Below are 144,179 nucleotides of genomic sequence, written 5' to 3' on the forward strand. Positions count from 1 at the left end.
ATAGGTATGAGCCACCGTACCCAGCCAAAAGTGGAATTTCTTTTTTTTTTTTGAGAGGGAGTTCACTCTGTCACCCAGGCTAGAGTGTAGTATGATCTCAGTTCACTGCAACTTCTACCTCCCGGTCTAAGTGATTCTCCTGCCTCAGCCTCACAAGTAGCTGGGATTACAGGTGCCTGCCACTGCACCCAGCTAATTTCTGTATTTTTAGTAGAGACATGGTTTCATCATCTTGGCCAGGCTGGGATTGAACTCATGACCTCGTGATCCACCTGCCTCAGGCTCCCAAAGTGCTGGGATTACAGGCAGGAGCCACCACATCTGAAGAATTGAATTTTTTAATAAATAAAACTGAAAAATAAAGTTTGATCTATTTAGGGGTACAGGTGCAGGTTTTCCATATGTGTGTATTGTGGAGTGCTAAGGTCTGGGCTTTGAGTGTAGCCATGACCCAAATAATGAACACTGTACTCAATAGGAGAATTGTCACCCCTCACCCTCCTCCCATCCTCCCATGTTTTAGAGTTTCCAATATCTATTGTTCACCATATGTACCTAGTGTTTAACTCCCACAGGTAAGAACATTCAGTATTTGACTTTGTTTCTGAGTTATTTCACTGAGGATAATGTCTCCAGTTCTATTGACACTGCTGCAAAAGACATGATTTCATTCTTTTTGTGGCTGAGTCATGTTCCACGGTATATATGTACCACATTTTCTTTATCCAATCATCTGTTGATGGACACTTAGGTTGATTCCATTTTTTTGCTACTCTGAATAGTAGTATCATTACAGGCACTGGTTTTTCTTCGTTTTTCTTCTGAGATGGAGTTTTACCCTTATTGTCCAGGCTGGAGTGCAGTGGCACGACTTCAGCTGACTGCAAGCTTCGCCTCCCAGGTTCAAGTGTTTCTCCTGTCTCAGCCTCCTGAGCTACATCAGTAGCTACCGCACTCGGCTAATTTTTGTCTTTTTAGTAGAGATGGAGTTTCATCAGATTGGTCAGGCTGGCTCAAATTGCTGAGCTCAGGTGATCCACCAGCCTTGACTTCCCAAAGTACTTGGATTACAGGCGAGTACAGGTACTTTTTGATATATTGGTTTCTTTCCCTTTGGGTAGATACCCATTAATGAGATCGCTGGTTGAATGGCAGTTATATTTTTAGTTCTTTGAGAAATCTCCATACTGTTTTCTGTAATGGCTGTACTAATTTACATTCCCACTAACAGTGTGTAAGCATTCCCTTTTCTCTGCATCTTCGCCAACATCTGTCATTTTATGACTTTTAATTTTTTATTTATTTTATTTATTTTTTGTTAAGACAGAGTCATGCTTTGTCACCCAGACTAGAGTGCAGTGACACAGTCTCAGCTCAGTGTAACCTCCACCTCCCAGGTTCAAGTGATTCTCCTGCCTCAGTCTCCCAATAGCTGGGATTACAGGTGTCTACCACCACACCTGGCTAATTTTTCTATTGTTTAATTGGAGGCGGGGTTTCACCATGTTGGCCAGGATGGTCTCAGTCTCTTGACCTTATGATCAGCCTGCCTCAGCCTCCTAAATGCTGGGATTACAGGCATGAGCCACCATGCCTGGCCTATTTTGTATTTTTATAGATATGGCAGGTCTCATTATGTTGCCCAGGCTGGTCTCAAACTCCTGACTTCAAGTGATCTGCCCACCTCAGCCTTTCAAAGTGCAGGGTTATAGGCATGAACCACCACACCTGCCTGCTTTCTGGCTTTTTACTAATAGCATGTGCTAGGTGCAGTGGCTTATGCCTGTAATCCCAGCACCTTGGAAAGCCAAGTCAGGCAGAACCTGAGGTCAGGAGTTTGAGATCAGCCTGGCCAACATGGTGAAACCCCATCTGTACTAAAAGTACAAAAATTAGCTGGGCATGGTGGCAGGCACCTGTATGTAATCCCAGCTACTTGGGAGGCTGAGGCAGGAGAATCACTTGAACCTGGACGGTAGAAGTTACAGTGAGTTGAGACTGCACCACTGCACTCCAGCCTGGGTGACAGAGCAAGACTCCCTCATGATAATTATAATAATAATAATAATAGCATGTGCTCTTTTTCAGACATGACCTTGGCACTGCTCCCATGATGAGGTCGGGTCTATGCTCCTTACCCTTGAATTCAAGAATGTCTGTGACTGGCAGAAGTGATTCAAGGTAGGTCATAAAAGGTGACACCATTTCTCTGTGGTCTTCCTGGGATGCTTGCTCTTTGACCCCAGTCACTATGCTGTGAGGAAGCCCAGATCACAGGGAGAGGCCACATTTTGATCTTCCAATCGACAGTCCCAGCACAGGTTTCAGATGATAGCCAACATCAGTAGCTAGACGTGAGAGTGAAGAAGGCTCTGTAATGACTCCAGCCCCAGCCACTGCAACGGCATGAGAGTCCCTGAGTAGAAATCACCTACCTGGACCCAGTCAGCACCCAGAACCATGAAAAAAAAGATTGTTATTTTTTTCTTTTTTAGACGGAGTTTTGCTCTTGTTGCCTAGGCTGGAGTGCAATGGCATGATCTCGGCTCACTGCAACCTCTGCCTCTCAGGTTCAAATAATTCTCTTGCCTCAGCCTCCCAAGTAGCTGGGATTACTGGCATGTGCCAGCCACCACACCTAGCTAATTTTGTGATTTTAATAGAGATAGGGTTTCTCCATGTTGGTCAGACTGCTCTCAAATTCTCAACCTCAGGTTATACACCCACATTTGCCTTCCAAAGTGCTGGGATTACAGGCATGAGCCACCACGCCCAGCAAGATTGTTATTTAAGCACCTAAAGCTTTGGGGTTATACATTATGCAGTAATAGTAATTTAAATCTTTCCTTCTAGCTTTTTGAATCTCTCACTCACCAAACCTAGTCTTTCCAGGAAGACCTCCTCTGCGTTAATGTTTTCCCCATGGACCCAGCTAGAGGGAGGTTGCGTTTTCTTCCTACTCATCACGGCTATTCAGAGACCATTTCTTCTTCTTCTTTCTTCTTCTCCTTCTCCTTCTTGTATTTCTTCTTCCCCTTCTTCCTCCTCCTCCATTTTCTTCTCCTCCTTCTACTTCTTCTTCCTCCTTTTCCTCCTCATTCCTGTTCCTCCTCCTCCTCTTCTTTTTCAACAGGGTCTCACCTCCCCAGACTCAAGTGATTATCCCTCTCCTCCTCCTCCTCCTCCTTCTTCTTCTTCCCCCTTCCCTCTTCCCTCTTTCTTCTTTCTTCCTTCTTCTTCCTTCTTCTTCTTCCTTTTCTTCGTTCTTCTGCTTCTGCTGCAGCTGCTTCTCCTCCTCCTCCTCCTCTTCACCTCTTCTTTCTCTGCTTTTTTCTCCTCCTTCCCTCTCCTCCTTCCCTCTCATTCTTCTCTTCCTTCTCCTCCTCCTCCTCTTCCTCCTTCTTCTCCTCCTTGTTCTCCTCTTCCTCCTTCTCCTTTTTTCTCCCCCCCTCTTTCTTCTCCTCCTCCTCCTCCTCCAGATAATCTCACCTTGTCACCGAGACTGGAGTGCAGTGGCATGATCTCTGATCACCACAACCTCCGCCTCTCAAGAGAGAAGAGAGAGAGAAACGTCACCACATGGGTTCAAATGAGCAAGCTGAGTATTCTCAGCTCCCGGTGGAAACAGAGGCGCTAATCTCAGGTGAGTCCATCTGCAGTGGCACGGGGCTTGGTTTTGAACATATGCTCCTTGCGCTCCTGGCACAAGAGAAGCAGATGTTTAGGGCAGCCATGTGACTGAGCAGCCAAGACCAAGACTCCTGTGTACACAGAAACTCATGTTCTCAGTGGAACGGAAAGATCTGCTGACCACTCACTCGGAATGAGAGGTGTGGTGAGTCACCAATGGGGCCTTTGTGTGGCCCAGACCAAACAGCTGGTTCCAGGCATGGCAGAGGCCAGTGAGGCAAGGCCCTTCTTGGTAGGTAGCGCCCACCTGAGTGCTACCTGGCTAAGGCCAAGGAGGAGGAGCCATCCAGCAGAATCCATTCATGTAGCTTGCACACTCCAATGTGATGGCTGCTAGTCTCTTGTGGAGATTTAAATTTAAAATCTTGCTTCTCAGCCCACCAGGTACATTTCAGGTGCTCAGCAGTGCATCTGTGCCTTGTGGCTGCCTTCTGGACAGCACGGACACAGACCATCTCCAACCATCCCAGAAAGTTCCACTGCAGGCACTGAGCCACACCTGGCCACAGCGATGGGGCTGCCAGAGGGCAAAGCCCAGCCTCACTTCGGTCAACTTATCAAGGACAGGTGCCCAGGGGCAGGTGCCCAGTGGCAGAAAGGTCTTCAGGGACCTCCCTGCCCACAGGCACTCTCTCAATGCCATCTCCCGCCTCTGAGCCCATCCGTGGTCTTCAGCCCGCCTTGGCCCCTCTCCTCCACTCCACCCTAAACCAGAAGCCATCTTTCCTTCCTCTAAGCTCCTGGAGTCTCCAGGAGGTGTTCATGGGCTGACTCTGTTGAAATGCACAGCATTGCTCAGAATAAAGCTCACCAGCCCCTATCGGCCTGGAGGCCCCGCCTGCCCAGCCCCCCACCCCTCTGACCTCACTGCTGGCTCTCTCCATCCTAGCCCAGGTTCCTGTTTTTGGCCTTTGCAGCTGCTGTTCCCTCTGCTCAGAATGCTTTTCCCCAGTGCCCCCAGTTATCCCCCCACCCCACTGCTTCTGCCAGGTCTCTTAAATTTCACATCAGAACGTCTCTCCAGAACATTCTAGCCAAAAGAGCTCAGGCATACACACACAGACACACACACACACACACACACACACTTTCACACACTTTCACACACACAAGCACACATAAACATACAAACACATACACATATTCACACACACGTTCACACATTCTGATGCTCACACTCACACATTCTCACACTCACATACCCCACAGGCACATCCCATACCCCCACACACACACTTTACCCCCCCTACGCACACTCCCACACCCAGATAAAACCCAGAGGCTCACTTTACTCTGGGCGTGGGGCTCTTCCACCGCTGTTGCTGGAAGGCACCCCTGGCAGCTGCTCCCAGGATCAGGGGCCTGAGCTCCTCTCTTCCTTCACCTGGCTGTGATGAGTTTCTGAGAGTCAGAGTCCTTGAATGGGGCTCCCAGCCCTATGTTCTGGCTTCACCGTCTATAGGAAACCTGTGTGGCAGGAGGACAGGTCACTGGTCTCAGGATCAGATGAGCTGGGCTCCAGTCCCGATGCTCTCTCTGACTGGCTGTGTGACCTGGAGCAAGTCACTTAATGTCTCTGAACCTCACTCTCCTACTCACTGAAATGTGGGAGTCAATGTGTTGAGCAGGGTTTGGTGAAAATGTTTCTCTCCTGGATCCCGAGTGGTGGTGTAACTGACTACACATTCTCTGGAAGGGGATTTGGTAACATGAATCTAGAGTAGGGGTCTCAAACTCAGGTGCCCCTAAGAGCCAGGTAGGTGATGTAATAGAGAGAGAGCCCGTTAACACAAGGGCAAGGGCAACTCTGATTTTTGTGGGCTTTTCTTTGAGGCAGAGTCCTGTTCTGTCGTCCAGAGTCAACACACACCACACACACACATACACCCCACAGACACACACCTCACAGACACTCACTCCCCACACACTCACACACCCCACAGACACAACCCATACACATTCACACAGCCCACAGACACAACCCACACACCCCACACATACACACCACAGACACACACCTCACAGACACTCACTCCCCACACACTCACACACCCCACAGACACAACCCATACACATTCACACAGCCCAGACACAACCCACACACCCCACACATACACACCACAGACACACACCTCACAGACACTCACTCCCCACACACTCACACACCCCACAGACACAACCCACACACATTCACACAGCCCACAGACACAACCCACACACCCCACACATACACACCACAGACACACACCTCACAGACACTCACTCCCCACACACTCACACACCCCACAGACACAACCCATACACATTCACACAGCCCAGACACAACCCACACACCCCACACATACACACCACAGACACACACCTCACAGACACTCACTCCCCACACACTCACACACCCCACAGACACAACCCACACACATTCACACAGCCCACAGACACAACCCACACACCCCACACATACACACCACAGACACACACCTCACACTCACTCCCCACACACTCACACACCCCACAGACACAACCCATACACATTCACACAGCCCACAGACACAACCCACACACCCCACACATACACACCACAGACACACACCTCACAGACACTCACTCCCCACACACTCACACACCCCACAGACACAACCCATACACATTCACACACCCCAGACACAACCCACACACCCCACACATACACACCACAGACACACACCTCACAGACACTCACTCCCCACACATTCACACAGCCCACAGACACAACCCACACACCCCACACATACACCCCACAGACACACACCTCACAGACACTCACTCTCCACACACTCACACACCCCACAGACACAACCCATACACATTCACACAGCCCACAGACACAACCCACACACCCCACACATACACCCCACACAGACACACCCCACACGCCCCCCACACACATACCCCACAGATACTTACACATTCCACACACCCCATACACACACACCCCACACACACTCATACACCCCAGACACACCCCACAGACACCCCCACACACACACACACACCCACACACACACACACACTCACAAACCCCCTGCAATCTCAGCTCACTGTGGCCTCGATGTCCTGGGCACAAGTGAACCTCCAGCCTTAGCCTCCTGAGTAGCTACAGATGTGCACCTCAATACCTGGCTAAATTTTTAACTTTTTTAGAGATAAGGTCTTGCTTGTTGGCACAGGCTGGCCTCAAACCCCTGGCCTCAAGCAGTCCTCCTACCTCGGCCTCCCAAAGTGCTGGAATTACAGAACTGAGCCACTGCAACTGGCCTGATTTTAAAGAAAAAAATAGGCTGTGTGTGGTGGTTCATGCTTGTAATCCCAGCACTTTGGGAGGCCGAGGTGAGTGGATCAACCTGAGGTCGGAGTTAGAGACCAGCCTGACCAACATGGTGAAACTCTATTGTAAAAATACATGGGGCATGGTGGTGTGCACCTGTAGTCCCAGCTACTCAGGAGACTGAGACAGGAGAATTGCTTGAACCCAGGAGGCGGAGACTTCAGTGAGCTGAGATCACACCACTGCACTACAGCCTGGACAACAGTGGAAGACTCTGTCTCAGAAAAAAAAAAAAAAGGTTAGATTACCCAATTTGGGCCTCAGATTCTTCTTTGGCCAAACAGTCCTAATAATCTATGCTGAGGTTAAATAAGTTAACAGGTAATAATTTGCATAGCATACTTGATAACATCTTATAGATTCTAAATAAAAATATGTATTTTGCCTTTTTTAAAAATTATTTTTGTTTTACTTTAAGTACATCATAAAGTCTGTTAGATACCAAATATTAAGAAGTCTGGGCTGGGCGTGGTGGCTCATGCCTGTAATCCCAGCACTTTGGGAGGCCGAGGTGGGCAGATCATGAGGTAAAGAGATCGAGATCATCCTGGCCAACATGGTGAAACCCCATTTCTACTGAAAATACAAAAATTAGCTGGGCATGGTGGCACACACCTGTAGTCCCAGCTACTTGGGAGGCTGAGGCAAGAGAATCACTTGAACCCAGGAGGCAGAGGTTACAGTGAGCCGAGAATGCGCCACTGCACTCTATCCTGGCAACAGAATGAGACTCCATCTCAAAAAAAGAGAAACATTTTATAACCTCTCTCTGAAGACTGCTACCTGGAGGCTTCATCTGCATGATAAAACTTTGGTCTTCACAACCTCTTATCACAACTCAGATATTCCTTTCTGCTGATTCCAGGTCTTTGGGTAAACTCAACCAACAATCAACCAGAAAATTGTTAAATCTACATATGAGCTGGAAGCTCCCGACAACCCTGCAAGTTGTCCTGCTTTTCTGGACCGAACCAATTTATTTCTTAAATATGTTTGAAGACTCAAGTCTCCTTGAAATGTATAAAACCAAGCTGCACCATGATCACTTTGGGTACATGTTCTCACCATCTCCTAAGGGCTGTGACCCAGATCATGGTCACTCATATTTGGCTCAGAATAAATCTCTTCAAATATTTTACAGAGTTTGATTCTTTTTCATTGACAAGACCAGACTATAGAGGATAACTTCTGGGCGCTGCCATGGCATTTGTAAATTGTCATGGCCCTGGTGGGAGTCTTTTAGCATGCCAGTGCATTGTAATTAGTGTATAATGAGCAACGAGGACAACCAGAGGTCACTTTACCATCCTCTTGGTTTTGGTGGGTTTTGGCCAGCTTTACTGCATCCTATTTTATCAGCAAGGTCTTTGTGACCTGTATCTTGTGCTGATCTCCTATCTTATCCTATGATTAAGAATGTGTAACCTCCTGCAGCCCAGGAAGTGTCAGACTTATTTTACCTAGACCTTATTCAAGATGGAATCACTCTGGTCCAAATGTGTGTGACACATTCAGACAGTCACAGGGGAGGTGGGGGGGGTTCAAATTTTATCTTGGTTCATGGTGTAGGCTCTAGTGCTATTGTATTATGACTTGGTATGTATGCTTTTCATTTGTAAAATTGCTGTTCTTTTGACAATTTGACTGTTTCTTTGACTATAAGTTTGAAAATAAAAAGAAAAAAATTTCAATGACTGTGCTGTAGTTGGAGACTTTATTTACCAAGATGTTTACCCTTTCCTTTCCCCTCTCATTACGAGATGTGTGACTCCTCCTCCTCATCCCCTAATGCTTTGTAGTCTCCCCTATATCATAATAAAGACACATTTTCTTCTGAAACTGGCCAGTTCTTTTATTGACACAAGCAGTCAAACAGAGGGTGACAGGAGGGAAAACAGCAGCCAGGGCAGACTGGCCTGGATGGGGCTCCCTGGTCGGCAGCAATGCCATGTAGGCTGCTGTGATGGTGACAGGTAGGGCCGGCAAGTCTATGTCCAGGTAGGGGCTTCCTGCAGTGAAGGCCAATCTCAGCCCCCTCCACAGTGTCCTGCCCACAGGCAGCCAGCTGGTCCTCCTGGGAAATGGTGCCAGCCCAGGAATCCATACCAAGTCTCTCAGCAGATGGGGCAATCAGCAGTGGTGAGGTGGATATGCAGCAGACGGGGTCTCAAAGCCTCCAGGTGGCATGTTGGCATATCAAGCCAGGGCACTCAGGGTGCTTTTGGGCTGGGCTCCAGGGATCAGACTGCCTGCACTGCAGTGAAAAGGCTGGGAAGAGGCTGCAGTGTTCACAGCTGTTAACCCCCTTGAGCCAGCCCTCCACATCCCCGTTACTGCACAGTCTCCTGGCTTGCTCTGGTTCTCTGATGTGAATCCTTACAGCATCAGGGCTTGCAGTGCCCTGGTCCCCTGTGTGTTTACCGTGGGGGCCCGTGGTGCCTCTGGTGCCCTTCTCCTCCTAGGACTCGGGTTGAAGCCAGGCCCCTCTGGACCTGGGATTCACACACAGGTGAGGTCAGAGGTCTCAGGGCATGCTCCTGGCTGTCCTTCAGCCTTCCCTCTAGAGGCCTTGATGGGACCAAGTCCCCAACTGAATGGTCCAGAACCAAGGTCCAGCAGTCATGTGGGGCTGCGAGGCAGCTGCGCAGGTGCCACCTGGGGTCCTTCCATGCCCTGTTCTTCTACCGAGGGGCATTGCTGATAGGCTCCACCTTCTTGCTGGGGTGTCTCTTGAGCTGTCTCCTCTGTCATAAGCCCAGGCAGGGCCTGGTGTCAGGGTCCCAGTGGGCTTGCTGGGCCAGGCCTGTCCTGTGGTTCCAGGGCTGTCCAGGTAAGAGGTTGAAGCGACAGGGGCCCAGTAGCCCTGTTCAAAATTGTAGTAGGGAAACCATGGACCGCCAGCACCCAGGTCTGTGTGGAGGCGTGGCATAGAGTTCCAGCACAGGTATTTTCGTGTAATACAAGTTCTGACCTCACCAGGAAACAAGCTTGCTGCATCTTGATCCTCTGGGCCACCCAGAGAGCAGCCTGGCCCTGGGTTCTGGGGAAGCCCCTTTGTGCTAAGGGGCCTTGGCCTCAACCTTGGGGCAGCCCCATCAGGTGAGGCTGGGGGAGGTCAAGGCTTTTGTCACATGGAGGCTGATGGCATGAGTCCCTGGAGCTGAGTTGGTGGGGTGAGGAGGGCCAGACTATCCCCCTCACAGAGGGGCCCAATGCCAGGGGACACCCTCGAGGATCCTCACTCGAGTTCTGCTGAAAAAAAAAAAGACATGGTTAGTATTTTCACCAAGCCCATCTAGTCTCTTCAGGGCTACCCCCCACAGGCCTGGGTCTCTGGAGTCCTCGGGGTCCCTGTGTGGCCCCGTAGTCTGACACTGAGGACGCCCCTGCAGGCCACTGATCCCAGTGCGAGAGCTGTGTGTAGTCTGGCAAAGGGGAGCTTTCGAGGAACCTCAGGTCGCTCCTGGAATGGCCCCCACGGTTCTGGGTGGCTCAGGGCTTCCTGCCTCACGCCCCCACCTCAGGGCTGTTCGGCAGCCCCAGTTTAGAACACAGGTGGAAGGGACCTGCACTGTCACCCAGCCTTCTTGCCACCTCACATGGGGGCCAGTCTCCACCGAGCATGAGAAGGCCCCAGGCACGGGTTCCCCTCTGCCCTCCAGGCCCTTCACGCCATGCTGGGGCTGGACCGATCCAATGCCCGGCTGAACTCTTGGTTTTGGCTCTGGGTCAGGGCTTCCCCCCAATGCCCTCTGCCTAAATCCTCTGGGTCAGGGACACTGATTCTCTTGTCCCGCTGTCTTGTTGTCTTGACACCTTTGGAGGAGCACTCAAGAATGGGGGGGGGTCCCTGCTGCTTGGAGGTAGGGGTGGGGGCTTCCACAGCTGGGTCTGACTTCCCCAGTGTCCCTCAGGGCCCTTCGAAAGGGAGAGGGGAGCAACATGGAAAGTGTGGGAGGGGTGTTGTTGGGAGGTCCTGCCCACAGCCCCTGCCTGTCCGCACAGCATGTCCAGCACACATATTCTCAGCACCTGCCCTGAGGATCAGTAGACCCGTTTGAGGTAGAAGGCCAGGTAGCAGGACTGGTGGGGCCAGGGCACTCCCCACCATTGACTGCCCAGAGGGTGACTCGAGAGGGGATCTGGTGCTGGAGCCCACCTGGGGGTGGCAGGTCCCAGTGTGTCCTTGTGAGTTCCTTCATGGAGGCTTGAAGGTTCCTGAGGATGGCATTGTCCTCCAGGGCCGAGCTCTGAGAGAGCCTCTCCTGAAACTCCGGGATGATGTTCCAGGAAAGCTTCATGAGGTGCTCTAGGGACAGGGGTGGCATCAGACCAGGAGGGTTCCCTGGGAGGGGTTGGTGCCCACACCCTGTTTCCAACAGGCCCACCTCCCACTGGGTGGTGCAGGTCCTTTTTGGCCACCCCGGGGTCTAGTTGTGCACAACAGGCCACAACTGGGGAAGGCTGGGCAGGGAAGTGCTCATCACACTCCCGACTTTCATGTGGGTTATGTGGGGGTAGATTGTCATCATGCCTTGCCTAGCCCACCAGGCCAGACCACCCTGTTCAAATGCAGCAGAGAGTCATGGGGACAGTGTGGGAATGCCTCCGTCAGGCCAGCCAGGGTCTGTCCTGTGTGTTTCCTCCCCTGGGAACCCTCAGGCCTACAAGATTTACTCCTGTGTATTTTGAATGATGCATGTGCCATGGCCATCAGTACCTGCTTGCCCTCCAAGATGAGCACATCCACAGTTGCAGGGTGAGCCTGAAGAGTTTCTGTAGGGATAGCAGGTATGGGAGGACTTGGGCTTTCCAGGGCCCATTGGGGTTTCAGTCCCCTGGAGTGCTGAAGGCCCCTCTCCATGGGATGAGACCCCCCATGAGGCTGGGTCAGACAAGGTCCTGCAGCTCCTTATGGGGGACTCAGCACTGATTTCTGGAAGGAGGGGCTTCCTAAGGACTTGGGGCTTCCCTGGGCCCTCCCAAGCTGAGTCCTGACCCAGTCCACCCACAAGGCTGGGCCTGAGCCCTGGTCTCTGCTGTGAGATGCCCCCTCTCAGGCAGGGACCTGCCTTGTGTGCCCTGCAGGGATCTGCCTGTGCCTTCTGTGGGCTGGGGGTGAGCCGGGTCCTCCTGGGGAAGCCGGACCCCTGGGCTGAGGGAGCCAGACACTGCGGGGCAGGAGGGTCCCTGGGCTGGGGTTTCCCCATGCCTCCTTACCCCATCAATGAAACACTGGAGGAGCCTCGTCAGCATGGAACCCTCAATGCACAGCCCTTCCTTGCCCTGAAGAAAGGAGCAGAGGTGCTCAGAGCCACCTGGGTTTCCCTAAAATCCTCCCACTTCCAGGCCCCTCTGCAGACCCTTCCCCAAGGGACAGAACCCAGGGCGGTGGCCAGAGCTCCTACACCTGCCCCATGTGCGGACGCCCAGTGGACACACTTCCTTCAGCCCTGCTCAGCTGTAGCTTGGCCCTGGTCCCAGCGCCTCTGCCTCCACCAGGGCAGAAAAAGGAAACCCAACTCTGAACCCATGGAAAATGCCCATCCCAGGTCAGGCTATGGCTGGGACTTGTTCTCTTGCCAGCCCCATGAGGAGCTCAAGCCTCCCCTGGCCCATGGGACCATTCACTCACCAGGTGTCTCATAATTTTCGGGAAAGACTTGTGCAACACCTGCTCCTGGTGCGATAAGAGCCTCTGCAGTGGGGCTGTATTTGGGCTGTAGAATACTGAAAAGCCACCGACCCATCACCCTGTCAGAGCCCATTCCTAAGAAATGGAGACATCAGCTGGAATTGATGGGTAGTGGCAGAGGACCCTGGATCCCTCCTAGCTGATGACCCCATCATGAGGCCTCAACCCTGGGGAGGAGGGCCCTGGAGGGGCTGCCCTGTGGCATTCTGGGCCAAGGTGTCAGGAGGGCAGGCCTGCCTTTGACACCATGAATCAGGACAAGGCAGACAGGTACCAGTGGGAGAGCGCAGTGGGAGCTGAGGGCTATGTGACCATCTCCTGGATGTGAGGTCAGCCTGGGGAACATGGGAAAGGCAGACATTGCCATTTTGGGATCATTGGTGCATCCATAGGAAGGAAAGGTGGCTGGGAGAACAGCCAGCTGGGAGGAAGGAAGACACTCAGGGAGGTGAGGTATCTGCATCAAGATGGGGCTGCCTTCTTGACAGCGCAGCCAGGAAAAGGTATTGATGCCCTCTGATGTTAAGGATGAAAGGCATCTGACTTGTGATTCAAGGGTCCTTGTCCAGACCCAGGCTGCTGCGGGACCTTCAGCAAGGACACCCTGGAGGCTCCAAACAAGCTGGGATGCAAGGAACGTGCCTTGCCTGGAAGTCAGGATCACTGGCCAGGGTGGCCAACGCCTGGCATGGCTGGAGCAGCTGTCCACTCACCCTGCAGGCGGTGCCTCTCACTGGGCCAGTGGCTAGAAAGCATCTTCCTCTGGCAGGCACAGGAGGAGGATTGCAGTGATGCACCTGAGGTCCCTGTGGTAGCACATCTCCTGTAAGAGCCAGAGTCACTGTGGAAGGGTGTCACATGGGAGGGCTGAGGTCACCTAGGAGGACACCAGAGATGTCCTCCTTATGTCACCTCTCTGTCACCAGTGATGGCAGATGTCCTCAGGGACACCTGCCACAGGCCCCCAGGGATTTGGGGTGGGCATGAGGACTGACAAGGAGCCTGGAGGGACTCCTGCAGTGAGTGTTTGAGCTCACATGGCCTGAAAGGGCACAGGCAGTGATTGTTCTTGCCTGTCCCCTGGGCCAGGCTGGGGAGGCCACTATGCCAGGCCTGGGGCAGCACCTATGAACTGCACCCACCATGAGGGCAGGTGGCGGGGCTCTGACCACCACACAAAGGTCCTGCTACAACACCCAGGGGCTGCCTGCCGGGCACAGGAGGGCGGCTGGGTCCAGACCCTGTGTAGGCAGCCCATGGAGTCAGCTCTCCCTGCCTGGAATGGTCTGGAAAGTGGGGGCCAAGCAGGAGCAGCCACCTGGGTGACCCCTCCCTGTCTTCTGTGCTCCTATGGGGTTGGGACAAAGAGTAAATTGGATCTCTGACTGGTTTCTTGTGAAGAAGAGGCTTCCACAGGATGCAAACTCATTTCATGACTAAAGCCTGGCCCATCAGGTACCTCGGCAACTTGTCAAACCTGTCTCCTGCAAGGACCATCCTGTGTGGGATCAGGAGGGGAAAGTCATTTCTTTGTCTGAGACGTGGTGGTCAGGTGCAAATGACACCAAGAGTCTGGGCCTCATCCCCTTTCCATCACAGCTGACCCCTTCAGCCGCCCATTGCTTGGATGTCCACGCCAGCAGTGAGTTTGAGTCCCACCTGCTATGTCCTGGTGGGTCACAAACACTGAATTTTCAAGAAGTGCTGATACCCCCAAGAGATACCCATGCCTGTGAATATGGGAATATGGCCCAGGAATATCGATGCCCGGGAATACTCACAGGGTTATATGCAGAGTAGGCCATGAGAATATCACATAATTCCTGCTGACTGGAAAAGAGGGAAAAGAGAGTTTTGTTTGCTTTGTATGGATACTGTCGGTTTCACTTTTGTCCACAAACCATGACAATGAATGTAATTCCAGGTTCAGATAACCCCCAAATAAGCAGCAAGCTTTTCAGGATATCTGAGTTTTCACATTCCTCGCAATGCAAATATCACAGGTGTGATCAGTGATCATTTTCACTCTGGTTGATTTTTTTTCCCCCCCTTTCTCGGTTTGCACACATGGAAGTCCAGTCTTTGGGATGTGCAGGTCCACAGCTCTGATCTAATGTTCAGGGCCTCCCATTCACCACTCAGCCCCACCTGGAGCAGCTCCTTCATCCTCCAAGTCCCCAGCGTGTCCCCTTTGCAGCTGACCTCTCCCAGCTCTGTCAGCTCCTGGCCATCCTGACTTGTTCTCTGTCTCTGTGGTTTGCCCTTTTCCAGAAGGATCTAACAACTGGGATTCTGCAGTGGTAGCCTGCTGGGTCTGGCTTCATTCCCTCAGCAAAATGCATCTACAATCCACCCATGTTCCTGTGGGCATCAGGGGTTCGTTCCTTTTCTTCACTGAGTCGTCTGTCTGAAGAGCAGAACCCCCTTCCTCCCCAGTTCCTGTGTTGAAGATCATCTCGGTAGCCTCCAGGTGTGAGTGACAATCAATCAAGCAGTGAACGTGGCATTCGGGTTTTACTTGGATGTCAGTTTGAAATCAGTGTGGTCAATATCTGTGACACTCTGGGGACATGTGGTACGAGGCCACTGAGCTTTGTGAGCTGTGGCCTAACTGACTTCCAAAGTGGCTCTGCCTTGGTGCGTTCCCACCAGCCATGGATGAGCATTTCCGGGCCCTGCATCCTCCCTGGTACTGTGCGCTGTTAGTGTTGCCCAGGAAGGCTCCCGAGCCCTGCCATTCTGTCACCTTCCCATGGGTCCCTACCCTGGGTACCTGTGGGTCATGGAGAGCACTTTTCGCCATTCTGTATGATTTTTTTTTTCTGCCTTCCATCTCTTTGGGAGCCACCTGGAGCCAGAAGAGCCCTTGGTGTCACCCCCTCCTGGGCGACTCTGGCCTCTGCCCTGGGGAAGCCCTCATTCCTCTCTCTGGATTGCTCCATCTTCCCTGGCACCCCTGCAGCCCCAATTGGCCTTACTTGAACAGCCCCTATAGTCCTTCTATGAACATCTCATGGTTCTGGAGGGTGTGCTTGACATCTAGCTTGATGCGGCGGATGATCCTGGAGGAACTCTTGCCCTTCTCCTTCATGACCTGTAGGGAAGGACCAAGAGGAGGAAGCAGCTTCAGAACAGACAAAAGACTCCCTGCCCCAAACAGCAGCCATCCCACAGTCGGCGCTTCTGGAAGGAAAGGAGGAAGGATTCCTTCTGCAGAAAGCTCCTTTTTGCCTTGTTTCTGAAGCCAGGGAGGGTCAGCAGAGCCCAGTGCACCTGTGGTGCGTGAGTGTCCATCCTGGATGTGCGTCTGACCAGAACCCCCACCCCCAACCCGGGCTCCACGTTCCCTCCAGCTGGAGTCCTGGGCTCCTGACACACCCTGGCCTATTTGTCCTTCCCTGGCTGAGCGTAGGAGGTCCTTACCTTGTATTTCCCTTGGTTCTCAGGCTTCACTTTGTCAATGTTTAGCAGGAGTGACCACGCCCAGCCCCACACCACCGGGGTAATGCCTTTGTACACTCTGTGAGTAAGCTACAGAGAGAAGAACACTCCAGCGAGACAGGACATGGGGCGGCCCCAGTGAGGAAAGCTGGCGAACAGGCCTGCTGTCCTGTAGTGAGGATGGGGTGCCACCCACCCACTGAGAGGCAGATGGTGCCAGGTCACAGCCATGGGCGCCTGTCTTTTGGCTCTGCAGAGAGCAGTCACGGGGGCCACTCCCTCCCCATGGTACCTTCTCGCTTGTTCTGTATTTTGGCCAGTCTCTGAGCATCTTCAGCCACTTCTTAGTTTTAGTTTCTGACATCTTTGCTGTGAAATGGGCCATGATGGAGTTAGCGGAGCTGTCAGGCTTCTGGTAGTGGCCTGTGGATGCTGGGTCCTGGGCTTCAGGGCCCTGAAGGGATCCAACGGGAAGGAGCCAGGAAAGGGCAGACCCCAGGGGCTGAGACCCTCTGAACTAACCAGAGCTGGCAGTCTGGACTGGTGATGCCAGGACATACCATCTTCAGGACACAAACGCCTTGAGTTTTGGTCAGTCCCAGGCTTCGGCTCGGGACTTGGTGCAAACAGGCAGTGACCTCTGGACCAGCAGTTCTTAGTTTGGGTTTTGGTGAAACCCTCAGAGGACAGAGTCCAGCAGGAATGGCTGCCCCTCCCAGGATAGCTGTGGCCCACCACCACCCAGGCCCGTGGACCACCCCCACTGCCTCACCTGCCCAATTCCCTGTCCCTGGACCAGCCTCCCATGCAGCAGGCACAGGCTCTTACCTTCACCTCCAGAACACTGACGGGGGGCAGCTCTGTATCACTGTAAGGCAACCCAGGCAGAGCTGAGAGCCTGCTCAGGCCAGGAGCCATCCCCCTCCCAGAGAGGGCCCCAGGGAAGGACCAGCCCATCCCTATCCACCCTAAGTCTCAGCCTCGGAGAAGGCACAGGGAAGGAAAGCAAGTCCCTGCAGAGCAGATGCCTGCGAGGCACCAGTATCCTAGAGAAGAGGGAGCTTGATGCTAGCCTGGCAGGGGCCACTTGGTGCCTGTGGGGTGCCTCCAGCTGCACAATGGGGCTGCCCCTCCTGGGCCAGAGGCAACACCCTCTGTAGGAGCTGAGCAAGTCCAGTCCTGAGACAGGATGGCTGCCGCCCAGGGTGGGTTGCTGAGCCTTGACAGACAGCAGTACCTCAGGAGTGACCACATCACCCACCAGAGGCCAGGGAGCCTGGCCTGAGAGCTGCCTTGAGGAGCCCGTCCCACCCGACACACCACACAGGCCTTGCAGGGTCTGACCTCCCAGCATGCACCTGCCTCTGCCTGCACCCTGGCCGCTGACCCTGCCTGTTCCCTGTCTTCCCTCATCCTGCCTGGCCCAGAGACTGTGACTCTCTCTTTGGCCACCTGGCCCTTCTGTGACCCTCTTCCTGTCAGAGCCTAAAAATGAGAACCCCAGGTCTGTCCATATCCCTGCCTTGGCCGCTCTCTCGATGGGCTCCCCAGCACTGCTGAGGAGAAGCCTGGGGTGACAAGGGTGACTAAGGGCCCAGTAGGTAGTGGAGATGGCCCCACTACCCCACCTCCAGCCTTAACTGGCTCTCAGGGAAGTTGGCCTTCAGCCCTCAGCCTCCTCCCAGCCATTGCAAAAAACCAGGGCATAGGGTGCCTGGCTGTCCTCCTGCTACTGTCCTGCCTGCTCCGACTCTTCCCCGCCATCCACCTTCTGTGGTGCTGACCGAGCCAGTGGGAAACTGAGTCTCTGGAGGGCCATGCAGAACCTTGGGGACTGACCAAGTCCCCCACTGAGGGGTCCCAGTGGGCTGCGGTTCCCTGCCCATCCTATCTGCCATGGGACTCTTTGGTGGGTGTAGGTATGCAAGATAATTTTGGGGGGTGCAGGGTGAATAATTTCAATGTACATTATCACGTATTACTGTGAAAATGCTTCTAAGAATAGTTAAGCAATTTAAGGTTTTGCATGCTATTCAAAATACAGCTTTTAATGGTAATAAAAAGTGGATGCAAATGAAAAGTCTCTTGCTGTGGTCCAGGGAATCTCGACCATTCTTTCAGAGAGACTTGTAACTTTGAGCTAGAGCTGCCCTCCCTTTCCATCCACTGCACACCCCCATAACACACACATGTACATACATACATGCACAGACACATGCATGTACACACACACAGAAGCATGCACACACCTGCACATACACACACACACGCTGTGCTTCATGCCTTCACTAAGGAGGCACGGAAGGGAATGTGTGTCTGTGAGGAAATGAAGACAGCTGAAGCCTCTGGTTCCCTGGTGTTTGCACTGGTGCCCTCCCCGCAGACCATTCTTTGGTCTCTTTCTCCCTCTTAGAGAAAGAGAGAAGCAGAGCCCCAAGTCACAAGTTTCCTCCAGAGCCTGGTGAGATGGGGGCACCACAGGTCCTCCCAAACTGAGGGGGCAGTGTTCGTTGGAGCCTTGAGCCCAGGAAGGTGATAGGCGGGACGTCTCCGTTCATTAGACACAACCAAAACCCAGTGAGGAAGGGCAGCCGTCACAGGTTTTATTCTCCAGGAGGAGGGGCTCTTGGGGGCTGTGAGCAGCAGGCACCAGGACTTTATCACGTGTGGTCAGGTGATGGCGACCTAACAGCTGCACTGGAAACTGGGACCCAGAGCGCCCGGACCTTCTGCTTTGTCTGTCTCTCTCTCTCTCTCTCTCTCTCTCTCTCTCTCTCTCTCTCCCTCCCTCCTCTGTCTCTCTCTCTTTGTCTCTTTTTTCTCTCTCTCCATCTCTCCCTCCTCTTCCTCCTTGCCCCTGTTCAGGCACCTGGGACCCCCTCCTGGATTCATCCACACACAATGCTAAGGCCACCATCTATCAGCCTGAGGCACCCCACACCCACCCTTCCCGGGTGCCACTCTCCCAGATATCTGCCTGCCAGGACGTCTGAACCTGATCTTATCAAGCTACATCAGATAACAGGGATGAGCCCTGGGTCTCCCCGCCTAGAAGCAGGAACAGTGACAGGACTGAGGGATAGCCTGAGGCTTGTCACCCGAGCAGCGAGAAGGGCGAGGACACCAGTTCCATGCACTCACCCTGGGAAGACTTGGCCAGACTTTGACAGGGCCTTGTGTGAGGCTGGCAGGAGCAGGGATCCCCTTCTTGAGGAAGCAGGCCACCGCCACTAGGAAGCAGCAGACAACGGCACACAGGCAGAGCCCCAGCGTGCCATAGACCAGGGCCAGCTGATCAGCACTCAGCTTCAGCCCTGGAGAGCTGCAAGACAGCAGGAGACCCCTCTGCAGTGCCTTCTCCTCTTCCCCTCATTAGGCCCAAGTAATCCACATGCCCCTGAACCACCCTGCTGCTGGCCTGTCTGGCTACTGGAGAGGGTGGGCTTCTTTCCTCACCCTGGGGCTGACTGGGATGCTCTCTACATCCTGGAGGAAGTTGATCCACTTCTCCATTCTGGGAGCAATTTCCCAAGATCTCAAAGCCGGAGAACTTGAACTGGTCCAGGATTAATCTGTTACAAATCTGATCAATCTCTCACTGGCCCTGGGTTTCGAACTTATATTGCAAGCAGAAGGCTCACATTGCTATTGCCAGAGAATGGACTCATTCCCTGATGGGGGTCACCCATGCTTGCAGCAGATGCTTAAGATCTGATCACTGGAGATACAGGCCCTCGGAAGACAGAGAGACTTCCTGAATGGAGCTTACCATCTTGGGGAGCCAACCACCTGACCATCCATGGGGAAACAGACTGTCACAGCAGGACAAGAGCCTGCGGGAGGGGTGCACAAACCCAGGCAGCCACCGCGCCCAGCCTATTCTAAAACTTTTTAAGCTTATGAGATACACACACTTCCTCATCCTGGGGAAGGTGCTCTAGTCTGGGGGAAGGCTTCTCAGAGAAAGGGACCTGTTTTATTTTTACTTTTTCATCTTAAAAAAGTGCATAATAAATTTAAGTGTTCAGCTTGATGAACTTTTGCCCATGGATGCACTTAGTCTCAGCCCCCAGTTCAAGCTGGATGAAGACCAAGTTCATGCTCCTTTGTCCCCTCCTATCCAATACTTCCCCCGAGAAATAACCACTCTTCTCTGCCCTATTGCTGTAAATTAATTCTGCTTCTTTTTGCCTTCCATAGAAGCATGTGGAAGGTGCTCTTTTGAATCTGGCTTCTTCACTCAACAATGACACCTGTGAGATCCTCTCATCTTGTTGCATGTGGTCCTATGTTGTTCTTTTTCATTGCTGTATAATATTTCATTTCGTGACTGTCATTTGTTGATGTTTTCTGCTTATGGATGTTTGGATTGTGCTAGACAGTGATAGTTTTTGACTGAGTAGACGTTATCTTGCTATGCAGAGGCAAAGAGGATAGGAACATTTGAGAAGGCAGGAATTACATGCACAAAGGCCTTTGGCAGGAGGGAGCCTGCCTGGGGCCCTGAAGACTAGTGTGGCTGAGAGGAGCTCTTTCCTGGTACCCCACTTCTAGGCCGCTGTGTTCTGAGTGCCTGCTGCCCTTGCCTGGTATCTGGCCCTCCACACCCATTTCCACCTCCTCCTCCTGTGCCTTCCTGACCTGCAGGGGCTGGGAAGCTGAAGGGGAGTGATGTGGCCACAGAAGAAACACGTGGAGGCACTGGTAGCTGGTGGAGGTGAGAAATGGAATGCCCCAGGCCCTTTATAGGAAGTGGGGACCTGCCAACACCTTGATTTCAGATTTCTGACCTCTAGAACTGTGAGAAAATTTATTTCTAATGTTTTTAAACCACCAACTTTTTGGTCATTTGTCATAGATTCACAGGAAACTCATATGTGTCTCATGCATTAGTAAGCAGCATGGTATTCTGGATCTACTGAAACCATCATGCAATGAGTTCAGACAAGAATTATTAAAGACAATCAGTGAAATTAAACATCTTTCCAGCCTGCTGGTCAAGGTGAGAAGAGATAACTTTTTACTGGCATTTTCCTGTCCTTATTCATATTTGTCCCCTTAACCTCTAACTTCACAGAGCACAAAGAAGCATTTGCTCAGTCTATTTCACTCATGAAGCCAGCATTCCAACTTGAAGGCCTGTTAGATTGCAGACAGGTTGGTACTGGGATACAAAGGGAAACACCCAAATTTCTGATGGTGGGCAGTTCAAAATGTAGTTGGGATGCAGATAATCAAAGCAGAGACTACAATACAGTGATAAAGACTATCGGCCAGGCACAGTGGCTCACACCTGTAATCCCAGGGAGGCTGGGATGTAACTTTGGGAGGCCGAGGTGGGTGGATCACTTGAGGTCATGAGTTCAAGACCAGCCTGGCCAACATGACAAAATTCTATCTCTACTAAAAATACAAAAATTATCTGGGAGTGCTTGCAGGCACCTGTAATCTCAGCTATTTGGGAGGCTGAAGCAGGAGAATTGCTTGAATCTGAGAGGCGGAGGTTGTGGTGAGCTGAGAAGATTGTACCACTGCACCACTTCTACCTGGGCAACACAACAAGACAGCATCGAAAGAAAGAAAGAAAGGTGGGGGGAGAGAGAGAGAGAGAAAGAGGAAGAAAGAAAGAAAATATCATAGTTATGCCCAGAATCCCATCTAGTGTAAAGCAGAACACCTCGTATAATATGGGGGTGGGTAGTACAGCAGGACTTCCTGGGAGAAGTGGCAACTGAGATGAGTTCTGAAGATTGAGTGGGAGTTTGCCAGGTATATTGGCATGCTTTTAGCAGCTAGTGACAGACAATTAAAATCACTCCCAATTTTCCCTCCAAAACATAGCCACTATTTTGGTGTTTTCTTCCAGATATATGTGTGTACATGTGTATCTCATAAGTTTAAAAAGTTTTAGAATAGGCCAGGCACAGCAGTTCATGCCTGTAATCTCAGCAATTTGGAGGCCGAGGCGGGTGGATCACTTGAGGTCAGGATTTCAAGACCAGCCTGGCCAACATGGTGAAACCCCTTGTCTACTAAAAATACAAAATTTAGCCGGGCATGGTGGCAGGTGCCTGTAATCCCAGCTACTCGGGAGGCTGAGGTGGAAGAATTGCTGAGACCCTGGAGGTGGAGGTTGCAGTGAGCCAAGATCACACCACTGCCCTCCAGCCCAGGCAACAACAGCAAGACTCAATAAAAAAAAAAAAAAAAAATTAGAATAAGCTTGTACATGTTATTAACTTTCATTTTGTATTTAACTTTTTGAAAATGATTAAACTTTTCTCAGCATATTCTTACCATTAAATATTATTTAAAACATTATTTTAAGGTCATATATTTTATCATATAAATAATTCATATTTACTAGTCCCCTGTTGTTGAACATATATGTATTATTAAACATTTATGTTCTTCCAGTCTTTCAATATTGCAAATCTTTTTTCATCTCTCTCATTATTTATTTAGGAAAAATTCCTAGATGTTGACTTACTGAGTCAGAGCATAAACATTTTAAAGACTTGTAACATATTCAGCCAGATTGCCCTTCATAAATATTACACCAATTTTTCCAGCAGTCATGAGAGCATGTACTTCGCTGAGCTCTTGCCAACACTTGATATTATATTGTTATTGCATGCCAATCTGTTAATCATTTCTTTTTCTTTCTTTTTACCATTTTTGCTTGGCAATATCTTCCCTAGCCCCAAATCAAATAAACAATAACTTTTCTCATTTTTTTTTTTTGAGACAGACTTTCACTATTGTTACCCAGACTGGAGTGCAACGGCAGGATCTTGGCTCACCTCAACCTCCACCTCCTGAGTTCAAGCAATTCTCCTGCCTCAGCCTCCCGAGTAGCTGGGACTACAGGCGCCCACCACCATGCCCAGCTAATTTTTGTATTTTTAGTAGAGACGGGGTTTCACCTTGTTGACCAGGATGGTCTCGATCTCTTGACCTCATGATCCACCTGCCTTGGCCTCCCAAAGTGCTGGGATTATAGGCATGAGCCACCGTGCCCGGCCAACTTTTCTCATTTAAAAAAATATTTATTTAGGCCAGGTGCGGTGGCTCACACCTGTAATCCCAGCACTTTGGGAGTCTGAGGCAGGCAGATCACGAGGTCTGGAATTCAAAACCAGACTGGCCAACATGGTGAAACCCCCGTCTCTACTAAAAATACAAAAATTAGCTGGGCATGGCGGTGGGTGCCTGTAGTCCCAGCTACTCAGGAGGCTGAGGCAGGAGAATCAATTGAACCTGGGAGAAGGAGGTTGCAGTGAGCCAAGATCCCACTACTGCACTCCAGCCTGGCAGAGAGGGAGACTGCCTAAAAAAAAAAAAAAAAAAAAAGAAAACTACTTAATTAGTCTACAATTTTGGTTTTCAATACAAGAACTGTGATGATTGTATGATATTCTGCCCACCTCCCAGAGCAGTGGTGGAGAGGTGCAGAGATGGCCTCTTGTTTCCTGTTTCCTCTGAGTTCTGGGTCTGTGATTTAGGGATCTGCTGGTGAGAGAGGAAATATCTTCCTACCTTATTTCATGGAATGTCATTGTTTCAAGAAGCAAATTATACCATGAGCTCCCAGGAAGATTTTTCTCCACTGCCTCTTCTGTCTTAAGTTCAGTCCATTGCAACCTGATTCTGCATTCTGCCATCTGATGGGCTTAGTGATGGGTCAGGGAAGAAATTTCTATCTTTGTCTCCATTCTAAATTTGCAGGTATTTTATTTAAAGTATGAAAGCAATTTTATTAGAAGTTGCTAGCCAGGCTTTGCATTAGGTTTTAATATCTTGTAGAATAAGATTAGTCTCTCTTTTTTTTGTTGTTTTAAGATTGTTCATTACTTTTGCATAATGTTTACTCTCCCATGTGGCCCTTTTTGAAGCTCTTCCCCAGTCCCACATCTGTTTCTTTGGTATTTTGATTGGCATTTGTATTATATGTATTAATGAGAAGTAATTTGCCATCTTAAAAATGTCTTTTTTTTTCCTGATCATAAAATTATATGTTCATTACAGAAGATTAAGAAAATACAGAAAAGTGTAAAAAAGAAAAGTATTACCTTTAATCTCATTGCTTGGAAGAAAAAAAATCACAAACATTTTGCTACATGTCCTTTCAGACTTTTTCTTAGTTTATACATATTTGAACATGCATAAAACTTGCATAGAAATGATTACGATATGGGTGTTGAACAATGAGAACACGTGGACTTAGGGAGAGGAGCATCACACACTGGGGGCAGTTTGGGGGTAGGGGAGAGACAGCAGGGGATGGGAGGCAGGGGAGGGATAACATGGGGAGAAATGCCAGATATAGTATGCACCTAAAGTAAAAAATAAAAAAATTAAAATTAAAATAAAAAAAGAAATGATTATGATATTTCATCTTCCTATCCTGAAGAATAGAGTATGTCTGTCCACATTCCAGTTGGATTTATTTATTTATTTGTTTGTTTTAGGAGCAGAAAATTTAATAGAAAAAGAAGAGAGAGAGAAAAGGCTTCCTCATGCTGAGAAAGTGGATTGCTTCAGATTCATTTATTTATTCCACTGCTAATCTGTTTTTATTAATTATTTTATTCTACTTTTTGTACATTTCTTTGATTTCTCCCTAGTTTCTTGAGTAAAATTCTTTGTTCATTTTACTTGGTTCTTTCTTGATTGATAATGAAAGCATTTAAAGACATGAATTTGACCTTTCTTGTAGCTTTAGCTAAATAGAGACAATAAAATCTAGAAACTTCTGAAATAAATTAAACCAAATTTAGAGAAAAAAGGAAAGTGTTCACTTTCTGTAGAATACAGGCACAACATAAAGGTTTAAAATTAAGTGTTATAATATTAGAAGATCAAGTTGTTATTATTGATATATTCCATATCTTATTGCATGCTAGATAGAATTATCGAATACTAACAGCCGGACAAAAAAGTCCTCACTAGTAATTTAATTGAGAGCTATATTAAGGTTTATTTACTTTCTTCCCTACCAAAGACAATATTTTTTGAGGATGGAAACTAGGTCTTGTGGAGTTTTTAACTCTTTAATTGAGAGTTTGAAGTAAAGATGGGAGCATGATATCACATAGGGTTTCTTTTATATCTAGCAAGACCCTAGGTCTGTGATTTTGTGCTGTCTTATATACACAGAGACTGATTGGTAATTGCAGTGAACTTGTAACATACCTGACCTTTTATATTACCACAGAAAAAGCAAAACCCAGACCTCCTAATCAAACTGATAGCTTATTGTAGCTCTACCTCAGAATATCAACTAATCCACCAGCAACCACAATGATTTGGTTTGGCTCTGTGTTCCCACCCAAATCTCATCTCGAATTGTAATCCCCATGTGTCAAAGGAGGGACCTGATGGGAGGAGACTGCACCATGGGGGTGGTTTCCCCCATGCTATTCTTGTGATAGTGAGTTCTCACAAGATCTGTTGATTTTATATGTGGCAGTTGCCCCTTCTCTCCCTTCTCTCTTGATCCCTTGTGAAGAAGTTACTGCTTCCTGTGTGCCTTCCACCATGATTCTAAGATCCGAGGCCTCTCCAGCCATGCAGAACTGTAAGTCAAACCTCTTTTGTTTATCAATTACCCCAGTCTCAAGCATTCTTTATAGGAGTGCAAAAATGGACTAATATAGGAAATTAGTACCAAAAGTTTGGAGCACTGCTATAAAGATACTTGAAAATGTGGAAGCAACTTTGGAACTGGGTAATGGGCAGAGGTTGGAACAGTTTGGAGGACTCAGAAAAAGACAGGAAGACAGGAAGAAAAAGACAGGAACATTTGGAGCTTCCTATAGACTTGAATGGTTTTGACCAGAATGCCCACAGTGATGTGGACAATGAAGTCCAGGCTGAGGTGGTCTCAGATGGAGATGAGGAACTTACTGGAGCAAAGGTCACTCTTGATATGCTTTAGTGAGAGACTAGTGGCATTTCATCTTGCCCTAGAGATCTGTGAAACTTTGAACTTGAGAGAGATGACTTAGAGTATCTGGCAGAATAAATTTCTAAGCAGTAAAGTGTTTAAGAAGTGACAGCATAAAAGTTTGGAAAATTTGCAGCCTGACCATGTAGTAGAAAAGGAAAACCCTTTTCTGGGGAGAAATTCAAGCCAGCTGCAGAAATTTGCATAAGTAACAAGGAGTCAAATGTTAGTTGCCAAGACAATGGGGAAATGTCTCCAGGGCATGACAGAGATCTTCACAGGAATCCCTGCCATCACAGGCCCAGAGGCCTAGGAGGGAAAATGGTTTTCCTGGCCAGGCCCAGGGCCCTGCTGCTCTGTGCAGCCTTGGGACATGGTACCCTGCTTTCCAGCTGTTGCAGCTCCAGTCATGGTTAAAGAGGCCAAGGTACAACTTGGGCTATTGCTTCAGCAGGTGTAACCCCCAAGCCTTGCGAGCTTCCATGCGGTATTGGGCTTTCAGGTGCACAAAAGACAAGAGGAACCTCATAGGCAGAAGGGACTTGCTTTGTCTCAGATGAGACTTTGGACTTGGACTTTTGGGTTAATGCTGGAATGAGTTAAGACTTTGGGGGACTGTTGGGAAGGCATAATTGGTTTTGAAATGTGAAAAGGGCATGAAATTTGGGAGGGGCCAGGGGCAGAATAATATGGTTTAGCTCTGTGTTTCTACTCAAATCTCATCTTGAATTGTAATCCCCATGTGTTGAGAGAGGGACCTGGTAGGAGGTGATTGAATCATGGGGGTGGTTTCCCCCATCCTGTTCTCATGATAGTGAGTTTTCATGAGATCTGATGGTTTTCTAAGCAGCAGTTTCTCCTGCCTGCTCTCCCCTCTCTCCTGCTGCCTTGTGAAGAAATTGCCTGCCTCCCCTTTGCCTTCCATCATGATTGTAAGTTTCCTGAGGCCTTCCCACCCATGCAAAACTGTGAGACAATTAAACCTCTTTTGTTTGTAAATTACCCAGTCTCAGGTGTTCTTTATAGCAGTGTGAAAATGGACATGAATTTGAATGATAATACTTAAGGGACTCATGTCCAAAGGATAACAGGAGCAGTTTTAATACAAAACTATAATGAAGGATCTAAAGTGCTGTACTGGGTTCTCTTGACTTACCCAGTGAGCACTGTTATGACTTTGGGCAGGCCCCTTTACATTGTGCAACATGGAATAGAAGTGTGATGGTGGATGGAAACTTGTCTTGAATCTAATTTCATGGGAAGCACTTAATATTTCATCATGACATTATGTTGTAGGCACTTGGTACATGCCTTTTATTACCTCATGCAAGTATTTTGCTAAACGGGATTTGTTTTGTTTGTGGGTTTTGGTTTGTTTATTTGTTTGCTTGTTTTTTAGGGATACAGGGTCTGGTTCTGTCACCTAGGCTGGAATGCGTTGGTGCAATCCTTGCCCATTGCAGCCTTGAACTCCTGGCTTCAAGCAATCCTCCCACCTCAGCCTCCTGAGTAGCTTGGAATACAGTTACATGCCACCACACCTGGTAAATTTTTAAATTTCTTTTCTTTTTAGAGATGGGGGTCTCATTAGATTGCCAAGATTGTCTCAGGTGGGATTACAGGTGTGACCCACTTTAATCAGGCAAAAGATAACTTTTGAACACCAACTGAGGATGTTACTTATAATGAATCTTATCCTCATTCTCATTTACTTATTTGGATGCAGTTTCTTGAAATTTGTCTCACTACCATCTAGGATCCTTTTTCTTTCTCCAACTGGGAGATTTTGTCTGGTTTGGAAACTGCAAGCCCTGTTCAGGAAAAGGGAAATGGGACTTCGCTATACTGGTGACAAGAAGCCATTCCAGAGTTCTATGTGAACATAATATTTTGGAAGGCAAGATCAATATAGGAAGTTCCATATGATTACAAAAGTAGTTGGGAGGGATCAAAGATGTGCTCCCAAGGATAACAAAATACGCTGCATCACAGAACCAATATGAGTTGGCAAAAAATATAGTTTTTTAATAAAAAAAAAGGCAGAATTGAAGTATCTGAAAAGAAACTGTAAGAGAGACAGTCCTAGGTCTGGGGGATTGTCCTTAGGTGGAGTTTTCAAAATGAGCCAATTAAAATATAAATTTTTCCCTTTACAAAGAGCAGAGTTTTTACTTGGAAATGGGGATAGAACTACTCCATAAGGGTTCATAAGGTATTCATAAATCCCTGAATCCTAAGATCCTTTTGGTCCAACAGAAAGATAGCAAGTCACAACAAAACTCTTCTTACCCAGAGAGACCAGGTTCCTGTAGTTTCCCCAAATCACACCCTTGTGCAGATTCCTTCCTGAGGGTTCCACTAAGTTCTGCTCTTCCCAGACAAAGTCTACCATCTTGTTCTTGAATGTCACTGATTCCGAAGTATTCCACAACACGTTGTGATGATACAAATCTATTTATTACCTGCTTAATGGGAGGAAAAATACATGTATTATTGAAAGGAATATTCATGTAAACACAAAATCCTTATGTGGAAGGGAGCTTGCAGGTCATGCAGTCAAATTCCCAAGACAATATTTAAAAATTCTAAGCAAGGATTCATCTAATGTCTGCCTGCACTTCTCCAAGAATTCAAATTCATTGTTTTGCAAGGCAGCCTACTCTATCTTCCAAAGAAGTTCGTTGTTAGCATAAAGTTTTACAGTCTGAATCGAAATCTACCTTCGAGTAAGTTTTAACCATTGGTTTATTATTTGAAGCCAAAAAGCATTAGTTTCTGCCTTCACAGAAGAGGTCTTTAACAGTTTTCAAATTATTAAATATATAATGCACACAAAAATGTCCATAATAAATATCACTACAAGTTGAACAACAGTGTACTCCTACCAATAAGAAATAAAACATTCCCAATACCTCTGAAGTCACCTGTGTGTCTGTCTTTCCTGGATTTTATCCCTATAGGAGTAATAATCTACCCTAAATATTGGATTAAACATTTCTTTGTGTTTTTTTTAATAGTTTAACCAAATGTGTATGTATCTCTAAACAATATGCTGCCTTAGTTTTGCCTCAATTTGGATATTATATAAGTCAATTGTATTAAATATATTCTTATTCTGGGCACAGTGGCTCATGCCTGTAATTGTTACCCCCTTCTAACTGCACTGTTATGACTTGTTAGTCCACTCTGTGCTGTCACATAATTGCCAGCACTTTGACTCCTGTAGCATCCTTGGTCTCCATGTGCTTGCCAACACATCCTACATGGTGTACCATAATACATGGTTTTTATTCAAAACTATTTCAGCCCTATACACTTCTTCTTCTGATATTTCTCTATGCCAGTAACAAATTCTGAATGATTTTTTCCCCTACATTTTATTTGCTCTTGAATTTCCAAACATTGCTGAAGGACATCATCTAACAGAATTTTTAAGATCTCTAAACTATACCTTTCCTTCTTTAGCAGAGCCATGTATTTATTTATTTGAAATAGAGTTTTGCTCTTTTGCCCAGGCTGGAGTGCAGTGGCACCATCTCAGCACACTGCAACCTCTGCCTTCTGGTTTGAAGCGATTCTCCTGCCTCAGCCTCCCGAGTGGCTGGGATTACAGGCACCTGCCACTATGCCGGGCTAAGTTTTGTATTTTTAATAGAGATGGGATTTCACCGTGTTGGCCAGGCTGGTCTTGAGCTCTTGACCTCGTGATCCTCCCACCTTGGCCTCTCAAAGCCCGGCCTAGCAGAGCCATTTAAAAAAAAATCTTTTGTTTTGAATTCTCTCTGTTCCTTATAATGGGAAACACTGTATTTGCACTCTGGGTTTGTTTTTATGTCGTGGTGGTGGTTTTTTGTTTGTTTGTTTGTTTTTGAGACAGAGTTTTGAGCTTGTTGCCCAGGCTGGAGTGCAATGGCGCTATCTCAGCTCACTGCAACCTCTGCCTTCCAGGTTCATGCGATTCTCCTGCTTCAGCCTCCCGCGTGGCTGGGATTACAGGCATGTGCCGTCATGCCTGGCTAATTTTTATATTTTTAGTAGAGATGGGCTTCCCCATGTTGGTCAGACTGGTCTCAAACTCCTGATCTCAGGTGATCCACCTGCCTTGGCCTCCCAAAATGCAGGTATTAGAAGCGTGAGCCATCCCGCTCATCTGAGTTTTTTTTTTTTAATGAAAACAACAACAACAAAAAACCTAGCTCCTAAAGAAGGTATCAGGTGATTTCCTTTAGAAATATAAAAGGCAGAAAAATCTTTAAAAAAAATGAAGTAAATATACAATTTCCTCATGTGGTATTCAATAAAATTGAACATTTGTTCATCTATGATACATTAATCTACTCTCTTAATTATTTTATTTCTAAAAGAGCCACATGATTTTTTTGAAACTTATTTCAAAATAAGTTTGAAATAAGTGGCTTATTTTAATTCTGTTGTTTCTTGATAATGTTTTTCGTTCCATCCATCATGTCTTTAAACGTTTAAAATATAGGTATTTTAAATTGTTGATCAAATGAGCTCTGCATCTGAAGTTTTGGGGGATACGTTTTTGCTGTTTATTGTTTGTGCTGATTTGCATTAACAGTGGCTTATTTTATTATTGTTTCATGATTTTTAAGTTTTGGACTTCTGTTTGGCTCATCTTCATCTGCAGGAAATGTAAGGGAACTAGGATCTCCAAAAGACGTTTGCTCAGTTTCTAATTTCAGGGTGTATTGAATAAATATTTTGAACAATCTTTTTCGCTGAAAATTTCTTTTCATTCCAGTCCTCCTGAGAATACCCTGTTGTTTTGATTATGCTTCAGTGCCACTCTCCTTAGAGGATGTACCTCATTCCGTGTGCATTTCGATATGCTGAAGTGTGTTGGACTGTAGGGTCCTAAATTATTCATTAATTCTTCCTTTGTTTATTCATGATGCAAGCAGTCTTCTAAGTAGGCACTGTGAACTCCACAAGACCTAGTTTCCATCCTTAAAAAATATTGTCTTTGGTAGGGAAGAAAGTAAGTAAACTTTAATATAGCTCTTGGAGGAGCAGTCCTTGAGTAAGTGGTCAAATAAATTTGTTGCAAATAAATACTTTCAATCACTATGTTTTAAGGATTATCATTTGTATGCACTGAAGAGAACTTCTACAGCTATTTGTCTTCAAAAAAGTTTGTTTCTTTGTATTTTGAAGAATTTTGGCCTTAAAATTTCCAGTTTATTTTCAGGCATTCATATCCATTCTACTTGATTGGCATTATAGTCATCAATTGTTGTCTCTTTCAACTCTGAGGGAATTGTCATAAAGTGAATTGTTTAGAAATAAGTGTTTCCAAGCACTTATTCACACATTTGTCTGGATCACATCTATCTGTTCTCTCAAGGGCTTTCTTTAGTCGCACCTAAATGTTCCAAGGCAAGGGTGTGTCATTACTTGTATCTCTAATGTTATCGCTTTTGTCACATAGTCAAGGCTTCTCAATAGAAGTGTACCAATTATTATTATTATTATTTTGAGACGGAGTCTAGCTCTGTCGCCAGGCTGGAGTGCAGTGGCGCAATCTCAGCTCACTGCAACCTCCAACTCCCTGGTTCAAGCGATTCTCTAGCCTCAGACTTGCGAGTAGCTGGGATTACAGGCACTCGCCACCACGCCCAGCTAATTTTTGTATTTTTAGTATAGACGGGGTTTTATCATGTTGGCCAGGATGGTCTCCATCTTCTGACCTCGTAATCCGCCCGCCTCGGCCTCCCAAAGTGCTGGGATTACAGAAGTGAGCCACCTCATTCGTTCGTGTATCCAATTTGAATTTTTCGCACCCCCCAAAGAGCCAATTCCTTCACCAGCAGATAAAAGGGGCGGGGGCTCAGGCGTTGAGGATTCTGGGCATTGTAGTTCGGACTCTCCGGCTGCGCAGGCGCATTGCCCTGCCTGGAGGCCAGCCCCGCTGAGCCGCCGCCATTGCTGGAAGCGTTCCCGCCCTGCTCTGCGAGTGCCCTCAGTTGTCCTCAGTTCGGCCGCCAGGTACTCGATGTCCCAGGCGCCTGGCCTCTATAGCCCGCCGCCCCTCCCTTGGCGCTTGGCTCTCGACGGCGTCCGGGGCGTGGCCGTTCCCTCGAGAGCCCTGTCCCTGAGCGGACCCACCCACCTCTGAGAGGTGATTGGGGATGGGCCTCCTTCCCGAGTGCGGGCTCCATCTCTGGCCGGTCTCCCTCATAGGTCCGGCCCAGTGCCCTCTGCGGCCTCCTAGCCCGGGTCCGAACCCGGGAACCTCCTTCCTCGCGGACCTGTAGGCGCTGGGGTTAAAAAGAGCCAGGCGCGGGGTGTGAGCTGGGATTCCAGTAAGGCCGGGGGGTGAGGGGGCCCCTGACCCGACTTTTCCTGTCTGCCCAGCCCCGCGCCTTGCTGGCGGTGGAGGGGATCCTCGGAGTGGATAGAGGAGAGCAGTTAGGGAAAGAGGGCGAGGTTGGCAGGAGCATGTCCCTTCTGGCTTCTGAACTGGCAGGGATGGAACTAGGTTTCACATCAGGGGACCTGCGCTACTCTCTCGGTCACCGACGCAGCTTCTGAAATATAGCATTTCAAATACTGTAATCACCTTTTAATCACTTGTCACTCCCTGACATAAGGATGGTATTATTGCATTGGTTGGGAAATGCTTTACTAGTACATCGTGCTGAGATTCTTAACAAAAACATAGACCTTTCATTATTTCTAAATACACTGGCCAAGGAAGCAAAACAAGTAAAGTTTCTCCTTAAGTCTCTGGATACTTTTGCAATAGTCCGAAAGACAGAGCTTGTAAATATCTAGGGAAATTATAACTGGGGAAATATGGGCCTAGATATCTTCTGCATAATGACAAAGGGGACAGTAGAAACATAGTGTGGTTACTGTCAAGTACTAATACCTGATTCATAGTACTCAAGTGACTTGCCTGTAGTCGCAGTTCTGCAGTAGCCAAACCAAGGTTAAAACCTGGAGATGTGGCCAGCCACTCTGGGATTTTATTCCGATTCCAGACTCCTATGTATATATAGATACTTATTTTTGTCTACTTGGAAAGTACAGAAAAGCAGAAAGAATGGTAAACATCACAGTCCCAGGTCTCAGAGGTGTCAGTAGAGTTTTGGCTTACTCACTTGCAGTCTTTTTTCCTCTGCATTATATTCACACAATAGAGATCAAGCTGAATATATTAAATGTTAAATATTGTTTATTCTAATTATAAAATAAAACAAGGTGTTTATTGCAGTTTGGTTGTTAAATTTATGTTACTAGCATAATCTACATGAAGTATTGCCAAGGAGTTTATTAATATTTACGAATATTTTTTAAATGATGACTCAGGTCATTCTTGACAAATGTTAAAGATGAAGAAAATCATTACTCTAGACCCTTGGAACTGAAAACGCCTCATGTTGTTCTTTGTAGGTCTGCTTTAGTGTTTGGGGGCTTGAGGAGGGACAATATTATTATTCTTGGCTCATTTTTTTTTTCTTTGAAACCTTGTAAAACTGGGCTTCTTAACTTGCGGTTCAGTGTATGGGCTTGGGAGGAAGAGTAACTTTTCAAGTTCCCTGAAATAACATGCAACATCATATATGCATGTGCTTTATTCTGTGGACAAGGTCAGATTCTCAGATGGGTTCATACCCCTCAAAAAGTTAAGATTTACTGGTATGCATAGATAGATTGTGTAGTGGTGAAATTAGGGCTTTCAGGGTATCCATCCCCAGAATGATGTACATTATACCCATTAAGTAATTCCTCATTCTCCACTCCCCTCCCGCTCCTTCACCTTTCAGGACAATATTTCTTAAATATTACAATATTTCATAAATGTTTTAAAACTAAAACATTATGTAATTTAACATATAATTAATATGTTAACATGTTACATTAAATATTTCTTAAGGTGTACTTGTTCAAGCAATATATATCTGTGCCTCACATCTATAGATCCTGATTTCTATCTTGGATGGAGCCAAAGAATTTCCTTTTTAATAAGCATATCCATTGAGTTTTTGGCATTCTCAGCTTTGAGACCCCTCTAATTGTACATGGGGTGTTTTCATTAGAAAACAGGAGAGGAGTCATAATTTTCATTACATTTGCAAAAGGCTCTATGAAAAAAAATCTAGAGAACTACTATATAAGCAAAACCACTTACTGGTTACCTTGAAGCTTCAAAACAGATATCTTCTCATACTATTCATTCTTTACCTCTTTTATTTCCACACTGCACTGCTTTCCTCCAGGCTGGTCTCGAACTCCTGACATCAGTGATCTGCCTGCCTCGGCCTCCCAAGTGCTGGGATTATAGCTGTGAGCCACTGTGCCCAGCCAAGATATTCACATATTTTCTTGATTTAACTAAACCCTGGTCTCCTCTTTGAGTTAGTAAATTAATCTGACAATAAATTTCAGTATACCCATATCGATTTAATTTTTGTATCCCTAATATTCTTTACATTCATGATAACCTTACTTTATATATTAATATTCTTGTTTTTCAAAGAATAATGGTTAAGTACTTCAAGTATCTTTTCAGATGAGCTTCTGATTGTTAGACATTGTAAGGTTAGATTAAGTTCTACTATGTTTATTGAGCAAAGCTACTGAATCTTATGAGAAGCAAGGTACACATTCAGGGAAGGAGCAGATTCCACATGCTTAAGCATAGCAAAGACCCTAATTGGAGAACCATATAATTGCTTATAACACTTTTTGCACAAGGGAGAGTTTCTCAAAAACTCAATACTTATTTTGTCACTGCCCTTTTATTCATGAGGCTAATATCACCATCCTAGAAAAATTTATATTAACTGCTAATATCACCATCCTAGAAAAATTTATATTAACTGCTAATATCACCATCCTAGAAAAATTTATATTAACAACCTGTACCATTTGATATCCTACATCAGGCACTCCTGGTTCTTGAACCAAGCTCAGCCTCAGCAAGGCCATAGATATCATTAGCCAAAGGTAAAAAAGCTGTGACCAAGCATCCCTGGAAAAGATCTCTGCCACCCTATTCTCCCATAGTGTAAAACTTTTACTAAGTATATGCTTTTTTTATAGCTTAATGCTTTGTGCACCTAATTTCATGTCTCTTCTGTTATTATACCTGCTTCCTTTTTATTGAAGTTTGCCTGATATAGAAAGGATAAAGACCTATTTGAATATCAGATTGGGAGGGGGTAAGTCAAGATTTCCAATATCATTTAAATTTTGAAGTCATGGTGTTCTCTTTACATGAAACAGATCTCCTAAAATGTTGGGAAATTGACTTCATAGGAAAGGCAAGAAAAGAAGATTCTTAGAATGTTTGTTAGATGAGTGGCAAAGAAAGATTGAAGTATTTTCTTGTACTTTACATAGCGTGTTGATTCAGTGGAAAAGGTGTGTGGGTTTTGGAATTACATTGATTTGGAGTTATGTATCTGCATGGCCTTGGGTAGTTTAATTTTTCTAGGCCTCAGTTTCCTCATCTATGGAATGGGAATATTATTCCTATTAGGTTAATGTGAAAATAAAATGAGAAAGTATTTTTGAAGTTCCTTGTACAATGGTTAGTCTGTTAGTTGTGACTATAGTTAACAGTGCCGAAATCTCAAACTCTGCAGGAGCAAGGGTCTTTGTCCCTCACTGATCTTCAGGGTTACTCTTGTGCTTCCTTAGGGAGGTCATGCTCACTTGTATGTCAGGATTCCAACTTGGTGTGTCTGAAATCCCCAAGGCAGGATTGTTTTTCATGGCTTATTTCTCTTCCTTAGATATGTCTTTGCAAAACACCACTCTTTCCAGAGAGGGAAACACAGAGGCAGAGATTATGGCTGCTGTGTTTTTTTCAATTGGACCTCTGGTAAGTTGGGATTCCCTGTTTCTGACCTACTGTCTTGGTTTGAGAGTATTTTTACTTTTCCTGAAGGCTTGTGACTTCTCTATTTCATTGACACCCCTTCTGGGAACTCAACTAAATAGACCCATGAAAATTGGGTTCACAGTAAAGATTGTAAACTATAGAGGGATGCAGTATTCTTACTTAACCAAATATCAGGATACACGATCTTTCAAAAAATATCTGAACTGTTGTTAGTTATGACAGGCATCTTTAATTTTGATATTAAATTTGTATTGTTCCCAGGAAATATCAGTTATTTATGGGACAGCAGAATGGAATATTTTTTAATTGGGAAATTTTATTTAGAATATTTTGGGGAAAATATATGTACATAAACACATACCCCAGCCCTAATTCATAGGAGCAATTCCCCTTGTGCCATTCTCAGTGATCTCTTTTCTACCCATTAAGAAGTGATCAGGCTTAATAGATGACAGTGAGAGAAAGAATATGTTTAAGACAGTGCTTGGCTGTAGAGAATTTACAGCTTCATTGAGGTAAAACATAAAAAATTAATAATTACATTATTTAGATGAATAGTAGTTGCTTATCAGTATGATAAAGATGATGAGTGCTATGTAAAGAAAGAAACAGGATGTTAGTGTGGGCTAAACTGGTCACAGAAAGCCCATGAGGATAGTTAGATTTAAACTGGTACTGACTTAAAAGTGGGATTTTAATTGTCATAAAGTGTTTGTGAAAATACTTCAGGTGAGAAAGGGCTTTAAGGGCAAGGCTTCAGAGGCAGAGAACAGTGGGTGAGCTTGTGATTCAAGTTGGAAGTTGTGACAGATAGGGCTGGAAATTAGATATTTAAGATGAATCTTTTAATGTTTCCCTGAAGACATTGAAATGTGTATGCATGTTTGAGTGTACTTGGGATTAGTATTAATGTGATAAAAACTGTGTTTTAGCAGTGACTTTTAAAAATATATTCAGAAGAAAAGCAATACCAACAAATGTAATTTGTGATAGTAATGATTTGTAGTAACTCCTGATTGTGGTCTTTTATTCTTTGTAGCCAGAACATGCAACATGTAAATAATTCTTAAAACATACCCTTGAAAAGATAAATAAAACCAAGATGTTGCACTTGATTACTAGGTATAACGTTATTTGTCTAGTCATATATCACCCTATCAATCCGTCTCTATCAGAGTTGGAGGATATATATCATCATTAATTTTCTAGAAACTGAATATATGCGCTCTTTTTAGACAACAACTTGTTGAGGGAGAGTTAGTATAACATATTTCCTAATGATCTTTAAGTTTGTAGCTTTATTATCCATGATTTTTTAAAATGGCACAAAATCTAAAATGAATAACTAGAAAGTGAAGTAAAATTTCATTTCATTTATTAAGTTAGGCCCTCATGGGCTGAGCATGGTGGCTTATGCCTATAATCCTAGTAGCCCTTTGGGAGGTGGAGGTGGGCGGATTGCCTGAGCCCAGGAGTTTGAGACCAGCCTGGGCAACATGGAGAAACTCTGTCTCTACAAAAAAACAAACAAACAAAAACAAACATACAATTAGCTGGGTGTGGTGGTGTGTGCCTGTAGTCCCAGCTACCCAGGAGGCTGAGATAGAATTGCTTGAACCTGAGAAGCAGAGGTTGCAGTGAGCCATGATCGCCCCACTGCCCTCCAACCCGGCCAGTGACAGAGCAAGAGACTCTATCTAAAAAAAAAAAAAATCAGGCCCTCATGGAGATAGTTTCTAAGTTTTGGAAGAAAACAGTGTTCTAAGAGGTTGCTGAAATATTTCCTGAGTGACTACTGAGCTATGTCCCCTCACCAAACACCGTAATGATTTTCAGTTGTGGAAAACAGATAGTGTTAGTAGGTTTTGAATATTAATCCTGAGCAAATTAGTTACTTTCTGAGAAATAGATTTCATCCCAGTGTGAAAAAGCAGAATTATGTAGTGTCTGAAGCCCCCTTATTATAAGTTTATTTTTGTTTTGATAGGTTCTTAGTTAAAAGTAGTTATATTCCAATCTTACATGTATTTGTCATTGTCTCAAACAAAGTGAAAGATTATGATTGCATGTTACATTGGGACTTTCATTTCAGCCCTAAGTAAAACAGTAGAAGAGATCATCCCATATATACTGCATCCACAGTAGATTGGTGCTGCCTGTTGAGGCTGTGCTATAGGTCATAGGCAGTCTGTCACTGAGTGATCTTATCCTGTATCCCATCAGAGCCCTGAAGTTACCCAGCCAGATGAAGATCTTCACCTTCAGGCAGAAGAAACAGAATTGGTAAAGGTAATATTTACCATTGTAGGTATGAGGAATACAGAGAAAATTGCCTATTTTACTGTCTCTAATTCTCAGTGTTGCCAGTTAATTGCAAGTTCATAATGATTATTTGGTTGGTATGGTAGCCCCAGGGCTGGTGGCCTCAATTTAACAGATTTCATTTCTCTCAGAGGTGGCAGCTCTAATCTAGCCAGATAGTCACATCATAATTAGTAATGATAAAATATCCTTTCATCACATAGTCTGATGCTTGCGCTGCATTGTAAGACCCAAATACTGTGCTATTAAAAAAATACCAAGGGTACCTCAACATTGTGGAAATAGTCTTAAGATGAGTTTAAATTGGTTTAGATATTTTATTTCATTATATTCTTAAGCTTTCTTATTTGTGAGTACTGGATCCACTTGATTTTTCCAGAAAAAATAAAAATCAGAAACTTTTTGTCACAAGAAAAAGTATCCAAAACTTAGAAACAAGGCATAAGATAAACATAGGCCATTTTAGAGTCATATTAGACCATTGTCTTAACAAGCCTGTCTAAGTGTTGTCTGACACAGCAGGGAAGGGTTATGTTGTTTGACTTACCATTTACTATTAATATTCAGATCCTAAAAGTTAGATATTAACTTGTAGAAGATTGAAACATTGCAATTATTTTTGCTAAGATAAAAAATTATCCCCAGAGTTAGGTTATTACTGTCCTGTAGGACATTAACCAGGTTTGTATCTAATTTTGCAGTCTTATTCCAGCATTCCTTTTTCTACTATCTATACACTGGTTTCTTGCATCTCCTTTAAACCTGTCTTGTCAAGCTGCTGATCCCTCATTAATGACTTAAGTAAATCTTTGACAAGTATTCACTATGCTTTTAAGAGAATTATGTTTTTCAGTTTTTTTTAATTATCCTTTGAAAGATGGTTTTATTCCAGAGATGTTTTGTGTAAAATGTGGTTTTTACTTTTGCTTCTATGAGAAAATACATTCTGAGATTCAGTCTTATATGTACTATTTTGGAAATGATTTTTTTTTTTTTTTTTTGAGACCAAGTCTTGCTGTCTCACCCAGGCTGGAGTGCAGTGGTGTGATCTTGGCTCACTGAAACCTCTGCCTCCCGGGTTCAAGCGATTCTCCTCCTCAGCCTCCCGTGTAGCTGGGACTACAGGCACCCACCACCATGCCCAGCTAATTTTTTTTTTGAGACAGAGTCTCATTCTGTTGCCAGGCGCCAGGCTGGAGTGCAGTGGCACGATCTCGGCTCACTGCAACATCCACCTTCTGGGTTTCAAGCAATTCTCTTGCCTCAGCCTCCCAAGTAGCTGGGACTACAGGCACATGCCACCATGCCCAGCTAATTTTTGTATTTTTAGTAGAGACGGGATTTCATGAGTTGGCCAGGATGGTCTCGATCTCTTGACCTTGTGATCTGCTTGCCTTGGCCTCCCAAAGTACTGGGATTGCAGGTGTAAGCCACCACACTGAGCCAATTTTGTATGTTTAGTAGAGATGACGTTTCACCATATTGGCCAGGCTGGTCTCAAACTCTTGACCTCATGATCCACCTGCCTCAACCTCCCAAAGCACTGGGATTACAGGTATAAGCCACATGCCTGGCCCGAAATGATTTTTTAAAATTGTTTTTTGACATATGATAGCTCAGACTCAAAAACTTAAGGCAGAAATTATTTATAATTTTAGACTTTGAACTATGAACCTTAGGAAAATAGCATACTTTTTGACATGGTATACAGTTCATACAGTGTATTTTTGTTCTGACAGAAGGAGTCCCTGGTAGGAGATTAATTCTGTCTGGCTCTTCCCTAAATTTTCCATCCTTTTTATTGAACATAGCTTAGTTTAATTTTACTTTGAATAGAACCAATGCATTGATAATTACTATCAATAAGTTATTAATTTAATTAGTTTTTGAATTTGCTTGATTTGCTTATAACTGTTGAAATTTTCTTTCTTTCTTTTTTTATTTTGAGACAGAGTGTCACTCTGTCGCTCAGGCTGGAGTGTGGTGGCACAATCTCAGCTCTGCCTCCCACATTCAAGCAATTCTCCTGCCTCAGCCTCTCGAGTAGCTGGGATTACAGGTGCCTGCCACAATGCCTGGCTAATTTTTGTATTTTCTGTAAAGACGGGGTTTCACCATTTAGGCCAAGCTGGTCTCAAACTCCTGACCTCAGGTGATCCACCTGCTTCAGCCTCCCAAAGTGCTGAGATTACAGGTGTGAGCCACTGAGCCCTGCTGACATTTTCAATTAGTGTTTTTTTTGTAGCATGGTTTCTTAAAAGAAGGCATTTCAGTGCTAAATGTCTTTATTTTACAGGTATATGTTTTTTAGTGGAAACATCTAACAAAGAAACTATAGAAGATTGATGAAGAACTCTTATTACGTGATTATCATAATCAGACCACAAAGAACACATCAAGACAAAGAGTCTTGTTACTTTTTTATTTAGATGAAGTCTCACTCTGTTGCCCAGGCTGGAGTATAGTGTAGCAATTTCGGCTCACTGCAACCTCTGCCTCCCAGGTACAAGCGATTCTTCTGCCTCAGCCTCCTGAGTAGCTGGGATTACAGGCATAGGCCACCATGCCCAGCAGAGTCTTGATACTTTCTGACATATGTAAGATTAAGACACTTAAATGCTAGTGAAGTCACAAACTAAAACGAGTGAGGTCATGGACAGTATTAGAATACCAGTATATATGTTGTAACTTTAGGTAAACAATAATTTCTTAACAAAAAATAACTAGATAAGAATAGCTTCAAGATGAAGAGGAGATAATAAGAAGCCTTTAAAAGCAAATGAGATTTTTATCATTTTATAATGATATAAAAGTTAATAGAAATAGTCCTACTCAATCAAAGACCACCAGGCCAAAGTTTTTAGTATTGTTGGTTCCTTGCAAAGAGGGACACGAGGGACACCTTATACCAGACAAAGGAATAGATAGGGTTATGATACAATTTTTTGTTTTGTTTTGTTTTTTAGACAGAATCTTGCTGTATCTCCACCACCCAGGCTGGAGTACAGTGGCATTATCTTGGCTCACTGCAACCTCCATATCCCAGGTTCAAAAGATATTCGTGCCTCAGTCTCCTAGTAGCTGGGACTATAGGCATCCACCACCATGTCCAGCTAATTTTTGTATTTTTAGTAGAGACGGGGTTTCACCATGTTGGCCAGGATGGTCTTCAACTCCTGACCTCAAGTAATCTGCCCACCTCAGCCTCCCAAAGTGCTGGGATTACCGGCATGACCCATGGCACCCACTGGATTATTATATAATCTTGACGAAGGGGGAATTCTGTTGAAACTTCAGTGAGATCAGTGATGTGATAGGCTTAAAGCAAAGTAGGCTCTGTGTAAAGTGTCAATACCACATCCAGATTGCATAATGGACCTGGGGACCTATTTCCTTAGAAAATACAAAGTTAAATGTAAAATGACATATTCAGAAGCCTCCCATGAAAGTCTGCTTCTGGGTTGCAAATCAAAACTGCTTCTTAGCATCAAAGTCACTTTCATTCTTTCTGATGCATCAGACTACAAAACGTATGACAGCCTATGACTTTAAAAGACAAGGTGTCTTGGTAGGCTGAGGCAGGTGGATCACGAGGTCAAGAGATCGAGACCATCCTGGTCAACATGGTGAAACCCTGTCTCTACTAAAAATAGAAAAAATTAGCTGGGCATGGTGGTGTGTGCCTGTAATCCCAGCTACTCAGGAAGCTGAGGCAGGAGAATTGCCTGAACCCAGGAGGCGGAGGTTGTGGTGAGCCGAGATCGCGCCATTGCACTTCAGCCTGGGTAACAAGAGTGAAACTCCGTCTCAAAAAAAAAAAAAAAAAAAAGACAAGGTGTCACGATGAGTAAAAAAGCAGTGGTTGCTCAAAACAGGTAATTATGACATTTTACAGCTGCAGAATGACCTTGGAAGAAATACTGTTTGCTGTTAACTTTTCAGTTGGTTTTATCTGTGTCTCCTGTTCTAATTTGAGGTGTGGAAGGGCGTTTTGCTTTCTCAGTATGAGCTAATTTTTACTTTCTCGAGCTCTATCAAAAGGAACTTTTACATCAGTCTGGCTTAATGTTATTTCCTCAGTGTCTTTGAAGTAAAGAATATGAGGCTTATGGTTTCTGATTTTCATTGTATGCATCAGTGTATTATCTTAGAATCAACAATTTCTGGATATTATATATTAGGTTTCTGTTTTGTTTGTCTAAATTATGAATAGAGTTGGTCTGGGATGGTAAAATTGAAATAAATGGGTATTCTTTTAGCTGCCTAGGAACTTTTTGCAATAAAAATAAACTTTACTTATAGTATAGTTTCTTCAGCTTGACAAAGTTCAGTTTCTGAAAAAAGAATACTTAAGTGAATTTACTTTCATCAAATCAAAATGGCTCAACATTCATAAAAGCTGTTTTAGTCTTTTTGTTTCCATATAAAGGAACAGCCAAGGCTGGGTAATATATAAAGAAAAGGGTTTTATTTGTCTCAGAGTTCTGCAGGCTGTGCAAGAAACATACTGCCAGTATCTGCATCTTGTCAGGGCCTTAGGCTGCCTCCATTCACAGTGGAAGGGGAAAGAGCCAGTGTGTGCAGAGATCACATAGCAAGAGAGGGAGAGGGGACATGCCAGGCTCTTTTTAATAGCCAGTTCTCAGGAGAACTATTGATAATAGAGGGAGACGAGGATGGCACCATGAGGATGGCACTAAGCCTTTCGTGAGGGATCTAGCCCCTTGACACAAACACCTCCTGTTAGGACCCATCTCCAACATGGGGATCAGTTTTGAACATGAGGTTTTGGGGAAAAGTATCCAAACTACAGAAGCAGTTTTATGTTTCAAAGTTTAATTCACACTTCCACATTCTACAATCAGTATTTCATTCGTTCTTCATACAACACAAACCTCTAATTTTTATGATTATTTGCCTGATTTTCCCCTGGGAGGGAAGAAAAAAGATGATCTTTCTGGCAGTATTTTAAATGACAGTTTTACTAAGGTATAATTAATATATCATAAAATTAATAAAGCATACATTTCGGTGGTTTTTAAATATATTCACAGAGTTTATAACCATCACTGTATGGAATTCCAGAACAGTCATCAAAAAGAAACTCCATAGGAGTACTCTCCACTCCCTCTCCCTACAGCCTCTGACAACCACTAATCTTTTCATCTCTATAGATTTGCCTATTCTGGACATTTCATATAAATAGAATGATATAATATGTGGTCCTTCATGACTGACTTCTTTCATTTTAGAATAATATTTTCAAGGTTTATATGTGTTGTAGCATGTGTCAGTACTTATTCCTTTTTATGGCTAAATAATATTCCAGTTGTATGGATATAGAACATATTGCTTATCCGTTTGTTGGTTGATGAGTACTTGAGTTGTTTCCAACTTGGGACAATTAATAATGATGCTAATACATTTGTGTATACATTTTTGTGTGAGCATATGTTTTTATTTCTCTTGCTGTATACCTAGGATTGGAATGTTGCTGGATCATATGATAATTCTATGTTAAACCATGTGGGGGTCTGTCAGATTGTTTTCCAAAGCAGCTGCACCACATTACATTCCCACCACCAATGTATGAGCATTGCAGTTGCTCTACTTCTTCAACAACACTTGATATTGTCTGAGTTTTTTTATTATACACATCTTATTGGGTGTGAAGTGGTATCTTACTGTATCTTAGGATTTTATTTTCCTAATCACTAAGGTCCTTGAACGTCTTCTCTTGAGCATACTTATTGGCTATTTGTGTTATCTCCTTTGGAGACGTGTCTGTTCAAATCTTTTGTCCATTTTTTAATTGGGTTATTTATCTTTTTATGTTTGACTTGTTAGGGTTCTTTATATATTCTAAATACAAATCCCTTTTCAGATAAATAGTTTGTAAATATTTTCTCACATTCTTTGGTTGCCTTTTTGAGTTTTTAATGATGTCCCTTGAAGCACAGAAGTTTTTAATTTTGATGAAGTCCAAATGATCTGTTCCTGTCTTTTGTCTATTATGCTTTTGGAGTCATATCTAATAATTCATTACCAAATCGAAGGTCATGAAGATGTTCATCTGTCTTTCCTTCTAACAGTTTTATAGTTTTAGTTCTTACATTTAGGTCTATAGCCCATTTTGAGTTAAGTTTTGTTTATGGTCTGAGGTAGAGATTCAGCTTCATTCTTTGACATGTGAATATTCAGTTGTCTCAGCACTGTTTGTTGAAAAGACTATTTTCTACTCATTGTCTTATTACCCTTATTGAAAATGAACTGACCATTAATATAGGGATTTATTCCTAGACTGTCAGTTCTATTCCATTGATGTAAATGTCTATCCTGATTCAGTACCATACTGTCCTGAGCACTGTAGCTTTGGGGTAAGTTTTGAAATTAGGAGGTGTGAGTGCCTCAACTTTCTTCTTTTTCAATATTGTTTTGAAAAACTAATTTATTTCCAAATGAATTTTAGGATCACCTTTTTCATTTCAGAAAAAAGAAAAGCCAGATGGAATTTGCTTAAGTCTTATGTTGAATCTGTTGATCAATTCGGAGAGTAATGCTATATTAACAAGATTAAGTCTTTCATATGTGAACATGGGTTGTCCTCCCATTTATTTATGTATTCTTTAGTTTCTTTCAGTTTTGTAGTTTTATAGTTTTCAGTTTGCATGTTTTACACATCTTTTGTTAACTTTATTCCTGTGTTTTCTTATTTTTGCTATTATAAATGAATTTTTTCTTAATTTCTTTTTGAAATATTTATTGGTAGTATATACAAATAATTGGCTTACACACACACATATAGATCTTGTATCCTGAACCTGGATGAATAATTAGCTTATTAGTTCTAATAGAACTAAATTGTGTATATGTATATGTATGGATTTCTTAGGGTTTTTTATATACAAGATAACGTTATCTGTATACATAATTTGCAAATAGAAATTTGCTGTCTCCTTTCCAATCTGGATACCTTGTATTTCTTTTTCTTGTCTAACTTCCCTTGCAAAAACATAAAATATAATGTTAAATAGAAGTGAGAAAGAACATCTGGGTGTGGTGGCTTATGCCTGTAATCCCAGCGCTTTGGAAAGCTATGGTGGGTGGATCACTTGAGGCCAGGAGTTTGAGACCAGCCTGGCCAACGTGGTGAAAACCTGTTTCTACTAAAAAATACAAAATTAGTCAGGCGTGGTGGTACATACCTGTAATCTCAGCTGCTTGGGAGGCCGAGATGGGAGGATCCCTTGAACCCGGGAGGTGGAGGTTGCAGTGAGTGAAATTGCACCACTGCACTCCAGCCTGGGTGATGAGCAAGATCCTATCTCCAAAAACACAGAAGAAAAAAAAAGGAGAAAGAAAAAGAAAAGTGAGAAGGGATATCGTTGTCTTGTTTATGATCTCAGGGGGAGTGCATTCAGCTGTTTACCATTAAGTATGATTTTAGATGTACATTTTCTTTCTTTTTTTTTTTTGAGACAGAGTTTCGCTGTTGTTACCCAGACTGGAGTGCAATAGCACGATCTCGGCTCACCGCAACCTCCGCCTTCTGGGTTCAAGCAATTCTCCTGCCTCAGCCTCCCGAGTAGCTGGGACTACAGGCGCACACCACCATGCCCAGCTAATTTTTGTATTTTTGAAGTAGAGACGGGGTTTCACCTTGTTGACCAGGATGGTCTGGATATCTTGACCTCGTGATCCACCCGCCTCGGCCTCCCAAAGTGCTGGGATTATAGGCGTGAGCCACCACGCCCGGCCTAGATGTACATTTTCATAGAGATTCTTTATCGGGTTGATGATATTTGCTTCTATTTCTAGTTTAATGAATTTTGTCAAATATATTTTTGAATCTTTTAAGATGATTGTGCATTTGTTGTTCTTTAATCTGTTGGTTGATTTTTTTTTATGTTACATAAACCTTGTGTTCCTAAGATAATTCCCGTTTGGCTGTAGTATATGCCGCATTTTATTTGTTGCTGAATCCATTTTGCTAGTATTTTGTTGAGAATTTTGTGTCCATATTTGTAAGGATACTGGTCTGTATCTTCTGATATCTTTGTCTAGTCTGGGTAGTATTGGTCTCATAAAGTGGGTTTGGAATTGTTCCCTTCCATTTTCTCGAAGAGTTAGTGAAGGATTGCTGTTAATTATTCTTGAAGTGTTTGGTATAATTCACATGAAGCCATTTGAACCCAGGCTTTTCTTTGTGTGATTTACTTGTTAGAGATCTATCTAGATTTTCTATGTTAAACTGAGTCAGTTTTAGTAGTTAATGCCTGTCTAAGAATTTGTCTTAGTTTCATCTAAGTTGACATACCATTGTTCATAGTGTTCCTTTATAATCCACTTATTTCTTTAAGGTCAGTAGGAATGTCTTCTTTTTCATTCTGATTTTAGTAATTTGTGTCTTCTCTCTTTTTTTCTTAGTCACTCCAGCTAAGAGTTTGCCATTTTTTTAGTCTTTCCAAATAACCAACTTTTGCCTTTTTTATTTCCTCTTCTGTTTTTCTGTTCTCTATTTTATCTCATTCTAATATTTATTATTTCCTTCCTTCTGTTTTCTAAAAAATTTAGTTCACTCTGTCCAACTATTACTGTTGAATTATCTCTTTGACCCTTCAGTTTTATAAATTTTTGCTTCCTGCATTGAGACTCTTTCGTTAGGTGAATATATGTTTAAATTTGTTGTGTCTTACTGATACGTTTATTTCAGTTATTATACTTTTCAACTCCAAAATTTCTATTTAGTGAAATATCATTCTCACAATTTCTTTTAAATCTTTATACATGGTTTTCTTTAGGTCTTTGAACATATTTATAATGGCTGCCTTAATGTCTTTATTTCATAAGTACACTGTCTTGACTTCCTTGGGGATAGTGTCCATTGATTGCTTTATTTTTTACTGTGTGTGGGTCCTTGCTTTCCTGTTTGTGTGTCTTATAATTTTTTGTTGAAAACCAGTTATTTTAAATAATATAATGTGTCTACCCTGGAAATCAGATTCTCCCTTCTCTGGGGTTTGTTGTTGAAGTTGTTGCTGGTGCTGCTGCTTTGTTTGTTCAGAAACTTTCCTGCACCAATCTGTAAAGTCTGTATTCTTTATCATGTATAGCCACTGAAATATCTGCTTGGTTAACATGGGGATTAGTTAATAATTAGACAGATTTCTTTTTTTTTGTTTTTTTATTTTTTATTGTACTTTAGGTTCTGGGGTACTTGAGCAGATCATACAGGATTGTTGCATAGGTACATATATGGCAATGTGGTTTGCTGCCTCCATCCTCCCGTCACCTGTATATTTCTTCCCATGTTATCCCTCTCCAACCCCCCTAGCCGCTGCTGCCCCTCAGAGGTCTGCCCCAACCCCCCTACCCCGCTAGTCCCCCCCAATAGATCCCAGTGTGTGATGCTCCCCTCCCTGTGTCCCTGTGTTCTTATTGTTCAACACCTGCCTGTGAGTGAGAACATGTGGTGTTTGATTTTCTGTTCTTGTGTCAGTTTGCTGAGAATGATGGTTTCCAGATTCATCCATGTCCCTACAAAGGACATGAACTCATCATTTTTTATGGCTATATAGTATTCCATGGTGCATATGTGCCACATTTTCCTTGTTCAATCTATCATCAATGGGCATTTGGGTTGGTTCCAGGTCTTTGCTATTGTAAACAGTGCTGCAATGAACATGCATGCATGTGTCTTTATAATAGAATGATTTATAATCCTTTGGGTATATACCCAGTAATGGGATTGCTGGATCAAATGGAATTTCTATTTCTAGGTCCTTGAGGAAGTGCCATACTGTCTTCCCTGTCTTCCACAATGGCTGGACTAATTTACACTCCCACCAACAGTGTAAAAGTGTTCCTATTTCTCCACATCCTCTCCAGCATCTGTTATCTCCAGATATTTTAATCATTGCCATTCTAACTGGCATGAGGTGGTATCTCAATGTGGTTTTGATTTACATTTCTCTAATAACCAGTGATGATGAGCAGGTTTTCATATGTTTGCTGGCCTCATATATGTGTTCTTTTGAAAAGTATCTGTTCATATCCTTTGCCCACTTTTGGTTGGGTTTGTTGGTTTTTTTTTTTTTTCTTGTAAATCCATTTTAGTTCTTTGTAGATTCTGGATATTAGCCCTTTGTCAGATGGGTAGATTGCAAAAATTTTTTCCCATTCCATTGGTTGCCGGTTCACTCTAATGACGGTTTCTTTTGCTGTACAGAAGCTCTGGAGTTTAATTAGGTCCCATTTGTCTATTTTGGCTTTTGCTGCCAGTGCTTTTGATGTTTTAGTCATGATGTCCTTACCTATGCCTATGTCCTGAATGGTTTTGCCTAGGTTTTCTTCTAGGGTTTTTATGGTGTTAGGTCTTATGTTTAAGTCTTTAATCCATCTGGAGTTAATTTTAGTGTAAGGTGTCAGGAAGTGGTCCAGTTTGATACTGCCCAAAGTAATTTATACATTCAGCGCTATCCCTATCAACCTACCTATGACCCTCTTCACAGAACCACCTTAAACTTCATGTGGAACCAAGTTTAAGGAGAAAACCACCTTAAACTTCATATGGAACCAAAAGAGAGCCTGCATAGCCAAGACACTCCTAAGCAAAAAGAACAAAGCTGGAGGCATTATGCTACCTGACTTAAAACTATACTACAAGGCTATAGTAATCAAAACAGCATGGTACTGATACCAAAACAGAGATAGAGACCAATGGAACAGATCAGAGGCCTTAGAGGCAATGCCACACATCTACAACCATCTGATCTTTGACAGACCTCACAAAAACAAGCAATTGGGAAAGGATTTGCTGTTAATAAATGGTGTTGGGATAACTGGCTAGCCATGTGCAGAAAATAGATTTCTTTATGCCTTAAACCATTAAGTCTTCAGCAACTGCCAAAAGGTTCTTTGTATGTGTGGGCATATGTTTTTCTCTTCGGCAGGCAGGTTGCAACTCTGCCTTAGTCACTCCTTGCTTATACAGAGCCTCAGTGTAAGCCACAGATGACGGCCTTCTCAGGCTTTTCCTGGGGCTGAGTTCTTGGTGGAAAAAGAAAACAAAACCCAGTACATTGGTTACAGTTTGAATTACACACATGTCAAGTGATTACCAATAAAGTTTATGAACTCATCATCTCTCACATTCGCCATATTATTGTTAGCAGAATTATCTAAAACATGCTTCAGAAACTTAGAGGTTTGAAAGTACAGAGGAATATGTATACATGAGATATGTATGACAAGCATACATATCTAAGTGGTAGAAAAACACCCCAGAGGAAATCTTTCTTCTGATCTAGAACAGACCTTAGCCAGATGTGATCTAAGTTGATTTCTTTGCCTGAGTAGTCAGCTAATCAGGGCTCTTAGTTTACTAGATCATGGATCAGAATGATTATAAGATTACAAGTAGGAATTCTCAATACAAACTGCTTGGATTTGAATCTAGACTCTTCTGCTTCTTTGACCTTGGTCAAGGCACCTAACATCTCTGTGCCTCACTTTCCTTATTTGTAAATAGCACCTTCCTGATTGTGATGATTCATCCAGTACATTATAAGCCCTTAGAGCAGTCTCTAACACATAATAAACATTATTCTCACAGAAGTGGATAGAGTAGTTTGAATCCCTTAACCCTATTGCCCCTCTTAAACAGTTATCAGCCCATGAACAATCACATTTCATCTGTAATCCTTCCCTCACTAATTATCTCAATACAAATACACACATTATATTATTTAATCTATATTTTATTATATATCTAATTGTTTTAAAAATTCTTAGTACTATACAATATTATTATTAATACAGCTTAAAAATTAACACTGAGCCTTTGTTTCATCAAATACTCATTTGGTATATGTTTTCCCAGTTGATTCATATGGTATAATTGGTTAATATATCTCTTAGGTCACTTTTAATATAGAAGTTTCCCCCTCTTTCTTTTACCACTTTGTAACTGTTTATTAAAGAAATCAGGTTATTGGTACTTCAGAGCTATGTTGTCCAATACAGAAGCCACTAGCCACATGTGACAACTGACCACCTGAAATGTGACTGGTCTGAATTTAGATGGGCTGTATATTTAAAATACACACCAGACTTCAAAGACAGCATGATAAGATAATATAAATTATCCCACTAATAATTTTTATATTGATGAGTGTTGAAATGATAACATTTTATCTATTTGGACTAAATAAACATTAAAACTAATTTTACTTGTTTCTTTTTGTTTTTAATGTGGCCTCTAGCAAATATAAAATCACTTATATGGCTTGCGTTATATTTTTATTGGGCATCATTAATTTAGAATTTCACATACTATGTATTTTACTGATTACATCCCCATGGAATTATTTAACATGCTCCTCTGCCCCTGTTCGTATTGCCTTTAAATTGTTCATTAGATCCTTGATCAGATTCAGAGTTTGATTTTTTGTTTGTTTGTTTGTTTGTTTTTATTTTTTAAGTAGGGTCTCACTTTGTCAACCTCCTGGGCTCAAGGGATCCTCACACATCAGCCTCTCAAGTAGCTGGGACCACAGGCATGCACCACCACACCCAGCTAACTTTATTTTATTTTTTGTAGAGAGGGGGTCGCTCTATGTTGCCTAGGCTAGTATTGAACTCCTGAGCTCAAATGACCCCCCTGTCTTGGCCTCCCAAAGTACTGGGATGAAAGGCATAAGCCACTGCACCTGGCTAAGATTTTGATTCTTTAAAATATTTTCAGCAATGTCATTTCATATTGCTGGTATATACCACCAGAAGATATATACTATCCAACTGAGGCCTTTCTCTTATTTTAGCAGCTAGTGATGATTTTTTTTTTTTTTTCTTTTTCTAAGACAGAGTCTTGGTCTGTTGCCCAGGCTGGAGTGCAGTGGTGTGATCTCGGCTCACTACAACTTCCACCTCCCTGGTCCCAGTTCAAGCAATTCTCCTACCTCAGCCTCCCAAGCAGATGGGATTACAGGCATGAGCCACCATGCTCAGCTAATTTTTGTATTTTTTAGTAGAGATGGGGTTTCACCATCTTGGCCAGTATGGTCATGAACTCCAGACTCATGATCCACCCACCTCGGCCTCCCACAGTGCTGGGTTACAGGCATGAGCCACTGTGCCCAGCCTGCATTTCTTTCTTTCTTTTTTTAATTTATAAAGAACAGAAATTTATTTTTGTATTGTTCAAGAGGGTAAGAAGCCCAGATCATCAGGGTGCCGACAGGTTCAGTGTCTGGTAAAGACCTGGTCTCTACTTTCAAGATGGTGCCATGAGTGCTGCTTTCTCTGGAGGGAATGTTTTGTCTTTACATGGTGGAAGGCAGAAGGACTACAGAGCCTAGTTAGTTCCCTCCCGCCCTTTTATTAAGTTGCTTATCCCATTCATGAGGGTTCTACCCTCATGATTTAATCACCTCCTAAAGGCCTCACCACTTAATACTGTTGCATATGGGATTTACGGTTGGTTGGTTTGTTTTCTGAGATGCAGTCTCACTTTGTCACCCAGGCTGGAGTGCAGTGGTATGGTTTTGACTCACTGCAACCTCCGCCTCCCAGTTTCAAGTGTTTCTGTTGCTTCAGCCTCCCCTGTAGCTGGGGCTACCAGCCTGCATTTCTGTCTTCTCTCCCATGTCAAATGTATTAGTTCTCAATGACATCAGTATGCTAATTTGTTTTATCCAGCACTACACACACAACAGTTACACAATAGCATGTCTATCACTGTAATTAATATGATTATTTACTGAAACATTTGGGTTTTATTTTTGTTTTGCAGTTATTTTTCTCAGGGTATATCTTGTGAAGCATATACCGAAAAATCACTCAAAATAGTTCCTCTCTCATGAATGGGTATGCTGCCACCTGGTTTCATGTTACTCTTAATTATTTAGGGATTGGTTTTTTAAAGTTTTTATTTCATTTATAATATAAAGTATTTACATGGTTCAAAAGTCAAATCTACAAAACAAATATTCAAAGGAGTCTAGCCTTCATTCCAGTTCTCTCTACTCTACTTCCTCTTTTTCCCAGTAGGTAACCATTAAAAATGTTTATGGCCTATTCTTCCATGTTTTAATACATATTCATATCCTGATCAAAGAACTTCCCCAAAGTTCCTTGATTTATTTTTATTTTACAAAAAGAAAGTTTATAGTATTCTATATTCACAATACAAATGATAAAATATATCTTTTAGTAAGCCATAGTCTATCGATTAGAACTGAAAGAAAATTGATATTTTAAATAAGCCAGCGTTTTAAGGAAGAAAGATGATTTGGGTGCAAACTGCTGGCTGTTACCAGATATTTTAAATACTTCCTGGGGAAGGAGGAAACCATGCTATTTGCCTCCAGATACTATAGTAGAGACAATATTTATCATTTATAGGAAGCCAGACTTGGTCTGAAAAGAAATCCTGCCATCAGATGAAACCCTGAAGATGATATAGGCAGCATCTTATGGTTTCAAGTTCTTGTCACTGGAGAGATTTATACATCCTATAAAGGATGAACTGGTTGACCTACATAATCATTTGGTGATTCTGGTTTCTGGGGCTCTTCCCCATTTTTTTTTTCATGTGTAATTCTGCCTAACAAGTCTAATTATATAGTCTCTGATTGATCACAATGTAATTGTTTTAGGAATCAGTGACATTTAAGGATGTGGCTATAGACTTCACATTGGAGGAGTGGAGGTTGATGGACCCTATACAGAGGAACCTGCATAAGGATGTAATGCTTGAGAATTACAGGAATCTGGTCTTTGTGGGTAAGGATAACTTCTCTTCTATATTGATTGATCTGCCTATTTAACCAGGTTTGCCAAAGATAAAGGACCTCTAAAGTATTTAACTGAAGTACTAGATCTTAGGGGCACATTGTTGGGTTATGCTGTTCCTCACTCTTAAGTACATGATCTGCCCTTTGTAGACTAAGACACATGCATTTCACTGGAATCTTGGAGATTGTTGACAACCCCACAGATTCGGGACCAAAGTTTTTTCTAGTTACTTCCTTAAATGGAAGTTATCACTACCTCTAGAAGTAAGAAACAAATGTATTCAATTTCTTTCTAAACTCAGATTATTCCCATGATCTATTATCCCACCAAACCAGAATCATGGTGTTCAGCCCCTTTGAGATGTCTTTGTAATTGTCTAAAACATCACTGTACAATATGGCAGGTACTAGTCACTTGTGGCTTTTGAGCCCTTGAAATTTGGCTAGTTCATCTGAAGAACTGAATTTTAGATTTTACTTAATTTAAATTCAAATTTAAATAGCCATATGTGACAGTTGGTAACTGTATTGGACCGTGTGGCTCTAAAACTTCCTGTAATGGTCATTCTGCACGGAAGATTAAGAACTGAGACTGAATTTGGCAGTAGTTCTTGCTCATGGCTCCAATCAAATTCTATTTATTTCTCTCTGGACAGGGCTTGCAGTTTCTAAACCAGACATGATATCTCATTTGGAGAATGGGAAAGGACCATGGGTGACGGTGAGAGAAATTTCAAGAATGCCCTATCCTGGTGAGTTATACAGAACCAAGAAGATGGGATTTATTTCAAGTAACAGACCATGGCGGGTTGTTCAGTGGAACATCTGAAATAATTTTGGAGATATATTTGTTCATAGCTGTTTCAGAGGAAAAGACCCCCATCTCTCTTCCTGTCCCTCTCACCCGCATCTTATCTCACCCTCTCTCTCTGTTCTCCACTTTTGGGAATCATCTCATCCTACTCTGCTTTACTGGGGACATGCTTTTCATAATGATTCTTTTATTTCTTCTTCATTCAAACATACATAAAATATCCTTTTCAGGTCTGTCTTCTCCAGTTAACTTTATGTTTCTTTTTTATTTTTTTGAGATGGAGTTTCTCATTTGTTTCACCATTATCTGACATTTCTTCCTTCATTTACCTGAAAATGCTTTTATAAGGGTCCCCACTGATTTCTCTTAAGGCAAACTTATTTACTCATTATTTAGTTTTCTGCACCTGCAAGGTTGCAGAGACTTTGGAGGAACCCACCATCTCTCCTCCAGGTTCTTAACTAATTTAGAATACAAATAAGGAATCAGTTGATAATCAAAATATAGTATTGGTGTATTTAATCAGTATTGTACATCTATATGCTGTGAACTGGGTTAGGTACTAGGGCTACAGCAGTGAATAAAATGGACCAGGTCCCTGCCTTCATGAAGATTAAATTTTGAGAAATAGATAACTGGCAAACAAATAAAAACAAGCTAAATGGTGGTTGTAATACCTCCCAGCTTCGAGATAAATCAGAGGATAAGTAAGAGTAACTGGGGTGGGATGAAGACACCTGCTTCAAACAGGGTGGTCAGGGGAGCTTCTGAAGAGGTGAAATTTAAGCTGAGACCTGAAGGGTCAGAAGAAGCAGCCAGTGAGGGGAAGAGGAAAAGAGAAGCATTCCAGGTTTAGGGAACAACAATGCAAAGGATCTGATACAGCAAAGAATGCCATGTGTTTTAGAAATCGAAAGGAAGCTGCTGTGACTAAAGTAAGGGGAAACTGATATAGAATAAGATTAGAGATGTAGGAGCTGGCCTGTGCAGGGCTTTGTAGATGATCTAAGTGAATTCCAGAGCATGGAGAGATTTTACTGCAGAATTTTTAGAAAATAACCCTGTTTATAGAGAGTGAACTTGAGGCATAAAGCAGGTGGTAAAAGATTGTTAAAATAATCTATGCAGGAGATGATAGTAACTTTGATTAGGGTGATGGTAGTGGAGATGGAAAGAAATAATAGATTTTGGTTCATTTAAGCATTCATTTGATTATGATGCAATAAACAAGTCACACATGCATTATTTTATATATCATAAAAAATTACATATTTTTTATATATCAGATATTATTTATATTTAAAAGAGTGAGTGAAAAGTCGATGTTAGAGATAGTTTTAGATAACTTTTTAGAGAGGGATTTTTCTTCCCCTATGAAAAGGGAAAGATAAAGGGAGCAGTGGCTAAAGGAAATAATGGATTCAAGAAAAAGCACTTGTTTTATTGTTGAGATGGGAGCTTCCGTGACATGTGTGAGTACTGATAGGATTGCCTTAATGGAGAGAGAGTCATTGGTGTTGCAAGACAAAGATGAAGGACTAAAGTGTTTGATGGGGTTAAAGGAGATAAAATCTAGAACGGAAAGGGAAGATTTACCTTTAATAGGTAGAGAGGTCACCTCCTGTTTGTAATACTGAGAAAGGTGGAGAAGACAGGTACACCTGCAGGTCAATTGAGGGCAGGAAGATTGAAGCCACTGTTATGATAGCTGCCATATTATCTACAATGTGAGGCAAGATCATCAGCTTATGGTGAGGGAAGAAAAAGTTGTAAGAGAGGGAAAGTTATTTTTTATGCTACTGGAATTCACCAGGGAAGCCATCTTGGCCTGAAGCTTTTACTGAAAAAGGTGTTTAATTATAGCTTCTGTACCTTTTTTTTTTTTTTTGAGAAGGAGTCTCACTCTGTCACCAGGCTGGAGTGTAGTGCAGTGGCACGATCTCCACTTACTGTAACTTCCACCTCCCAGGTTCAAGTGATTCTCTTGCCTCAGCCTCCTGAGTAGCTAGGACTATACTATAGGCACTGCTACCACCACGTCTGGCTTTTTTTTTTTTTTCTTTTTGTATTTTAGTAGAGACAGGTTTTCACCATGTTGGCCAGGATGGTCTCGATCTCCTGACTTCGTTATCCACCTGCCTCGGCCTCCCAAAGTGCTGAGATTACAGGCACGAGCTACTGCACTCAGCCTTCTATACCTTTACTTCTTACAACTATTCATATTTCCTATTTCTTTTTGTTTCAGTTTAGCAAATTATGTTTATCTAGGGATTGTTCCATTTAATCTAAATTTTTAATTTATTGGCATGCTATTCTCTGTTTATCATTTACGTGTTTATACAGATGTGAAGTGATGTGCCACTTCTTATTCCTGATACTGGTTTATTTGTGTCATTCTTATTTTGTCTCACTCAGTCTTGCTTGAGTTTATCAGTCTTACTTGGCTTTTTTTTCCCTTTGAGACAGGGTCTCATTCTGTCTCCCAGGCTGGAATGCAGTGGTGTGATCATAGCTCACTGCAGCCTGGAACTCCTGGGCTCAAGTGATCATCCTCCTGCCTTATCCGCCTACATAGCTGGGATTAGAGGCATGCACCACCATACCTGATTTTTTTATTTTTTGTAGAGGTAGAGGTCTCACTATGTTGACCAGGCTGATCTCAAACTCCTGGGCTCCAGCTATCCTCCCACCTCAGCCTCCCAAATTGCTGGAATTTCAGGTGTGAGCCACCATGCCTGACATTACATGACTTTTTTAAAAGAACTATTTTTAGTAGTTTTTCTTTTATGTTTGAGTTTTATTACTTTCTGATCTTTATTATTTTATTACATTATTAGAGCTTTATTTGTGGATCTTTTCTAACCACTTGAATTAGATATTTATATCATTGATTTTCAGCTCTTCTTTTCTAATTGTTTAGGGCTATCAGAACTATGTCACATTTTTTATATAGCATCTTCATAATTTTTGAGTGGAAAATATTTTATAATTTCTATTGTGATATCTTTTATCCTTGGGTTATTTTAAAATGTTTTTGTTAATTTTATGCCATTTGGGAATTTTCTAGCAATCTTGTTGACTTTAGTTCTTCTGTGGTCAGACAACATGCTCTGAATTATGTCAGTCTTAGCAGAATTTTGTACACATTTTGTGCTCTAGAAAAAATGTATAGCCTAGGTATTGAGTATTAAGTACAATTTCTAGATGTGTCAGGAGATTAAGTTTGTTAGTTATGTTAATATTTATATACTTACAGCTTATTCTATTATTTGAGAAAGTTTTTTTTTTAAGTCTACCAGTGAGACTAGACATCTGTTTCCTATTTAGTTTATTTAATTTTTTTTCTTTCTGTACTTGAAGCTATGTTATTATGTAATACAAAGTTATCGCTATGGTAAATTGGCTTTTGTCGTTATGAAGTATCTTATTTCTTAATGGTTTTTGCCTTAAAGTCTGTTTTGCCTGATATCAGTATTATTACAGCATCTTTCTTTTGGTTGTTGTTTGTATAGTACATCTTTTTTTCATCTGCTCACTTTCACCATCTGTGTATTCTTGTACTTTTTGCCTGTATTTTATAAGTAGTATATTGTTAATTTTTTAACCAATCTGACAATTCATGTCTTTCGAAGTTCAGTCTCTTTGTACCTAGTACATTTACATAATGTTTAACTCTGCCATTTAACTGTGAAAGTGTTTTGCCCATTCTGTATTCTTTTTCTTTCCATTCATGCTTTCCTTTCGATTTACCACCTTTTGGCCAAGCCTGGTGGCTTGTAATCCCAGCACTTTGGGAGGCCAAGGTGGGCAGATCACCTGAGTCAGAAGTTCGAGACCAGCCTGGCCAACATGGAGAAACCCTGTCTCTACTGAAATACAAAATTAACTGGGCATGGTTGCACACGCCTGTGATCCCAGCTACTCGGAAGGCTGAGGGAGGAGAATCACTTGAACCCAGGAGGCGGAGGTTGCGGTGAGCTGAGATTGTGCCATTGCACTCCAGCCTGGGCAACAAGAGCAAAACTCCCTCTAAAAAAAGAAAAAAAGATTTATCTCCTTTTGTTGTTTGATTTCCCCTCTCTAGTCACTTGGTAATTATAATATTTTAAATTATTTGTTCAGTAGTTAACCCTGAGATGAAACCCTGCATCCGTGATTCAATAGTTATATGTAGGTTTTTCTCTCTTCCCAGGCAATAAAAATATCTTAGAGCAGCTTATTCTGTTTAACCTCACATATATTACTGAAATTATATATTTTAATTCTATATATGTCAGACCGTGTAAGACACTATTATGTTTCATGCAGTTGATATTCATTTAAACTTACATTTTTGCTTTTCCTTTCTCTTCATTTTTTTCAATGCTGAGCTTGTATCTGAGATTATTTTTCTTCTGCCTAAAAAAATCCTTTAATATTTCCTTTTACTCAGATATGCTTATGCCATATTCTCTTCTCTTTTTTTTTCTGAAAATATCTTCATTTGACCTTCATTTTGAGGGGATCTTTTTGTTACGTTTGGAACTTTAGATTGGCAGTTATATTCTTTCAGTATTTCAAAGGTATCATTTATTGTTTTCTGTCTTACATAGAATCTGTTGAGAAGTGCACTGTCTGTCTAAACGTTTATATAAAAGGCAAGGCAGCAATATTTTCGGCTTTGTAGAATCATAAGGACTCTGCTGCCACTACTTCACTCTGCCAGTGTAGCACCAAAGCATCTATAGGCAACACATTAACCAAGTAATGTGGTTGTGCTCCACTTACAGACTCTGAAATTTGAATTTCATACATTTAAATGTGTCACAATATCATTCTTTTGACATATTTTTCAACCACTTTAAATGTAAAAATTGGCTAGCGTGGTGGCTCATGCTTTTAATCCTAGCACTTTGGGAAGTTGAGGCGGGCGGATCACTTGAGGCCAGGAGTTTGAGACCAGTCTGAGCAATATGGTGAAACCCCATCTATACTAAAAATATAAATTTTAGCCAGCCCAGGCATACTGGTGTGATCTTGGCTCACTGCAACATGCACCTCCCAGGTTGAAGTGATTCTCCTGCTTCAGCTTCCCAAGTAACTGGAACTACAACAGGCGCCTGCCACCGCACCCGGCTAATTTTTGTAGAGACAGGGTCTCACCATATTGGCCAGGCTTGTCTCTTAACTCCTCCTTGTGATCCACCCGCTTGGCCTCCCAAAGTGCTGGAATTACAGACGTGAGCCACCGTGCCTGGCCCTGTCTCTCTTTTTTTGGCTGCTTTTAAGAGTTTAGTTTTCAACAGTTTTACTATTGTGTGCTTTAGTGTAGTTTTCTTCATATTTCTCACACTGAAGATTCATTTGGCTTTAAGGTTTGTGACTTGGTTTTTTTTGTCTGTTTGGAAAATTCTAAGGTATATTTCTTAGACTTAGCTTCTGTCCTCTTCTCTCACTCCTCTTTTTAACCTTCTAGGACTCTGATTACATCTGTGATAGACCTTTTCACCTTTCATGGATGTCTCTTATGCTTTTCTAGTGTTTGCAAGTTTTTCATCATTTTATGCTTCAATATGGATACTTTATACTGACCTATCTTCCATTTTGCTAACTCTCATGTGCTATCTCTACTGTGCTCTTGTCTCATACTTAAAGTTACTATATTAATTTTTCAGTTCTAGAATTTTTATTTGGTTATTTTATACTTTACAAATCTTTGTGAGATTGTTAATCTTATGTTCTTAAACATAGTAATCCTAGTTATTTTAAAGTTTATGTCTGAGACCTTAATTATCTGGATTTATTTTAGATTTTAGATCTGTTTCTCTCTTGATTTTTTTCCCATGTCACTTTTGTCTCTCTTTTTTTTTTTTTGAGACAATGTCTTGCTCTTTTACCAGGCTGGAGTGCAGTGGTGCAATCTCAGCTCACTGCAACCTCTGCCTCCAAGTGATTCTCCTGCTTTGGCCTCCTGAGTAGCTGGGACTATAGGCACACGCCACCACACCTAACAAAATTATTTTTGTATTTTTTAGTAAAGTTGGGTTTTGCCATGTTGCCCAAGCTGGTCTTGAACTCCTGACCCAGGAGATCTGCCCATATTGGCCTCCCAACGCGCCGGGATTACAGGTGTGAACCACCATGCCTGGCCTTGTCTCCATTTAGGCCTGTTATTTTTGATTGGGTATCACGCATTGACTATGAAAATCTATGGCAACAATAAGAGGTTCTAGATTATGTAATCTTTCCCATAGAGAATTAATGTTTGCTTTTGTCAGGCTGCTAGGCTAGGAGCTATAACAATCTTCAGTCGCTTTAATTCAATAAGAAATTTAAATGAGGTGAGTTTTAGTCCTTGAGTGAGCTGGTCTATTTCCTAATCATTCTATTTGTAGGGCTTATCCCCTTAAGGTTCCAGCCAAACCCTAGTTTTTCTAGATTGTCCTTTTTAGAGGACCTAAATCCGTCTGTCTTTGTTGCCCTATGAGTTTATAAAAAGTTCTGCTTAATTATTCAGCATCTCAGTCATTTCTTAGAGAATTAACAGGCATTTGAAAGGGAAAATGGCACCAAATACCTGGATCCTTTTTTTAGTTTTCATTCTTCTCTTGTAATTTTGCTTTGTTTTGTTTTGTTTTGAGACGGAGTAGATGGAGTTTCACTCTTGTTACCCAGGCTGGAGTGCAATGGTGTGATCTTGGCTCACGGCAACCTCCACCTCCCGGGTTCAGGCAATTCTCCTGCCTCAGCCTCCTGAGTAGCTGGGATTACAGGCACATGCCACCATGCCCAGCTAATTTTTTGTATGTTTAGTAGAGACGGGGTTTCATCATGTTGCCCAGGATGGTCTCGATCTCTTGACCTCATGATCCACCCACCTCAGCCTCCCAAAGTGCTGGGATTACAGGCTTGATCCACTGTGCCCGGCCTATTTTTAAAGTCTTTCTAGCTTTCAGATGCTTCCAAACAGATTTTGTTTCTTTTGTCCAACTTTTTGAATTGTTCTCAGCAATTAAGTTGGTCCAAATTACTTAATCTGGCATCCCTAAAGTGCAGACCTCTCAAATATAAGAGGTTTTATTTCTGTTTTTCATTCTTATTGTCTGAGATTAACATTTTGCTTTCATTCAAGAAAGATGAGAATTTAGTGCATATAAATTAATGAAAATTCTACAAGTAAATTTATTGAAGAAAATTTCTAATTGCTAATATAACATTTTTGTACTCTAAGCTTTTATAAATTTAGTGCATTTTGTAGCAAATTTTTCTGCTTTCCAACTTCTTACTCTTTGTCCTTTTAAATTTATTATTAGTTCCTGAATTCCAAATTGGTGCTACAGATATGTTTTCTATAAGTTTTCTTCTCCTTTTATTTTATTTTTGAGACAGAGTCTTGCCGTGTTGCCCAGGCTGGAGTGCAGTGGCGCAATCTCAGCTCACTGCAACCTCTGCCTCCCAGGTTCAAGCAGTTCTCTGGCCTCAGCCTCCCAAGTAGCTGGGATTACAGGCATGTGTCACCACACCCTACTAATTATTATTTTTTTAGTGGAGACCGTTATCAACCACATTGGCCAGGCTGGTCTCAAACTCCTGGCCTCTGGTGATCCACCCACCTCAGCCTCCCAAAGTGCCGGGATTACAGGCATCAGGCATGGTGCCCAGCCTTCTTTTATTTCTTTCTTGCCCAGCCTTCTTTTATTTATTTATTTATTTTGAGACAGGGTCTTACTTTTCAGGTTGTAGTACAGTGATGCAATCATAGCTCACTGCAGATCCTCTTAACTTCAGCTTTCTAAGTATTTAGGATTACACATGTGTACCACCATGTCCGGCTCATTTTTTATTTTTTGCAGAGACCAGGCCTCACTGTGTGGGCCACACTGGTCTTAAACTCCTGGGCTCAAGCAGTCTTCCTGCTTTAGCCTCCTAACGTGCTGGGATTACAGGCATGAGCCACCATACCCAGCCTTATAGCTTTTCTTCTGACAGCAAAAGTTTTTTTTTTTAATCAGATTTTGGCAATATAATATCCTAGGACAACGAAAAATATGCTCAAATGAATTAAAACCATTTAAAGGTAAAAGAAAAGAATGATAAAAATAGCAACAGCATGACAGAAAATTAAATTTTATAAAAGTAAAGTAATTTAGACAAATCGTACTGCTTAAAAGTGAGTTTTAAAGTCATAGAACTAGCTGGGCACAGTGGCTCACAGCTGTAACCCAGCATTTTGGAAGGCTGAGGAGGGTAGATCACTTGAGGCCAAGAGTTGGAGACCACCTTGGCCAACATAGCAAAACCCTTTCTCTACTAAAAATTAGAAAAATTAGCTGAGTGTGGTAATGCATGCCTGTAATCCCAGCTATTTTGGAAGCTGAGGCACAAGAACCACTTGAACCCAGGAGGTGGAGGTTGCAGTGAGCTGAGATTGCACCACTGTACTCCAGTCTGGGCAACAATGAAACTCTGCCTCAAAAATAAAAAAATAAAATAATAAAGTCATAAAATCATTCTACCATCTGCACGCATTTTTACTGAATTTATATTTAGACATTGAGGCACAATTACCTGAAAATGAATTAGAAGTTTTAAAAAGCATAAAAGTATCTTAAAAATAAAATATTGCATACACAAACAAGTTGTAAGACCAGTACCCCACAGTGTTTTTTGTTTCGTTTTTTTTTTAGTGAATTTTAGAGAAGCTGTCAGAAATGTTCTTAGGGCCGTAAAAAACTTAAGGCCGTAAAGTCTACCCTTAATTAAATAATAATTATCACTATTTGAAATATCTGTAAGTATAAATATTAATTTTTGACTAGTTTATTGTTCAGCTCTGTTTGAAAATCAGTGTTTTATTCCATATAAGTTTTACTAAAAGGTATGTACAAAAACTTGAATAAACCATTCTGCCAGTGAAATTTGAGAAACCCCTACAAAGCTAGTCAATCAAGAATGAGAACAAATAGAAAGAAAATATGGTTGGGAACTAATGTCTGGTTTGTGGAGTAAATAGAAAGTAAGGAAGTATGACAATTTTTGAGTTTGTCAAAAGTTTAAGAATACCATCTTAAATAGTTGGCTCTAAACCATGAATGGACTTTTTCTTTTTTTAAGAGACAGAGTCTTGCTGTCACCTAGGGTAGGGTACAGTGGCACAATCTTTGCTCACTGCAGCCTCCACCTCTTGGGATCAAGCAGTCCTCCCACCTCAGCCTCTTAAGTAACTGGGATTACAGGTGCACACCACCATGCCTGGCTAATTTTTTGTTTGTTTTTTTTTTTTTGTAGAGACAGGGTTTTGTGCTGTGTTGCCCAGGCTGGTCTCAAACTCCTGAGCTCAAGCAATCCTCTCACCTTGGCCTCCCAAAAGTGCTGGGATTATAGGCATGAGCCACTGTGCCCAGCTGAATGGACTTTTTTAACGAGAAAGTTTCATTGAGTTTACTACTTTAGTTTTTACTAAACCAGACTCCCTTAGCCTTCCCTTCTTCTCCCTAGAAAACAAGTCAGTGTGAAACCAATTAAAACCACATATTCATTATCCATATATTTATTACTTCTATTATTCTGTTTAGTGAGATTTTCCCAACTTAGGAAAGGAATTACTTGATTTTTCTCTTTTTTACCCCAGACCTGGAGACCAAACCTGCAACCAAGAATGCTACACGGACAAAGGATATTTCTGAAGATTTATCACAGCAGGCCATAGTAGAGAAACATACAGAGAATGGTCTATGGGATTCCAGAATAGAAGGGTTATGGAAATGGAATGATAGGATATTGAGATTCCAAAATAATCAGGAGAATCATTTGAGTCAAAGAATAATTACACTCAAGAAGACTCCCTCTAGTCAAAGAGGGTTTAGATTTGAATCTATTCTTATTCCAGAACCAGATGTTCCCACAGAAGAGGTTCATAGCAGATACCAAACACAAGAGGAAAATTTCACAGAAAATATAGATTTGATTACAGACACCCATTTGGGAAAGATAATTTGCAAGGAATTGAAAGGCAGCAAAGCCATAAGGCAGACTTCAGAACTTACTTTGGGGAAAAAATCCAATAATAAGGAAAAACCCTACAAATGCAGTACATGTGAAAAGGCCTTTCGTTATAGGTCATTGCTTATTCAGCATCAAAGAACTCACACTAAAGAAAAACCTTATGAATGTAATGAATGTGGGAAAACATTCAGCCAGCCTTCATATCTCAGTCAGCACAAAAAAATTCACACTGGAGAAAAACCCTATAAATGTAATGAATGTGGAAAGGCCTTCATTGCTTCTTCATCGCTTATGGTACATCAGAGAATTCACACTAAAGAGAAACCTTATCAGTGTAATGTGTGTGGGAAATCTTTTAGCCAGTGTGCCCGTCTTAATCAGCACCAGAGAATTCAAACTGGTGAGAAACCTTATAAATGTAGTGAATGTGGGAAAGCTTTTAGTGATAAATCAAAACTTGCAAGACATCAAGAAACTCACAATGGTGAGAAACCCTACAAATGTGATAATTGTGGGAAAGCCTTTAGGAATAAGTCGTATCTTAGTGTACATCAGAAGACCCATACTGAAGAGAAACCATATCAGTGCAATGAGTGTGGGAAGTCTTTTAAGAATACCACAATTTTTAATGTGCATCAGAGGATTCATACTGGAGAGAAACCTTTTAGATGTAATGAATGTGGAAAAGCCTATAGAAGTAATTCAAGCCTTATCGTACATATTAGAACCCACACTGGGGAAAAACCCTATGAATGTAATGAATGTGGGAAAGCATTCAACCGCATTGCAAATTTCACAGAACATCAGCGGATTCACACAGGAGAAAAACCGTATAAATGTAATGAATGTGGGAAGGCATTCATTAATTATTCATGCCTTACTGTACACCACAGAATGCATACAGGAGAGAAACCTTATAAATGTAATGAATGTGGAAAGGCCTTCATGCGTTCTTCTTCTCTAATTATACATCAGCGTATTCATACTGAAGAGAAACCTTATCTGTGCAATGAATGTGGGGAGTCTTTCAGAATAAAATCACACTTAACTGTACATCAGAGAATTCACACTGGAGAGAAACCATATAAATGTACTGACTGCGAGAGGGCCTTCACCAAAATGGTAAATCTCAAGGAGCATCAGAAAATTCATACTGGAGTGAAACCCTATAAATGTTATGACTGTGGAAAGTCTTTTAGGACTAAATCATACCTTATTGTACATCAAAGGACACATACTGGAGAAAAACCATATAAATGTAATGAATGTGAGAAAGCCTTCACTAATACATCACAGCTTACTGTGCACCAACGAAGGCATACTGGAGAGAAGCCCTATAAATGTAATGAATGTGGAAAGGTTTTCACGAGTAACTCAGGCTTTAATACACATCAAAGAACACATACTGGAGAGAAACCATTTAAATGTAACAACTGCGGGAAAGCATTTAGCCAGATGGTACATGTCACAGAACATCAGAAAATCCACAGTGGAGAGAAGCCCTATAAGTGTGATGTCTGTGGAAAAGCCTTCAGGAGAGGTTCTTACCTTACAGTGCATTGGAGAACACACACTGGAGAAAAACCCTACACCTGTAAGGAATGTGGAAAGGGTTGCATTACTGTATCACAGCTAACCCTACATCAGAGAATTCATACAGGGGAGAGGCCCTATAAATGTGAAGAATGTGGAAAAGCCTTCAGAACTAACTCAGACTTTACTGTACACTTGAGGATGCATACTGGAGAAAAACCCTATAAATGTAATGAATGTGGAAAAGCCTTCAGGAGTAGTTCAAGCCTTACTGTACATCAAAAAATACATCAGAGAGAAACTCAGTCAATATGAAGATGATTCATCCAGATGTCAACTCCAGAAGATGAATCTTATAAACTATGTATTATGAATATAGGAAAATCTTCATTAGGAATTCATCAGAAAGTATACAGAGAAGCTCTATAAACAATTATGTAGGAAATAATTTAATAATATTAAATTGTAGAAGTTATAAGAAAACTCTTACTAGAGGAAAATAATGAACAAATGAAAGCTTTCATCCAGATTTCATACTTTACTCGTTTAACAAATTATCTTCAGTTAATTGTCTATATATGTATTTGCCTGTTTTTCTATTCATTTATCTGTCTTTTCTTATAAACTTGGAGGAACTTTTTAATATATTTTAGGTATTAATTCTTTGTCATTATGTACCATGTTTTTCTTAATCTAGCATTTGTCTTTATACTTTTTAGTAATGGCACAATATTTTTTAAAGAAAATATTTATATAATTTTCTTTTTAGATTTTTTATTTACTCATTTTACTTAAAACAGATCTCCTTAATGTCTAGGTTATGCGTAGCATCCTAAATTTCTTTTTAAGATTTTGATGATTTTATTTTTTACATTTAAGTCTTTAATCCCCCGGACTGGATGGTTCTTCATAGGAGAGCAACTCTAAGTGATAATTAACCCATGAAAAGATTTGAACCTAAAAAGTACTCAGGGAAATGAAAATTGAAATGACCAGTGAAATGAAACTTCCCCTTCATGGATTGCTAAATGTTAAGAGATCTTTTGCTGTTGGGGTTTGGGAAACCATGTATCATTTAAAGGTTATATAACGTATTTCCACCGTCAGTCCAACAATATACATTTAAAAGTTTAAAACATAAATACTCTTAGACCCAGCAGTCTCACTTTTGGAATCTGTCCCATAGAAACAAAAGCAGCATCAATGCTTAAGAATATAAATAAACATGTTTGTTGAAGTATTGTTTGTAGAAGGGGCAAAGCCCCAACTGCAAACAAAGTGAATGCCCATTAATATGGGAAATGGTTAGATAAATTGTGACATATCCATATTATGAAACAGTGTGAGAGTAATTTTTTAAATGAATTATATACTAGCTTATTTCAATGTATTTCCACAATGTATGGTAAATAATTGCTTTATAACAAATGTATTTCAGTATATATATATATATATATATATATATATATATATATATACTGTATTTCATTTTTGTTAAAATAATCATACTCATTTATTTTGTATTTATGTATGTGTGTGATTAGATGTACATGGAGACAGGTATGGAAGAATATACACCAGGCTGTTAATATTGATTACCTTGAGGGGAGAGAGCAAAGGAGAAGTAGAGTTGAGGAGAGAGTATAAAAACAGAAAATTGTAAATGCTGCACATATGTTCTAAAACTGTGTATGTAATATTTTGTATTTATGTGAACATTTGAGAGATGAATGAAAGCATGTTCTCCAAAAAATTAATGATGGTTATTTCTGTTTTAGTGAAGTGTCAGGTATTTTTTGTTTGTTTTTTACTTTCTTTTCTGTGTTTTTAAGTTAAATTTTTCTTTGCAATGAACATACAATATTTATATAAAAAGGAAAAATCTTTTTATTGTGTACTTTATTTGTTGGGCACCTTCAATGTGCAGGACCTACCCTCAGTACTGGATATGCAGTGAGGGGGAGAGGTGCTCATGGATCTGAGAGCATGGAAATTGGTTCTTATGTTACCCAAATTCCAAAAAAAAGTTACTTAGCACCTTATTCCCACCACTGACTTTTATTTGTAGGAGGTGATAGAAATTCCAGATAGATGAAAAATATGCCCAAGAATATCTGAAACTTGTACCCAGAAAGTAGACCAGAAGATCACAAGCTCGGAATTTCCACTTTCAACATGCCATCAAAGAAAAGGTCACAGTGGCAATAATGGGTGACTTTATGGATCTATGTAAAGCCTCTCAACTTTGCATAATGAAGTATAGAAAGAGAAAATAGCCAATAACTCCCAAGTCTATAAATGAGGGCTTGGAAGTTCTGGGAACACTATGAAATACTTCTGCTAGGAAGGGCCTAGAGTAACGGTGGGAACCCAGAGGCTGTGGCCCGGATACCAGAAGGCCCTAACACACCAAAGACCTGACATCCAAAAGAACAAGGCATGATGAGTTAACACTTCAGGGAGGCTAAGAAAAGAAGAGCAAATACCCATTTCACGATGCCAGGGTAAATATATATTTAACATTGGGAAGGAAGTAGAGGATGAATGATGTGAATTATCTTCCATCATAAATGAACAACTTGACATTCAGGTTAGAATGACCATTTTTGATTGAAGTTTAATAGTGAAACTTATTAACTGTTACTAAGAGACTAATCCTCATTGAAGATAGTTAATGTACCACTTTCTGACTGAAAGGTTGGAGAGTCAGACCTTTAAGAAGCCTTGCTGTCACAGAGTTCAATGTGGCATAATGTCAACAATGTTGATCCCTCCATTCTGCCTCCAATCCTCACTACAACTAAACCCTGCCTCCCATTCCTGCGTTAGAGGCAAGCACTTCAAGATGAGGAACATGGTCAGCAGGTTCAAATGAGAGAAGAAGTGAAAAGTGTCCATTGAGTAAGGGCCTGGGGATGACCCGCACCAACCTGACTAGAGTTTGAGTGGCACAGTGAGCTGGCAGGGTCTGGTTCTTGTGCATGCCGCTATTCCATTATGGGTTTAATTTGTGCTTCCTCAGTGGATAATACTGTTGAACACCTCTTTCTATATGTGTTGGCTTTTTAAATATCTTCTTTGAGAAGTACCTTTTCAAGACTTTTGCCATTTTTTAATCGGGAACTGCTTTTTGCTCACCTGTAGGATCCTTTATATATTCTGGGGACAATTTTTTTTAGATGTTTGTATTACAAATATGTCATCTGCAGTTACCTTTTCACTCTCTAAATGATGTCCTTTGATGAATATAAGTTCTTAATTTTGATAAAGAATAACTTTCCTTTATGATTAGTGCTTTTTTTCCAAGTTTAAGAAATATTTTCTTAACTCAAGGTCATAAAGATATTTTTCTACATTTTCTTCTACATATCTATTTTATGTGTATGATCCATCTGAAATTAATATTTGTGTATGGCATGGAGTAGAGTTTAAAGTATTTTTCATACAAATAAGCAATTTGTTCAACATCATTTATTGAAAAAGCCATCTTCCCTTTTTTTTTGTATTGCAGTTAAACATTAATGATAAATCAGATGATCATGCATGTTAGGGTCTTTTGGACTATTCTATTTCCTTGTTCTATATGTTTATTATTGTACCAATACCAAATATTTTAAATGAAAACTGATAGTATAGTTGACCTTTGAACAATTCAGGGGTTAGGGGAACTGACTCCTCACACTATCAAGAATCGTTGTATAACTTTTGAGTTCAAAAACTTAACTACTAATAACCTATGTTTGACTAGGGGCCTTACCAATAACAGTCAATAAACACATATTTTGTATATGTATTATATACTGTATTCTTAAGTAAGCTAGAGAAAAAATAAGATTAAGAAAATCATAAGGAAGGGAAAATATATTTACTGTTCACTGGGTAGAAGTGGATCATCATCAAGATCTTTATCCTCATCATCACTTTGAGCAGGCTAAGGTGGAGGAAGAAGTGGAGGGGCTGGTCTCAGGTGGCAGAGGTAGAAGTAAACCCCTATGTAAGTGGTCCCACACAGTTAAAACCTGTGCTCAAGGATCAACTGTGTATGTTTTCTAATTTTGTTCTTGTTCAAAATCGTCACTGCTATTTTAGGTCCTTGGCATTTTCATATACATTGTTGAATGATTTTTTTTCAATTACCCCATACCAAAAAGCTAGGATTTTGTTGGCATGACATCAAAAACATAGGTTAATTCTGGCAAAATGAATGTCTGAACATGAATATTGAAACATTCAATCTATGAGTATTCCAAATGTTTTTATTTATATAGATACATTAATTGCAACATTTTGGGTTTTGTTGTTTTTGTTTGGCCTTGCTTTGTCACACAGGCTGGAGTACAGTGGTACAATCTAAGCTCCTCTGGGGCTCAAGTGATTCTCCTGCCTCAGCCTCCCAAGTAGGTGGGATTACAGGTGTCTGCCACCACACCCACATAAGTTTTTGTATTTTTTTTTAGCAGAGGTGGGGTTTCCCCACGTTGGCTAGGCTGGTCTTGAACTCCTGACTTCAAGTGATCCACCTGCCTTACAAACCCCTGACCTCAAAATTTCAGCAGTTTTTGTATTTTTGCACTGTTTTGCAATTTTTTCCAATTATAGAAGTTATTGTATTTTTTCAGTTGTAGAAGTTTTGTTAGATTAGTACTATGTATTTGATGTTTTGGATGCTATGAATGCTATAGCATTAAATGTTGATTATTACAACATAGGTATATAGTATATGTCATATATACATATATATGGAATAGATTTTTTTCAATGATAGAAGTTATTGTATTTTTTCAGTTGTAGTTTTGTTAGATTAGTATTATGTGTTTGATAGTTTTGATGCTATAAATGTTGTAGCATCAAATGATGTTGTTACAACGTAGGTATACAGTATATCTCATATATGTGTGTGTGTGTGTGTGTGTGTATACACACATATATATGAAATAGATTTTTTTAAACCTGATCTTATATGCAGTGACCTTGCTAAATTCACTTATTTATAATTGTTCATTCTTTTTGACTTTCTATATACACAATATGTCATCTGTAGTAAAGTCAGTTTTATGTCATTCTTTATAATCTTTATACCATTTTTTTCATGCTTTATTGCACTGGCTAGGACCTCCAGAAATAGTATTTGTAGACATCCTTGCCTTTTTCCCAGAATCTAAAGGAAAGCAAAACAGTCTACCATTTGGTATGACTTGAGGTGTAAATTTTAGGTAGTCTCTATCACTCAAATTACTTTTCTGAGGTTTATTTTCAGGATGGGTGTTTAATTTTATCAAATACATTTTCTGCCACTATTGAGATTATTATAGTTTTTTATTGTTTATGTGGTTTGATTTTAAACATTTAAAAAATTTGTCATAAAATGCACATATAATTTATCATCCTAGCCATTATTATGTGTACAGCCTAGTGGTATTAAGTCATATTGTGCAACCATCCATCTCCAGAATGTGTTTCATCTTAGAAAGCTGAAACTGACTCCCATCACACAATGACTCTCCATTCCCCACTTCACCCCCTAAATCTATTCCATATGGAATATCCATATCCATATGGAATGTATATGGAATAGATTTAGGAAACCACCATCCTACTTTCTGTCACTATGAATTTGACTGCTCTAGATACCTCATATAAGTAGAATAATAATATACTCGTCCTTTGGTAACTGGCTTATTTCCCTTAGCCTAATGTCCTCAAGGTTCATCTATACAAATTGATTTTTGAATATTAAAGCAATTTGCATTCATGGAATAGATTTCATTTGGTCATTATGGGTAATATTTTTAATGTAGTATTGAATTAAATTTGTCAAAATTTTGTATAGGATTTTATGTCTATGTCCATATTATCTTCTGTTTTTTTTCTTGTAATAGCCCTGTTTGACTTTGTATCAGAATTACGGACTCAACATGAGTTGAGAATTCCCTTTATTTTGTTTTTGGTTTTTCTGTCTGTTTTTGGTCCTCTGGAAGAGTGTATGTAAGATGTACAAGGTTGGTATTATTGGTATTGGTATTATTTTGCCATAATTTTTTGTGTAAACATTACCAGTGAAGCACCTGGGTCAGGAATTTTCTTTGTTGAAAATTTTTAACTGTAGATTCAATTATTTGATAGACATAGGATTAATCAGATTTTCTGTCTCTTGTATACATTTTGGTAAATTATTTAAAAAATTATGTCCATATAATTTCACCAAAATATCTTAGTTACTGGCTTTAAATAGTTTATAATATCTGTTTGTTGTATTTTTAATATCTTTAGGATCTAAAGTGATGTTCCCTTCTTCAGTCCTGGTGTTGATAATTTATGTACTCTCTTTTTGTTTTCTTGATTAGGTTTTCTCGAACTTAACGTTTATTTTTTTTTAAAACCCATCTATATTAACTATTATGCAGCTAACTTATTTCATGCTCCTATATTTTCCTCTATGTATTTTGTTTGGATATAATTTACTGGGTTTTTTTCTAGCTTCTTGGAATGAAATCTTAGATAAGCAATTTTCAACAATTCTTTTTTGCTAACATTTGTATTTAACACTATACATTTCTTTAAAGTACCTATCTATAGCTATATCAAACAGATTTTTAAAACCTTTATTGAGACATCAATTATATATAACAATTTGTACTCAGTTTAACTTTACATTTGATAAGTTTGGGCAAGATTTAGGAAATCTTGTTTATATAGCTACCACTACAATCAAGATAAACAAAATTTTCATCGCTCTTAAAATTTCCTGTATTCTTTCCCAGACAATGCTTCTCACCTCTGACTCCAAAAGCTATAAATCTACTTTTTGTCAATATAGATTAGAATTATCTTTTCTAGACTTTCATATAAATGGAATTATGCAGCATATTCTTCTGTGTCTGCCTTCTTTCTCTCAGCATAAGGTTTTGCGATCCGTTAATATGGTGTGCGTCAGTGTTTCATTCTCTTATTGCTGATTAGCATACCGTTATATTAATATGTGACAACAATTGATTAACTCACTGGATGGTGGATGGTTGTTTCCAGTTGGGGGTTATGATTAATAAATCTGCTATGAACAGTCATATACAAGTTTTTGTGTAGACCTATATTTTTTCATTTATATTGCATCAATTTCTAGGTTTGGAGTTGCTAGTTCATATGATAAATATATGTAAAACTTTATACGAAACTGCCAATTGTTTTCCAAAGTATTTGTACCACTTTACAACTCACCAACAATGTATGATTTTTTTCACGTAATTTCATCCTTGCTAACTGAATTGTCAGGTTTTTTGTTTTATTTTGTTTTGTGTTTTTTAAGATAGAGTCTTTGTTCTGTTGCCCAGGCTGGAGTGCAGTGGCAATCTTGGCTCACTGCAACCTCAACCTCAAAGGTTCAAGTGATTCTCCTGCCGCTCAGCCTCCTGAGTAGCTGGGACTACAGGCATGTGCCACTATGTCCGGCTAATGTTTTGTATTTTTAGTAGAGATGGGGTTTCACTGTGTTAGCCAGGATGGTGTTGAACTCCTGACCTTGTGATCCACCTGCCTTGGCCTCCCCAAGTGCTGGGATTACAGGCGTGAGCCATCGTGCCCAGCCAGGTTTTTTTTTTTAAATTGTAACTTTTCTAATGTGTGCAGCAGTGCTTTAAGGTGGTTTTGCTTTGCATTTCCGTGTTGAGCATTTTTCATGTGCTTAATGGCCTTTATATCTCTCCACTGTCAAGTATGTTTAAATATTTTGCTCATTTTAAGAATTAAGTTATTGGTCTTAGTATTAAGTTGTAATGCTCTTTGTTTAGTCTAGATACAAGTCTTTATCATATATACATGTGAATATTTTCTCTCAGTATTAACTTCTTTTTAAATTTTTCTAGTGGTGTCTTTTGAAGAGCAGATGTTTTGGATTTGGATGGATATCAATTTGTCTTTTTTTTTTGTCATACCTTTTTGGTTCTTATTTAAGAAATTTTTAATCTACTCTAGGATCCTGAAGTTTTTTCTCCTGTTTTTTTCTAGAAATTATATGGCTTTGTATTTTACGTTTAGTCCTACACTCAATTTTGAGTTAATTTTTCTGTCCATAGGTTTTGTTGTATTTTATTATCATTCCATTAAAAATATATTCTAATCTTCATTATAATTTTTACCTTGACCCTTGACTATTTAGAGGTATGTTAATTGGTTGTAAAGCATTTGTGGATTTTCTACTTATCTATTACAGATTTCTAGTTTAATTCCAATGTGGCCAAAGAACACAGTTTATTATTATTATTATTATTATTTATTTTTCTTTTTTTTGAGACAGAGTCTCACTCTGTCGCCCAGACTGGAGTACAATGGCACAATCCTGGCTCACTGCAACCTCTTCTTCCTGGGTTCAAGTGATTCTCATGTCTCAGCCTCCTGAATAGCTGGGCTTACGGGTGTGTGCCACCATTCCCAGCTATTGTTTGTTTTTTTTTTTTTTTTTTTGTATTTTTAGTAGAGATGGGTTTCATTATGTTGGTCAGGCTGACCTCAAGTGATCCACTCACCTCGGCCTCCCAATGTGCTGAGATTCCAGGTGATGAGCTGCTGTGCCTGGCCTCACACTATATTACTTTAATCCTTAGAAGTTTTTGAGACTTAACTTTATGACCCAGCCTTTGGTATATTTTCACTAATGCTTCATATTCACTTGAAAATAACATGAAAGTAAAAGAATTTTCACTTGAAAATTCTGCACTTAGATGTTAATGTTCTGTAAATACTAATTAGATCAAGTTGGTTAATAATTTTCTTCATATCTTCCACGTTCCTAGTGATTTTTTTTTCTTCGAGATGGAGTTTTGCTCTTGTCACCCAGGCTGGAGTACAATGGTGCAATCTCGGCTCACTGCAACCTCTGCCTCCCAGGTTCAAGTGATTCTCTTACCTCAGCCTCCTGAGTATCTGGGATTCCAACTGCCCACCACCACACCCAGCTAATTTTTGTAGTTTTAGTAGAGACAAGGTTTCACTATGATGGCCAGGCTGGTCTCGAACCCCTGACCTCAGGTGATTAACCTGCCTCAGCCTCCCAAAGTGTTGAGATTACAGGTGTGAGTCACCACACCTGGCAGTAGTGATTTACTCTTCTACTTGTCCTATCAACCACGAAGAATTGTGTCTTCAATAATCCACCTATGATTTTGGAGTTACCTTTTTCTTCTTTCTATCAGGGATTATTTTATATATTTTGAAACCATATTATTTGGTATATGCAAATTTAGTATTTTTATACATTCCTGTTGAATTGGCCCTTTTTCAGCATTAAATATGTTAATCTGTAATAATGTTTTACCATAAATTCTATTTTTTCTGATGTTAATAGGATCAAAACAATTCTGGTGTTTGCATGGTGTCATAGGCAGAATTCTAAAATGGTCTCCAGATTCCCAGTCCCTAGTGTACAGGCAATTTCTAGTTATTCAGTCAAACACTAAGCCAGGTGCTTTACAGATTTAATTAAGGTCCCAAATCAATTGACACTAAGGGAGAATGCCCATCAGTGGGTGTGACGTAACCAAGTGAACCCTTAAAAAGAATGGGCCCTTCCTGGTGAAAGATATTTAACACATGAGTGGAAGGGGTTCAACGTGAGAGACATTCACCATTGCTGGCTTTGAAGATAGAGGGGATATGGATCAAGGAATATGGACATCCTTTGGGAACTGAGAGCAGTTTGTAGCTGACAGAAAGGAAATGAGGACCTCAGTCCTACCACTGCAAAAAACAGGTGTGCTTACAAAGCTTGAGTGAGCTTGGATGTGGATTCTTCAGTACTCATCCCAGTTGACCCCTTGATTTCAACCTTTGAGACCCAAGGAGAGAATCTGACCCTCCATACTTAGACTTCTGACCTACAGAACTGCAGGCCAACAAATGGTTGTTGTTTGAGGTACTGTGTTGAACAGCAGCAGAAAAATAACATGCATAGTATATCTTTTTTCTATTAAGTCCTTATATTTCATGTGCATCTTTTGAAAGCAGTATATATTTAAATCTTATTTTTATTTATTTATGAGATGGAGTTTTTGCTCTTGTTGCCCAGGCTGGAGTATAATGGCACGATCTTGGCTCACCTGCAAGCTTTGCCTCCCAGGTTCAAGTGATTCTTCTGCCTCAGCCTCCCAAGTAGCTGGGATTACAGGTACCTGCCACCATGCTTGGCTAATATTTACAGTTTTTAAATTAGATATGGGGTTTCACCATGTGGGCCAGGCAGGTCTCAAACTCGTGACCTCAGGTTATCCACCCACCTCAGTCTCCCAAAATGCTGGGATTACAGGTGTGAGCCACTGTGCCCGGCCTTGAATCTTATTTTTAATCTAGTGTGACAATCTTTCTATTTTACGTGGAGTGTTTAATCAATTTACTTTATTTTTCTTTTCTTTTTTTTTGAGATGAAGTTTTCGCTCTTCTTGCCCAGGCTGGAGTGCAGTGGCACAATTTTGGCTCACAGCAAACTTAGTCATTCTCCTGCCTCAGCCTCCCAAATAGCTGGGATTACTGGCACTCCCACCATACCTGACTAGTTTTTGTATTTTTAGTAGAGATGGAGTTTCATCATATTGGCTGGGCTAGTCTTGAACTTCTGACCTTAAGTGATCCACCCACCTTTGCCTCCCAAAGTGCTGGGATTACAGGTGTGAGCCACCATGCCTGGTCCCATTTACTTTTAATGTAATTACTAATCTAGTTAGGTTTAAGTATGCCATCTTGTTATTCTTTTCCTATTGGTTTTACTGGTTTCTTCCATTATTTCTCTTTTCATGCTTTTACATTAATAAAACACTTTCATTAGCCTATTTTCTACTCTATTCAATTTAATATACATCCATGTATTATCATTTTAGTGATTAACCTGTAGCAGTGATTCTGAAAATTTTTCATAATAATTCAAAAACATTATTTGCCTTTTCATTGTCATTTTTCTCATGAGTGTAGAGTGATGTTTTCTAGAAGCTACTTGACATGTGACATGCAAAGGATTTTATGAAGAGGATATGAGAATTCAGGTGTCTTTTATTAATTCATTCCCATAAAATAAACTGCTCTCTTCAAAATTCATATGTTGAAATCCTATTCCCCAGTACCTCAGAAGGTCACTGCATTTGGAGACAGAGCCTTTTAAGAGATAATTAAGTTAAAATGAGGCCTTTAGGTGGAGCCTAATCCAATCCGACTGGTACCTTTTTAAGATGAAGAAATTTAGACACACAGACATCAAGGGTGTACTCACACAGAGGGATTACCATGAGAAGCAATGGCAAAAAGTTGGCTATCAGCAAGCCAAGGAGAGACACGAACCCTGTAGCCACCTCGATCTTGGACTTCTAGACTGCAGGACTTCGAGAAAATAAATATCTGTTGTTTCGGCCACCCAATCTGTGGTATTTTGTTATGGCAGCTGTACATAGCAAACTAACACAGACACTAAAGAGATCTGCAAAAATGTAAAATGATGCCACTCTGCACTAATTTTTTGTTTTGAAAGTATTTTTATTGAAAATATCACTGTTGCAATATCAGGTAGTAGCTGGTTTTTAAAATAAATATTTTTAAATTTTTCCCATTTTAATTTCAAGTACAGTAAATATCAATATATACAACCCATATAAATAAAAACTCTTTGAGTTCCTCATAATTTTTAAAAGTGTAAAGCGGTCCTGAGACTGAAACATCTGAAAATAATAGCCCTTAAAATTCCTTGTGAATCTTTGACTTACTGGAACACTCCTGAAATCAATGTTTTTCCATTTCAAAGCAATGAAAAAAAATAACAGTTTAATTCCATTTACTCCTTGCCTTTTGTTCCATTGTTGTCATAGATCTTTATCTGTATATTTATTTTAAACTCCTAAAGATATTATTACTATTATTGTTTTTAAACAATGTCTGCTTATATTTACTTACAAATTTAGTTATTCTCATCCTCTTAATTCTTTCCTGAAGCTCCTTGTTCCAATTGCTATCATTTTTGTTCTGCCTGATTAACTCTTCTGGCATTTTATCATAGTCTCCCAGTGGATTCACTCAGCTTTTCAGATATCTGAAATATCTTTATATTACATTCATTTAGGAAGATAATTTCTCTTGAAATAGAGTTCTAGGCTGCCATTTGTTTTTGGTTTTTTTTTTGACAGGGAAAAAAGATTTTTTAAAATTACAAACCCAATTCATTTGGTGTATTTCAAGTTGCAGGACTTTTCTTCATTTATCCGTGAAAGAAGTTAGATATTAACTTCCCCAAAAAAATCAGCAAATGGCAAACAAATGTCCTTGAAGGTCACAGTTACATATAGTACGTCCTAGAAAAGAGGAGGGGCAAGACAGGCTCCACCCACTTTCATCAAATACTGGATCTACTCAAGGGTGGAGAGAAAAGGCAACTTTCAAAAAGGAGTATGTTATTAAATGAGGCATTTACTATACTCCTTCCTAAGAGCACCAGATGGGGAACATGTTTTCTAAACTAGATCTAGGAAGTGGAATGTGGAATCAGTCCATCTTCCGGCTGTCCGCTGGTTAATGAATTAAAATAACAAGACTAAAAAACAAACCCCCCACACACTCTCCCCCCAAAAAAAGAGGAGAAAAAAAAAAAAAACTAACATATCCCAGATTACTCTCCAGAGTGGAACCAGTGAGTAGCTTCAACAATTCAAATTAGTTTTTTACAGAATCATCCACAAGCATGCCTTGCTTAAAAAAAAAAAAAAATTTAAACAACGAAACTAAAACTAGTACTAATCACTTTTCTGACAATACACAATTACTCAAAATTAAATAGTACTGGTGGGGGGGCCATACCTATGGGCCTTATCTCACATCAGTGCATGTGGGTAGGTGCAGGGCATTTGTCATTATTGCAAAAATGAATTTTAATTTTTAATCTTTAGTTTGATTTAAACATTGCTTTTAGTATGATGCTGATACCAGTTGTGCAGAAAGGGCTCTGAAGAGATGTTCAAAGCAGCACACTCCTGTGGCTCTTCTTCGATTCTGGAGGCTCCAAGGCAGCCAATATTGCTTGTCATATACATTCTTTAGGCCATTCATTGTGAGTGCAGAACACTCCACATGCTTGACAGCCTCCAGCTATTCAGCACTCTGGAGTGATAGACTTCTGTTTGTTCTTGGCAAGTTTCTCAATAGTAGAGGGGTCATCTCTGAAATCAGTTTGGGCCCCAACGAGCAAGAAAGGAGTCTTTGGACAGTGGTGAGTTATCTCAGGCATTCACTTTTCTTTCACATTTTCAAATGAAGACGGAGAGACCACTGAAAAACAGACTAGAAATACATCTGTTTGTGGCTAACTCGGCAGTCATAATCTGTCATAATCTTCTTGCCCTGCAGTATCAAAAAGTCCAAGAGTATATGGTTCTCCATCAGTCATAACTGACTACATAGTTGTCAAAAACAGTCAGTACATATTCTGATGGAAATTGTGTAGGATATCAGGAAACATGTTTTACCAACAGCACCATTGCCCACAACAGCACTTAATTGTCTGCATTGCTGAAATAGTTTTGTATCCTCTTTAAATATTTCAGATCTGATGTTGACCTCAGCTTCTCCACCATGGCATTGGCAGCACTCCATTTGGGTTTTTTTTAAGCATCTAAAATACAATGACAACCCATTGTCTTCATCTTCCAGAGTTTCTACTAAAAAAGTCTGTTGTGAGTCCATTCTTTTTCTCTGTCTGCTTGTCAGATTTTCTCTTTGCTGTTAGCTTTCATCGGTTTTACTGCAATGTGCCTGGGTGTGCAGGGGTTTTCTTTGATTTTGAATCGTACTTAGGATTTGTAGAGCTTTGTGAGACTGTGCTATGATGTCTTTCATCAGTGTGGGAAAATTCTCAACCAGGTTTCTTCAAATATTGCTGCACCTCGTTTTCTCTCTCTCTCTGATTCTAGGTATCCAATTATAGATAGCTTAGAACTTTTCACCATGTTTCAGAGGGCTCATATAGTTTTCTGTATCTCGCATTCTTATTTATCCATCTCTGCATCAACCTGGGTACTTTCTACTTACCTGTCTTTCTGTTATTATCCTGTTTTTAATCTATTAAAACTGTATTTTGAATTATTCATTTTAATCAGATGTTTTATTTCTGGAATCTTAGTCCTCTTTTTATATGGATTTTATTTATATGCTAAAATTCTTTATTCTTTTCTCTTTTGAATATATTATTTATTTTAAATAATATTTATTTTAAAACTCTTGGGTGTTACCTGCAATAGATGAATTACTTCTGGGCCTGTTGCTATCTGGTCAATTGATTCTTTTTTTTCCCCCTGTGTGACTTCTAATATTTCATTGATAATAAAAATTATAGTTGAAAAAAGTATAGCTATTCCTGACTTATCTTCTTCTAAAGAGAGCTAAGTCTTATTTAGCTGACAGCTAGAATACCAGTGGATCATGCTGATCAACTACAGATGGTCCCCAACTAATGATGGTTTGACTCACTATTTTTTGACTTTACAATGGTTTATTGGATATTAAATATTTTTTACTTATTTTCAACTTAGGGTGGGTTTATTGGAATGTAATGCATCTTAAGTCAAGGGACATCTGTGCCTTCATATGGCTGTGTTCCTGATAAGCAGCATCCACGGCCTGGGAACCAAGGAGTGGGAGTGGGAGAGTCCTTGCCCACCATCACTCCCAGCCACCCAGCTGAGGGTTATGTGCTTCCATTTCCCAAGAACCTCTGCCCTGTAGGTTTGGATGGTGAAACAATTCCCTAAGGAAACACATCAAGAGTTTTTTTGAGCTGTAAACTACAGCTGCTGCAAAGGAACCAGCCAGCAAGCAGAGGAGTCAGCATCCTGACAGAGGTGTTTGATCCTGATTATTAGAAGGAAGTAGATTAACACACAGTGGAGGAAGGGAGAAATATGTTTAGCACCCAGGTAATGCACTAAAACTGGAAAGCTCTTTGTACTACCTTGCCCCATTTTGATAGTAAATAGATAAGTGCAGCAGCCATAGCCTGAGAAGCACATGGTGACCAAGGGCTCAGGGATGAATGTCTGGGTCATGCCACCGGGAAGACACCAAGACCAGCAGAGGTTCCAGCTGAGGTTGAGGGGCATCTGGAATGGATAGGAGAGGAGAGCAGCAATCAATGGCAAATGCAGGGTTAAGACCAGCTGCAGCGGGGAGGGGAGGCTGTAGTCCATCACTCAGCCTCTTATAAGTTTCTTCATGGAAAAAGAGACCCACCCAATCCTTGAGTTGTTTCTCCCAAAACATGAATGAAGAATCCAAGTGGTGGAAGATGTGGCCTGCAGTGGCTGTCAGGTTGTGCCACCCAGGACCTCCTTTCAGAACTGAGGAATTTGTTCTCCAGCTGCTTGGTGTATGGCTGGCAGACAGCCCTCAGCTGAAGAGCATCCCATCGCCCTGGAACATACCTCCTTCCTGGGACAGCCACAGTTAATGACTGATTGACATGGGGCAAAGTTCTGGCCCTTCCACTCAAAGTTGGGGTAATTTTGAAGGGCTGTCTCAGCTCTGCTGCTTTTCCTGGGATCAACTGGTGCCCTTACTGAGACTGCATCGCAACCTAACTTCTCCCTCTACGCAATGCTACTCCCCTCCCCTCTCCTCCTCTCCCCTCTCCTCCTCTCCCCTCCCCTCCCCTCCCCTCCCCTCCCCTCTCCTCCCCTCCCCTCCCCTCCCCTCCCCTCCAGGTTGTAATATGAAAGCATACATACAAATCTCCATCTCACAGCTTTCTGGGGAACCCAACCTGAGTGTCCTTCCCCACTTCTCATACCTCAAATATCTAGACTTTATGGAACCAAGCAGCTAAAACTGCTTCTAATTTTTCACTATTATAAACACAATTTTGATAACCCTGCAGGAAAGTCTTTGCAAATATCCTTAATTGTTTTCATGGGATCATTAAAAAATGGAATTTCTTGGGCAAAGTAACCCATATTGATAAGGCTTTTGAATTCACATGCCCAAAGCCTCCCAAAAGCTTTGCACACTCACCAGCTGCATGTGGGGATGCCTCCTGCCCCCACATCTGTGCCCTGAATTGGGCAATCACATCCTTGCTATTTTCACATTACCTTCTCTATATTTGAGAATTTTTGCATCCCGTAGAAATCAGAGAAGGAGGCTTATTCTTCCCACATAAAATCCCTAGAAGAAGAAAAGGAGCTCTTACCTCATAATAATTGAGGTGGGCACGATTCAAAACTTTCCAACTCTGCCATCCCATCTGCACCAGGAGTTTCCCCTAATCTTTTCACAGGAGCAGCGCACTACTCTGTCCCTTACAGCCATATTATCACCATAGAAGATCCTGATGCTCCACTTCCCCAGGCTGTGGGAGTCCCAAGACAATCAAGGTCTGTCTGGAAATGTGAGAGGAGGATAGGTGTAGCAGGATCACTATTCTTTTCCTACAGTGAGAAATGCCTTCTGGGGATATCCCGGACTCATGTTTTCTGAGGGAAAAGCTGCTGTCTCCCTCATGGTAGCTTTTCTGTGTTGCCAGTGCTCACAGCTTTACACGTCAGAGGGAAAAAAGAGTATAAATCAGGCTGAAGCTGGATCCAGACCACAGACTTGTGGTCCTTGATTCTTTCGTACTCTCTGGAAACTCTGTGTCCGTTAGGAATATGTGACCAGCGAAACCAGAGTGGCACAGATAAAAGTGGTGAGAAAATGCCCTGCCTGTCACTAGCTCTGTCCAATTTCCCAAGAGCTTTCTCCTGAATATTCCCCAGGACATCCTGGAAATCCCATGGTTGTTAAACTCCTCTACAGTGAATGGTGACAGTGAGATCACCACTTTCACATCCATAGGAGCCTTGCAGAGAAGAAAGACACCTTCCTGGGCCAAAGGAATCCAATCCTAGCAGGATTTCAGACACAGGGATTTTGAGTGTGAGAAAGTCTTGGAGAACTGGAGAGAGACTCTCGAAATCTCTCAGATTTCCCTCCTGGGCCACCATCTATTACATCTCTGGATGAGATTGACTTGTTCAATAAGGTCAGCATGGATGGCATGTTCTGTTGAAGATACAAGACTGGAAATAGCCAAGAGGCTCAGTCATTCCCAAGACAGCCTTAATAGCCTCTCCCTGCTAATATAGCAGGATGACAAGGATGCTTAATATTGGGAGGCAGAGACCACTTGACTCATTAGATGTAACTGGTAACATGATTTTCCCTACATAGGAATTGGGTAATGACCCAGATCCAACCTGACTCAGAGTTATAAAGATTTTATAAGACTCCAAATACACTTCCCATGCCTTCTCACAGTTCCACTCCACCAATACCATAACAAACTACCATCACATAATACTGCATGTTCTTTCCCTTCCTATCTTGATTCACACTTGTTGGCAGGAGTGCTGACTGATTCCAAGGTATTAAGTAGACTTGTTCAGCTCAGAGGCAACTAGGATGCTATGAGCTGGTACAAAAGCAACAAAGGAACCCCAAGGTGCATGTGTCTGATCACTTGAGACTCCATTAACACCCTCGGAAAGCACTCAGTGGAGGAGACTGGCTCAGTTCCTTCCCTGCTGCCTGGAACTGGATTCAAACCAGGCCCTGTACTCAGCCAGGTGTTCTCTCTAGGGACAAGGGCCAATCTTCTGGCACTCCCTTCTCGACCAGCACCACAGTAGCCACTCTGCAGCTCCCACACAGTGTGTGGCAAATAACACAATGGCCTGGACACAATTGGACCTCATTCATGTGCAGAGGCCTGAGAATGTCAGGTGGGTGGGAGAATGGGGAGTGTTACCAATCACAGCTTCAGACAAGACTTCTCTTTTCATCTACCATGGCCTAAGTCTGGGCCTCAGGACTTCCTCCACTGAAGTTCTTCAGACCCAAGCTTTGCTCCACTAGTCTATCCCTTCCTGGGGTGTATATAAAACCCATGGGATTTTAGTGCTGCTGCTTTTTTTTGAGACAGAATTTCGCTCGTTACCCAGGCTGGAGTGCAATGGCGCAATCTCAGCTCACTGCAACCTCCTTCTCCTGGGTTCAAGCAATTCTTCTGCCTCAGCCTCCTGAGTAGCTGGGATTACAGGCACGTGCCACCATGCCAAGCTAAATTTTTTGTATTTTAGTAGAGACGGCATTTCACCATGTTGACCAGGATGGTCTCCATCTCTTGACCTCGTGATCCACCCACCTTGGCCTCCCAAAGTGCTGGGATTACAGGCGTGAGCCACCGCGCCCGGCCTTTTTTTTATTTTTTTTTGAGACAGAGTCTCTGTCGCCCAGGCTGGAGTGCAGTAGTGCGATCTCAGTACACTGCAACCTTTGCCTCCCGGGTTCAAGCAATCCCTCTACCTCAGCTTCCTAAGCAGTGGGGCTACAGGTGCGCTCCACCACGCCCAGATAATTTTTGTATTCTTAGTAGAGACGGGGTTTCACCATATTGGCCAGGCTGGTCACCTGACCTCAGGTGATCTGCCCCCCCGCAAAGTGCTGGGATTACAGATGTGAGCTACCGCGCTGGTCTGTGGCACTTCTAAATATTTTATTTATTGACTAAATACAGGCGATTCCTGTTGTAAGCAGCCAGATGAGACATAATTATTTTAACAGTCAAAACTAGAGGAAAAACACTTTAATGATTAGCTTTGCGCAGTGGCAGTATCGTAGCCAATGAGGTTTATCCGAGGCGCGATTATTGCTAATTGAAAACTTTTCCCAATACCCCGCCATGACAACTTGAAATATAGTTGGCATGGGCAATTTTTGACAGCCTCTATGGAGACTGAAAAAAAAAACAACAGCAACACTTTAATGATTAAAACTAAGGCCTTGATTGAGTAAACTATTAGAATCCATAAAATGTCCGTCAAGTCATTATTAATTATTCTATGGAAGAATATTTAATTATCTACATATAATGTTAAGTGAAAAAACATTAACAGAAGTATGAGAAATGCTATTCTATTAAAAGTGCATTTGGGAACCTACCTGTTTTCAGTTTGGGGGTCATTATTAATTAAGCTTCCATGAATATTTGTGTACAAGATTTTTTATAGACATATGTTGTCATGTATCTTAGATAAATAGGAGTGGAATTGTGGGTGTATGGGTAGGTGTATGCTTAGTTTATAAGAAACTGCATTTTACATTCTAAGAACAAGGCATAAGAGTTCTGACAAACTCACAGCAAACCTGGTACTGAATGGAGAAAATTTGAAAGCTTTTCCTTTAAGATATGGAACAAGACAAGGGTGCCCACTTTCACACTTTTATTCAACATAGTACTGGAAGTCCTAGCCAGAGCAATTAAGCAAGAGAAAGAAATAAAAGACATTCAAACAGGAAATGAAGAAGTCATATTCTCTCTCTGAAAGACATGACAACTCTATAAACTGCACCAAAAAAACTATTAAAACTAATAAAATAAATTCAGTAAAGTTGCAAGATACAAAATCAGCATTCAAAAATCAGTAGTGCTTTCATGTACTATCTGAAAAAGAAATCAAGAAAACAATCCTATTGATAATAGCTACAAAAAAAAAGGAGTAAATTTAACCAGGGATCTATATACTGAAAACTATCAAACATTGATGAAAGAAATTGAAGAAGACACAAATAAATGCAAAGATATACTGTGTTCATGGATTATAAGAATTAATATTGGTAAAATGTCCATACTAACAACACAATCTTCAGATTCAATGCAATTCCTATCAAAATTTCTATATCATTTTTCACAGAAATGGGAAAAAAAAAACCCTGAAATTCATATGGAACTACAAAACACCCTGAATAGCCAAAACCATCTTGAGCAAAAGGAACAAATCTAGAGGTATCAAATTGCCTGGTTTAACAATCTACAGAGCTACAGTAATAAAAACAGCATGGTATTGGCATAAAAACAAACATAGAAACTCATGGAACAGAATAGACTGCCCAGAAATAAATCCACATATTTACAGTGAAGTGATTTTCAGCAAAGGCATCAAGAGCACAAAATGAGGAAAGAGCAGTCTCTTCAATAAATTGTGCTGGAGAAACTGGATATCCACATATAGAAGAATAAAATTGGATCTTTATCTCACAACAAAAATCAACTCAAAATGGATTAAGGATTTAAACATAAGACCCAAAACCATAAAATTCCTAGAAGAAAACACTGGGGAAAAGCTTCATGACATTGTTCTGGACCATTATTTTTTTTGTGTATGACTCTGGAAGCACAAGCAAGAAAAGCAAAAATAAACTAATGAATTACATTGTGCTAAAAAGCTTCTGCAGTGGGGCATGGTGGCTCCAGCCTGTAATCCCAGCACTTCAGGAGGCCAAGGTAGGCAGATCACGAGGTCAAGAGATTGAAAGCATCCCAACATGGTGAAACCCCATCTTGTTACTAAAAATACAGAAAATATTAAAAATACAAAAAAAAAAATTAGCTGGGCATGGTGGCATGCGCCTGCAGACCCATCTACTTGGGAGGTTGAGGCAGGAGAATCACTTGAACCCAGGAAGCAGAAGTTGCAGTGAGCCGAGATAACACCACTGCACTCCAGCCTGAGTAACAGAGTGAGACTCTGTCTCAAAAAAAAAAGTTTCTATATATCCAAGAAAATAATCAACAGAGTGAAACAACCTATATATGTAGACTGCAAACAACTCAATAGTTAGAAAATAAACAACTTGATCAAAAAATGAGGAAAGGAAATTGATTTCACATTTCTCAAAAGTCTGCAAATGACTAACAGATAATATGAAAAAATGTTCAACATCACTAATCATCAGAAAAATGTAAATTTATATCACAATGAGATGTTATTTTATACCTTTTGGAATAGCTATTATCAAAAAGACAAAATATAAGTGTTGGCTGGGATGTGGAGAAAGGGAACCTTTGTACACCATTGGTGGGAATGTAAATTAGTACAACCATTATGGAAAACAGTACCCTGTTTCTACAAAAATTGGCTGAGCATGGTGGCATGTGCCTGTAGTCCTGGCTACTTGGGAGGCTGAGGCAGGAGAATCTCTTGAATCCGGGAAATGGAGATTGCAGTGGAGATCGGGCCACTGCACTCCAGCCTGGGAGACAGAGCAAGACTCCATCTCAAAAAAAAAAAAAATTGTAGAACTACCATATGATCCAGCAAGCTCATTTCTGGGTATATACACACACACAAAATGACATCTCCACTTCCTAAAAATATCTATTCTTCCATGTTCATTGCAGCATTTTCCACAATAGCCAAGGTATGGAACCAACAAAAGTGTCCATCGGTGGACGCAATGGATAAAGCAAATACGGTATATATACACAATAGAGTACTACTCAGCCTTTGAAAGAATGAAATGTTGTCTGCAACAACATGGATGAACCTGGAGGACACTAGTTAAGTGAAATAAGCCAGGCACAGAAAGACAAATACCACATGATGCCACATGATCTCATTTATATGTGGAATCTGAAAAAGTTCAACTTGTATTACCAGAGACTGGGTGTGGAAGAGTTGGGAAGATATTGGTCAAAGGATACAAATTTCAGTTAGACAGGAGAAATAAGTTTAGGAGATGTATTGTACATTATAGTGACTATGGTTAATATATTGTATGCTTGAAAGTTGCTTGAAAGAGTAGATTTTAAATGTTAGCACCACGCAAAAAAAGTATGTGAGGTGATGCATATGTTAATTAGCTTGATTTAGTCATTCCACAGTGTATATTTATATTGAAATATCATGTTGTATACCATAAACATATATATAATTTGTACTTGTCAATTATAAATTAATGAATGTCAGTTCAAAACTAATTTGATTAATGAAAATAAGTTATACATAAATTATTCAATGGACACAAATAAACATTTTTCAAAGGAGATACACAAATAAATGGCCACTAAGCACATGAAAAGATCCTCAACATTATTAGTCATTATAGCAGAAGCAGTGGGGAGCAAATCTCTCAAACACCGAACTGAGGAAGGAAATGGCTTTTTTATTCGGCTGGCAGTGCAGGGGGGCTACAGCCTCATTCACTGAGCTCCCCAAACCAGCTTCTCTCCCCTTTTATAGGCTTATAGTGATAAAGGGGAAACTGAGACAGAACCATGTTATTGTCCATTTGCTGGACATCTGACCTTATGATCTTTTGGCTTCATTACCAGAAGCCAAAATTTGATTTGCTAATTCATATTCAGCGAGAGCAGGGACCAGCAAAGAAACGGGCTTACAGAAACAGGACAAAAGCAACAAGCTGTTTATTGGCAGAGATGTTTCCAGAAGGGAGCCTGGTCTGTGGAGACGTGGGGCGTGACCCAGTGCTGGTCTCCGGCTGGCAGAGATAGCATTTATTTGCAACTCTTTCAAGGTTAACAGTTAGCAGAGATGCTGGGAACTAAAGAGGGAGTCATTTTCCCAACTCTTTGGTATTGTATTTCATTTTTTTCCCCTTCTTCACTCTCCTTCCCATCTGGAAGAGCGGGGAAGAGGTGAAATTGAAGGAAGTGAGGGGGTCTCCCCTCTCATCATTAGGGAAATGCAAATCAAAACCACAATGAGAAACCACAATCATTACAGTGGCTATTATTTTAAAAAGAAAACAGAAAATTTTGGGGTTTTTCTATGGCTGAGTTGTAGTCCATGGTGTATATATACCACATATTCTTCATCTACTCATTGGTCGATGGGTGCTTAGGTTAGTTCCCAATCCTTGCAATTGTGAATTGTGCTGCAATAAACATACATGTGTAGGTGTCTTTTTGATATAATTACTTCTTTTCCTTTGGGTATATACCCAGTAATGGGATTGCTGGATCAAATAGTAGATCTACCATGGCCCATGCCTGTAATCCCAACACTTCGGGAGGCTGAGGTGGGTGGATGGTGGGATCAGGAGTTTGAGACCAGCCTGGTCAAGACGGTGAAACCCCATCTCTGTTTAAAATACAAAACTTAGCCAAGCATGGTGGCAGGAGCCTGTAATCCCAGCTACTCGGGAGGCTGAGGCAGGAGAATTGTTTGAACCTGGGAGGCAAAGGTTACAATGAGCTGAAGATTGTGCCACTACACTCTAGCCTGGGTGACAGAACAAGACTTCGACTCAAAACAAAACAAAACAAAAAAACCTCTATACTGTTTTCATAGAGTTTGTACATTCCCACTAGCAACGTATAAACGTTCTCTTTTCATTACATCGATGCCGACATCTGTTATTTTTGACTTTTTAATTATGGCCATTCTTGCAGAAATAAGGTGGTAACTGGTATAGTTGCTCTTTTAAACAATATGATTATTCTTTAAAAATTTAACCTAGAAATATGACATGAAATAGCAATACCACTTCTGGGTATATAATCAATATATACTGAAAGCAGGGATTTGAACAGATATTTGTACACCGATGTTTATAGCAGCACTATCATAACAGCTAAAAGGTGGAAGCAATCCAAGTGTCCATCAATGGATAAATGAATAAACAAAATGTGTTATATACATACAATGAAATATTTTTCAGCTTTAAAAGAAAGAAAATTCTGACATTTGCTACAACATGGATTAACCTCAAAGACATCATGCTAAGTAATAAGCCAGTCACAAAAGACAAATATTGTATGATTCCACTTATGAGAGGTTCCTATGCTACTGAAGTTCTAGACAGGAAGTATAATGGTTGTTTCCAGAGACTGTCAGTAGGGAGGAATGAGATGATATTTTTAATGGTAGAGTTTTGGTTGCGGAATATTAAAAAATTCTGGAGATGGATGATGTTGATGGTTGCACAACCATGTAAATGTACTTAATGCCACAAAACTTTACACTTAAAAATTATTACGGGGTGGGCATGGTGGCTCACACCTGTAATTCCAGCACTTTGGGAGGCTAAGGCAGGTGGATAATTGAGGTTAGGAGTTCAAGACCAGCCTGGCCAACATGGCGAAACCCAGGCTCTACTAAAAATATGAAAACTTGGATGGGTGTGGTGGTGCATGCCTGTAGTCCCAGCTACTTGGGAGGCTGAGGTAGGAGAATACTTGAACCCACGAGGTTGCAGTAAGCTGAGATCACACCATTGCACTCCAGCCTAGGCAACAGAGTAAGGCTCTGTCTCAAAAAAAGAAAAAAAAATATTAAAATGGTAAATTTTACATTATATATATTTTATCACAATAAAAAAGAAGTATATAATAAGCAGGTAGATTTCTAATGAGGGTGAGAAGACAGTTCAATGAAAAAAGAATAGACTTTTCAATAAATGGTGCTGGGATAACTGAAAATCCATATGCAAAAGAATGAAGTTAGACCCTACCTCACACCACACATGAGAATTAAAATAAACTAGAGGCCTAAAGATAAGAGCTGAAACTACAAAACTCTTAGAAGAAACATTGGAGTAAATCTTCATGACCTTGGATTAGGCAATGATTCCTTAGATGTGACACCAAAAGCACAAATGACATTGGATTTCATCAAAATTAAAAGCTTTTGTGCTTCAACAAATACAAAAAATGTGAAAAGACAACCTGCAAATGGATAAAAAACACTTGCAAGAGAAATATCTGATAAGGGACTTGTATCTAGCATATATAAAGAACTCTTGGAATTCCACAATAAAAAGACAATCTGATTTTTTAAATGAGCAATGAATTTGAACAGATATTTCTCCAAAGAAGATACACAAATGGCCAATAACCATATGAAAAGATGTTCAAAGTTATTAGTCATTAGGAAACTACAAATTAAAACTGCAGTGATATACCACAGCATACCCTCTAGGATGACTGTAATTTAAAAGATGGACAATAATAAATGTTGGTGAGGATGTGAAGAAATTGCAACCTTTTTTATTGTTGGTAAGAATGTAAAATGGTGCAGCCACTTTGAAAAGCAATCTAACAGTTCCTCAAAAAGTTGATTTATAACCCCAAAAGATTACCATATGATTCAGCAATTTCACTCTAGTTATATATCCAAAAGAAAGAAAAACACTTGTTTACACAATAACATGGAAATAAATGTTCATAGCAGCTTAATTCCTAATAGCCAAAAAACCCAAATGCCCATCAACTGGGGAATGTATAAACAAAATGTGGTATTTCCATACAATGAATTATTCAAGACTGGGTATGGTGGCTCATGCATGTAATCCTAGCACTTTGGGAGGCTGAGGTGGGAGGATCACCTCACCCAAGGAGTTCAAGGCCAGCCTAGGGAACATAGGGAGAATTCATCTACCAAAAAAAAAAAAGCCAGACATTGTGGCACACACCTGTGGTCCCAGCTACTCAGGAGTAGGAGGTGGGAGGATCACTTGAGCCCAGGAGGTGGTCAAGGCTGCAGTGAGCTGTGATTGCACCACTGTATTCCAGCCTGGATGACAGAGCAAGACCCTGTCTCAAAAAAAAAAAAATCTACAAATTAAAAACTCTCCATGAGTCTGTATTGATGCAAATAAATAATTGAACATATAATATGTAAGTAAGTGAGAAAGACTAGCTTTTTCTTACAGAATGACAATTACAAATGTATAAGGAAAAAGGGTTGGTAAAATTACCAAAATAATAGCTGTTGCATAGTAATACCTGTTGCAGTCAATATGGATGCTAACATCAGTGCTGCCAGTTTGAGAAGAAACAAGATATTTGCATAATCTGACAGTATTGACCCCAGGCTCCAGCGATTCTCCCGCTTAAGCCTCCCAAATAGCTTGGACTACAGGTGCGAGCCACCACCCCAGGATAATTTGGTACGTGGTGTTTGTTTGTTTGTGGGGAGGTTGGTATGTTTTGTAGAAACAGGGTTTCTTCGTGTTGACTAGTTGCCCAGGCTGCTCTCAAACGCCTGTGCTCAAGTAATCCGCCCACCTTGGCCTCCCAAAGTGCGGAATTACGGCCGTGAGCCACCCTGCCTGGCCCCAAGACATTTCTTAATTTCAAAGGAGAAAATCGTGGCTTTACAGCAGACAAACTCAGCGGACGCCATATTAACGGATGCCATATCAAGGTCCCACCATCAGTATTCAGACATGAGACCCTCACCTCCTGATAGGTACTTATGGGAGGCACATAATTTCACTGGAGGAGGGCAGGAAAGGACTTGAGAAAAAAAAAAAAAAAAAAAAAAAGGAGATGTAGCTGGAACCACCAGAAGATTGAAAGTGACATAGACATCAGCCACAACTACAGTGTTGATGGATGCATGTGTGGGTGATGAAACTATAGAGAAAAGCAAAGAAGTGGTTACGCCAGTCAGGAGGGCGGTGGCTGTGCGAGGAGGAAGGCAAGTTCCCGTACTTGACCTGACCGGTGGTGACAAGTGTGTTCACGTTGTGATAATCCATGAAGCTATCTTTTTATTTTGCGCAGTTTTCTGTAACTGCGAGATACTTTACTTTAACATACATAGGTGGACACATGCACACCTAGGGGGAAGGAAATCTAGAAAGAAATGCATCAGAATGCTTACAGTGGGTGGTGCGATTGTTTTAATTTTTATTATACTTTTCTATGACGTCCACCTTTTCAAAAATAAGTTTTAGTTTTATAACTTGGGGAGGGGCAGGGATCGGGACAGAGTCTTCTGTTTTTACACTGTTACGAAGTCACTTCCTCAGTGTGACTCAGAGACACCTTTCCCCTTTAATCATTTCAGTGGGCATAGGAACTCCTGGGGGCGGACGTCCTCACTGGGACGGGGAGGAGCCCCCCACCGGGCCCCCGCTCTCCCCGGGATTTGTGGTCCTTGGCGACAGCAACCTAGGCCGCTCCGGGACCACAGAGAGCCGGGCCGCCCCGCCCGTCGGCCTCTGGGTCCCCTGCGAGCTCGCCCTGAAGCTCGACCTTCACGCGGCGGCGGCAGCTCGTGTCCAGCGGAAGGTGGAGGCGGCCATGCGCGTCCCCCAGCGGGTGGGGAGCGAGTGCTCTCACCCAGGCGTCTGGCGTCAGTTCGGCTGCTGGGTGCCTCCGCAGTCCTGCGCAATTCTGCCGTCTGCCTGGTCCCTGTACTGCTTTTCGGTGTCCGAAATTCACAGGAAAAGTAAAAGATCTACAGAAGGAAGTGGCAGGGACGTGAAGGACCAAAGAGCCTTAAAAGATCAAAAGTGCATTTGCTACTACGACCTCGTGGCCCAATGGGAGCCCGTCTGACTCCAGATCAGAAGGTTTCGTGTTCAAGTCACGCTGAGGTCCATACGTGCCCCATTTCCTACCAATCCTTGAACCATTTGCAACCTCATTTGCTGAGACGACCGGACATTTCTCCTTCCCTTACAGGAAGGAAGTAGCAGGCCTTTCCTTCAGAGAGGGGGAGGGTAGTAGCACCATCTTCAAATGATTTACGAAACTGTGCATAACGCTCCCCCACCCGCTGCCGCTCCTCAGCCACAAAAAACAAGATTCAGCCAAGCAAAAAGACCTTAACAGTGTGTTAGAAAACAGGGTAAGGATAAAAACAGTTCACAGAAAATTAAATATTTATTATTTTAAAATATATGAAAAGAAACAGGCTGGGTGTGGTGGCTCACACCTGTAATCCCAGCACTTTGGGAGGCGGAGGCGGGTGGATCACCTGAGGTCAGGAGTTCATGACCAGCCTGGCCAACACGATGAAATTGCGTCTCTACTAAAAATACAAAAATTAGCCAGGTGTGGTGGCACATGCCTGTAATCCCAGCTACCTGGGAGGCTGAGATGGGAGAATCTTTTGAACCCAGGAGGTGGTGGTTACAGTGAGCCGAGATTGAACCTCTGCACTCCAGCCTGGGTAACAGAGCAAGACTCTGTCTCAGGAAAAAACAAATAAAAAAAAAAACAATTTTTTTCTTTTTTTTTGAGATGGAGTTTCACTCTTGTTGCCCAGGCTGGCGTGCAATGGTGCAATCTTGCCTCACTGCAACCTCTGCCTCCTGGGTTCAAGTGATTCTCCTGCCTCAGCCTCCTAAGTAGCTGGGATTACAGGCATGAGCCACCACACCTGGCTAATTTTGTATTTTTAGTAGAGATGGGGTTTCTCCATATTGGTCAGTGTGGTCTCAAACGCCCTACCACAGGTGATCCTCCCACCTTGGCCTCCCAAAGTGCTGGGATTACAGGTGTGAGCCACCGCACCTGACCAAAGAACTTTCATAAGAAGAGAAATGCAAATTTAAATTTAAATTTCAACAAGTTATGCCTATGAGATCTGCGTGGTCAAAAAGTTTATGCTAAATTGCTTTACTCACACCCTTAAAGTTGGGACATCATCTCAGGAACAGAGGATATTAAAGTAATTATGAAATAATATTTTTCACTCAGCCACTTTAGGAAAGTTTCTGGTATGCTTTTCAATATTTCTTCTGTTCCTTTTGTTGCAGACTTTTTCCAGAAATGCCATTTATCCTTCCATATGATGGATAGTTATCACCAGATGGGTGGATAATCCTGCTTCTCTCCCCTCTGCATCTATTAACTCCTTGAAAGTTGTTTCCTCCATTTTCACCTTTTCTCTGCATTTTAGGGCATCTTCTCAGGTTTGCTCACCATGTGGGATTCCATTTCTTGCAATTTCAGTTACACTCTTTAAACCAAATGGGTTGTCATTCTGCCATTGCAATTTTAGTTTCCTAATTATGTGTCTGTGTTTTATTCTCCACTCTTTTAAACTCAGCCAGTTGCTCTCTAGGGCTTTTTTTTTTTTTTTTTTTTTTACTTTTTTTGAAAAACAGTCTGTTTTTATTAAGCCTATTTTTTAGAGCAGTTTTAGGTTCACAGCAAAATTGAGCAGAGGGTTCAGAGATTTCCCTTATTCCTCGTGCCCCTACATATGCACAGCCTCCTCCATTGTCAACATGATATAGCTGGCCTAGAGTTAGAACCTGTAATGCCATTTTATAAAGAGACAAAACTGTTTCCATTCTCCTCACAATGACTGCTAACCTTGGCTTCTGTAAACTGCTAATTTACTTTGCAGAATACAGAGAGGTAAAGCTGCATAGCTTCTCTTATCTGTAACTGCCAGAATTGCCGGCCTTTGTTTACCAGTACTGACCAGAGTAAGCACCCCCAGATAATTCCATCCTGGTGCCAAGCAACTAAAAAATCTGTGGACCCCACACCTGCCCAAATAATGTATAAACTAATGTTTATCTTGACTTCTGTAAAGCACTTAAGTGGCAATCGGAATGACAAAAGCCCCCTGGCCCTTGGAATGTCCGGAGCCCCCTCAACCTCCTCTCTGCCCAGGAGGTGATTTACAGCCCCCGAAATGTCTGAAGACTTTCATTTCCATCTCCACTCCTCACCCCCCACTCCCAAGGTGGTTTTGCGGGTATAAAAAGGTCTTGTCACCCTTCTTTCTCTGCCACGGGTTGGAGAGACGTGAGTCCTCCTTGGTCGCCGGCAATAAATACTGCAATTTGGCATACTTTTGTCCTGGTGTTGACTTTCTGTGCTCAGTCCAATACAACATCAACATCCACACCAAAGTGGTGTATTTGCTACAATTGGTGAACCTACATTGACATCATTATTGCCCAAAGTCCATAGTTTACATGAGGGTTCATTCTTAGTGTTGTACATTCTATGGGTTTGAACAAATGTATAATAGGTATTCACCAATATAGTATCTTAGAGAGCAGTTCCACGGCTATAAAAACCCCTGTGCTCTGCCTATTCACCTCTCTCCCCGAACCCCCAGCAACCACTGATCTTTTCACTGTCTCCATAGTTTTCCCTTCTCCAGAATGTCATGTAGTTGGAGTCACACTATACATAACTTTTTCGATTGGCTCCTTTAACTTACTAATATGCATTTAGGGTCCCTCCATGTGATTCCATGTCTTTGTGATAACTCATTTCTTCTTAATACTGACTACCATTCCATCATTTCTTTCAGCATCTCCTCCTGAAGGATCTTGCTCTGTCACTTACTGCCTCTCCAGAATCTTTAATATGTCTCCAGGGATTCTCTTCAGCAGCCTAGAAGAGAACAAATTTCTTTCAGGGTGAAGAATCCCTGTCTTAGTTCATTTGTGCTGCTATAATAAAACACCTGAGACTGAATAATTTATTTTTAAAAGAGATATTTCTTTCTCTCAGATCTGGAGTCGGGTAAGTCCAAGATCAAGTCACTGGCAGATTTGGTGTCTGTTGAAGGCTTGCTCTCTGCTTCAAGATGGCGCCTTGTTTCTGTGTCCTCACATGGAGGAAGAGATGGAAGGGCAGAGGGGCCAGGCGGCTCTCTAAAGCCTTTTTTTATAAGGGCATTAATCCTATTCATCAGAGTGAGTTCCTCATGGCCTCCAAAAGGACCCACCTCTTAAATCACTGTGGGATTTAAGTTACAACATATGAATTTTGGAGAAACACATAAATTCAAAACATAGCAATCCCTTTTTACTCTGGCTCAAGTTGCCATTTTTTTTTTTTTTTTAACTTTCTTTTTGTCAGTCCACGTCAGAAGCCCTGGAAGTATGAGTCAGTGTTCTACAGACAAGGGGTGTGTGTGTGTGTGTGTGTGTGTGTGTGTGTGTATTCCTGCTTTCTGTTCACTTGGGTGAAGGTCAAGTCCCTTCTCAGATCAGTTGGCTGGAGAATAGGTTTCAGGCCCAGCTCCCATTCCTGTCTCCAGTGGCTAGGAGGCTTTCCCCGAGGTTAAGTCATTTCTATTGAAGTGGTATTTACCCACTCCACCCCTGGTGGTTCCCTTGATGTTGTGAATCAGTGAAATATAATGAACAACAACCATTAAATTGAGGAAGGAGACCCTTAATCCTTTTAAGCTTCTAGGAGCCCTTCCCCCTAGACTTTTACATTGCATTTCAATAGGAGAAGTAAAGGCTGGCAGACTCAGGTGCCACCCTTAATCGAACCCCTGTAGATTGCAGGGATGGTATGGAGGAAGCTTTCCAGAAGGCATTGTTTTTGCTTAAACACGATCAAACCCCACCTAAGTCACATACCCCACGCCTACTTCATGGATCAAGACCCTTTCACATGTAATTTCTAGCGTTGTAGCCCAGGACCCTCTCACATGTAATTTTTAGAGTTTTAAGCCTTTAAAAAGGCAAGGATTTTCTTGGTTGGGGGCTTGGTTGTTAGGAATCTATGCAGCTCCAGCTCCTGGCCAAATAAATCACCACTTCCTTCCCAGTTCGGTGTTCAAGAGGTTTGTTTGTGGCCTTTCCTACTTCAAAATCAGAACCAAACATCGGGGATAGCACGCTTCAGCAAGAGTTGTAATTTGAATATTTTCAATGGATCTTGCCTTCCTAGCTAGGACAGAAAACACCACCTTCCTATTCATTCAAATCCCTTATAATTAACATTTTAATTTAATGCCAAAGAAAAGCTTGGAAATCCTTTAGATTCTTCCACAAAAAAGTACTGATCTGCACTTTTTTATGAATCCATAAATGCACTTGCCTTGCACCAGTGGGCTTTAAGACATCGCTGGATGCTAAGAAAAGAACCTACTGAGATGATAACCCAGTGGTTCCTGAGGTCTACATGCTTGATATTCAGAAACTCATGACAGTTGTGATCTTCAGCCTTTACCTGTGAGCTCATCTTGCAGTGACTTGCAGACGAAGGGTGAAAATCCTCTGTTGCCTAAAATCAGTTTCCAGGCAACAAGAACCTGCCCTCTTGATGAAGCAGGGTCAGTCAGCCCAGCCCCAGGGCTGTCTCCAACTCAGAGTCCCATCCCTTTTATCTTTTATCCTCTGTCCCTTTGGCTCTGTCCACACATGCTGGCCCATGATGACAAAGCATTCTGGGAGCTTAGTAGTTTGGCTGCCTTCGTCTGTTTTCTGTTGCTTGTAACAGAATACCTGAAACTGGGAAATTTCTAAAGAAAAGGCTTTTGTTTCTTACAATTATGGAGTCTGAGAAGACCAAGGGCAAGGAGCTACTGGTGGGGACTTCTGGCTGGTGGGGACGCTGCAGCATCCCAAGGCAGCACAGGGTATCACGTAGTGAGGGAGCTGATGGTGCCAACTCAGGTCCTTCTTCCTCCTCACAAAGCCACAAATGCCACTCCCATGATAACCCATTATCCCTTAATTCATGAGCAGAGTCCTCATGACCCAAATTACCTCTTAAAGGCCCACCTCTCAACACTGTCACATTAGGAATTACATTTCTTTCTTTTATTTTTTTTGAGGTGGGTTTTCACTCCATCAACACAGGCTTTTTGGGAAACACATTCAAACCATATGGTATTTCCCACAATACTGATGCCCATCTGTCCTTTCCATGAAGCCCCTGCCACTCAGAATGCATAAAAGGATACTTAGCAGGATTGATGGTGGGACCTGGAGTCTCCCTGAGGAGAGTCTAAGGCCCCAGGAGTGAGCTTGCACCTCCAGGCCCTATTAACCATTAGAACCCAATCCCTGTTCCAAACATAATCAGTTCTTTCCAACTTTCTTTTTCAGTATTGTTTGGCTATTTGGGACCTCCTGCTTTTCCACATGAATTTTATTTTATTTGCTTTTTTATGTTATTTTATTTTGTATAGGCTTCCACTCTGTTTCCCAGCTAGAGTGCAATGGTGCAATTATATATCATGGCAGCTTCAACCTCCTGGGCTCAAGCGATCCTCTGGACTCAGCTTCCTGAGTAGTTGGGACTACAGGCATGCACCACCACGCCCAGCTAATTTTTTAAATTTTTTGTAGAGACCAGGTCTTGCTGTGTTGCCCAGGATGGTCTCAAACTTCTGGTCTGAAATAATCCTCTGGCCTCAAGTGAGCCTCCTGCCTCAGCCACCCAAAGTGTTAGGATTCCAGGCATGAGCCACCACAACTAACACACATATGCATTTTAGAATCAGCTTTTCTCTTTCTGCGAAAACAGGCCATTGAGGTATTGAGAGGGGTCACATTGCATCTGTAGGTAATTTTGGGTAGTATTGCCATTTTAATAATATTAAGTCTTAAAATTCAGGAACAAAGAATGTTTTTCCATTTATTTAGAACTTCTTTAATTTCTCTGAACAAAGTTTTGTAGTTTTTAGTGTACAACTCTTGCAACTCCTTGATTAAATTTCTTCCCAAGTGATGTTTGTTCGTTTGTTTGCTTTTGAGACAGGACCATTTGTTTGCTTTGTTCCCCAGGCTGGAGTACAGTGGCACCATCTTGGCTCACTGCACCCTCTGTCTCCCAGGCTCAAGGCATCCTCCCACCTCAGCGTCCTTAGTAGCTGAGGCTACAGGCACACACCACCACACCTGGCTAATTTTTTATGTTTTTTGTAGCGATGGGGGTTTTGCTCTGTTGCCCAGGCTGGTCTCGAAATCCTGAGCTCAAGCATTCCTCCCACCTGGGCCTCCCAGAGTGCTGGGATTATAGGCATGCCCTACCATGTCCAGCTTTCCAAGTATTTTTGCTATTGATAATGTAAATGAATCTTTTTTTTTTGAGATGGAATTTCCCTCTTGCTGCCCAGACTGGAGTGCAATGGCACAATCTCAGCTTATCGCAACCTCTGCCACCCAGATTCAGGTGGTTCTCCTGCCTCAGCCTCCTGAGAAGCTGGAACTACAGGCACGTACCACCATTTCTGGATAATTTTTTGTATTTTTAGTAGAGATGGGATTTCTCCATGTTGGTCAGGCTGATCTTGAGCTCCCAACCTCAGGTGATACTCCCACCTCAGTCTCCCAAAGTGCTGGGATTACAGTCGTGAGCCACAGCACCCAGCCAGAAAATGTTTCTTAATTTCATTACAGATTGTTCATTGTTAGCATATAGAAATATAACCAACTGTTTGTTGATCTTGTATCCTAAGCTTTGCTGAATTCACTGATTAGCACTAATTGTGTGTGTGTGCATGTGTGTGTATTCTTTAAAATTTTCAATATATAAGATGTCATCTGTGAAAGAAATAGTTTTACTCCTTTTCCAATGTGAATGCCTTTTATTTCTATTTATTGTGTAAGCTGTGGCTAGAACTTTCTGTACAATGCTGAATAGAAGTTGTGAGTGGACATCCATGATCTTAGCAAGAAAGATTTCATCACATGCACTCACCACTGGGTATGATGTTAGCTATGGGTTTTTCAGGCTGAGGCAGCTCCCTCCTAATCCAAATTTATTGTGTGTGTGTTTTATCATGACAAAATATTGAAATTTGTCAAATATTTTTTTCTGCATGAATTGCAAGAATCATGTGAGATTTTTCCCACTAATGAGGGTGACTGCAATAATTGATTTTGCATATGGAATCAACCTTGTGTACCTGGGATAAATTGAACTAGTCATAATGTGTAATTCTTTTAATATGCTGCTGAATTCAATTCAGTAGCATTTTGATAAAGATTTTTTGCATCTGTATGTATAAAAGATATTGGCTTATAGTTTTCTCTTCTTATGAAGTCTTTTCCACACATATTAGGGTAATGCTGTCCTCACAGAAAGAGTTAGGATCTGTTATCTTCTATTTTGGGGTGTAGGAGAGGTGGTTAGAATATGAGATGGAATTTGTGTTAATTCTTCTTCAAATGTTTTGTAGAAATCATTAGTGAAGCCATTTGGTTCTTGTCCTTTTTGTTGTTGAGAGATTTCTGCTTCATTCCATTTATTTAAAAAGATATCCTGGTCAGGTGCCGTGGCTCATGCCTGTAATCCCAGCACTTTGGGAGGCCAAGGAGGGTGGATCACGATGTCAGGAGTTTGAGACCAGCCTGGCCAACAGGGTGAAACTCTGTCTCAACTAAAAATACAAAAATTATCTGGGCATGTTGGTGGGTACCTGTAATTCCAGCTACTCAGGAGGCTTAGGCAGGAGAATTGCTTGAACCCAGGAGGCAGAGGTTGCAGTGAGCTGAGATCATGCCACTGCACTCCAGCCTGGGTGACAGAGCAAAACTCCATCTCAAAAAAAAAAAAGATATCCTTAGATTTTTCTATTTCTTCTTCAATCTATTTTGGAAGTTTGAGTGCTCCTAAGAATTTATCCATTTCATCTAGATTCCCTACTTTGTTGGGATACAATTGATTTAATATTCTCTTTTAATTCTATGTATTTCTTCAAAGTCAGTAGTCATGTCCCCACTTTTCTAATTTTTTAATTTAAAATAAATTTTAATATTGCAATAATTTTACTATACTACTATTAAGTATTGTTAAATGATGATGAAAAATCATAAAATTAAAGTAGCAATGTTTTCATAATCTTTTCCTTCTTAGTCTACCTGAAGTTTTGTCAATTTTCTTCACCTTTTCAAAGGACCAACTGTGGGTTTTGTTGATTTTACTCTATTTTTCTATTCCCTATTTTGTTTAACTATCTAACCTTTATTATTTCCTTCCGTCTTAGTCCATTTGTGCTTCTACAGCAAAATACCACAGACCACATAATTTATTTTTTAAAAAACCATTATCTTCTTATAGCTAAAGGCTGGGAGTTGGAGGCTGGGCAGTTCAAGATCAAGGTGCCTGCATCTTGTGTGGGCCTTCTTGCTGTGTTATCCCATGGCAGAAAGCAGCAGGGCCAAGAAAAGGGAAGAGACAGCAATAGAGAGCTGAACTTGTCCTTTTATAAGGAACACACTCCCTTGATAATGGTATTAATTCACTCATGAGGACAGAGACCTTATGGCCTAATCATTTCTTAAAGGTCTTACCTCTTAGCCCTGTTACATTGGAGAGTAAGTTTCTGATGCATGAACATTGGAGGACACATTCAAACTATAGCACCTTCCTTCTGCTAACTTTGGGTTTTGTTTTCTTTATCCAGCTCCTTGAGGTATAAAGTTAGGTTATTTTATCTGATACCTTTGTTTTTTAAAGGTAAATGTTTACTGGTAAAATTTTCCCTTTGAAACTGCTTTCACTGATTCTCATAGTTTTGGTATGTTGTGCTTCATTTTCATTTGTCTCATAGTATTTTCCAATTTCCCATGCTATCTCTTCTTTGACCATTGGTTGTTTAAGAGTGTCTTGTTTAATTCTCACATATTTGTGAGTTTTCCAGTTTTCCTTCTGTTAATGTTTCCTTATATTGTGGTTATAGAAAATATGTATTACTCCAATCTTTTTAAACTGATTGAGACTTGCCTTTATGGGATAACATTTATGGTCTAATCTGGAGATTGTTCCATGTGTGTTAGAGAATACTAGAGGATATTCTGTAGCTGTTGGGTTGAGTGTGGTGGTTTTGAATAATCTGAAGGTCAGTAATTCAAGAGGATGGCCGGTGTCAGGCATGGTGGCTCACGTCTGTAATCCCAGCACTTTGGGATGCCCAGGCGGGTGGAACAGCTAAAATCAGGTCAGGAGTTCCAGACCAGCCTGGCCAAGAAAGTCCCTAGCTAAACTGAGAACGCATAGCTTCCTGCACTGCGCCGAGAGAGCCGTAAGAGGGCGCGCGAGACCGCCTTTGCTGACCGAGTGATGCGCATGCGTATTCCGCCTACAGACTTGGCCTTGTCTGCTGTGAGGCAGAGCGCGGCTCCCTCGGGACCCTGGGGTGGCGACTTCGCGGCTTCGTGACAGCCTGGGGGCTGAGTCCTCCCTGAGGAAGTAGCCTGTTCGGGCCTTGACGACTGTGGAGGGAGCTGTTCCCAGTCTTCTCCAGGGACATTTTTCTGGACTTTCTACATGGTGCCTGGGTTTCTGTCTCACTCGCGCGCGGTGCTCCGCAGGGCCGCCGGCCACTTCCCTCCCGCAGGGAGGAGTGCAATGGAGTGATCTTGGCTCACAGCAATCGCTGCCTCCCAGCGATTCTCCTGCCTCAGCCTCCTGAATAGCTGGAATTACAGAGGTGCACCAACAAAATTTGTATTTTTGGTAGAGATGGACGGGGTTTCACCTTGTTGGCCAGGCTGATCTCAAACTCACGACCTCAAGTGATTCGCCCCCCTCAGCCTCCCAAAGTGCTGAGATTACAGGCGTGAGCCACTGTGCCGGGCACTACCCAGATGTTTTAATCCAATGAGTATTTTAAGTCCCTTTCTTGGGACTTAAACACAATTGGAAAGTGACCTCTGTTGGGGAATTTTCTTTTTCCTAGGCTTCTCTGACATCTCAGCTATGGAAGCAAGGAGTTGTTTGATTTTCAGTTTCCTACATAAACCACTTCTTCCACTGAGGACAATGAAACTGTCTGCCCTTTTTTGCCCCATGCCAAACTCCATGGAAAAGTGTACTTACTTGTACAGCTTCCTCTTCCAAATAAGTGGCATGCTGCCCTGGAATCTCTGGAGTGAGTCTCTGCTTCAGTTCACTCATAACCCCAGAAGATGGCTGCAGTGTCAGCTGTGATTTTCTGTCTGTGCCTGTACTAACTGGAGTCTGTCCACACTTGTGTTCTTCAGAAGTCAGGCAAAAAAGTTGCTTGGATAGTGTGCGTGTCCCCTCTCTGACTCTTGCCCTCTGTGATCCTATCGGGATGTTTTAGTGTCTATAGGGGCACAAGGGACTCACCTGACTGTGGCAGGGACATACAGGGTAGCCAGTGCTCAGGAATTAAGAGCTGGGATTTTCCCATCTGTGTGGTGCTGACAGGCAGAGCAACTGCAATCAGAGCACTTCCAGCCCCCCCCAAAAAAAAAAAACACTGATTCTATACCCATGTATAAATAATGCATTTATAATTATATATCATAATGTATATGGAACACAATGTATATCATACTGAATGACAGAATACACTAGGCTAAAATCAAAAGCATCTTTGTGCAAATAGATCAGAAATTTCTGTGCAACTCATTAATATCGGATATTTTGAGGTAAGTGGAAAATAAAATAAGCTTTCCAACAAAAAATTCTGACAAAAAAGTAGACCTGCATTGCCCTTGCTTACAACAAACAAAAACAAAAAGAGAAAGTTTTTTTCTTTCTCTTGCAAAACATAATTTGCAAGCTTTTTTTTTTTTTTTTTTTTTTAAGATGGAGCCTTGCTCTGTCTGCAGGCTGGAGTGCAGGGGCTCAAGCTCGGCTCACTGCAACCTCTGCCTCCTGGGTTCAAGCGATTCTTCCACCTCAGCCTCCCGAGTAGCTGGGACCACAGGCGCGTGCCACCATGCCCGGCTAAATTTTTTTGTATTTTTAGTAGAGATGAGGTTTCACCAAGTTGGCCAGGATGGTCTAGATCTCTTGACCTTGTGATCTGCCCGCCTCGGCCTCCCAAAGTGCTGGGATTACAAGCGTGAGCCATCACGCCTGGCTGCAAGTATATTTAAAGAGACTTTAACAAGACAAGTGAATACATTTTCCAATTTTGAAAATGAACAAAAGAGAAATGTAAAGAAAGTAATAATGTATAATCCAGGCTGTTAGGAGATTACAGACATCCTAATTTCACCATTGGATTGGAGACAGACACATTTTTCTTTCTTTTTTCTGGAGATGGGGGTCTCACAGTGTTGCCCAGGCTGGTTTGAAACTCCTGGGCTCAAGCGATCCTCCTCGGCCTCCCCAGGTGCAGGGGTCCCAGGCGGCAGCCCGCGCCGCGCCAATGATAGCCAAAATCAAACTGAGCCTCCTCAGATGTTGAATATTCCGAAGGGAAAATTTCGCTCAATGAATACACCTGATTTACAAAACTCAGCCCCTGGCTCTGCGCCATCTGTAACAACTTAGGCAATTCGGTTAGAGCTGGCTCCTCCCTCCTCAGCCATCACGGCTGTTTCCTCAGCGACGACGCGGCCCTGGGTGGTCCGGAGCCGTGCGGGGCCTCCGGGGTGGGCCCTGAGGGAACGAAACGGGTGTCTGCTCCCGGGACCAGCGTCCAAGTCTGCTGACGGAACGCGCATGCGCCCCACACAGAGCAGAAAAGGCGGGGGTCGGGCGCCCTCAGGCGGCGTCGGGGCCCAGAACAGGCACTTTGTACAGCACTCACTGTGGATGGTGGTCCCGTGGCCCACCCTGCGCCAATTCTCTGAAATTGACTGTCCCTTTAATGTGGGCTATCTGATTTGCTGGCGTACATTGTTCGCAGTATTCTATTATGATCCCTTTTCTTTCTGTAGCACCTATAGTAATGTTCCCACTTTCAACTCTAATTTCATTATTTTAAAACTCTTTCCTCTTTTTCTTGGTCAGTCTAGGTAAATGCTTGCCAATGTTGTTGAGCTTTAAAAAAAAAAAACTTTTGATTTTATGAAATCCCTCTACTGTTTTTCTATTCTTTATTTCATTTATCTACACTTTAATCTTATTATTTCCTTCCTTCTTCTAACTCCCAGTGGAGGGCAGGAGGTGAAGCCTAGGAGGCCACGGGAGGAGCAGGACTTGAGCTGGGACAATTGAGGCCCTGTCTCTGCTGGGGACTGGAGAACCCTCGCTTCTACACCAGCTTCCGATTGCATTCTTTCCATTTTTCACCATTACAGCGGGAATTTTCCAGAAGCCCCTTTGAATTTTAAAATCTGCTAAGCATCTAGCATTTCCGCTGACCCTTCTTTTAATTAGTCCTGTTAATTTACTTCCCTTTGCAATTGAATAAATTATTGCCAGCTGAGAAACAGGTTCCAAGACCACCACATTTGTTGTAAGTATGGGCAACCAAAACAAAAAACCAGTTTACACTTGAAGGTAGATCCCCAGAGTTCAGGTCCTGGCTCTGCTTTACTCACTGACCTTGGCTAAGTCAGATCATCTCTCTGAGTCTTCACTTCCTCACCTATACAGAAGACTAATGCCCTCAACCTAAGACATAGAAGAAAATGCATCGATTGACTCAGTCTCATGACTCTGGGGACCTCACACCTCAGCATAGGCTGGGGAATATTTTGAGCCCATGTATCCTCACCTCTCAGTTCTCTTGCAGGTTTTTTTGGCCTTGAGCCCTGGTTCAAGAGCTATGCTAAGGCTACATCTGTGTCTTGAGCCTCGTCTAATCTTATCATATGAAGTTCCCCCTGAAGTCCATGCACATTGTCTTAGCCAGCTTCGGCTGCAGTAGGAAATTACCAAAGACTGGCTAGCTTAGACAACAAACATTTACTTCGCACAATCTGGAGGCTGAGAAGTTCAAGGTCAAAGTGCCAACAGATCAGATGTCAGGTAAGTATATTCTTCCTGGTTTGCAGACAGCCATTTTTCTTCTTTTGTCCTCAATGGCAGGGAGGAAGGGAGGGAAAAAGAAAGAGGAGGTTGCCGGCACAGTGGCTCACACCTGTAATCCCAGCACTTTGGGAGGCCGAGGCAGGTGGATCACCTGAGGTCAGGAATTCAAGACCAGCCTGGCCAACATGGAGAAATCCCGACTCTACTAAAAACACAAAATTAGCTCGGTGTGGTGGTGCATGCCTGTAATCCCAGCTACTTGGGAGGCTGAGGCAAGAGACTCGCTTGAACTCGGGAGGCAGAGGTTGCTGTGAGCCAAGGTAGCGCCATTACACTCCAGCCTGGACAAAAGGAAAACTCTGTCTCAAAAAAAAAAAAAAAAAAAAAAGAGGAGGCTCCCCTGTCCCTTCCTATATACTAATCCCATTCATGAGGGATCACCTCCCCAAGACCTAATCACCTCCCTAGCATCATCACACTGGGGTTTAGGATTTCAACATATGAATTTAGAGGGACACACATATTCAGTTCACGGCATGAATTATTTGAGTTACATATGTTATGTCTATTCACAAATATATAATACATCTGTGGGGTTTTCCTAAGAATTAAGATATTCTCTTACATAATCACAGCACTGTTATCAGCATCCATAACTTTAACCTTAGTACGATACTTTCAACTATTCTGCTGCCCTTTTGTAATTTTCCAAATAACTCAAAATGACCTTTTTAACCCCGACAATTATAGAATCTAGTCTATAGTCAGTTATGACATTTAATTACAAAGTATCTTTACCTCCTTTCATCTGGAATATTTTCAGTCTTTTATTTACTGTATGATACTTGCATTTCATTAGTATACAGTTTCCTCATTCTCCTTGTGTTTTAAAAGCACATTCCACAGTTATCTAATGTTTTGTCAAGATTAGATTCAGGTAATTCTCTCTTGGTTTAAATACTAGGTAATCTTGTATCCTGTTCAGGGTTTCACACTTGGAGGTACAGAATTACTGTCTGTAGCTGCTATGATTTGGATATTTGATGCCTTCAAATGTCCTGTTGAAATTTGATCCCCAGTGTTGGAGGTGGGGAATAGTGGGAGGTGGAGCCTTCAAGTGTTGATTAGTCCCTTCCCTGGGCAGGGAATGGGGGAGTGAGTCTGGCTCTATCAGATTTTTGACGGCTGTTTTTTTGTTTGTTTTGAAATGAATTATCACTCTCTCACCCAGGCTGGAGTGCAATGGCGTGATCTCCGCTCATTGCAACTTCTGCGTCCTGGGTTCAAGTGATTTCCTGCCTTAGCCTCCCAAGTGGCTGAGACTACAGGTGCGTGCCACCACACCTGCTAATTTTTTATTTTTTGTATTTTAGTAGAGACAAGGTTTCACCATGTTGGCCAGGATAGTCTCTATCTCCTGATCTTGTGATCTGCCTGCCTTGGCCTCCCAAAGTGCTGGGATTACAGGTGTGAGCCACCTCGCCCGGCCGACAGCTGGTTTTCAACAGAGCCTGACACTTCCTTCTCTCTCTCTCACTTCCTCTCTAGCCGTATGATCTCTGCACAAGTTAGCTTCCTTTCCCTTCTGTCGTGAGTGGAATCAGGCTGAGGTCCTCACCAAAAGCAGATGTTGGCGCCGTGCTTATTGTACAGCCTACAGAATTGTGAGCCAAATACATCTCTTTTCTTTATAAATTACTTTATAACAATACAAAGACAGTCTTATACTGGTAATATCAATTTTGATCAACCAACCAAGGTTTTCTCTGATTTCTAGGTTAATCAATCACTGTTTCCCTCTCTGTAACTAGTAAGCTGTCTGTAGAGAAATATTAAGCCCATGAAAACATTCTGCTTCGCAACAAAGTTTCCTCCTGCCTCACCAACATTTCACATCTATGAATGATTATTGCCTGATCTATTTTTACTATAACAGTGGCAAAATGATGGTTTTACAACTCTATCACTCTCTGAAACATAATTGCTTGACTTCAGAATCCCATTTGATCTTCCTGAGACACCTGTGAAATTAGGCAGCGTGGACAATATTTCTCTCTTCATTTACAGTTTAGTTTTAAAAGATATTCTGGCTGGGTGCAGTGGCTCACGCCTGTAATCTCAGCACTTTGGGAGTCTGAGACAGGTGGATCACAGGGTCAGGTGTTCAAGACCAGCCTGACTAACATGGTGAAACCCCATCTCTACTAAAAATATGAAAATCAGCCACAAGTGGTGGCGTGCGCCTGTAATCCCAGCTACTCACGAGGCTGAGGCAGGAGAATCACTTGAACCTGGGAGGTGGAGGTTGCAATGAGCCAAGATGGTGCCACTACACTCCAGCCTGGGCAACAGGGTGAGACTCAATCTCAAAAATAAATAAATAAATGGGGGTCTCCGTGTCTTATATCATATATAAAAATCAACTCAAAGTAGATTAAAGACTTAGATGTAAGACCTAAAACTGTAAAACTTCTAGAAGAAACATAGAAGAAAAGTCCCATGACATTGGTCTGGCAATGATTTTTTGGCTATGACCCATAAAGTACAGACAATAAAAGCAAAAATAGAAAAATTGGATTACATCAAACTAAAAAGCTCAGCACAGCAAAGGAAAAAATTGACAGAGTGAAGAGACAACCACAGAGTGGGAGAAAGTATTTGTAAACCACACATCTGACAAAGGAATTAGTATCCATAATTTATAAGAAACTCAACTCAATTGCAAGAAAACAACAACAACAAAAAAAAAACTTAAAAATGGGCAAAGGACGTGAACAGACATTTCTCAAAAGAAGATATGCAAATGACCAACAGATTTATGAACATATACTCAACATCATTAATCATCAAGAAAATGAAAATTAAAACCACAATGAGTTATCACCTCACACCTGTTAGAATGGCTATTACCAAAAAGACAAAAGATAGCAAATGTAGGTGAGGATGTGAAGAAAAGGAAACCCTTGTACACTGTTGGTGGGAATGTAAATTAGTACAGCCATTATATTATAGAAAACAATATGGAGGTTCCTTAAAAAACTAAAACTAGAATTAGCATATGATCCAGGAATTTTATTTCTGGGTATACATAGAAAAGAACTGAAATTAGTATGTTGGAGAGATATCTGCATTCCCATGTTCATTGAAGCATTGTTCATAATAGCCAAGATAGGGAATCAACCTTAGTGTTCACCAACAAATGAATAGATAAAGGAAATGTGGTGACTCACACCTGTAATCCCAGCATGTTGGGAGGCTGAGGGGAGGAGATCACAAGGTCAAGAGATGGAGACCATTCTGGCCAACATGGTGAAACCCTGTCCCTACTAAAAATACAAAAATTGGCTGGGCGTGGTGGTGTGCACCTGTGGTCTCAGCTGCTCAGGAGGCTGAGGCAGAAGATTCACTTGAACTCAGGAGGCAGATGTTGTAGTGAGCCAAGATCATGCCACTGCACTCCAGCTCTAGACAGAGCAAGATTCTATCTCAAAAAAAAAAGTGGTATATATACCCAATAGAATACTATTCATCCATTCAAAAGAAGGAAGTTATGTCATTTGCAATGACATGGATGAATCTGGAGGACATTACATTAACTGAAATAAACCAGGCACAGAAATACTGCTGGACTCACTTAAAAAGACAAATACTGCATGATCTCACTTATTTGTGGAATATAAAAAAGCCAAACATAGAAGTAGAGAGTAGAATGGTGGCTTCCAGGTGCTGAGGGTGGGGGTATGGGGAAGATGGGAGATGTCGACTAAAGGATACAAAGTTTCACTTAGACCAGAGAAATAAGTTTTCAAGATCTATTGTGCAACATAGTGACCATAGACAATAATAACATCTGATATATTTCAAATTGTTAAAAGAATATATTTTAAATATTCCCACCCCACACACAAAAAATGATAAATATGTGAACTAAGGTATATTTTAATGAGCTTGATATAATCATTTCACAATGTATACATATCTCAAAGCCTCATTTTGTACCCAATAAATTATATACAATTATGATTTGTCAATTACAAATTAAAAATTTAAACTAAAAAAGGGAAGAAAACAGAAGCGAGGTAGTGGTTAAATGATTCATTTGAGAACATATGGGGAGCATGTAGCAGAACTGGAATTCAAACCATGCGAACTCAAATCTTGTTTAGGGACCTCCATTCCTGGACTCTTGAAACCCTCCAGATAACAGGAATGTTACTTGGAACACTGCGTTGGAACTCTCAGAGAGTACTGCTTTCCAAGATTTTGCAGGTAGAACAGATAAAGTTGAATCCCAAACATGTGTCTATTCCAGTTAAGATCCATCTCTGATCCTTCCACAGTGGAAAGTGCCCTATGTAATTAACTTGTTACTGAGCTTGATGGGCTCCTCCAGTGATGATACTGCACCAGACATTCAGCAGTGTTCTTTTGCTAGTAGGTTGGGTGTTCAAAGAATCAATAGTTAGATCAGCCTTGGAGAATGGGAGCATGTGGACATCCACCCATGCATAGCCTCCATGCCTTCTTCCATGGGTACTCTATCATGCATTGTGCCAGCACTCGAGTAGCTAGTGGCAGAGATGGGCTGATGACAACTGAACTAGTCTTTCTGCTGCTTGGTAGTTTCATACTTCTGTAGTGGATCCTCTGTGGTGAACATTAACATATGACACAAAGATTGTCACACCTTGCAATGGTTTGAATGTGTCCCCCAAAAAGCATGATGTTGGAAAATTAACCCCCAATAAAATAACTACAGTGTTGGGAGGTGAGGCCTGATGAGAAGTGATTAGGTTTGAGAGCAGAGTGAATGGATCAATGCTGTGATCATGAATGTGGGCTTGTTAACAAAGGGGAACTTCAGCCCTTTTTATCCCCTCTCTCCCCGTCTTCACTCTTCTGACATGAGATGATGCAGCAAGAAGGCCCTCACAAGATACCAGCTGCTTGATATTGGACTTCCAAGCCTCTAGAACCATGAGCCAATAAAGTTCTGTTCATTATAAATTACACACTCTGTGATATTCTGTCATAGCAGACTAAGACACACTTCATGTTCCCTAATATGGCTCTATCCACCTGCATTTTCCCCCAGACCTCCTTGCCTCCAGTCTTTCAATCTTCTAAGCCCCTTGACCAACCATCTAAGCAAGCCATCTTTGTTCATGTGTATTCTTACTTCCAACCACTTCTCTTTCTACATAAAATAAATGCCCAGATGTTCACCAGAAGCTCTGTCCATTGGAAGGATATCCTCTCATCAGTTTCTTTCAAGGCTACTCCTAAATAGAGCTGTGATGTAGGAGCAGTTCATTTTCAGCTGGTACCCACATATTGGGCCAACTCTTCCATGAACCAAGGTTGGACTTGTTCTTCCTCCATTAATTGGTTCTCCATTATCATAGGTGTGCACTGAGGGAAGGTGTCACACCATCATGCCATAAAAGGCTGGGCCATCTGCCTGTACAGCTTATTTATGCACTTTGGTCCTGCTTGTGCCCTCTGTTAACCATGTCTTTTATTTTCTGTATTCCGATGCTTTGACATATGAAGCCTTGCTGACTTTGAAGGGACTTCCCTTGCCAGGGTTAGCCAATTCCTAGAAATAAATAACAATTTGCCTGTGAGTGCACTTTTTAAATGCAAACCAACCAGTCTGGAGCCCACACCGCCAGCCACCTTCTTTATCTCTGGGCCACTATCCCCCAATCACTCCAGCACCAAAAAAATAAAAATAATTACTCCTCTTTCCCACTTTTTCTTCCCTCAACCCACATTGCACCTAAGTAACAGACAACTATTGACACACCTATGCCCCAAAATGCACTAAAATTATTCAAACTAGCCAATTCTGAATCCACTTACAATGCCTCATCATTCCTTCCCATGGAAAGAAACCACAATAAATGCTCTTGCCCATGGTTCCCCACCCTCTGCCTCCTGACCAACCCTAGCACTTCTTCATATGGATTCCCATGGCGTGGTATACCCTCTTCTCTTGGCATCTGTATTACAAACTATCTTTTCAATGCCAGTCATCTGATCTATCGGACTTACTATACTTAAATAATAATAACACCTACATTAAAACATGCCCAAACCCACAGACACCACTTCCATCTTATTTATGAATTACTGCTAGACTTGCTTGACCTTATGACTTAAAGCGTCTGATGGAACCTAGCTCATGATAAACAGGTCTGGTCAAAGTCACATGATGTTCCATGGTCAAGTGCTTTACCCATTGTCATGCCAGGAACTGATTTTTGAATGGCATATAATTCTCTGCTGAAGATGGCAAGACCTGTTCTATAACCCAAGGGGTCTATATTATGATTCACGTGGTAGGGATTGCCGTAAACTCCACATGGTGTCTTGTCCAGCCCAGATACCTCTACTACTATAATGGCTGCTGGGTCATATGGCCCAGGTGGAAGTGCTGCTTGAATTACAGCCTGGACCTGCTGCCTAGTCTTTTCCTGCTCTGTGCCCCACTCAGAACTGACAGCATTACATGTCATGATTCTTGCTCAAGTTAGAATGTTCTGCCATTGAAACCCAAAAGGTCTTATCGGGGATTGTGCTTCCTTGTTAAGAGTATGGGCTGGGCATACTCCAGTGGATCATGCCTGTGGTCCCAGCACTTTGAGAGGCCGAGGTGGGTGAATCATGAGGTGAGGAGTTCAAGCCCAGCCTGGCCAACATAGTGAAACCCAGTCTCTACTAAAAATACAAAAATTAGCCAGATGTGATAGCATGATCCTGTAGTCCCAGCTACTCGGGAAGCTGAGACAGGAGAATTGCTTGAACCCAGGAGGCAGAGGTTGCAGTGAGCCAAGATCATGCCACTACACTCCAGCCTGGGTGACGGAGTGAGACTCTATCTCAAAAAAAAAAGGGGGGGGGGAGAGATAGGAGTGTGAAACACAATAATCCACCCTTTATATTGGAGAGCATTACTAGCATGCCCCTAAAATGTCACTGTTATAGCAGGCCCCTGAAATTGTAGAGGGTCCATCTCCACCATCTGTAGTACTTGTCTTTTACCGAGGCCTCCAACTTGCCCAGCATGTCTTGCTCACCTGGCAGATGAACACACTTGCTAGAGCAAAGCCTGAATGCCATGTAGTCGAGGATGTCTCAGTTTGTTCTAGCAAAGCAATTGGAGCAAATTCTTGTTTGATCTTTTATAATAATCCACTGTCATCCTCCATAATCCATATGGGTTTGGGAAGAGCCTGACTGTTAAATCAAATAGGGACACAATGAGGACTACCACCCTGTCCCCTTTAGGTCATTGAGAGAGGCATGAATCTCTGCCATTCCCTCTGGAAGTGATGCTTTTTGACTTATGTCTTGGCCAGGGAAGGGGTAAGGAAATAGTTTCAGAGTATTCAACTTGGCTTTTTTGGTAGCTCTTACCCTGTAGGCCAGGGAACTAATTTGGTTTGCCAACAATAAGTACATCTGTTCCAATTATACATTCAAGGTCTTGTAAAATTACCACTAGATGGAACAATGAATCCTGTGGACCTGCTGTGAGACAGACTTTCATGGATTACCTGGCTCCCACACTTCACCATTCTAACATAGAGGCCATCATGTTGCCTCAGGTCCCTAAGTATCAATGTCAACTCAGAACCTTTATCCAGCAGCCTTGAAACTTCTGGGTACTCCCTTTTTTCCCATGTACCTAAGTAAATGGCCATAGGTACCTTTGGGTGGGAGGGGCTGGGAAAATCATGACCGAATATATGCATGGTAGTACGATAAGGTCCTGACTTCTGGAGATTTGGCTTCTTCAGTCATGGGTTCTGGGTCTAAAAATAGGGCCAGTGATCGTTACATTTTCTTAGCCTCGTTTCTTGATTATTCATCCTTTATTTCACTTGAATGTATAGACTGATTACTTCCCCTGTTGTCTGCCTGCATATTTTGTCTTTAGAGACACCATGTTATATTAATCTCCTGGAAAGTTCTCTGAAAATAAAACACCTCTTCCCCTTTTCCTCTCCCCATCTTCCACTCTGATCATATTGCTCATTATGTGAATCAGCTCACCTTATTTCTGGAGCCATCCTCAGGAAGCCCCAGTCTTGTAACAAATCCCCTACTGTCAGCCTCAGCTTACAGAGGACCAGCTACCGCAGAGTTTCTCAATGATGCTGGTGCCTCTCTCTAGCACATTCTTTTTTTTTTTTTTTTTTGAGACGGAGTTTCGCTCTTGTTACCCAGGCTGGAGTGCAATGGCGTGATCTTGGCTCACCGCAACCTCCGCCTCCTGGGTTCGGGCAATTCTCCTGCCTCAACCTCCTGAGTGGCTGGGATTACAGGCGTGCGCCACTGTGCCCAGCTAATCTTTTGTATTTTTAGTACAGACGGGGTTTCACCATGTTGACCAGGATGGTCTCGAATTCTTGACCTCGTGATCCACCCACCTCGTCCTCCCAAAGTGCTGGGATTACAGGCGTGAGCCACCGCGCCCGGCCCTCTAGCACATTCTTTATCACAGCAGATGATCTTCCAGACTTTCCAATGAAACAGACAGCTGGTAAGTATTTCAGCCTTACATACTCTACCTATTCTAGTATGCTCAGTTCCCTGAGCCTTTTAACCTCTTATTTTACCTTTTGTCAAGCAATTCTGACATTTTCTGCTTAACACGAGCTATGTATTTCTCTATCCCCATCTCCTGGCATCTTTGCCAGAGTGTTTAAATCCTGTATCACAGGAGTGTGCTTTTTAATTTTTTTATTTTTGAGACGAATTTTACTCTTGTTGCCCAGGCTGGAGTGACATAGCATGATCTTGGCTCACTGCAACCTCCACCTCCCAGGTTCAAGTGATTCTCCTGCCTCAGCCTCCTGATTAGCTAGGTTTACAAATGCCCATCACCATGCCTGGCTAACGTTTTGTAGTTTTAGCAGAGACCGGGTTTCACCATGTTGGCCAGGCTGGTCTCCAACTCCTGACCTCAGGTGATCCACTGGCCTTGGCCTCGCAAAGTGCTTGGATTACAGGCCTGAGCCACTGTGCCTGGCCAGGAGTGTGTTCCTTTTCAATAAACTCTCTGGTACTCAAATATATGTTCTACATTCTTGATCCAGCATCCTCAGAATCCAGTCCAATACATGCTGTCCTGGTTCCTACAGATAGATATAGACTAGGGCCTGTAGTAACTTCAGAGGATGGTTCTTTTCCTCTCTTCTGTCCCGAATTTCCCCTGTTGGGTTTCTGGGCAACTTAATTCTAGTTACTGGTCTAGTGGATGGGGTAGGGGGAGGAAAGGGTAGGTAGATCCTGAGAGGGGCACGGGTTTTATTGCAATGTAGAAGCCTCTGTCTGTACATCTTCAAGCAAGGCAGAGCCCTAGCTTTAGACTTGGAGGACTGGGCCACTTTAACAAGCCCAGGAAATTCAGAGGGATTGGTGTTTGAAGGTGTTTGCTGCATAAATCAAAATGTCCCCATCCGAAATCTCAGAGTTCTACGTCTTTCCCAGGAGGATCCTGACCTTGGCATAGCAAACTTGCTGGGATTTAGAATTCAATCTTAGCTGAAGTTATTATATTACTAGAGTACTAGCAATATCATCCTGGGACCTGATTCTCAGCTGTTTTGCTATCAGACTTCAAGAAGTCCTCTGATTCTCACATTTTCCCTTAAATTTGTTACTAATCACCATCAGCCTTTCATTGTCAATAGCTGCTGATAATAACCATTCAATTCCATCATCTCTAGAATTATCACTTCCCCTAACGTTATAAAGATCTGAGATGTAGCATCCACCAGTGCACTCCCATCCATCAATATTCCACACCAGTTCAACACCACTGACAATTTTAACAATTACATTGCTATGACCTGATATATGCTATAATTACTCTGCCAATCACAAGTCATAGGGCCCTCCCTCATTGCCAGCAAGGTGGCAGGTAACTCAGCTTCAAAATTCTATTTTATGGCTCATGCCTGTAATCTCAGCACTTTGGGAGGCCAAGCAGGTGGATCACCTGAGGTTAGGAATTTAAGAACAGCCTGGACAACATGGCAAAACTCAGTCTTTACTAAAAAATACAAAAATTAGCTGGGTGTAGTGGCAGGCACCTATAATCCCAGCTACTCGGGAGGCTGAGGCAGGGAGAATTGCTTGAACCCAGGAGGCAGAAGTTGCAGTGAGCTGAGATTGCGCCACTATACTCCAGCCTGGGCCACGGAGCAAGACTCAAAAAAAAATCATTTTAGAGTTTGCTTTCCTAGAACAACTGCTGATACAACTATTACAGGACAGATTCCCCAGAAATACATTCTGAGATGGAGAATTTCATGCAAGTCAATTATTTGGTAGTGTTCTTTAGAAAAAAATGCCTATGCAGGAGTGATATAAGAAGAACTGGACAGAGGAATAGGTTTAAATGCTGTGTGATTGCAACAGAGGCCTCAGTTGGTTTCACAGGGAATTCTTAAGCCAAGATGGCCCTTTATACAGGCTGCAAGTTGAAGACAGGAAGCCAGGTCTTTGAACCCTGCACTGAGCATTCTTTGGATATGGACTTCCCCTGGGGAGAAGATGTGACTTGTGAGAGGCAGCTCCCTGCAGCGAGGACAACTTCCAAGGAAATATTTAGCTGTGAGCCATCAGCAGCTACTCAGCCAGCAGCTGTGGGAATGGATGCCTCAGCCTGGAAGGAGGATCCTGGCAGCACACTACAGTGTGACTATAGCGTGTGTTGAATTTCCAGTTTCCGTTGTTGGTTTATGTTTTGTTCCCTACAGGTATGTCAGCTATTGCTTTGTATATTTTGAGGCCTTATTGTTAGGGACTTGCTGTATATTTATGATAAATATATCTTTTCCATCAAACATTCTTATTTATTCCCTTGTGATCTTCTCAAATTCTAACATAGCTGATATTAGGATTATTACCTGTATCAGTCAGGTTCAACCAGAAAACAGAACCAGTAGATATTTAAGATACTTGTGGCAAGGAGTTGGCTTATGCAATTGAGGGAGGTGACTAGGCAAGTTCAAAGTCTGTAAGAGCACCCCATCAGGAAAGGCAGGCTAGAAGCTGTTGCACACTGATGGAGAAGAAACTCCAGAGACTGTAGCCTAGCCAAGTTGACAGATCAAAAGACCATCACACTCCCCAACTTTCTTTTTGTTAGAATGTTCCTGGAGTGATGATACTAAGACTCTTTGACAGTCCTCCCCCAACCCCACAGGGTTCCACCTCATTTGAATCTGTGCAGGCTAGTGAATGCTTTGACCAAGAGTCTGACAGAATTGGTGCTAGGTGACTTCCAAGACAGTGTTATAATTGGCCATTGTGCTTCTCTCTTGCTCACTGGAATGCTCACTCTTGGAGCCCAGAGCCACCATGTGATAATTCCTTCCAGCTGCCCTCAGTCCTTTATGCTGGAGAAAACACATTGAGGCGCTCTGGTCAAATTCAAGCCAAGCTCGTCTTTTAACCCATCTCCTCCCAAGTGGTGGACATGTAAGTGGAAAGCCATCTTGAAAGTGGCCCCCCCAGCCATCAAATCATCCCAACGGAGGCTACAGACATTGAGGCAAAGGCCCAACTACTCCGGTCGCTTCCAAATTCCTCACCATATTTATGAGCCTAATAAGGTGATTGTTCTTCAAAACCACTAAGTTTTGGGGTGGTTTGTTAATAGAGCATTAGATAACGGGAACACCTGGAATATGTTTTTATATCCTTTTATTTGTATGTATTTTTGTTTTGTGTCTCTTAGAAATAACAGCTACTCGGGAGGCTGAGACGGGAGAATCGCTGGAACCCAGGAGGCAGAGGTTGCACTGAGTGGAGATCACGCTATTGCACTCCAACCTGGGTGACAGAGCGAGGCTCCGTCTCAAAAAAAAAAAAAATAAATAAGAAAAAAAGAAAGAAAATAAGAGAAAGAAAAATGGGTCCCCCCCCCTCCCCAATCTGAGAGTCTCAGAATCAAATTCCTGAGGAGGAAGTGAGAACCTTTAACAGTTAATATGTATGCACAGTAAAGCCCGAAACCGCAAGTTAGGTCTTTCTGCCTTTAGATCCGCATCTTCCCCGCCCATTCTTCCTCTAGGAAATCTGGCACCGGGTTTTCTCCGGGTAATAAGAGCGGGGCTTCAACTCCCTAGCCCTCCTCCAGCTGCTGGAATCTCCCCGGCCTCCAACACTTCTGCTAGACCTGCGTCTGCCCAGGGAAACTGAAGTTCCCTTCGGAACCTCGCAGGCTGACAAGCAAGTCAGAGCGATGGGTGGAGGTGGTTGTCATGGAGACAGGTCCAGGGCCAGAGACGCGGGAGGGGGAGGCCGCAAGTCGGTCTCCGATTGGCTCTGTGGGCGCGCAGCGTTCTCCCGGCGCACATGCGCAGTGGCGCCGAGGCGAGGTCGCGGCGAAGCAGAGGCGTTGGGGCTTCTGGGCCGGGTTTCTCAGGACCGGGCTGGAACGTGCAACTCCTGGCCGGGCCACGCTCTGCTTTGCCGGGAAGGGAAGTGGCGGAGCCCGAGGACCCGCTGCCGCGCGGGACTAAGCCCGCCACGCAGGCGCCCGTGCCAGCGCCGCCATTGTTGCCTGTGGCCTTAGGGCCGCTCTGGCTGCCCGTCGGCCGGGTCCCAGCGACAGGTATTGATGTCTGGGCGCCGCGCGCGAGTGTCCGCGCGGTCAGTGACAGCCCAAGCCCGTCCACGCGCGGGCGCCCGTGCTCGTGGCCTGCGGGAGGGCAAAGACGGGGTGGAGGCTGCTGTGGGCCCAGTCCCAGCGTTGCGTGTCGCAGGGTCCCCTACTCCCCCGCTGCCCTCGCCCTCGACCCTGCGGCTGAAGAGGAGTAAGAGGCAAAGGGACTTGGCCGGGAAGGGGTGGCGACAGGAGGCCAGGCGAGGCTGTCGCATCTCCTCTGCAGGGCCCTGTAAACAGTTTGCTTTGGCGGCACGACTATGCCTGAACAGGGCTCGGAGCTGGAGCCTGGGCACAGGTAGTGTCTGTTCTCCAGATCAGGCCAGTTCTAACGTTTCCTTCGAGAATCCTGGTTTCGAATATATCCTTAAGGAACTGTCTCCTGTAGACCCACTTAAAGGGCTTCAAGTCACACCAACCTCTTCTACTCTTTTCCAGTCCAACCTGCTGTCTTCCCAGCCCTTTGATAGTGACAGGCCAGAGTCGGCTGGCATTAACATGCAAAGCAGATAAATGGCTCGCCCTTTCCCTTGACAGTTCCCTTGGGAACCTTGACCACTGTATTAAGAAGAAATTCTCCTAGTTTCTTCCAAGTAACAGATTTGCTCTGTTATTATCGAGAGCCAGTTCAGTCATTACAGCTTCTGTAACATCAGTGACTAAAATAATGAAACTTTTGTCTATAAAAACGTTTAATTTTTTTTAACAGGTTAGAGGTTTAATGTGTCATTTTGCTTAGATTATTTGAGTCATTGCCTCTGACACTACCTTTTTAATAGCAGCTCCATCCCCCACCAACCCCAAGCAGATTGCAGTTTCCTTACAAGTCTAAAGATATAGGGGAGGAAGACAAGGTGAAGCTTATGTTTGTTCATCTATGCACACTGCGAGTGTTTCTGTGTGTATATATATATAGTAGAGCATGCAAGGAATTCTTGACCTTGTGGTCCATGCTTGTGTTTCAGGGTCTCTTATCCATCCCTGCAAGTTCTGGGCTCAGAATTTGTCACTAAGGCTGCTAACTCTACCTTGATTCTGTTCTGCCCTCGGCTGCAGCAGCCTTTGATATAGTGTCCTTGTGACTCTAGCATGAGACTTCAAGCAGTTGCCTCACTACTGGAGAAATAAAGGATATTGCCAGACTGACTCTCCTATCTGTAGCAATGTTAGTCTCAAGCAAGAGGATGAACAGTTCTTCACGTTCCCAAATCCTTCTAAGGTGGAAGTCAGACAAGGCTCAGAGTGGACCCTACCATGTTGAGAAGGAAATCCTTACTTCGAGATTCTTGCGTGACACTGAGACCTGTCGACAGAATTTTAGGAATTTTCCATACCCAGACCTGGCTGGTCCTCGAAAGGCATTGAGTCAACTCCGAGAGCTCTGCCTTAAGTGGCTAAGACCTGAGATTCACTCAAAGGAACAAATTTTGGAACTGCTGGTGCTGGAGCAATTCCTGACCATCCTGCCTGGTGAGGTTAGGACTTGGGTAAAGTCCCAATATCCAGAGAGCAGCGAGGAAGCAGTGACTTTGGTGGAGGACTTGACTCAGATTCTAGAAGAGGAAGGTGAGAATCATAGAGCAGAGAGGGGAGGAATCCCTGGGTGGTTAAAGAAGACAACTAGCACCTCTGAGCAGCTCTTTTAAAGAAATTGGGGAGAACACTGAGAGGTCCAGGATGCATTTTTTAAAAAGAAAGAAACTGGGGAGAACAAAGTTCAGTGAGTCAGAACAAGGCTTTAACATGAGCTCCATCCTGCATCGTGTTCTCCTTCCAGATTGATTGGGAACAAGCACATTATCTAAACTCCCAGGAAAAATGTCTTGAAAGAGTGACCAGGCACAACCAAATTACCACTGTGTGAGCCCTCAGAAAGTACCTGCAGAGGTTTGCACCATTCTACTAACAAATCATTTATTTTGTGAATAGAATTTTACAATAAAATACTTCCAGTAAAGGAAGAAAGGGTTGAGAAAACATTCCCTTATTAAGAGACAACTCACAAACTTAATATCCCATAAGGATTTAGTTAAAATGTGAATTTTGGGCCAGGCACAGTGGCTCACACCTGTAATCTCAGCACTTTGGGAGGCTGAGGTGGGTGGATCTCCTGAGATCAGGAGTTCCAGACCAGCCTGACCAATATGGTGAAACCCTGTTGCTACTATAAATACAAAAATTAGTTGGGCGTATAGCACGAGCCTGTAGGCCCAGCTTCTCAGGAGGCTGAGGCAGGAATCACTTGAACCTCGGAGGCAGAGGTTACAGTGAGCCTAGATTACTCCACTGCACTCCAGTATGGGTGACAGAGCAAGACTCTTTCTCAAAAAAAAAAAAAAAAAAAGCCAGGTGTGGTGGCTCACACCTGTAATCCCAGCACTTTGAGAGGCTGAGTCGGGCAGATCACGAGGTCAGAAGTTCCAGACCAGCCTGACCAAAATGCTGAAACCCCGTCTCTACCAAAAATACAAAAATTAGCCGGGCATGGTGGTGCAAACCTTAGTCCCAGCTACTCAGTAGGCTGAGGCAGGAGAATCACTTGAGCCGGGAGGCAGAAGTTGCAGTGAGCTGAGATTGCACCACTGTACTCCAGCCTGGGCGACAGAGCGAGACTCCATCTCAAAAAAAAAAAAGTGAATTTTGTTCATACTTAAGACTTTTAGAGCAAGCTTGTTTTCGAAGTCTGTTTTGATGTCTTAGGACAAGTCATTGGCACTTTCCTCTGATGCTTTGAAGTAGGAGTGCTGTTTTTGGTTTCCTTCTTACTTCTCAATTTAAGAAAGTGTAGGCATCCATTTGATGAGGGGTTTCCTAAGCTATTCAAAAAGGACTAATCTCCTTCATGACCTCTTTCTCTTCTCTAGCTCCTCAAAACTCTACCCTTTCCCAAGATACCCCAGAGGAAGACCTCAGAGGAAAACATGCTTTCCAGGCAGGGTGGCTAAATGACTTGGTGACCAAAGTGAGTTTGTCTATCTTTTCTGATTTTAAAATGCCTTCTTAGTGTGTGAGGACATTTTCTGTCCTGGCCCTGTAACTACTGTGCCCCCAAAAGCTCTCTCAAGGACTTAAGCCTCAGTTTCTCTCCTATGTTGTCTTTGACTGTTAATGTAGGTAAATGTACGGTAAAGAAAAGGGGCTTCCCTTACCTTCCCTTGATACGTCTTTCCTTACTTTGACTTTGTCAACAATATCACACATGGGATACGGGATTGACCTCCACAGCCAGATGGATTTAGGTTTTGGTTCCTGGCTCTACCACTGGAACTGCAATTTGGGACAAGATACTTAACCACTCTTAGCCTGAGTTATTCTACTCTCATAAATAGAATTTATCTCTTAGATTGTGAGTAGTAAATTTTATGAGACTTGTAGTTGGGCTGGATTATGGTTAAGCAATTAATAGACAATTATTGCTATTATTTTTCCTCATTAGCAAGTAGTTAAAGGCCATGCATTCTGTGATACTACTGTTGATCATGAGTCTATATATTTTTTTTTGAGACAGAATCTCACACTATCACCCAGGCTGGAGTGTAGTGGCATGATCTTGGCTTACTGTAGCCTTCACCTACTGGGTTCAAGCAATTTTTGTGCCACAGCCTCTGGAGTAGCTGGGGTTACAGGTGCATGCCACCACGCCAGGCTAATTTTTGCATTTCTAGTAGAGACAGGGTTTTGCCATGTTGGTCAGACTGGTCTTGAACTCCTGACCTCAGGTAACCCAACCACCTTGGCCTCCCAAAGTGCCAGGATTACAGGCATGAACCACCACACCTGGCCATGAATCTAAATTTTACAGAATGGCAACTTTAGCTACCTTAAAAGAAATATACTGTAAAAATATAACTGGTCTTTCTGAAATGGGAAAGCCTTTGGTAACTAAGTTAAAATGATTATTCATTGATTATGTGAACATTTACCTGCAAAACCTAACAAAGTCAAGGGAAAAACTGTTAAAAACACTAAGAAAAATTGGATAAAATGACTCTACGGAAAATGACATGAAAAAATTAATCACGTATGTATATATACATATATACACACACATATATATATATACATATATACACACACATATATATATACATACATGTAGAAATCAGATAGATGATAAAATGAAATAAATGCTTCCAGTATCAAACCCCCAAAAAACTTAAAATATCTAAAAATAAGCATAATATAAATATTATAATACTTTCATGTCTAATATTTTGTAGAATATGAAAGAAACCTTGTATATTATAAAGTTATCAGTTCTTCCTAAGTTATAAACCTAATAGAATTTTTAAATCTCAGTGATTTAAAAGAAAAAAAATTTTTAAGAGATGGGATCTCACTGTGTTGCCCAGGCTGTTCTTAAATTCTGGCCTCAAAGTGATCCTTCTGCCTTGGCTTCCCCAAGTGCTAGGATTATAGGCATGAGCCACCACACCTGGCCTCCTTTTATACAATTATATAAAAAAATAAACATGCGGCTGGGTGCAGTGGCTCACGCCTATCATCTCAGCCGTCATCCCAGCACTTGGGGAGGCTGAGGACGGTGAATCACCTGAGACCAGGAGTTTGAAACCAGCCTGGCTGACGTGACAAATTCTATCTCTACTAAAAATACAAAAATCAGCTGGGTGTGGTGGCTCATGGCTACTTGGGAAGCCAGTTACTCTAGCCAGGTGACAGAGCAAGACTCCGTCTCAAAAAAAAGAGAATCATGTAATAATATTACATTTTTAACAAAAGAGCAAACAAGAAAGGCACTAACCTTAACAGATTGTGAAATGTATCTAACGGTGCAGCAACTCAACACTGTGTTTATTGTTGTATTTTTTAAAAGAAAGACTGCATTTAATCATAGAACACATAAAAATATCTTGACATTTTAATTATAACATGTTGGATTTATTCTTAAAGCATAGCTTGAAAATCAAAATCATTCAACTCTGTGTCATCTGTGTTTAAAATTTAAAACTCAAGTCAGGCATGGCGGGTCACTCCTGTAATCCCAACACTTTGGGAAGCTGAGGTGAAGTATCACTTGAGTTTAGGAGTTTGAGAACAGCCTGGGCAGCATAGCAAAATCCCATCTCTACAGAAAAATTTAAAAATTAGCCAAATGTGGTGGTGCACACCTGTAGTCCCAGCTACTCGGGAGGGTGAGGTGAGAGGATCTCTTCTGCCCAGGAGCTCGAGGCTGCAGTGAACAATAATTGCACCATTACACTCCAGCCCAGGTGACCAAGTAAGACCTTGTCTCCTTTAAAAATAATAGTAATAAATATTTTCCTTTTAAAAGTGGAGCTGCCACCAATGCATGCACTAGTCCAGCACAGGTGTCAGAGATCGTCTCTTTTAAAAATAATAATAATAAACCTTTTTTTTAAAAAAAACGGAGCTGCCACCAATGCGTGCAGGATTGCCAAGGGAAAATAAATTCCACTCTACTTTCAGACTTCCCTTTAGGGTTATGGAGAGATGCTGTGGGGCTCTCCATATGTAGGGGGAGGTTTTGACTAGACAACTTCTAGGATCCTACTAAAGCTTAAGATTCTGTGGGCCGGGCGCGGTGGCTCACGCCTGTAATCCCAGCACTTTGGGAGGCCAAGGCGGGTGGATCACGAGGTCAAGAGGTCGAGACCATCCTGGTCAACATGGTGAACCCCGTCTCTACTAAAAATACAACAGGTTAGCTGGGCATGGTGGCGCATGCCTGTAATCGCAGCTACTCGGGAGGCTGAGGCAGGAGAATTGCCTGAATCCGGGAGGCAGAGGTTGTGGTGAGCCGAGATTGCACCATTGCACTCCAGCCTGTGTAACAAGAGTGAAACTCCGTCTCAAAAAAAAAGATTCTGTGACACTCCCCCACCATACATACACCCAGTGTTATAAGTGTCCCCTTTGCCATTAGTTATTGAACTGAGTTTAATTACATTTGATATTTTAGGAATCAATGACATTCAAAGATGTGGCTGTAGACATCACCCAGGAGGACTGGGAGTTAATGCGTCCTGTACAAAAGGAATTATACAAGACTGTGACGTTACAGAACTATTGGAACATGGTTTCTCTGGGTAAGAATCATTTACAGCCCTCCTCCTCCTAGCCTGTTCACTAGGGTATCTTTCTTACACCTGTTGTTAAAAATGGGTTGGGCCTCACACATGCTTAGCTAAAAATGGGGTCTAGAAATAAACGTTTGTACCTCATTCTAGCACAAAAGTGACTATTTTACTCCCGTTTCCCAAATGAAAGGTTTTCAACTGAGAAAACATTGGAAACGGATGCACAGCTTCATAGTGCTGCCACCTGATGCTGCCTTGCTTGGTCTTTGCTACTCTAAGGGAAGGTTTCTTCCTTCATGATCTCCATGCACATATCCTCTTCAGTAACAGGAAATTTTTATCCTATCTCCAAAAAGGACAACAACCAAAAGCCTAATTCTTGTATTAGATCACGTCCCTGAAGTATCATTTTCCTACAGAGGTCCATTCTCCCAGATATGCAGAAGTTTGGTAATAAAACTTCAAGCAACTGTTTATCTCCAGGATAAAATTTATTATATTTCTCCTGAACAGGACTTACAGTGTACAGACCAACTGTGATTCCCATACTGGAAGAACCATGGATGGTGATAAAAGAAATTTTAGAAGGCCCTAGTCCAGGTGAGAAACAAAAAAGCACATGAGCTTCTTTGCATTTCAGAATTTATATCCTAAGTGTGGTGAGATATGCTTTTTAAATATGATCAGCTTACTTTCTGCAAAGGCATTCAAGCCTGTCAAGAACACTAAGCTGTTTGGCATTGCTTCCTTATGTAGGCCTCTTCAGGAAGAGTTTCCAAACATCACTATTAGACCTTTTCCCTGTGTCTCTTCTCATTTTCTCCTTCTACATGACCTCTAGATCCCATCTCTTAGAGCTTTGTATAGGGCTTTCATTGTGCCATTTTCCACTTCCTCTATATTTAAACATACATGAATGCCCCCTAAAAATTTCAGTGTTAAACCTTCTTTTTGAGTTTCTTTTATTCTGTTCACTGACAAATTCCTACATCCCCCTGCCTTCATCTTTTGTAAATCATTCCTTCCTTACTTTTAAATTATTTAAAAATATAATATATTCATAAGATTCAAAATTCTTAAAAATGTATAAAGCAAAATATATATAAAATGTCCCACCTGAGTACCACATACACCCAGTTCCTACATCTCCCCAGTATGTGACTGCTGTAGAAGTCTGTCCTCCCACAATAAGTAGAAGTCAGGTAATAAAATGTGAACAGTTGTTTTCTCCAGGTTAAAATTGTGGCAATAAGCAATTATTTGAAATGTCTATTATGCTTTGGATTTTTTACACATGAAGTCAATATAAAAATAGTTTTTCTCCATTTTTAATATGAATGGTAGCATACTATACATACTCTTTTGTACCTTGCTTTTTAACTTAAAAGTGTATCTTGAAAAGCCTTCCAAATGAGTATGTAAAGAGCTTCCTCATTTCTTTTTTTATATCTTCATATTTTTATTATTGAACTTGTTTCTTATTCATGGACTTTTTAATTCTCATTCCTTGCTTCTTCCCTCTGCAATAACTTCATTTTAAAAGATTTAAAACCTACACATGCACTTATGTACTGTCTACCTGGAATCACTAATTATCATCATTTAACCACTTTTGCTGTATCTCTATACAAAGGTTTTTGCACTGAACCATTTTACAGTTAGTTACAGGCATCATGACAACCCCTAAATATCTCTTAGGAACATGAACATTTTTCTACGTAAACATGATACCATTCTCTCACTCTGGATATTTAACATTTATATGAGTGTTATTAAATGTATAGTCAAATATTCAGATTTTCCCAACTGTCCCAAAAACATCCTTGGTAGATATTTTTCTCCCCAATACAGGATCCAGTCAGGAATCACATGTTCCACTTGCTTATCTCCTATCTTTAGTCCCTTTTAACAGAGAAATGTTCCCCAGGCTTTTTTCTGTTTTTGAAAAAGTCTTTCATTACATTGACTTTTTTTTTTTTGAGACAGTTTCACTCTTGTTACCCAGGCTGGAGTGCAATGGTGCGATCTCAGCTTACCACAACCTCCACCTCCTGGGTTCAGGCAATTCTCCTGCTTCAGCCTCCTGAGTAGCTGGGATTACAGGCACACGCCCCCGTGCCCAGCTAATTTTTTGAATTTTTAGTAGAGACGGGGTTTCACCATGTTGACCAGGATGGTCTCGATCTCTTGACCTCGTGATCCACCTGCCTCAGCCTCCCAAAGTGCTGGGATTACAGGAGTGAGCCACTGCTCCCGGCCTACATTGACATTTTTTAAAGGCAAGCCAGTTTTTTTTTAATGACCTACAGTTTAGATTTGCCTCATTGTTTCCTAAAGATATTCAGGTTAAACATTCTGCCAAGAATATTTGAAAGGTGATGTGTAGTATCTTCCATTGCATTTCCTCAGGAGGTACATAATAGTAATTTGTCTTATCATTGGAGATGCTCAGTTTGGTTAAGGCAGTGTCTACAGGGTCTCTCCTCTTTAAAGGTGCATTCTTTGTGACTAATAAGTAGTCTGTAGAGTGATACTTTGCAGTCACATGACTATTCCTTGATAATTCTTTACTTAAATTTTTTAGCATCCATTTGATGGACTTTGTAATATTATATTGCTGGTTGCAAAATGGTGATTTTCTTTTTCTTTTTTTTTTTTTTTTTTTTTTGAGACTGAGTTTTGCTCTTGGTGCCCAGGCTGCTGTGCAATGGCATGATCTCCTCTCACTGCAACCTGCACCTCCTGGGTTCAAGCAGTTCTCCTGCCTCAGCCTCTGCAGTAGCTGGGATTATAGGCATATGCCACCACATCCAGATAATTTTTACATTTTTAGTAGAGATGAGGTTTCACCATGTTGGCCAGGCTGGTCTTGAATCCTGACCTCAGGTGATCCTCCCGCCTTGGCCTCCCAAAGTGCTGGGATTATAGGCATGAGTCTCTGCATCCAGCCACAAAATGGTGATTTTCTAATTCAGTCATCTTTTCTTTTTTTCTTTTTTTGAGATGGAGTTTCGCTGTTGTTACCTAGACTGGAGTGCAATGGCACAATATCAGCTCACCGCAACCTCTGCCTTCTGGGTTCAAGCAATTCTCCTGCCTCAGCCTCCCGAGTAGCTGGGACTACAGGCACACACCACCATGCCCAGCTAATTTTTGTATTTTTAGTAGAGACAGGGTTTCACCTCGTTGACCAGGATGGTCTCGATCTCTTGACCTCGTGATCTACCCACCTCGGCCTCCCAAAGTGCTGGGATTATAGGCGTGAGCCACCGTGCCCGGCCACAGTCATCTTTTCTAAATGATTAATAGCATTTTTCATTAAAGAACAGCTCTTCTGGCCGGGCATGGTGGCTCTCACTTGTAATCCTAGCACCTTGGGAGGCCGAGGTGGGTGGATCATGAGGTTGGGAGTTCGAGACCAGCCAACACTATGAAACCCCATCTCTACTAAAACTACAATAATTAGCTGGGTGTAGCGGCAGGCACCTGTAACCCAGCTAATTGGAGGTTGAGACAGAAGAATCACTTGAACCTGGGAGGCAGAGGCAGAGTTTGCAGTGAGCCAAGGTTGCACCACTGCACGACCTGGGCTACAGAGCTAGACTTTGTCTCAAAAAACTAGCTCTTCCTCCCTCACCCCATTTTTATGTATATACCACTGTGGACTAATGGAAAATTTAAAAATTGGATATATTATTAGTCAGCCAGGCACAGTGGCTGACTCCCATAATCCGAACACTTTAGGAGGCCAAGGCAGGTGGATCACTTGAGGTCAGGAGTTTGAGACCAGCCTGGCCAACGCTGTCTTTACTAAAACAATAATAATAATAATAGAAAAATTAGCTGGGCATGGTGACACATGCTTGTAGTCCCAGCTACTCGGGAGGCCGAGGCAGGAGAATCGCTTGGACTAGGGAGGCGGAGATTGCACTGAGCCAAGATTGCGCTACTGCACTGTAGCCTGGGCAACATAGTGAGACTCCATCTCAAAGAAAAAATGTGTGTGTATGTGTGTGTGTGTGTGTGTGTGTGTATCTATTTATTATTAGTCCATTAATTCCAGTTTTTACATTTTATTTTGTGTTTTTGATGCTCAGTTATCCCAAATATGGGCACTCTAACATCAAATGAAGTTCAGCATCTATTTGACATGTCCCAATTAGTTTTCAACCATTTCCTTGATTTCTGGCACAGCCACATGTTCTTTGGGCTCACCTTATGCTTACCTTAGACTTGGAATTTCTCCAAGGAACCCTGATTCATTTTACTAGGGAATGGTACTTAAAAACTAAGATCTGGGCCATAAGTGTATTCACTGTTTATGGGTATCATTTCTTCTGTTCAGTGGATAGAGCTAGGAAGTATATGTGTGTGTTAGTTATTTTAAGTCATGAGTTCATACTTAAACTCCAATTAAAATCTAACACTACAAGGATATTCCATTTTATATATTTCCATATTCCATTTTGTATCTCCTTTCTCATACAATGAATAACCTAGCTTCTAGTAACATCAGTATATTTACTTATTTGCTATATCACATGTTATGCACAAAAATAGTTTCAAATTTACATCAGTACTACTACCAATAGAAAGAGTCTAGAAAGTTTAAGATTTCTTTGAAGTCCTTTTTGTTCTTAAATTATATACCACTAAGGATAGTGTTTTCTTGCTTTTTAAATTTGTTTTTAATTTACATTTTTGAGTATGTAAAAATAGTACCATGGCTCAGAAGTCAAAAACTATATAGAAAGGTATACATTTCCATTCCTTCTGCTCTCTTCCCACCTACTCCCAATAGGTAACCATGATCACTGGTTTCTGGTGAATACTTCCTATGTTTCTCTTTCCAAAAATAAGTTATTAATACATTATCTTCTTTTGCATACAAAAGAAGTATACTATGTATATTCTTGCATCTTGCTTTGTTATTCCATTTTTTATTTTATTATTTTATTTTATTTTATTGCTATTGTTGAGACAGAGTCTCACTCTTGTCACACAAGCTGGAGTGCAGTGGTGTCATCATGGCTCACTGTAACCTCCATCTCCTTCTTTCAAGCTATCTTTCCACCTCAGCCTCCTGAGTAGCTGGGACTGCAGGTGTGTGCCACCACACCCAGATAATTTTTGTATTTTTTGCAGAGGCAGGGTCTTGCCATGTTTCCCATGCTGGTCTCAATTTCTGGACTCAAGTGATCCGCCTGCCTTGGCCTCCAGTGCTGAGATTACAGGTGTAAGCCACACCTCCCAGCCATTACTCCATTTTTTAAAATCTGAAACACTGACTTCTTATATGTCCATCAGCATGGATGCTAGTATACAACAATAATGACAGACACGATATGGCCAGGTACAGTGGCTCACACCTGTAACCCCAGCACTTTGGGAGGCTGAGGCAGGCAGATCGCTTGAACTCAGAAATTGGAGACAAGCCTGGCAACATAGTGAGACCTGTCTCTACTGAATTTTTTTTTTAATTAACTGGTTATGGTGATACATGACTGTAGTCCCAGCTACTAGGGAGGCTGAAGTGAGAGGAAACAAGCCCGGGAGTGAGCCACTCCCACCTGGGTGACAGAGCAAGACCCTGTCTGGAAAAAAAAAAAAAAAAAAAGATATACTACTTTAGAGTGAATTGTTTCACTTTTTTAAAGAATTAACTTTGGTCATTAGGTATTTAAAGGGTCATAAACTTTAAAAGCTAATTCTTCTCTATAATTTATGGCCTTATATGCCTTAGTTTGAAAAATACAAAATATACCTACAGTACACTAAATTCTCTGGGGAACAAATTCAGCACACTCAAGGCACTGAGAAAACATACATAGTGTAATGGATATAAGCCTAGACTAGAGTCAGGATAGTCTTCTGGGTGATACTTGCAGTCTGAAATCACTTTAAGTTAACTTCTGTGTCAGGAGTTTTTTGGATCATAAGAGAGCACAAATTTGGGCTGTGAATCCTGAAAAAAGGGCAATGTATGGTTCTACATATGGAGAGGGGAGAATTTTCTCCCTCCAAAGAGTACCAAGACTGAGAAAGACAGTTCCTTTTTTCCTTCTGTAGAGTTGAGATTTTGGGGTTTTGTTTTTCTAGCCTAGCATGTTCTTACATCATGTGTAATCCTCTGTTCAAGGGACTGCTGTCAGCCTCCTCTCCTGGGCTGGGCCCCAGGCTTTGTCTTCTGGCCCCATAGTCCCTTGTACCCTCAAAGTGGAAGCTTAAGGTCATCAAACATGATTGAGGGGCTAGCTCAGGCAGTCAACTTGAGCTGTTACTGACGTCTTGCCTTCCTGCTTTTACTTAATTTTTAGCCTGTGAGACTTTTGCTTTCTTGCCAGCTTAAAGATATATAGTAAGTTGAATATATATAAACCAAGCTTTGGTTAGGGTACTTCAGGAGGTAGGTTAGTCACACTTCAGGAAATGGAAACTTTGGTAATTAAACAGAATAGTAGTGTTAGTTTGATGGCCATTACTGTCTCACATCTTTTATGGTTTTTTTATGTTTAGGTTTTATGGTTTATAGTTCTTTATACAGTACTTTGCCATTCTTTGAAGTCAATTCAAGTCACACCTCCCCCACTGAAGCTTTCCTTGACTACCTGAGTCAACATTAATCTCCTCTATTTAGAAATATTATGCCACTTTTTGTCCTTTTAACCAACAGATAAAACTTCTAACCAATCCTTTCTGGTTTTAGTGATAAACACATATTTAAGTCCTGCTTAATGATCTGTTTCAGAATTTTTAGTAAACTAATTTGTTTAAAATGGTGCATTTATAGTAGCAATTTATTCATTATTATCATTTAGTCTTGTCACTTTAAGCTTGTTAATTATAACTTTACTTTTCAGTTAGGTATTACAATCTGTCATAGGCTGATAGTGATTACATAGAAGTTGAACTCAGCGTCTGGTATTATCTCATCTTTTTTGTATATAGTCACACCTACTTGTACAGTCTATTCACATTCTCATTCTCTTTTGGGGAGGGGAATAACAAATCCTGGTTTGAGAAAGTTCATAAATTTTTTTCTTTCAAAAAGTAACAACTATTTTCCATTTTTTAAAAATTTTTTCTTATTTTGCTACATCTACTGGAATGGAATATAACTACTTACTAGTACTAAACAGCAATAAAAGTAATATAGCAAACTTATTGAAAATTAGAAACTAGAAAACCCATAATATCATTATTAGCATTTTGGTAATCTTTTTCCACTTCTGATATGTTTTCATGCTTGTTATGATACTTGATTCATTTAACATTACTCCTAAACATTTCTGATGTAAACTATGATTTTGTATTTGAATAAAAGTTTTAAAAAGTAGTTTGTAAATTCAAACAGTACAGGAAGCAAAGAATAAGTGTCCCTCTTCCTTCAGTCATGACCAGGACCTTCTCCCCTTAGATTATTTGTGTGTGTGTGTGTGTGTGTGTGTGTGTGTGTGTGTGTCTGTGTCTGTGTCTGTCTTATGTCTGTCTGTAACACAAATAGCATATCTTTACACAGATAGGATCTTGCTCCACTTTTTTTTAATACACCTGTTTTTTTTTCGCTTAATATGCCCTGCACAACTTTTCATGTCAATGTACCTAGACCTACCTAATTATCAGTTAACAATATTCTGTTATCTCTTATTCTATTAATAACTAGTCCCTTACTGATGGATGTGGCTGTCGTTTTTAGTTACTGCATATTACTCAACTGAATGCATATAAAGGTATTATACTGTGATCTGCCTCTTAGAAAGTTTCTGAAGTATTTAGTACCATTTTTGCTTTATTATAAATTCTATATTTGATTAAATTATATTAATATAATTCTTGATATTTTCAAGTTATGTTTCCCACCTGGTTTCAAAGGAAAAAGAGGTTGTAACTTTAATTTTGTGCTAAATAATTATACAAGAAACGTAACAGGCACCAACAAATACATATTTGGCTGCCTTATTACAGCCAGGTTAGTTTGAGGGTCAACCTTTTTGGTTTGGGGTGTGTGTGTATGTGTGTGTGTGTGTGTGTGTGTTCCTGTGTTTGGTTATGTGTGTGCATGCATATCCATGTACGCTTTCATTTGAGTTCACCTTTTTATATGTGAATGTCATTTATTTTACCATTTCATTTGAGTTGCCACCATGTCCAGTCTCAGATCATTTTCTAAAGGAAATGTAAAAGAAGGATAAGCTATTTCCAGAATTTTCATCTAGGTTGGAAATATAAGAAATGTACAGAATTGTGAATTACAGTCATGTGCTGCATAATGATATTTTGGTCAATGACATAATGCATGTATGACAGTGGTCCCATAAGATGACAATGAAGCATATATAGAAACCTGGCATATGAGCACTTGATATTCGTATTGCAGATCAAGTAGGGGAAATGACTGATAATAATAGTGCTGGGACATTTAGCTTTCCATATTTAAAATATATATATATATATATATATATGTGTGTAAAATCTAGGTTCATATAAGTATACTCTATGATGATCACACAATGATTAAATCAACCAACACCACATTTCTCAGAACATATCTCCATTGTTAAGCAATGCATGACTATACTCGTATAAAGCCAAGCTATGTCATGAGCTCAATAGTATATTAGGTTGAACCATATAAAGTTCCTGACATTCAGCTATTTTGACCTATAAAAAAGGCAACTTCCTATATGACTGATCTATAGGTTGACCTACAGAAAGGCAACCTAGTCTGTATTTTATTTTATTTTTTTGGAGACAGATCTTGCTCTGGCATCCAGGCTAGAGTGCAGTGGGGCTATCATGGGTCACTGCAACCTCCACCTCCTGGGTTCAAGCAATTCTCATGCCTCAGCCTCCCAGGTAGGTGGGACTACAGGCACACACTACCGCATCTGGCTAATTTTTTGTATTTTTGGTAGAGACAGAGTTTTGCCATGATGGTCAGGCTGGTCTCAAACTCCTGACCTCAAGTGATCCACCTGCCTTGGCCTCCCAAAGTTCTGGGATTACAGAAGTAAGCCACAGAGCCTGGCCTTTAATCTGTATTTTAAATTCAGAGAAGCATCGTAGAGAGAAACATGAGCTGGACTATAAACACCTTTTTTAATAGGTGGAAAAATCATCATAAAAGAAGGCCTACAGAGTAGGATTAGCATGGCATCTAGAGAAAATTATGAAGAAGTAGTGGATAACTTTAGGCCGGGTGTGGTGGCTCATGGCCTAGCATTTGGGAGGCTGAGGCAGGCAGATCACCTAAGGCCAGGTGTTCAAGGCCAGCCTGGCCAATGTGGTGAAACCCTGTCTCTATTATAAATACAAAAATTAGCTGAGTGTGGTAGTTCATGCCTGTAATCCCAGCTACTTGGGAGTCTGAGGCACAAGAATCACTTGAACCTGGGAGGCAGAGGTTGCAGTGAGCCAAGATGGTGCTGAGTCTGTCTCAAAAAAAAAAAATGTAGTGGATAGCTTTAAATTAAGCTGAATATGAGTTGTATTATCAGAAAGAATAGAATAGAAAGGCCTGAATTATTTTGGGACCAAATGCCAAGTGGAGGTATTTTAAACTTTTTTTCTTTAACTTTAATCCTCTAAGCCACTAGTTCTTAAACTTTGGTATATAGCAAAACTGCTGGGCTTAATAAAACAAATTACTCAGCTCTACCACCAAAGTTTCTGATTCAGTATATCTGGGTGACACCCAATAATGTTAACACATTTCTAGATGATAATGATGCTTATGCTGCTAGTGTAAGGACTGTACTTTAAGAACCATTGTTTAGGCTGTGGGAGATTTACTAGAGATACTTGAGCATAGAAAGCACTCAGTGAAATTGCTTTAGGAATATTATGTGGGATTCTGCAGAGCAGATTGGAAGAGAGAGTGATGAGAGTCAGCATGTCTACTTTATGAACCCATTACATAAATTAATCCATGAGGCCATCCCAAGTTATCCCACACAGTGTTATCACTGTTTTGACTTCTCTTAGCTCTGTCACCTGACCTAATCTGTTTTATTCCCTCTGTGCCCATGTTGAATATGAAGAACCTGTCTGTTTTTACCAACCTAGTCTCCCCCCCGCCTTTTTTTTCTTTTTGCCCTTTTTGTCTCCTTTCCCAAGTTTTAAAGACCGTGATGATGAGGTTTTCAGAGCCATTCTCTTTGGGCACTTTATCCATGTTTATTATTTTGTTTCTATTTTACCAATTTCCTTTCTCCAAATAAATGACTTTTTGTATTCTTTTTACTTCAGAATGGGAAACTAAAGCCCAAGCATGTACTCCAGTAGAGGATATGTCTAAACTTACAAAGGAAGAAACCAAGACCATCAAATTAGAAGACTCATATGACTATGATGACAGATTAGAGAGGCGAGCCCCAGGAGGCTTCTGGAAAATTCCCACTAATGAAAGAGGTTTCAGTTTGAAGTCAGTCCTTTCACAAGAAGATGATCCTACCGAAGAATGTCTTAGTAAATATGATATATATAGAAATAATTTTGAAAAGCATTCAAACCTAATTGTACAGTTTGATACCCAGTTAGATAATAAAACTATGTATAATGAAGGCAGGGCAACCTTCAATCATGTCTCGTATGGTATTGTACATAGGAAAATACTTCCTGGAGAGAAGCCTTACAAGTGTAATGTGTGTGGGAAAAAATTTAGAAAATACCCATCCCTTCTGAAACACCAAAGTACCCATGCCAAAGAGAAATCATATGAATGTGAAGAATGTGGGAAAGAGTTTAGGCATATCTCATCCCTCATTGCACATCAGAGAATGCACACTGGAGAAAAACCATATGAATGCCACCAGTGTGGTAAAGCCTTCAGCCAGCGTGCACACCTTACTATACATCAGAGAATTCATACTGGAGAGAAACCCTATAAGTGTGATGACTGTGGAAAAGACTTTAGTCAGCGTGCACACCTTACCATCCATCAAAGAACACATACTGGAGAGAAACCATATAAATGCTTGGAATGTGGTAAAACCTTCAGTCATAGTTCATCACTGATTAATCATCAGAGAGTTCATACTGGAGAAAAACCTTATATATGTAATGAATGTGGGAAGACTTTCAGTCAGAGTACACACCTTCTTCAGCATCAAAAAATACATACTGGGAAGAAACCATATAAATGCAATGAATGTTGGAAAGTGTTTAGTCAGAGTACTTACCTTATTCGACATCAGAGAATTCATTCTGGAGAGAAGTGTTACAAATGTAATGAATGCGGAAAAGCCTTTGCTCACTCCTCAACCCTTATTCAACATCAAACCACTCATACTGGAGAGAAATCATACATATGTAATATATGTGGGAAAGCCTTCAGCCAGAGTGCAAATCTTACTCAACATCATAGAACACATACTGGAGAGAAACCATATAAATGCAATGTGTGTGGGAAAGCATTCAGCCAGAGTGTGCACCTTACTCAACATCAGAGGATTCATAATGGAGAAAAACCCTTTAAATGCAATATATGTGGGAAAGCATATAGACAAGGTGCAAATCTTACTCAGCATCAAAGGATTCATACTGGAGAGAAACCCTATAAGTGTAATGAATGTGGGAAAGCTTTTATTTATTCCTCATCACTCAATCAACATCAGAGAACTCATACTGGAGAGAGACCCTATAAATGTAATGAATGTGATAAGGATTTTAGCCAGAGAACATGCCTTATTCAACACCAGAGAATTCACACAGGAGAGAAACCCTATGCATGTCGTATATGTGGTAAAACCTTCACCCAGAGTACAAACCTCATTCAGCATCAACGTGTTCATACAGGTGCCAAACATCGTAATTAATGGATAAGGGAAACTTCATTTAGGTTTTACAACTTCATTTCAATTTTATTTTGTGCATTCTGTGTGTTAAAACATTCAGAAGAAATCCCAAGAAGTGCAATGTGCTAGATACCACTCAGCAGAAGTATCAGCATTAGTGGTATGGATATAACCTATTTAGATTTAATGTGAAATTTAAGAAGGAAATTTGACTTCTTAACCTTTATTTGATATGAGTTTAATTCATTACAGAAAGAAACCTTGTGAAGGGTATTTAAAAACATAACTCATCAACTCCTTATTTCAAGTACAGTCATCCCTCGGTATACTTGGGGAATTGGTTCCAGGACCACCCATGTATACCAAAATCTACCCATTTTCAAGTTGCACAGTCAGCCTGGCGGAACCTGTGTATATGAAAAGCCCTACATCTACGCAGGTTTCCCATCCCTGAATAATAATAACTTTAAAACTCTGTTCAGTTGAACAAAAAAAATCCAGTATAAGTGGATCTGTACAGTTCAAACATATTGTTCAGGGGTCAACTATACATCTTAATGAGGCCTTATGAGTGTAACTTGGGAAAGTGTCCATCAAGTAGAGATGTCACACTAGAGAGTAATCTTAAAATTGCAGAAAAGAGAAAGCTGCTTTCAGGCCTTTTATTTTTTCCCAGCTTTGAAGCCTTAAAATATGTAAAGGATTCCCTCCTGTTTCGCTTCTCCTTCTCCTGTTATGCCATAACTGCCATATGGAGCCAATAGGTTTGAAAAAACAGTTGAAAGTATCTTAAAGATTTTTATGTGATCACTGTTTAGTTACACCTTCCCTCAGATACTGAAATATTAAAGAGAGGCTTAGTGAAAGATATAGTAGAAACTAATGTGTATATAATATTAGATGTGTACAGATTTAGTTAAACAGGCAAAAATTAAATGCCCCAAGTTTAAATGAATTTTTAATACATGTAAGCCTTGATTTCACTAGGTTATGATGTTCAAGGTCATCCTTACAGAAAAAACTAGGTATAAGGTATACAGTTCCCATTTTTTTCACCTGACTCCTAAATTTATATGTTAGGTTTCTCTGTGACTATTTTACTATGGAAAGTTCATTTCTTCCATTGAAACACATTTCTTGAGTATCTACTATGCTCAGGTCCCAGACTTCTTAATTGGATCCTTTCAAGGCTTGTTACAATGCTGAAAATCATAGGTGATTTACACAACAGAAAGATTTCTAGAGTAATGAGAAAGTGACATGATATTTTGTCATGGAATGAGCATAAGCAACGTGCTAAAATGGGTTGCCAAATGGTACCTAGATCCCAAGAGAAGGAAGTGGAAGTAATGGTGCAGCTATATAAATAATGTGAGAAAAAAATAAGTAATGGAAAATAGATTTGAGTTCACTGAAAAATGTGGGTCAGGGGAAAAGGTGAAATTTTAATGGAGTGAGGAAAAATACGTAGATAATTCCTATAACATGAAAAATAATTGGACTTGCTTTGCCTATGGAAGGAGAATGGCTAAATAAAAAAGAATTCAGCCTAGTTATTAAACTAAAAACAAAATGACTTATTTTTAAGGAATAAATGGAAGCCTGACACTCCATACATACAAGAAAAATAGAGATTACTCTTAACATGTCAGGAAAAAATTAATTGTAAAAAGCATGGACACATTAATCATTAAACAATGATAACTGGGTTTGTGGGTTCTAAACATAAAAAGAAAACTGGCAGAAATGCAAATAGAAATAGGTAAAAAAAAATACCATTGCGTTTCATATTTACAGTATTCCACTACCAGAATATAAGGCCATATTCTGAGAACTGAGATTTCATTGTGCTCATATTTGTTTTTCGAGTCCCTCGAATAATAGCACATGGTCAATATATGGTTGAATTAATTATTGAATGAATAAATTAGATAAATTATTTATATAATTTAATTTATAATTAATTATATAAATTAGATTTCAGTAATAAAGTAGAATTGACTGGCATGGAGTGAAAATTGATATAACTAAAAATACTATTGTGCATATATCAAAGAAATGTTCAGCAAATAACATTTACTTGGAAACTGCTTAAAAATAGTGAATCTGATTTCACGGGGCATCTATACAGGAGATTTTTCCAAGCTAAATGAGGGGAAATTGATATCAATTCTGATACTATAAATACCAATTTAAGCATGTATTAACCATGCAACTTTCTTTGGACATTACTGTTTATAAAACTATCCTACAAACAGGAACTGAAGAATACACCTGGGGGATCCTAGCATCCTAAAGGCTATATTGTTGAATGTTTTCTTTAAGAAACTTTATTTCCCTTTCTCTTACATTAGTTAACCTTGATTTCATAGTATCATTCTGCACAAAGTACAGTTTACAGAGTACTCAAACTGTGCTTATATAGTTATGTTTTTTTTAAATAACAGTTGTTTGAAAATCTTATTTTTTTGATGCTGCTTCATCCCTCACACAACACATATTTCTCTTGGTTGAGCATGTGGCATGTTAAAGTCCATAGCACCTTTCTTTGCTTTACTGTTTATTTCCTGCCTTTGTATGTTTTATGTAAATAATGCATTTATAAAGTTTTCCAGATACACAGAGGCAATTGATGCCCTTATAAAATAACAGATTAGCAATATTGGAGAACCCTAGATCTTTGTGTATTTTTCCCACTTTTACATTTGTCTGACCTACAAATTATTCAGTTTTTAGCAAATAACCTTATTTTCCAGAACTTACTATGTTTTCAAATATACAGAAAAGTTTAAAAATAATAAAATGAACTGCATACCCACTTAGATTTAAAAACCAACATTTTGCCATATTTTTTTTTTTTACCAAAGATTGGAAAGTAACTTACAGACATGACATTTCATCTCTAAATACTTAAAGCATGCATCTCATAAAAATCAGGACAGTCTTTTACAGAACCACAATAACGTACCTTAAAAAAAGGACAGTAATTCCCTAATATCTAAAGACCTAGTCTATGTTTAGATTTTCTTGGTTGATCCAGTCAGTTTTCACACATAGTATTTGATTTTTGTGTCTGTTTCATCTATCTAGAACCGTCCCCACTTTGGTTTTTCCTCTTTAAGAGAGCAGGTCAGTTGTCTTGAAGAATGTCTCACATTCAGGATTGAACTGATTATTTACATGTGGGTTGTTCCTGTACCCCTTGTAGTTTCCATAAATTAGACCTTAGGGCAAAAGGCTTGATTGGATTCTTTAAACATTTTAATGATAACACCTCACAGATGTATTTCATAGTGCATCATATCAAAAGTCTCACTAATAATACCAGGTTGACTCACTATCAATGGATCACTCAGTTGAGGTGGTAACCACCATATCTTCCCAATATAAAGGTAGTTTTTCCTATTGCAATTAACGATTTGTGGAATGACACTGGCAGTATATAGATATTTTGGTTGCCAACAACTTCTTACCTGGTAAAAAGTAACCAATGGTGATCCTTGCCTGAATCCATTGTTTCATCAGTGTTCGCAAAATGACAGTTTTATAATTTTATTTTACATTTGTTGAGTAGCATTCTTGTATAGCCTTCCCTCATCAACTAGGAATGCACTAGAGGCAGAGTCAGTCTCAATTATTTTCCCTTAATTACCAGTGTTGGAGTTTAATTACCAGTAAAGAATTTGGTGCTCTCATCTGCAGTGATAACAGATGATTCAATGTGTTAACAGCCATTTATGATCATTGTTTCTGATGTTCAGATTGTCCCAAATTTGGCCAGGTGCAGCCCTTAAAGTAGCTCTTAATATCCTTTTGAGATTCACTGTCTACTCTTTTATTGCTTTCTAACACAAGATATCTCACCTAGATTGGAGAGAACACCTCCGTGTTATGCATGCTAGAAAGCAAATTAGCTCCAAAAGACCCGTGACAAGGCCATCAGAACATTTGCAAGGGAATGGAATTTATCAGTTAATCTGCCAAGTGGGTTAAGTAGAGGGCAATTAAGAGAGCAACTAGATGTATACCTAATATATTGTGTTTTAAGCATTACATGCCTTGATAAATATGGCATTTATAAGCTAATAGCCCTCCTTTCCCATCACATCTCTTAAGGTAGGTTTCTGGTAAGATCTAAATATTAATCTTAAGGATCTATTTCATTCAAATCTAAGTACTAGTTTTTCTTGCTAAACCTTTATTTGGTCTCTAAAACTTTAAGGCTGTTTTGTTTCATTCTTGGTCTTCTGGTGTCAGTTCACTTGCATGTGCTGGTAAATGTATTCTTACTCCTCTATTTCTGTTATTCTCCCCGTGGCTCTATATTTCATCATAATTAGTAGCCCCTTAAAACACTATAACCATTAAAAATGGCAAGCATGTGCACTACAGTGATATGTACAAATGTGTGTGTAAGTGTGTAAGCAGCATCGGGCCCTGCACTCTGTATGAATGGGAAAGTGAACCACACGATGCTGAAGTATCTTGCTTGAGGTCATATGTCATGTAATGACAGAATAAGGATTGGAACTGCATAGCTCCAGCACTTAGTTGAGTTCTTGTAAAATAATGTTAAATGGAAATTCTGAGTACAAACAGTATGTACCTACAATTTTATAAAAGTATGTATTTTTATGAGATTAGAGCACCAAAAATTTTTTAAAACTGTTTTTGGCTTCTTTCCCATACAGATTCTTTCTTTTCTTTTCTTTTCTTTTCTTTTCTCTCTTTCTTTCTTTCTTTCTTTCTTTCTTTCTTTCTTTCTTTCTTTCTTTTTCTTTCTTTTTTTCTTTCTCTCTCTCTCTCTTTCTTTTTTTCTCATTGGTTTCTTTTAAGGAGCAGAGAGTTTAAAAGGCAATAAGGGGCAAGAAGGAAGGGAAAAGGAAGAAAGAAGAAGCTACCCTGTACAGAGACAGAGGGAGGGGGTCTCCAAAGCTGAAAGAGGAGGTCCCCACCTGCCACAGAAAACAGCCAGGTATATATGCAGAAGCTAGAGGAGATGGTGTTTGATTTGTGTAGGGCTCAGGGGATCTACTTGACTAGGCTTGTCGTTCACATAGCATGAGAAAGAGCTGGCCCACCCACCCTAGTCTTTTAATATGCAAATGCAGGGTACCATGATGTTCTACACACGTGGGGATATATGGGGGTGGCCATGTTGCCAGGAACATATGCAGCAAGGGCAAGAAGGTGGGAACCACCATGTTGGGTGAACCCAGTTTCTAATGGCCAACATTTGCATATCAAAGTTTGCTAGCCTAGGACATGGGGCTTTACAAGAAACTTTTCTGGAAATGCTTTAAAAAATGAAAACTTCCTAAGGACCTCCTTTTCTCTATCTGATTTCTTACTAACTCCTACCACATTCCTCCCTGTGGTGATATCACACTAACTTGCTGTTAAGTGGTTTTGGGCAGTGACTCTTTTTGACTACTTCTGCTGAAAAAGGGCATTGGATGGAGAATAGCAGCTAGGGCGCCTTCTGAGGTCAACTTAAGGGTCCTCAGAAGAATGGCATGTCCATGTGTGGTTCAGTTTGTATCACCATTTGGAGTTTGATTGCTTCCAGGCAAGAAGAAACAACTAGAGTTATAGTATTGAGTATACAGGGTTCAAATATCAATACAAGACATAAGCGAAAGAGGGCTTAATAAAGGGGCTAAACAATTCCATAAAGAAGATTAGAATTCATTAAAGAGGGATTGTAGCCACCCAGGGCTGAAGCTGGCATTTTCTCTGAGCCTGTTAATAATTTTGATTTGATTTTTAAGTACCTATAGATTTTTCTCTATTTTACTAAAGGTGTTAATCATTACTAACCCCAATAAAAAGTTCTAGCAGACTCAGTGATAGTTAAACTTTCATGCTTCCTTTTTGTCAGTAACTATTATCCCTACTATAAGGATAATTAAGCAAAATACAACAGCAGTGGAAACACTATACAATATTTCAGTTAGAAGGTGCTACCATCTATAACCCTATTGCAAATAGTAGAGTGAATATAGCAGTTTCCACAAGTGTGTAGTAGATAATTTCCATCTAAAATTTTGCTTGCCAAGATACAGAGTTTTCCTTTGTTGGTCTATGAAGTCTTGTTTTTATTTTCCCAAAGAAAGCTCTGGGTTATGGGCATCCTACTCACTTTCATTACCTGGCAGAATTTGCAGGATAATTGCCCAGAACTAGCATATTTATTCAAATTTTTACATTACCCATTTCTTTTTCTTTCTTCCAAACTGGAGGAGATTACCACTTGATTCACAGAAATAAGCAGGGTTAGTCTAAAATGTAGGCAAAAACTGAAATACAATTAATGATACTAGAATTTAATGAGGACTGTATGGTAAGCTTTAGAGTATAATTTTTCTCTCCAGTCCTTGTTTTTGATTAAAGCAAATTATGATAGGACCATGTGCGTTGCTCATAGAATAAACATTAGTCCTATGCATGGCCTGAATATTTGCATAAAGTGCAGCAAGAGAGGGTATTTCTACATAGGCCTTTTGGATTGGCTTTGATGAAACTTTGTTCCACAATGAATCTCAGTTAAGACCTTTTAAAACCCAGCTCAGCCATGAATTTGTATCCTCAAATACCTGTAAATTGAGTGATCCTCTCCTTTTGAGATACCAAGAAAAACTCCCAGACCTGTTAGAAAGTGACATTCTTTACTCACCACAGGTTAGGAACCCTGCGCAGGGACTATGCAGACAAGGTATGAGGCCAGTTCTCCCCAAGAGGCTTTTATTGGCTCTGCATGTCAAACTTGTTTCCCTTTTCAGTTAAAGCCTTGGTAACATAACCAGTTTTTCCAATTGTGTTCTGTTGACAAGGAAAAATGGATTCTTATTGCACTGACCCAAACAACTATATTGCCATAAGTTAAGAGTACTTATAGACAGTCTTCAAATTCTAGAGGAACCAGGCAGAGAAGAATAAACATGCTCCAAATTTTGTTCACAGGAGAATACCTTACTCAGTTATTAAAGGCCATAAAATAACTTCTATTGACTGAAAAAGAAAATAGGGATCAGCAATATTCTAAGCAAAAGTTAAAACTTGTTAGAAACAAATGCTTGTTTCTTGGTGCTGAAAAGAAGAACCAGCGCTCAAAGAATTTTCTCAGCAAGGCAATTTTACTTTCTGCAGAAAGGGTGCTTCTCAGAAGTCTGATTCCCACAAGAGCACCCATGAACAAAGGAAAGCAGGGGTTTTTATTATCTCTAACACAGCTTGTCCCTGTTAATATGTCCTGCCTCCATTGGCAGGAGTTGGACCACACAATCTAAGCTAAACCCAGTTGGCTAACTTGAAAACTGCAGGAATGTGGTTATACTAGTGAGAAGGCAGGAAGATCAGTTTCAGCAGGAGTAGCCATTGAAATGGGAGAGTTAATTCACAGAGCAGGTAGCAGTTGTGGAATATGGGCTCTATAGATAAGGACTGGCAGGAAGGTTGTTTACCAGGGCAGGGGGAGCAGAGAGAGTAAGAAAGTCTGGCCTTGAAAGCAGGGAACAAAGACAAGGAAACTTAAGCAAGCTAAATCTTTGAAGAAAAATTTCTTACTGTATTCAACAGTCCCCCCTTTAATTTTTTTAATACTATTTCTTCTTCAAATCTTTTTTTGCATAATTTGGCTCTGTTGTTCTACTTGGTCTTCTAAAAGAGAAAGCTCATTTTAATAAAGAGGAGCAGGATTGAGGGAGGTTTTGGTGAGAGCTGTTTCAATAAGCTTTTGTGTTAGTCCTCAGGCACAGGGTATGACACAACATCCTACAAGAATAAGCAACCCTATTCCAATGGCAAGAGAGATGAGGATTGAGGACATAAGTCCCTTCCATTTGCCAAGCCAATTTCTCATTAAATGTGTGAAGGGGTTGTTTAGTCCAGAATTTTTGTCTAGTTATTTGATAAGGCAGTAAGACCTTGTAGTGCCTTTGTTATGGTCTTGTTGTGAGCGGTATTATTAAGGATAAAAGCACAGCATTGGGTTCCAATCATAACACAAACTCTACCCTCTTTCATTAGCATCATATCTAATGTTATTCTATTTTCCTAGGCCATTTGAAGATGGGTCCTAATTGTTCAGCTATCTCTTAATTGTTCAGCTTCTCTAGTATAATTAACAAATCATTGTCGATTGTAATAAATGTGGTTTATCCAATTCACATTCTTATTTATAGTTAACTAC

The 144,179-nt window shown here is 41.3% G+C and overlaps 2 protein-coding genes, 1 long non-coding RNA gene, 1 other non-coding gene and 2 pseudogenes across 14 annotated transcripts; 3 read left to right on the plus strand and 3 right to left on the minus strand.

The window, feature by feature from the left end:
- Positions 1–8,901: 8,901 nt before the first annotated feature.
- LOC100895033 (uncharacterized) lies at positions 8,902–12,804 on the minus strand (annotated as a pseudogene). Its single transcript, XR_013536263.1, has 4 exons — positions 12,690–12,804; positions 11,732–11,990; positions 11,214–11,363; positions 8,902–10,306 (listed from the first exon to the last, which is right to left on the minus strand). The product of XR_013536263.1 is annotated as an uncharacterized LOC100895033 (transcript).
- A 269-nt stretch (positions 12,805–13,073) lies between these two features.
- LOC144582874 (uncharacterized) lies at positions 13,074–19,507 on the minus strand. Its single transcript, XR_013536394.1, has 3 exons — positions 19,332–19,507; positions 15,728–17,058; positions 13,074–14,579 (listed from the first exon to the last, which is right to left on the minus strand). It is a non-coding gene; the product is annotated as an uncharacterized LOC144582874 (long non-coding RNA).
- Positions 19,508–32,064: 12,557 nt separating this feature from the next.
- Positions 32,065–72,535, plus strand: ZNF624 (zinc finger protein 624). Of its 6 annotated transcripts, none has more exons than XM_035300169.3 (6): positions 32,065–32,281; positions 35,907–35,995; positions 38,240–38,305; positions 52,996–53,122; positions 53,790–53,885; positions 63,558–72,535. In XM_035300169.3, the coding sequence occupies exons 2-6, from the start codon at positions 35,909–35,911 to the stop codon at positions 65,777–65,779; spliced, it is 2,598 nt and encodes an 865-aa protein (XP_035156060.2). In that variant the 5' UTR covers positions 32,065–32,281; positions 35,907–35,908; the 3' UTR covers positions 65,780–72,535. The 6 variants fall into 6 exon arrangements, with proteins under 6 accessions (XP_035156060.2, XP_008995010.3, XP_008995013.3 ...); XM_008996762.5 differs by having other exon boundaries at positions 32,065–32,148; XM_008996765.5 differs by having other exon boundaries at positions 32,065–32,148; positions 38,240–38,299.
- Positions 72,536–78,276: 5,741 nt separating this feature from the next.
- Positions 78,277–78,989, minus strand: LOC100411990 (cell division control protein 42 homolog pseudogene; annotated as a pseudogene).
- Positions 78,990–84,104: 5,115 nt separating this feature from the next.
- LOC118154136 (U4 spliceosomal RNA) lies at positions 84,105–84,245 on the plus strand. The gene has a single exon (XR_004744034.1). It is a non-coding gene; the product is annotated as a U4 spliceosomal RNA (small nuclear RNA).
- A 33,575-nt stretch (positions 84,246–117,820) lies between these two features.
- ZNF287 (zinc finger protein 287) lies at positions 117,821–137,725 on the plus strand. 5 transcript variants are annotated; one of them, XM_008996767.5, is made up of 6 exons: positions 117,821–118,432; positions 119,100–119,700; positions 120,999–121,096; positions 124,076–124,202; positions 124,707–124,793; positions 134,442–137,725. In XM_008996767.5, exons 2-6 carry the CDS (start codon positions 119,298–119,300, stop codon positions 136,007–136,009), a joined length of 2,283 nt encoding a protein of 760 aa, XP_008995015.1. In that variant the 5' UTR covers positions 117,821–118,432; positions 119,100–119,297; the 3' UTR covers positions 136,010–137,725. The 5 variants fall into 5 exon arrangements, with proteins under 5 accessions (XP_008995015.1, XP_078229316.1, XP_078229318.1 ...); XM_078373190.1 differs by having other exon boundaries at positions 117,821–118,083; XM_078373192.1 differs by lacking the exon at positions 120,999–121,096.
- The last annotated feature ends 6,454 nt before the right edge of the window (positions 137,726–144,179 follow it).

The sequence above is a fragment of the Callithrix jacchus genome, chromosome 5 (genome assembly GCF_049354715.1).
Source record: "Callithrix jacchus isolate 240 chromosome 5, calJac240_pri, whole genome shotgun sequence".
Taxonomy (NCBI): domain Eukaryota; kingdom Metazoa; phylum Chordata; class Mammalia; order Primates; family Cebidae; genus Callithrix; species Callithrix jacchus.

What these genes read in the sequence shown, in the direction of transcription:
- ZNF624 (XM_035300169.3), top strand. Translation starts at nt 35,909, where the DNA reads ATGTCTTTGCAAAACACCACTCTTTCCAGAGAGGGAAACACAGAGGCA. An exon ending in TTTTTTCAATTGGACCTCTG is followed by an intron (nt 35,996 to 38,239) that starts GTAAGTTGGGAT and finishes GTATCCCATCAG; the next exon opens with AGCCCTGAAGTTACCCAGCC. An exon ending in AAGAAACAGAATTGGTAAAG is followed by an intron (nt 38,306 to 52,995) that starts GTAATATTTACC and finishes TAATTGTTTTAG; the next exon opens with GAATCAGTGACATTTAAGGA.
- ZNF287 (XM_008996767.5), top strand. Translation starts at nt 119,298, where the DNA reads ATGTTAGTCTCAAGCAAGAGGATGAACAGTTCTTCACGTTCCCAAATC. An exon ending in TCAGATTCTAGAAGAGGAAG is followed by an intron (nt 119,701 to 120,998) that starts GTGAGAATCATA and finishes TCTCTTCTCTAG; the next exon opens with CTCCTCAAAACTCTACCCTT. An exon ending in TAAATGACTTGGTGACCAAA is followed by an intron (nt 121,097 to 124,075) that starts GTGAGTTTGTCT and finishes TTGATATTTTAG; the next exon opens with GAATCAATGACATTCAAAGA.